Source organism: Cynocephalus volans, chromosome 9 (genome assembly GCF_027409185.1).
Source record: "Cynocephalus volans isolate mCynVol1 chromosome 9, mCynVol1.pri, whole genome shotgun sequence".
Classification (NCBI taxonomy): Eukaryota; Metazoa; Chordata; class Mammalia; order Dermoptera; family Cynocephalidae; genus Cynocephalus; species Cynocephalus volans.
The window spans coordinates 46,380,951-46,525,129 of NC_084468.1; the positions used below are offsets into that span (position 1 = coordinate 46,380,951).

The 144,179-nt window shown below is 38.4% G+C and overlaps 1 pseudogene; it reads left to right on the forward strand.

Moving 5' to 3' along the window:
- Positions 1-28,014: 28,014 nt before the first annotated feature.
- Positions 28,015-73,651, forward strand: LOC134385695 (rRNA N6-adenosine-methyltransferase METTL5-like; annotated as a pseudogene).
- Positions 73,652-144,179: the final 70,528 nt, after the last annotated feature.

Here is a 144,179-nt window from a genome sequence, read left to right on the forward strand (position 1 = left end):
TCCATTCTACCTGGGGCTTTCAGATATTTTGAAGTTACCTGCTTAGCCCCAGAAGACATTTCAGTTTGAGATTCCTGCCTGGTTCTGGCCGAACACCTACAGCGGAGCTCCGCGGAGGGAGTTGCAGATACCTAGAGCTCGATCGTACCCGCGGCACGACGGTCACCCGTCCCTCGTCCCTCATCCCCTTGTGAGGCTGTCATTGAGAGTTTTCGTCCCCGTGACTTTGGCCAGGTCAGCCGCTGGAGGGCTTCACGGGAGGAGCAATGAAGCGAAAGCTCCCAGACCCGGAGCGTCCAGGACACTCAGTGACCAAACCCCACAAGTGTCTCCCCGTGTTTTGGAGAGAACTCCGATTCTCTCCTGACCACGTTTGTTCCTTCTTGTCTTCTCTTCGTTTCTCCCCACACCTGGGAAGTGACATCAAATGTCCCCTAACTTCATTAAATAGGGATCTTCCAAATCCCTCTGTCTCTTACCTCCCAGGTGCTTTTTAATAACTTCATGACCATCCTTCAGCAAGATAAAGAGACAGAATTATTATTTCTACATCTAATCCCCAAACTAGATTAATTGTACACAATAAATGTGAAGTGCTGCTTTTCTTCCCCCATTTTAAAATATTTACTGTATTTACTCTTCTACTTTTTCAGGTTGACAATTAAAATGTTTTAACGCTGTCTGAAATATAATAAATATATATGGTTAAAATGTTTGGGAAAAATACAAAAAGGTTTCGTGTGAAAAGACCTTGCCTTGGCAGAGGCAAACTTCATGTTTCCTTTTTTGCAAGCAAATTCTATTCACATATAGGTATAGGTATATCACCCTTTTCTTCCCACACATGGTACCTTGGTATAAATGCTATTTTGAGCCTTGGTTTGGGGCTTTTTTCCCTTTAGAATATACCTTGGAGATCATTCTACATCAACCCTTAAAGCTCCATCTCATTCTTTTTAATGTTGACATGGTGTTCCACTGTATAGATGTACTAATATTTATCTAGGAGCTATTTAGGGGGGAGGGGATTCTTAAAGGAATTCCTCTCTTCCTGCTAGTAAACTTACCAAAAAAAAAAAAAGACCAAACAGGATGGGCTGTGGCAGAGCCAAATAAAGGGGAGGGAGATGGAACCTGGTTTGGAGAAGGCAATTTTTCTCCATGCCCATCTCCAAACAATTCTCTCTCAGCCTTATTTACAATTCATGACACTTCCTCTTGCATGTCTCATTTAAGAAGATAGTGTCTCCTCCAAATGCAAACCAGAACCTGCAGGCCCATGGTAATAGCCCCCTTTAGAAGTCTTGGAGGAAATGATGCGTCTTTGAGGGTTGGAGGACCAGAATTTGGCAGGATCTCAATGAAATCAGTCTACCACATTCCCTCCCACACAACACTTAGAAGTGCCTTGTGTTCATGAAAAACAGCAAAGTCTGTTAAAAAAAAAAAAAAAAAAAAAAAAGTCTGTTCTATATGCAATGCCCTCCCATTACCTGGCATAGCAAAGGAGTGAATTTTGTGAGTTAATCCAGTGGTACAGGTAAGGCCACCCTCTAGCAAAGTGCCCCACATGTGTTCAGTGTCCCACAGATGGTATTCAGACACATTTCCTCCAGAAGCAGCAGGGTGGTGGCTAAGTGCACAGACTCTGGGGCCGCTGTCTGGATTTGACTCCAAGATCTACCATCCATGTAGATACTTACTATCCATGTGATCTTGATCAACTTACTGGTTACTTATCCATGAAACACACAAAAGGTTATAATAGTACCTTCTTCACAGGGTTTTTGCAAGAATTAAATGAATTACTGTGATCATTTAGGGCACTTGGAATAGGACTCAGCCGCTAGGTTAAGTGCAGGATCCTAGACATAGTAAGCACTGGATACGCATTGAAAAACATCCTGCAAAGTTTAGTTATACTACAATGCATGGGCTCCGGGCTCCTTTGTGCTGCCAAGATCTAAACTGCAAGTAAGGCTCATTCATTCATCAACAGTTTTTGAACATCTACTACGTGCTAGGCATCGTACTGGGAACTGCAGTTACAACGATGAAAATAACAGCAATATGAGCATAAAAGAGCAGTCATCACAACAGCTTCACCCAGGACAAATTTAATTTAATCACAGAGTACTCTGTGTCTCCAGCTACTCCTTTGGCTTGTGCACACAGAATATACATTGTTCATGTCCAAAGCACACTGCATAAATTACACTCCGTGATCACCAAATTTGGTTACATTACCACCACTATTTTGGACTTCATATCTTAATAAGTAAATTTAAAGACTGGCAAATGATTAATAATTGTGGAAGTTGGACGATGGGTTCATAAGGGTTCATTTGACTATTCTCTCAACTTTTATGTGTTTGAAATTTTCCATGATGAAAAATTTATGTTTTAAGTAACTATAATCAAATTTATGCCCAGTCCAGTATAACACCACTGACTTTTCCACTGTCAGTGTCTTGATAATGTTGATAACAAGGATTTGGAGTGAACTTGAGCATATCTTTCAATCATTTCAGGCATCAGTTTCCTCATTTGTAAATGAGAATAATAATTCTTACCTAGCCTACCTCAAGGTACAAAATGATATAATCTCATGAGAGTGCTGTATAATCTGCAAAATACTATAAATCCATAGTGATGGTAGTAATAAAGATTTTCTCACTAAATTTTAATTTCTTTCCTAGAAGTACTTGTTACCAAAGCTTTTAGTTCGCTGGCTGATGTCTTCCACACACACACCTTCATTATCTGGAAATTGTTTTCAACATTAAGGATATCAACTGTTCAAAAAGTATTTCCCATCTTTCCTTGATATATAAATGTAGATATGGAAATAGGTATACAGATAGAGAAGAGATACATAGAATGTAGATGCACAATGGAAAATTTTGCAGAAAATATGTACAAGAGTAATACAGCAAACGAATGCCTACCTCTCAGAAATTGTTGAGGCAGAGAGGCAGGTGTATTAAGGTAGGTGCACCTTTTACTTCATATATTTCCATAGTATTCTTTCAAAACAAGAAAGTACTAATTTCACAAATAAAAAAATATAAATCAAAATCAACTCTCTGATCTAGTGCCTTTTATATTTCAAATGTTGCCATTTATTGATTACATGTTTGCATGACACTTTCTCATGTTTACTTCATTTGTTTCCTATGTTTGTTTATTTTCTAACTCACCAGAGCTTATGACCTTTTTGACAGATGTTGACTTAGTTTCATAGCCCATCCACTCTCATAATTACTGTGCCTTGGGAAATTATGAGTGTCCCCTTTCTTATCATCTGCTTTGTGTACACACCCAAGTTTATTTTACTCCCTGTGTGATTTAGATTTTTAATTTAAACCTAAAGTATATTTTTATTCTTAAGGAAAAGGAGACTATGTTACCACAAAGCCTGGCCTACCTTGAATTTTCCATCAGTGTTAAACTTTGTCCATAAAGTCTTACATTCTAACAAACATAAAACAAACTCCCCATCCTGTTTGTGAAAGAGATTAAACAGAACTTGATTACTTGCTACCCACAAAGGAAAAATCTCAGTTACTACGAATATGTATACCTCTGTTCCCTCCCCAAACTTTCCCATATAGTTTCTTGGAAAATATCACATAAGGATAAATATAACAATTTAAAAGTGTGTGAAGGATGCAGGGAATTTAAATAATCAACTGAAAATCCACACAGCATCAGAGAAGGATGCTAGAAAAATAACAAAAGTAGTCAACAATTGTTGAGCACATCACTTGGGTGGGCACTGTTCTGAATGTTTCACTTCTTTCCTCACTCTATCCTCATGCCACCCCATAAGGACAGCAAGCACCATTAGTATTCCTTAGAAAGAAGAAAAGGAAAAAGAAAAAAATTGTTTATTCATAATTTAAGTAAATGGTCCTTTATCTTTTTAAAAGTCTTGCAAAAAAAAAAAGTTGTTATATCTGTTTGCAAACAATTAATGGAGGTTTTTCCACCAGTAATTAGCAATATGAGAAACATCAAGACGCTCCTTGCTTTTTTAAATTACAATACAAAGAAAGGGTAGATTTTTGGAGCACTTATTATGTGCCAGGTGTTTTCCTTGGATTATCTTATTTAATGCTCACAAAAACTCAATCCCACAACTCAAGTCCCACAACTGTAAGGGATGGAATCAGGATTTAAAAGCAGACAGGTATTAAACATCCCAGACAGACCCCTCTCTACACATACAGTTTCTTGTTGAGGACTGAGCTTGTCCAAGGCACAAGGCTTAGCAAGTTGATGCAACTGGCTTCCTCTGCTTCTCCGTGATGGTCACTTCCATTTTCCTAGGAAGTGACTTCAGAGAGGCACTCTGAGATGGCTGACCACGGAAGAATGAAAGGCAGGTGATTAGATCTCCCCCTGCCCACCCCAGGAATCCCAGCCACAGTAGACCTTCCCCTTCTACCCAACCCTCAAGCCATTGATCTCCTCCAAAGAAAAGCAGTTACTTCTCTACAAATAGAGAAATGTGCGTGTGCACATTTTGGGCATTTCTTTTCTGCCATGGAATTTTTTGTCCTTTGTCCTCCTGAACATCCTTCAATACTCAACTCAAATGTCCTGCCCAAATGATAGGTTTTGCTTTTTATTTAGCTGTCTTCTTCAATTGAGACCTTCCTGGAAGAAATAGGTAGAAGTTGAATCTTAAGCAGGTAGTTAAGTTTAGAGGGATGGGTGTTAAAATATGATAAAAATGGTTAAGGACATGGTGATGATGTTTGTTTAATAAAATCTACTTTGTATACTTAGACATTGTGATATGTCTAATTTGATAGAGTTATTATAAAGATACTGTGAAGTTATGTAAAATACAAGGGTCTTCAAAAAGTTCATGGAAAGATTCATATTATCTTTTAATTCAATTTTTCCATGAATCATTCTTAAATTCACATTTAAATAACAGTCATACATTTTATAAATATATCCAGAGTTATGCTAAATGTATACTTCATCCTAGACAAATTAATATGGACTACTTTGTTATTCACAAAACTAGGAAATTGCTTTTTTATTTCTTATATACACACAGCACTTATACAATATATGATAGTACAGTCATATGTTCATGCAAATGTTTCTCCCCCAAAAGCAGGAATTATGTCAAATCCATTTTGTATTTCCAGTGCCTAACACAGTTCCTTTACCTACTCACCTCTCAATATAATAGTGATGTCCAAATCATTTACATTTCTGCTGCTCTTTTTTTCTCCTTTACTTTATCATTATTTGGGGCAGGGGGTCCAGAATCACATGTCTCTTGGGTAGAGATCACAATTGTCTTTACAGTGAGCAACTTGTTGGAATAAATAGCAGTATTCAATGTCAACATAGACACAGAGTGAAGGAGTTAGTGTGTAATTTATTAAGCAGTAGAGATTTGAGGTTTTATTTTTGATTTTGAGTAATGAAGAAAAAGAAATAGAACATTTATAGGATTTGAATGTATTATACGGTACAAGAAATGTGTGGTTTGAATTTTACATTTATGTCATTAGCAGACTATACTCATTTTCCAGTGAGTTCATCCCATCTTCCCTCTTGAAGTTTATTAAGTTCTCAAAGAACTGAATAATGTAAAAAAAAAAAAAAAAAAGTTGTTTCCTAGAGAAGTGTTACAAATCACCAGTCTCTTACAAGAAGGATATATGCACTTCCAATTAGTTGTATTAGTTTGCAACACTGTTCATATTTTTACAGAATAAAGATAATGTTTCCCAGTAATGTTGCCTCACCAGCTCTCCTTACTGGGAGAGCTAGTCAATGACAGCAGAAAAGTTTTATGTTCTTTGTATATAAATTTAGTCTCCAGAGTTTCCAAAACATTGGTGAATAGTCCCTTGAGGCACAAATAAAAATTCTCTCTTTGAGCAGTGTTTCTGACATTCATTTCTAACATATCACTGCTTTGGTGCATCGGTGCACATAATAAAACCAAACAAAACGACTCACCAAGAATCACCTCACACAGAGAGAAGTTTTAAAATAAAATGAAAAAACACAACAATTAGATCTAATTGACAATCATCCAAAAATCGGTCAGGCTGGGTTATAGGCAAATGAAAGACTGCACAGAAATGATTTCATGCATCTGACCACATAAGGTAAACAGAAGTTCCAGATGTGGAGAAAATGAGTCTAGTAACAAAGCACCACATCAAAAATATTAGACATTAAAATGGTCTTCGAATGTGTCAAAAAACACTTAAATTTCCTTATTGTAAGAAAACTTGACCCTGCTTCTCCCTAAAGCTACTTAGTTGTGTATTACTTTCTCCTTTTCTTCACGAAAAAAAGTTATTGAAAAAGAAGAGGTCGTCCTGCACCTTCTCTCCTCAAATACAATAGCTTCTTCTCAGTCTTGACTGCCCAGCGCCTCCACAGCACTCATCCCACTGTCCACTTCCTTCCTGAAGCTCTGTCTTTGCTTGACGCTCAAAACACTGTCCACTCCTACCTGCCCTTCACTGTCTTAGGCTCCTTTGCTCTACCCTAACCGCACGGATTCTCCAAATCCATTCTTGGTCACCATTCCTTGTGCTCTTCCATGACTTTATCAGGCATCTCATCCCCCCTTGTGCCTTCAACTATCTTCATTACAGGGACAATTTGTAAAATTGTGCTCTCCAGGGCCGGCCCCATGGCTCACTTGGAAGAGTGCGGCGCTGATAACGCCGAGGCCGCGGGTTCGGATCCTATATAGGGATGGCTGGTGCGCTCACTGGCTGAGCGTGGTGTGGGCGACACCGTGCCAAGGGTTGCGATCCCCTTACCGGGTCAGAAAGAAAAAAAAAAAAAAATTGTGCTCTCCAGTTCTGATTTTCTACGCTGGTTCCAGACTCTAATCTCTAATCCTTCCTGGCTATCTCCATGTGTATGTCCCACTAAACTCTAAAATTCAAAGTATCCAAAATGGAACTCTTTGTCTCTTCACTCCTATAATGCCTCCTGCAGCCTTCTCAAGCTCAGTCCTTCTAGACCCTTATATTCCATACCGTGGGGTCAGGTTATTCCCCTGCCCTTTCTTTTCCACCCAAATCCAATTTTGTCTACATTCTTTACATCTCTCATATTCATCTCCTATTGTCAATCATCAGACTTTCTAACTTATGACCATTTTACCCTTTTCCTGCAATATTCCAATCCATCTATCACTCTGCTGCCAAAGTTATCTTCCTAAAACACAAGGTTCATCTGTCCTTCACCTTTGACAGTTGGCCATTGTACACAGCATAAATCTCTAAGTCCTAAGCCTGGTGTTTAAAGATGTCATTCTTTCCCTGCTTCCTGTTTATCCAATTTACCTTTCAGTATACCTTATACATACTTTATAGCCAACCATATGGAGTTCACTGGCCACTTTCAGAAAAATGCTTTATATTCTCTTGTCCCTTGCTCAATGTGTTCTCTTTGTTTAGATATTTATTCCACTATCGGTCTATATGAGGCTAGCCTCCCTTCAAAATCAGGTCCCCAAGGAGTCTCTGCAATCTCTACTCCTTCCCTTCCCCACATCTGACTTATTTTCTCCCTGCTTACAACAGTCAGGATTTCTCAGGTTGTCAGCAACAGGAAAACCAACTCAAGCTGACTTGAATGTGTAGGAGCATGTTGCTGTAAGTTATGGGCTGGCTTCAGACGGTTTTGTCCAGAGTCTCACTGTGTTATTATGCTATCTTTCTCTGTGATTTTCTCAGTTCTGCCCTCAGGCTCTCTTCATAGTAGAAATCAAATGGCTACAACATCCTCACTCTGCACTGTCCACAAAAGGAGAAAATATCTTTGCCATCAGCTCTTGAAAAATAAAGAGGAAGACTCTGCCCTCGGCAATTATCTTACATCTCATTGACTCATCCCTAGACCAATTACCGGGGGCAAGAAGGCTAGGATGGTTTATATCAATCAGGGTCCACTTTTGCAATTAAGAGTGGGGTCAATAACACCAAAACCACAGAATTAAAATGAGAAGGGGACTAGTCCACAAAGAAAAATCTAAAGATTTTTGTAGAAAGTAAGAGGGAATGGATTTTCAGAAGACAACTAATCAATGACAACTATATTCTCCATACTCCAGGAACTCATTATCCACTATCTGTTGTAACACATGTGATATCCTGCCTTAGATTTATTTCAGCATTTGTGTCTCTCTCCGTCATTATATTGTAAGCTGGAGAACAGGTTTAGGATAGCTTTGTAATTGTTTTCTCTAAACTTCCAAATAAATGAAGACAAATTTTTCATTCTTCCTCTGAAATAGTTTTTCCTCCATACAACAGTATCGTCATAACAACAACGAGCATGTATTGAATTAACATGTGTCAGGCCCTGTTATAAGTATTTTACATGTGTTGGCTCCCTTAATCCTCACCACCAATCTACTCATTTCATAGATGCAGAAACTAAGGCTCAGAGGGGTTAAGTAACCTGCCCAATGCCATGTAGCTTGTACATGGTAGAGCCAGGATTTGAGCCAAAGCAGTGTGAATCCAAAGTCTGCACTCTGAAACAGACTGTTACGCTGGTTCATATTTATTGGTTTTATAAATAAAATACTCCTCCTGGTAAAATATTCACTAAAAAGCTACTTTTTGTCTTCCAGCTCTCCCTTCAGAATAATGCTCATTCTTGCCAATTCTTCTTTTCTAACATATCTGTTCTTTCTTGTTTGTTTTTACATTAAATTGACTATCCAAATTCTGACCATCTCTTAACTAGACTACTAGAGTAGTATATTTGAGAATCACTCAGTCTCGTATCTTCACCCAAAACTATCCTCCCAGCCTCGATACTCTTCTTCCTGACATGATCTCCAGTATCAGATGTTGAATGTCTTTCAGCTCATAATCAGAAAAGAATAAGACCATCAGGAATAAATGTTGGGTCATCTCTGCAGTTGCTCCTGACAATAATGTTTATGGGCCAATAGGCCAATTGACTTTGATGTTGTCTGTCCTCTGAGATGGAACTCATAAAACTGTGGGGACCCTAAAGGGATTATACAATCCAGTCTCTTGTCCTCAGTCAGGAAGCCCTTAGCCACTAAAGACAGATCTTAACTATTTGCATCTTGAAGAAGTATTAAAAAGATTCTTCACAACCACACTCGACAATACAGAACTTCTAGCATGTGACTGCAACTGGGTTGCACCATGAGGCTTCACCCAGCACTCTGTACCCAGCCACCTGTTACAGTGCCAGAGGCCTGTCCCTTAAGTACAGGTGGCAGATTACTGAGCACTTCCCATTCACAAAATATTAACTTACTTTTTAATAGCAAGGTAATTATGACATATCTATGCAAATACCAGAATTGTTTTTTATGGAAACATAATCGATTGTACATATCTGTGGGGTATAGCTTTGAATATCAATACCCAAGTGCAATATGTGATGCTCAAATCAGGATACTTAGTATGTTTGACATTACACAGTATGATCATTTTTTCTGGCCCTTTAACAATTTATTGCTAACCTCCCCTCCCCTTTATAATACCAGAATTTTAGACTTTTTAAAAGTATTACCTATGTATTAGATATACTGTTTCTGTTCATAAACTACAGAATTTAATAGATATTTAATATTTTTTATTTTGTTTCTATTTTTAAATTTATTGTTTCTATTTATTTATTTGAGATTTATTACATAAGTTATTTATTAATGTTAAATCAGTGGTTCTCGATCCTGGCTACCTGTTAGAATCACTGAGGTCTGGGGAGCTTTGAAAAAATACTGCTACCTGGTACCTTCCTACATCAATTAAATGAGAGTTCTCGAAAGAAAACATGATAAATAGTTTTTTTGTTTGTTTTCTAATGTGTATCTGCTGTGCAGCCAGAGTAAAGAGTCATTATATTAAACTATTGTTTATGAGAACAGAAAAGATCCTTCCAAAACTTAGAAATGAAAACATTATAGCTCCATGACTATTTTATCCACTGGGTACTAGAGTCACAGTGAGATTTCTAAAGAAGACCAAAAATATGTGAGAAATTCAAAAAGTGTTACTCATAAGAACAAAATAACCTATTTTTAACAACCTCAAAATTAATAAGAATACTTTTAAATATTTTTCATCCCCCCAAAAAATCTACTTAATGTGAGCTATAAATGAATTTTAATGTGTTTGTCATGATTCAGGGTGAGTCTTCCACAAGTAAGAGCACCTATAACAAGGCCTTGAAGCATCCTTGAGTATTTCAAATTACTATTCAGTATTTGACAGTATGAAATTGTTCCTGTCTGCCACTAAAAAATGTCAAGGAATTAAGAGTCTGAAGTCAATAGTCATAACTACCTTTCATTTTGATAGGAAGAATTACAGCTTTCCAGGTTTTAGCTTCAAAAGGAAGATAAGCTTTGTATGCTCACTGAGGAAACACTCTTATTTTTTCCTGAGTTATGCTTTTTGTTAAATGCTATTGTGAGTGAAAGAAGAACTGTTTGGGGGAGGTTGGGTGGGAGTAAGACACCAAAACTGAATTTTAAGAAAGATAAATCCTCTGAATCAGTTTCCCTGATCAAGAAACACTGCTGAACACAATGGAGTGTGTGATGTCGTCTTTCACCCTTCCTAGCTCCTAGTCAAAAGCCAAATTCCAACAAATTGAAATAATATGCAGAGATAGCTCTTATATCCAGTTAAAAGAATTCTTCAGGATCTAAAATGAGGACCCCATACTATAACCATCCTTAAAATTCTTTTTGAGTTTGTGTTTCGAAAAGTTTGAAAATGTCTATATGTGTGTGCTTGTGTATTGAATACACACTAAAAACATACCCATCAGAATTTAACAGTAATTGTCCCTCAGTGAGAAAAATATAGATGAAGAATTTTCTTCGGGAATCACATGAGACTTTTTATGCATATATGCATAGAAGAAAAGTCTTGAAGGGCATACATAAATCTTAAAAATAATTACCCCTGGGGACCAGGGTGGGGGATGGACAGATTGAAGGGAGTTCATTTATTACTCTACACTCTTATATTTTTGAATATTTTCATCAATAATTTATAATTTAAAAACAATTTAAATAATAATAAACTTATAATAATAAATTTTGAACCTTTCCAAAGTCACTAAAGGCCATATTACTCTAATTTGTAGGTATCTTTACTAACATCTCATTTGTCCGGGTGGGTAGGAAAATGAGAACAGAAATGCCTGCCTTTGTTCTGCTCAGAGACCACAGAGTAGTTCTCCTGCAGTACTCCCTACTTCCTCATGTGTTTCATGGTAGTGCCCAAGTGGGACAATGACCTCAAAGTAGTCATACATTATAATAGTTCATATGAAAAGCTAAATGTATTAAGCTCCTGCTCTACAAAATGTTTTCTTATACATTATCTCATTTTCTTCTCACAACGATCCTATGAGGCTCAGAAACTAAGCATCTTTGGCAGGCAAGACAGCTAATAAATGGAAGAGTCAGAATTTAAATCTACGTCTTTCTGGCTTCACAAACCAGTGTCCTAAAATGGAAAGAAATAAAAGTTGTGAAACAAACAGAAAATTTTAACAGCACCTGGATATCACTCTAAGTTGGTCATATTTCTGCCAACATAATTCTCTTAATAACTTTGTAGTTCTCCTACAACATTTTTTTTTTTTTTTTTTTTTTGGCAGCTGGCAAGTGTGGCGATATAAACCCTTGACCTTGATGTTATGACACTGTGCTCTAACTGACTGAGCTAACCAGTCAGCTCCTACAATTCTTCTTGAGATTCACTCTATTAGTTGAAATTCACATTCATGATCCCTTTGAGATGTGTCTATACCTTGGGCTTGTACAGGAACTGCTGGGGGACAATGGCCTTAAGTTTCTTATAAATCCTATTGTTTGACTGAATAATCCTCTGTGACAACACCTTAGACATTTCTGCTAAACTTTCTGCCTCCAGTGTTCCATCATATTTTCCTCACTTATCTTTAAGTCCCACTGTCAGCCTTCTCAAATGCCATCAGGCTTTTGCTAATGATTTATTCAGGATTCCTTAGGCTTTCATTAACATGCTTCTCAAAGTCCTAACAGCCTCTTCTGACCATTTGAAGACCACTCCCACATTTTTAAATATTTGTTATGGCAAAATCTCACTTCCAGGTATCAAAACTTGTGTTAGTTTTCTATTACTGCATAACAAATGACTCCAAAACCTAGTGGCTTCAAACAATAAGAATTTATTATCTCAGAGTTTCTGTGGGACAGTAGTGTGGGAGCAGTTTAACTGGGTTGTTCTGGTTCTGGGTCTCTCATGAGTTTGCAGTCAAAATGTCAGCCAGGGATGCAGTCATGTGAAGGCTTGACTGGGGCTAAAGAATCCATTTGTATGTGTGACTCACTCATATGGCTATAGGCAGAAGAACTCAGATCCATAGGGGCTACTAGAGTATTCTCATAGAAGTTGGCTTCCCTAGAACAAATCATAGAAGTTGGCTTCCCTAGAACAAATCATCAAGATGGCAAGGTAGAAGACACAATGTCTTTCATGACCGAATTGGAAGTCATATACTGTCATGTCCACAATATCCTATTAGTTCACAGGTCAGCCCTACTCAGTGTGGGACGACGTTAATACCAGATCTTTAATATCAGGGGGCAGACATCACTGGAGGCCATCCTGGGTTGATTATAATTTCTCTCACTAGTGTTTTATAGCTTTCAGCATCCAAATCTTGACCATATTTTGATAGATTTATCCCAAGATACTTCAAGTTTTTTGATGTCATTATAAGTAGTACTATTTTTTAAGTTTTAATTTCCAATTGTTCATTACTACTATATAAAAATACAATTAATTTTTTCATATTGTCTTTGCAACTTGTGCCCTTGCTAAACTCATATATTAGTTCTAGTAACTTTTTGGTAGATTTTTGTTATTTTCTATGTAGATAATCATGTTACTGTGAATAAAACAGTTTAATTTCTTCCTTTCCAATCTATATGCCTTTTATTTATTTGCTGGTTTATCACATAGGCTAGGACCACCAACATAATGAATAAAAATTATGAGAATTGACATCCTTGCCTTCTATCCAAGCTTGAAAAGAAAGCAGAGACACTTTTCATCAAGCTGAGGAATTTTCCTTCTATTCTTAATTTATTGGAAGTTACTATGAATGGATGCTGAGTTTTGTCAAATGCTTTTCCTGAATCTACTGAGATAATCATATAGTTGTTTATTTTTAGTCTGCTATGTCAAATTGCATTCACTGATTTGTGAACCAATCTTGCATTTCTGGGATAAACGCCACTTGTACATAATGTGCTCTCTTTTTTTCTTCTGGGATAAACCTCACTTGTACATAATGTGTTCTCCTTTTTTAATGTGGCTAGATTTGATCTGCTCGTATTTTATTAAGTATTTTTGAATTCATGGTCATGAGGAATGTCAGTCTGTAGTTTCCTTTTCTTTCTCTGGTTTTGTTATCTTGGGAATGGTACAATTAGTACCATTAGTACAATACAATTAGTTGAGAAGCGTCCCCTTCTATTTTCTAAACCATGTATATTTACAGGTGGAATATTATTACCTTGAATTTGCTTCAAATCATTAGGGATGGAGGAAGGAATGGGTGTGAATATACATGATACGAGATAGACCAGGAGTTGATAATTACAGAAGATCAGCAATGGGTATATGGGGATTCATTGTACTTTTCTCTGCCCTTCTGCATATGTTGGAAATTTTTAATAACGAAATATTTTCTTTTAAAAATAAACCAGCATCCTTTCCACAGCTCTATCCTACTTTCCAGTTAGAATGCTGGGAGAAGCAGGTGTCCCAAAATTTTAGCAAAGAGGGAAGCAGAGGTAGTCAATGAGAGTTCACAAATCTTTTGAACCATATTGATTATTAGCATCCAAATGTGTTCTAAGAGGTGGGTAGAATAAATTAATTATACTTTCAATTCAGATATAGGACTTAAGACAGTCTTAATTTCCTGGCTATTTCTTCAACTTAGCTTTGAAATTTTCTATCCTGTAATGCAATGGTTGTCAAACTTTAATGTGCACTAGAATCACCTGGAGGACTTCTAAAAACACAGATTATTTAGGGTAGGGGAACTCTTCTGTATGATGCTACAACGGTAGGTACATGTCACTATATATTTGTCAAAACCCAAAGAATATACAAAACAAACCCCAATGTAAACTATGAACTTTGGATGATAATACGTTTTAACGTAATGTCATTGATGGTAACAAATACACCTCTCCGGTGTGGGATGCCGATAGTGGGGGGGGAGGCTGGGCATGTGTGGGGCAGGGGGTATATGGGAACTCTCTGTCCTTCCCACCCAATTTTTCTGTGAACCTAAAACTTCTCTAAAAAAAATAGTCTTTAAAAAAAACAAAAACACAGATTGTTGGACTTTATCTTCAGTGTTTCTGATTTAGTATATTTGGGTTAGAGCCCAAGAATATCAATTTCTAAGGAGTTCCCAGGTGATAATCATGATGTCATGATGTTGGCCCAGCAACCACAAGAGAACTTCTGTTCTAATACAATGCCTCAGATTTCAGAAATTTCAAGCTTTCATACAATTTAAACCCTGGGTTCAATCCAAATAGAATATTATTCAGTTCACAAGCTACATTGACTCTCAATTCTGTTTGACTTATTACAGCAAACTTTGCAAACCTGCTACGTACCTGGACCTCTGCTAGCCTCTGAAGATAGAAGGATACATATTAACACATTGACCCTGATGTTGAGGATTTTATAGTCTAATGACCTTATCTTTAGTCCTACTTAGTAATTTTAGAAAATATTTATGTTCAGTTCTGATCTAAGCTGCTTCACTTGTAATAGATTATGTTTAACTTCTGTAAAATAAGAACAGTTAAGTTCGGCTCGTAGTATAAAACATTACAGTATTTTTCCATACCTTGGTCTATAACATATTCCAAGTACTCCCTAGTTTCCCACAGAAGAGACCTGAGAAATCATCTCATTCATCCACCCAGCCCCATTTTACAGTTGAGGAAAGAAAGGCCCAGAAAAGTGAGGCAACTTTTCCAAGGTCACCAAACTAGCAAGTAACAGGGCTAGGACTAAATCTAAGTCACAGGACTTCCAATATAGTGCTCTTCTCATGACATCAGGCCTCGTAACTTAAATTTCAACATCAAGGAAAATTATGGATCACCATATCTAGAAAATATTCTATAAATTTCAGTGGAGTTTGGTGATTAAACTAAATCATTGAAGATCATTGTGAATTAAAGAAGAAAAGATGAACGGATGGGATAGTGGTGACAGTAGTCTTAGTAGTAGTACAGTAGTAGTAACAGATGACCTCCTGTGTGCTACATACTGGGACTAGCTTAGAACATCTACCCTCCTCAATAACTCTGTGAGGAATGTACAATTATTACACCCACTTTAAATATGAGGAAACTAAGACACAAGTAGCTTACTAACTTGTCCAAAGAGTCATGACTTTTGCATTAAATTACATCTAATAGACTTGAGTATAATTAATCCCCCCAATATAATCAAATTCTGCTAGGAAGAAGATGTAAGTGATATTTAATCATTGTGTAGAGTTGCATAGTTCTTTAAAGCCCCAAATCCTTTTTGGATAGCTTAGCAAATCTCAGTGAGGTAGTTGAAAACAGAAGGAAATTAAAAACTTTTTTTCTTCTATGCCTGTTAAAAACTTATTTAATAGTTCTGTTTTTCTCAACAGGTCAAATATTAAATAAAAATTTTCTTTCAGCAATTGGATTCATGAATAGGTCAAAAGGCTTCATTGGAGTGGAGCGTGCACAAGGTATAAACACAGATGCAGACACGTACGCACACACACCCTCATTCAATTTCATGTATAAACAAACATTACCTTATACCCTAGGGAGTTATTTTTAGCTATCTTTAGCCAAACTGGTTTCGCTTGGCAAACTGCAACCCCCTACAGATGGCACCTATTTTCTGTGAAGTGTTTCCTTTTCCCAGAACTGAGATACTGGCACCACGTACCTCCTTGCTCTTCTCAACATCTGTTTCTACTTATGTGCCAGCTAAGGCCACCCGACCTGTGAAAGGAAGCAAAACAAAGGTTCATGGTCATTGTCTACCAAAATGTCATGTTTTAGTCCACCTAGACCCTGGAAACACATATTGGGAAACTCCATTGGAATGCCAAGCATTGGTCTACCTTAGGAAGGGGCTGTGGAAAAAAATATTTTTCTTATTCAACTGTTGGCATAAGTTAGAAAATAAGGTAGGGCTCTAGACCTTATAGTCTAGAGAAATTAACTCATAAAGTAAGTGACAAATTATCCACATCATAGCACATTGCTACAGACAGGCTACAAAGGATAAAGTGAGGTATAAAACTTGCCCTGAAGAGATTTATAAGATTAGGAAGTCAGAACAGGCATATTAGAAAATAAGTATGTAAATCTAGATACATAGTGTATGAAATTTTGCAGGACAGGCAAAAAGTATCACAGGCATTCCTTTAAAGGAGCAGTAAGCGAGGGATGACGGGAAAACCTCAGTGGTGATGAGACTTGAAAAACAAAAACGTAACTGATTTCATGACAAATGAAATCATTTTCTTTTAAATAGCTTACCAGAATGAAAATAACCAAGTCACAGCTCTCCTAACAGCTGGATCCCACAGCATCCAAGAAAATCCTTGTGCATATTTCCTAAATATATTTCTTTTCTGCTTCTCTTCCTTTCCTATTGTCAACTTTTAATTATCTGTGGCAGCTGATGATAGAGACTAAAGAGGGTAAATCTAGAGATATGGCATACCCTTTATTTTTGGCCTCAGGTTCCATTTCTCGTTTTCAAAACTTTTACTAGAGTTGGGTAACAAACATCAAAATGGAATGATTTGAAGATACCTGCACAAGTCTACAAAGCTGCCTGTAACAAGGATATTTACTGAAAAATCAGATCACTAAGCGGTTTAAAAAATTAAAACAACCTTCATACCTACAAAAAGGGAGGAGTTAAATATATTGCTAATGGAAAAAAGCAAGCTGCCAAGCAGTAATGTCTCTCATATGATCCCATTTTGGCTAAAACAAAAAAAGGACATCTGTACCCCATGCATTGCCTCATGCACAAACCAATTCCAGAGGCAATATGAGAAATTAGCAATGCTAATATCTGTGGGATTGGCAGTTGACTTTTATTTTATATTTTATTATTTTCTGTGCTGGTGGAGATTTTTTAATATGTACAAGGGTACTTCAAAAAGTTCAGGAAAAATGGAATTAAAAGATAATATAAATCTTTCCAAGAACTTTTTGAAGACTCTTCACATTACATTTATAATTTTTAAAAATAGTTTAATTAATATTCATATATATATATATATATATATAGTATTTACATTTTTGCTTTTCAGATCCTCTGTTTTACCAATAGATGACCTAGAGACTCAAAGTGAGGCAGACTATTAACAAAAGGTCCATAGAAATCAACATTAGCATGAAGAATGATCATTACTCACAGACTTTTTTTTATTTAAGGGCATTGGCCATTGCCTCACAGAAAATCAAATTTTCCTTAAGCAATATATGGACAAATATGTCTACTTTTTGGTGTTAATCAATAGTTCAAAGCCTCAGAAGCTTGAGTTTCAAAACTAAAACACATGGCTCAGGATCATACATTGTGAGAGGCCAAAGCTTTAAGAAGTGGGAGGCATGTTGCTATTCACTGACAACACCCTGTGACAGCTACCAGCCTCTAGCAAGACTGAGTTCTAGACGCTGAAGTGGCTTTTCTTCTCTTCTGCCTGAAGAACTATGAGCAGGGCAGGCAGATGGCCATGAACTCTGTGTTAGGGTTTGGAGATAAGTAGCAGAGGCTCAGACCATTCTGCTGATGCACCAGTTCAGGGAAAGTTAGTTGACGCAGCCCTTTGCCTTCCGCTTGGCTTGAATAAAACCAGGAAAAGTGGTTTAGACTCAGTACTTTCTCTGTGCTCCTCAGGGTCCACATGTTTCCTGACCCTTGACTTTTATTCTGTCCGGGGACAGTCACCTGCACATGAGCTGAGCTGACAATGACATCCTGCCCATCTCTGTGTCCCAGACCCATCGTTGCACTTTATCAGTCTGCCCATGTCTTCTGTAGACCATTCATTTGCTTCATATCCAGCATTGTCTGGCTGCACCATCACCTAACCATACAGCCAACCTGGTTTTCTTACTTAACAAGAATGGAAACCTTTGAAATTGAAGAGTTGGAGGGAGTCCCTGTAAAAACCAAGTAGCTAATTTACATAGTTAAACATAACACTCAGGAAATAAATTGGACCTCAACTATTTTCTTTTCCAGTTCCTGTTAAGGAGGGTATAATGGCCAAACCTTTTTAAAGCTGATGATAAAACATCTGCTCAACACTAGCTGTTCAGCCCTTTCTTTCCTTCTAGATAAAGGCGTACAAATTTTGGGATATCCAGAGACAGGAATGGGTCAACACGGTGTATCCACAGGTCTGGCTACATTTTACAAGAAGCAAATGCATGTCATGAATGACACAATTTCAATTCATGATATAGTGGAAAGAGAACTGAACTGAGCATCAGAAAACGACTTGAATGCCAACTCTGCCACTAACATATTCTGGACCCTGTTTTTTCATTAGTAATGGAGAGGGTTGCTAAGTTCTTCTTATGGTGAAATGCTTTGGTTCTGTAAATCAGTGACAAGCTGAAGGCATGAATTACACTCATTTGCATCTTTTTTTACTTCATCTGGAGATCAACAATCAGGCTCTTACCTCCCGCAAGTGCCCTCAATTGAGACAAACCACTGTCACAATGGTAAAGAATCACAACCAGTTACATCATCTGTCACTTGTGCTACTCTCTAAAAAACTTACTGGGTTTTCAGAAATTATATTGTACTTGATGATGTAAATGATGTAAATGAAAAACTGGTTAATTTTCTTGATGGCAGCCTGAGAAGCTTAGTGTGGCAGAAGAGACAGATAGAAGATGGATAGACAATAGATAGATTAGATAGATAGATAGATAGATAGATAGATAGATAGATAGATAGATAGATAGATAGATAGATAGATAGATAGATAGATAGATGACACATAGATGATAGGTTGGTAGGTAAATGGATGGATGGATACACAGATACATGGATATATGCATAGATTGAATAGAGGTTCTGAGCTAGGTCTCTAAAGCTCCACTACCTTGGTTTAGATTACAGAATCACAACTTTCTGACTGTATCATCTCAAGCAAATTACTTCACCTGTTTTGTGACTCAGTTAACTTAATGGCAAAATTCAGATAATAGCAACAATATTTACCTCATAACGTAGTTGTCAGAATTCATGTAAAGCTTTTATCGTAGTGCTAGACATATAGTAAGTGCTCCATAAATGGTAACAATTACTATTGTTATCGTTTAGGAAATATGTATGTTATCCCTTTACCATCTCTCTAACCACCAAGCTCCTCTACCCCCCCCCCACACACACACCCAGAAGTAACCACTGCTAGTGGTTTGGTGTGTGTTTTTCTATTACACACACAGATATGTACAGATACACACACATATCTCACACACACTTTTTGTGTTATTGCTTCCAAAAGTGGGTTGTATAAAATACATTGTTCTGAGAATGTATAAAATACATTTTTCTTAGCAATATGCCTTGTGGAGCTTTACATATCAGGTGCAGACATTATCCATACACCAAAATATACTAATTAATGTCTCTAATAATGGATATTTAAGTGGCTTCAAATTTTTCAATGGTCATCTTTTAAGATGTCTTTTTTCCTCATGAATATTGTTAATATTTTAAAATCTGCCAATCATATAAGCAAAATATGGTATTTCATTTTAACTTACAATTCCCTGATTATTTTTGAGATTGAGCATGCTATTTGTAAACTGTTATTGTGTTTTACTTTTCACAAAAATGTTATATATAAATGTTGCCAAAAAGTGCGGAACAGGGCTATGCACATGATCCAGCTGATGAGGTTATCACTGTGCTGAGGACCCATTTCCCCATGTCAGTGTCAAAGAAAGTTGGAGAAGAGAAGTTTCCCATTAGAGTAGCTACATCCTTATTCTATTTTTTCTTTTGTGTTTTTTCAATCATTCCACTTGGAAATCCAAAGTTTGAAATTGGGATTATTCCCTATGAGCAATTTGATCAATTACACTGAAACAAATCCAGTAAAACCTAAAAGCTCCTATCATGGCAAGTTTCTTTAAAGATCTCAATATCAACACTCACTGCTAATAGGAACATGAAGAAAAGTGTATTCTCAAACACTTCTGGTAGAAATCCAATGGGCTACAGTCTTTAGGGGAAGCAATCTGGTAAAGCATCTATTAAAATTAAAAGTATTTGACCCAGAACTTCACTTGGAATCTAACCATAGAAATGATAGCACTAGTATGAAATGTCATATGCAGTAGGTCAGTACTCAATCTTCAATGTGAATATGATTCTCCTGGGGGCCTTATTAAAATGCAGGTTCTAATTCAGTAGGTGGGGATAGGGGATAGACCTTGAGATTCTGCATATGCAAAATCTCCCAGGTGACGCCAATGCTGCTGGTACATGGACCACACCTGAGCTGCAAGGATGTTAACTGGCGTAATCTCCCATTAACAAATTAAAGCCAGAAACAATGAGCGAATACTTGTCAGTGGGCTCAGTAAATTATAAAATATCCACATCGAGTATTATGCAAGCATTTAAAATATTGAAATAAAGGTACACTGGTTGATTTGTGTGTGTGTGTGTGTGTGTTAAGATTGCATTATAGTAGAGAAAATATGAGAGAATATTAATTAGACTGCTAGTCACCTGCAGAGGAGATGAGAGTAATGTGGGAGTGAGAAAAAAGATAAGCACAAAAAGAGGGAAAGGAAAAATCCAAGTTTATATACTAAAAATAGATGTTTTTAATCACATTAACGAACACTAATGTATACAAGTACATGCATATAGTATGTGTGAGTACATGCATAAAAAAACTAAAAATGTTGGGCCGACCCCGTGGCTCACTTGGGAGAGTGCGGCGCTGGGAGTGCTGAGGCCGCGGGTTCGGATCCTATATAGGGATGGCTGAGCGTGGTGCGGGCGACACCAAGCCAACGGTCACAAAAAAAAAACAAAACTAAAAATGTTTAAGACAAAAAAGTTAAAGAAATAAACAAAAACATAAATGTAACAAGATAGATCAAAATCTAGATTCTTATACTAATTAGCTTTTTTACTTTAAGTCACTTAATTGTCCTGGATTAAACATCTCTAATAAATTCTATGTTCTATAATTTCTATAATATCTACTTCTAAAATTCTATGACTGCAACCACTTTAGAAAACAGTCTGGCAGTTCCTCAAGAGGCTGAGCATAAAATTACCACAGGACACAAAAATTCCACTCCTAGGTATATACCCAAGAGAAATGAAAACATATGTCCACACAAAAATATATACAAAAAAGATAACAGCAACATAACTCATAATCGCCAAAAAGTAAAAACATCTCAAATGCCCATCCACTGATGAACAGATAAATAAAACATGGGCTGTCCATACAGTGGAATGCTATTTGACACTAAGAAGTACTGATATAAAGTACAGAATAGAGCACTGATCCGTGCTACAGGAAACCTTGAAAATGCTATGCTAAATGAAAGAAGCCAGTCGCAAAGGACCACAGAGTGTATGATTCTGTTTATATGAAATTTCCAGAACAGGAAAATCTATAGAGAGAGAAAGTAGATTGATGCTTGCCTAGGGCTGGGGCAGGGTGGGGTGGGAGCAGACATGGGGAGGTTAGGGGATGGCTAAGGGGTACAGAATTTCTTAGGGGGAGATGAAAAATGTTCTAAAATTGATTGTAGTGTTGGTTGCACATATCTGTGAATACACTAAAAGTCATTCAATTGTCACTTTAGGTGACTGAGCTGTGTGGAATGTGAGTTATATCTCCATAAAACTGTTTAAAAAGTTCTAAGGCTGAAAATAAATTTTCTAATGTGAAAGAACAGCTAACACCTTCCATTTCTTGTGATTTTTTTTTCTATTTTTCTAATTTTGGACTTAATTTTTCTCCTCTAAAAGTAAAAAATCCTAACTTCAACCTTACCAGGAATTTTTACTCATTTTTAACCGTTTCTACTGCTCATACCAGTCTAAAAAGTGTATAATGATTCCACCATAAGTTCATGCTCACCAACCTTAAATGGACCCTAGAAATCCCACTATTTCTCACTTTTGCATTCTCCAGGAAACCCTCTCCAAGGCGTCTTCACTTCCTTCAAACCTTGTACTCCGACATTATGGGAAAAAAGGAAAGCCATCAGTTGGCTACCATGTTACCTACATACATACATCTGTTCCTGTGCTATTTTTGTTTCTTCTGACCTAAAAATAATCCTTTCTTCTGTGATTTGGACCCAATCCTCCACCACCTTCTTAGATTGCTAACACTAACGATAATCCTTTCATATTCCTACAGATTTTATTAATGCTCACTCTGCTTCATTTATATTCTGCCTGGTTTCTGAAGTCACTGAAGTTTATGATGTGTACCTTATGTTAATAGTGTGGTATATATCTTTCCATAATACAAACATATTTACCATAAAGTCCTTAATACTGTGTTTTATAAAATAAAAGGAACTATAGAGTTAAGTTGTTTTGCATAATATTCTATTATGTGCTATAATTTATTCAATCATTTTTTGATGGATATTTAGGTTATCTACAGCCCTTTGGTAAATAATTTTTCAATAAAATTACTTGTAATTAAGTCCATTATGTCTGGTGTCTTTGTTTCTTTGGGCTCAATTCTCAGATGTGCACAGTGAGGTCAAAGTCTACGTCAATTTAAATTTTAAAGGGTACAGACATGTTTTAGTAATTCCTAAAAAGTTTCAACAATTCATTTTCCAACAACAATATGAGTACCTTTCCTCCCAGCTCTTGCCTATTCTGGATGTTATCAATATTTTAAACTTTGAAAAATCTGATGGGGGGAAAAGTCATTTTTTCATTATTTGTATTTCCTGAGCACTAGAGAAGTTGAAACATTGATCTGTGGAAGGGTAATATCTCAAAATGTTAATCTGTGTGTTTTCCATGTGCTCTCTCTGGTCCCTCTCACTAATACTCCAGTGGCTATTTTCCTATCATTCCACCCCATCCCCACTGTAAGACCACCCCAAAGCAGAAACAAAAACTCAAAGAAGCCTCAGGCCTAAGTGCAGAATAGGAAGACCTTAATGCATGTTTTTCCTCTCCAAAAGACTAGATAGGAGGTAGCTAGAAGGAAAAGATGGACATTGGGGGCAGAAGATCCACTCTAACTGGGAGCACAAAAGCAATGGAAAGACTAGACCACAAAGTGGGAGGAGAAACAACTTCTATCAAGAGGACCAGGACACTGAACAAGAGGAAATCATGGCCAGGGAGTTCTCAAGTGTGCACTTTCAACATTTCCCTCCACAATCCTGGGCTTTGAAGACCCTCTGAAGAGAAGATAAGGAACTTCTACATCTCAAAAGGTGATGGGGTAGTAGGTGGGGTGGTGTCAGAAAGTTGGGGGAGTTGGGTAGTGGGGGACTGAGGGGAAGGTTTTAGAGGGAAACAGTTCCCTGATCAAGGTTAAATTGAACAGAAAAATTGGAAGTTTCTCTAAAAGTCTATTATCACCATACACATTAGCACCGTTACAAGTTACTTGACCATTTGCATTTTACCTTCTGTGAATTGCCGGTTCATGTCTATTGCCCATTTTTCAAATGGACTGCTTTTATATGCCATTTCATAACAGTTCTTTATAGATTACAGACACAAAGTCATCTTCTATTAAATGGGTTGCACATATATTTCCTCTTGGTTAATTATTGGACTTTTGATTTTGTTATGGTGTCTTGTCAACAAAGGTTTTAAATTTTTGTATTGTCAAATCAATGTTTTTCTTTTATTTCTTCTGGGATTTCTGTCTTGCTTAAGAAATTCTCTCTAATTTCAAGATGATATAAGTGTTCTTCTGAATTATCTTCTAATAACATGACGAGGTTATAAAAATAGTATTTTATACATGTACATTTTTGATCCATATGGAATTTCAGTTTGTATATAGCATAAACCAGGTAATGATCTAATTTTATTCCCTGGGTTGAAATCTTATCAGCTGTGACTTTCAGCCAGTTACTAAATCGTCCTGTGTTTCAGGGTTTTTATCTGTCACTGGAGATAGTAATAGTATTTATCACAAAGGGTTGTTATGAGGATTGAGTTAATACATGAAAAGTTGTTAGAATAGTACCCAGCATATAATAAATGTTCACTAAATGCTAGCTGTAAGCTGACGCAGTTGAAAAGTCCTGACACCATTTATTAAGCAACTTTTTTCAATCAAAAATACCCCTTTTAACAATATAAAGTTAGCATATATACTTGGTTCTGTTCCATATTCTATAGTGTTCCATTGATTATATATGAATACCATACTGTTTTATTATTAGCTTTACAGCAAATTTTAAAATCTGGTTGGACAAGTTCCTCTCCCTAATTTTTTCCAAAACTTCCTTGGCAATATCTCATAGTATTCATCTATACTTTATAAATAAACTTTTTATATATAAACTTTAAAATAATAATATCCCCCAATATTTATGTACATAAATTTTAAGTAACTTAAAATAATGTAGAAATAACTTTGGGTGGAGGGACGGAACTAAATCACCACCTCCACTCTGCCCAGAAGGGAACTTATACCAAACTAATACAAAACTAATATCAAAAGTACAGATCAAATATATCATGAGCCTCTTGAAGCTACTCACAGCTTTTGTCATGAGGGTGCAAACTCCAGAAGCAATAGGTTGGGGGAGGATTTATCTCATTCATTCATTCATTCATCCATTCCAACAAATTCCACTATTTTGCTATGCACTGCTCCATTATGGAAATCTAAAAGCATACACTGTGAGAGGACACACAGGCAAGATGAGCCACACGAAGGCAACTATTTCACCAGATTGTCCTTAGTCTGGAGAAGTGCTAGCTTCTCCCAACACTCCACCCATGGGGCACAACCCAAGGATTCTCCTGGGTTTACTTTAAACTGTGTTTGGCACATATGCTTTCTAGGATAAAATAGTTTATCTGGATTTGCAAAATCATTTCCTGTCGTTCCAAGATCAAGCACCATCTTGACTTGTAAACATGTACTCTTTCTGTCTGCCGGAACAGCTTAGAGGGCACCAATTCAGGTTTCCCTTCTGATCGTGACCAGGAAGAGGCCCAATAAATATTTCAAACATAAAAGGATTGTTATAACAAAGGGGTCTTAAAATCCTCTGGGTTATCTGAACAGCTTTCCGTTCCATTTTGTTTTCACCTCTACCCCTTGAAATTGGAAGATTTTCTCAGAATGAAACACAAGTTTATGCACGGATGGGTTGAGATTAGAAAAGAAAATGAACAACAGCAAGAACAAAAATTGGAGATCTCATAAATAAAGGTATAGATATTAAGAGAGAAAGAAAAATTAGGCAAAGAAGATAATCTGACCACAGGTCAGCCTTGGAAATCCCCGTTCAGGGTGCTCCTTCTGATAGCAAGCTATTCCTGCCTCAATGACCGCTCCACGTATTTGCGTTATAAACACAAACCTATCAGAGCACACATTACACACACCTTACTGTGACATGGCAAATGGTGCCTGGCTTCCAAGATAAGCTTTATGGAGAGTGAAGAGGAAGGGACAAAAGAAGGAGGTGAGGGGCCCCGAAAAAAACACTTCCCCTAATCCTTTGATGTTACCAAAGTGGTCAGTGATGAAAGAAGCATCATTCTTACTCTTGCCCCCCTTTCCGTAGATTGAAATTGGAGGCTAAATATCGCCAAAGATGGCTTCCTTTGAGAAATGACTTCTTAGGAGCTTCAAACTAAAACCCAAAGCAAATGACAGTGGATATACTGGCTGAGCCTAATTTCAAGGCATTTGTCCAGCTTTATTTCTTCAAAGTCACTCACAATGAGTGTCATACTGAATTATCTCAGAGACTTCATTCTTTGAATCTTATACAGATTAAAGAAGGCAAGTGATAACCCCCTGGAAATTGCTACAGAAGCCTGGTGGCCCAGGGTAATTTATGAGAAGTCTAAATTTACAAAAAGTACAACTTGACAGTGGAGTATTTAGCTAACTTAGGGATAACAGTATCTGGCCCAAATACAGCAAATTATAGTACAACAAAAGCATCAGGGCAATTAATTGAGTCGAAGTATATATTATGAACCACTTTGGAGTCAGCTCTATGAAAGGCACTGGGTGGAGGAGGAGAAGAAGGAGCCACACACCCCTCTAGGACTGTCTTTCTAGTTACAGTAATACACAGGCAATAAATTCAAGTAACATGAGGCAATATATGATTAACACTTTTACAACTATGCAGTGACCATGCATGTAATTAGACTTCCAGTAAGGGAGAAAATAGTTCCTTGGATTTCATTGTAATGAGATTATAATACAGAACTCAACTATAGGGTCAGTTCTATACATTTATAAGTTAGTCTAGTTAAAATATGCTTATTTTTCTTGAAATACACTTTGGGCTTTTTTCTCCTCTAGTTCTATGATGTAGTTGTTTGGAGAGGGATTTTTTCTCTTTTTAGAGTTCTCAAGTTTATATACATGTTTAATATATTTATCTTTATTCAACTACTTGAAAATAATTTGACCCCAAATAAAGTAAATAATAAAATCATATTTTCCCTGCTGAATAAAGTTAGTCTTAGCCTGAACTATGAAACACCCTATTAAACCACTTAATAGTGTTTAATTACAGTTCTAAATAATAATGAATCAGGTGTAGGAAACAGCAAGGAAACAAAGCCAATTCATCATAATACAGATGTGTTTTCCATAATAAAAAAAGTGGGGGGAAGATTGACAGGCAATCATGGAGAAAATGAAGTGAGTAATTGAAGATGTGTCAATAACATGTTCCCAACCCTCCCAAAGCCATTGATAAAATTAGGTAGGAGGCTCATGTTACTCAGACCACAGACCCACACTGATGAAATTATATAAACGGCTACTCACAAAAGGAATCACCCAATAAATATTTATTGAGTTGAGCTAAATAATTATTCAACTCTCCATTTTGAGCAGTTATACCCTAAATAGTGAGCTACATTAGACATCAGGTAGAGGAATGAATTTGAAATCCATTTAATAATAGCTAATGTTTATACCATACTTGATCGTTTGTAAGGAACTTTTGCCCATAGGAGTTACTACATTTGCCCCTAAACAGAACCCCAGAAGGTAGCTAAGAGGTTACTGTCAGCTTCACTTTAAAGAGGAAGAAACTGGGTCTCAGAGAGGGTAAATGACTCTACTCATCTAAGGTCACCCATAATTGAACCCGGCTCTTCTGACACGACCACCCACTCTGGCTGAGTGAGTTGCAAAAGCATCTCTTAGATTGACGCCTTGTGCGTGTGTAACTGTTGAGTGCAGAATCTCAGTTCATTAGAGGCGCACATACGTGAAGGAGTCTCACCTTTTCAAGTAACTGCTACCAACTGCTCTCCAGACAACCTCCCTGCCCCTTTCCAGCTGGAAAGGGCCTCCCTTAATCACATCTCAGCCTGATTCCGTACTTCCCATCACTTTCTGGTTAATGCAAGTCTCGTTTCAGTTAGCTCCCTTCCTTCCTGGAACAGACAGTCTAGGGTGGCCCTGGGCTTGGAGCTGGGCGCGCAGTGGCGGGCGAGGTGCTGCTGTGACCTCACGGGGGCCCTGACATACCGAACGGAGGAGGGGCCCTGGGCGCGGGGTCTCCGGGCCTCGTCCGCCTCCCACCGCCGGCCGGGAAGCGCGCCTCTCCCTGCAGGCCGGGCTCCCGGGCGGTGCGAGCGCCGAGCCCTGCGCCCTGGCCCGGCTCCGTGAGCTCCGCGTCTACGCGGGCTCCCAGCCAGGCAGATGTCAGTCTCGCCTTCCCTCAGATACCCACGAAGCGGAGATCGGATTCTTCCAGAGATTCTTTCCCTCGGGTTAGCAAGGAGAACCTGGCCCCTGCGCCGGTCCCCACGGCCTGCCCCGTTCCCGGTCGCACCGCACGGCCGAGCCGGCGCGTCCTGGCTGCGCTCCCGGCAGGGGACATCCTACCGGAGCCGCCCTCCCGCCCTGGGGACTTCAACTCGCGGCTGCGCTACTTTTCAGCCAAAGACTGATGTTCATTCCCTGCACGCCCAGAGCTACCCGGTAACCTCTGCGAGTTGAAAAAGACCTCAGGAAGTGCCCCCACGTCAGCGATATGCTAGCGTGTTCCAACAGGAACGTTGATTTGAAACACAGGCGTCTACCTTCGCCAGTTATTGTTTTAGCTTCGTTTCTAGGTCTAGCAATGGGCGTTGCACAACACAGGCCTTCAACAAATTACTTTTTTTCTAATATACCTGACTTTCTTCTAGGTCAGTTTTGTAAAACTTATTTTTAAAGAACTTGACATAATTGCATTTTTTTTTTTTTTTTTTACTCTACGTTTTTAATACCTTTCACTGTGGATTCGAAGTGGCCCTTATAATAGTGGGTAAACTTATCCAACTTTCTAAGGTAAAAAATGATTGCATCAGGTGTTATTAAAGTTAGGATAATGTAAACTGTAAGTTCCAGGGTATGTATACGGTCTTATTCCAATGACAAAGTTATGAGCTTTTTTTTTCATTTTAACTTTTCAATATACATTGTAGTTGATTTTCATGACCCCTTACCCGTTCCTCTTACCCCCCCCCCATCATATCTGTTCATTTGTCTTAAAAAGTTCAAGGAATTGTTGTGATTGTTGTGTCTTCTTCCCCCCGCCCCCTTTGTTTGTGTTTGTTTATTTATTTATTTATTTTTAGCTCCCACAAATAAGTGAGAACATGTGGTATTTCTCTTTCTGTGCCTAACTTGTTTCACTTAATATAATTTTCTCTAAGTCCATCCACGTTTTTGCAAATGGTAGTATTTCATTTTTCTTTATAGCAGAATAGTATTCTATTGTGTAGATATACCACAGTTTCCTTATCCACTCATCTGATGATAGACATTTGGGTTGGTTCCAACTCTTGGCTTTTGTAAATTGTGCTGCAATAAACATTGGAGTACAGGTATACCTTTGACTTGATGATTTCCATTCCTCTGGGTATATTCCCAGCAGTGGGATAGCTGGGTCATATGGTAGATCTATCTGTAATTGTTTGAGGAACCTCCAAACCGTTTTCCGTAAAGGCTGCATCATTTTGCAGTCCCACCAACAGTGTATGAGAGTTCCTTTTTCTCTGCAACCTCGCCAGCATTTATCATTCTCAGTCTTTGGGATATTAGCCATCCTGACTGGAGTGAGATGGTATCTTAAAGTGGTCTTGATTTGCATTTCCTGGATGCTGAGTGATGTTGAGCATTCAACCCATACACCTACAGCCATCTGATCTTTGACAAAGGCACCAAGTCTACACACTGGGGACGAGACTGCCTCTTCAGCAAATGGTGCTGGGAAAACTGGATAGTCATATGTAGGAGAATGAAACTAGACCCGTACCTCTCACCATGTACCAAAATCAACCCAAAATGGATTAAAGAATTAAACATACATCCTGAAACAATAAAACTCCTTAAAGAAAACATAGGGGAAACACTCCAGAAAGTAGGACTGGGCACAGACTTCGTGAACAGGACCCCAAAAGCACGGGCAACTAAAGGTAAAATAAACAAATGGGATTATATCAAACTAAAAAGCACCTGCACAGCACAAGAAACAATCAACAGAGTGAAAAGACGACCAACAGAGTGGGAGAAAATATTTGCAAAATAGACATCAGACAAGGGATTAATATCCAGAATATACAAGGAACTCAAACAACTTTACAGCAAAATAAACAAATGATCCAGGGCTGGCCGATTAGCTCAGTTGGTTAGAGCTCAGCCTTGTAACACCAAGGTCACGGGTTTGGATCCCCATGCCGGCCAGCCACCAAAAAAAAAACAAAAACAAATAACCCAATTAAAAAATGGGTTAAAGGAGATGAATAGGCATTTCTCAAAGGAAGATATACGAATGGCCAACAGACCTATAAAACTTTAACATTTTAAAACTTTATGGCAATAAGAGTAGTATAACCTTTCACTCCCATAGTCCTTACTGTGTTCCAGGCTCTGTTCTAAATGCTATAGGAATGTTAACTCAGCTATACATGTTATCTCATTTAATCTTCCTCAGAATTCTTTGGGATAGGCAGCCTTAAATCCCGATTTTACAGATGAGAAAATTGAGGCCAAAGGCTCATCAATAGAAAGGGAGCAGGATTTGACTCCACCATTTGTGCTCGTAACCAGTATGCAGTATTCTCTCTCTGACTTTACGTTTCTGCAGAATACAAAAACAATATGCTACATGAATTTTGTTCACTTCTATTCATAGAATTATCAGCATTTATTAAAGCTTTTCACTTTTACACAGCCACTGTGTAAGAGCTTTAAGAGCATGATGTCTGTCATTTATCCTCAAATTCTACTCCTTCCCAACCCTACCCATGAGGCAAATGCAGAAACTGCAACACAAAGACATTAAGTTCCTTGGATAAAGTCATGACATTAGTAAGTGGCAAAGCCAGGCCACAAACTCAGGTTGGCCTAACACCAGAGTCTGTGCTCTAAACCATGGCATTTTGGGATCTGTTCAAAGTGAACTAACTTAGGTCTGAACTCAACCCAATATACAGCCACCTGGAACAATCACTAATGTTGTAGCAAGTCAGAAGTTGCAAACTGCTGACTTCTGGGTTTGCAGCCCCTCTGTGAAGCACTGAAGATCTGGCAGCATAGACAGGGCCCACGCTGTACGTTCACTTGTGCCTTGGAAGGGGCTGAACAGTGGTAGCTCCTTTCAAGCACATAGGTGCGCATGCCCCACCCAGCCTATTACACCCAACTGTGCCAGCTGCCTGTCCTGCAGCCATTTGAGTTTTCAATCCCTAATCTAGGGATGGTCTCATCTGACCATTGCAGACTGGTGCAGAATATGAAACAAATTCTTGCCAATTGAGCATGATTTTTCTACAGTATAAAGCTAGACATCTGGAGTTGGAGAATTCCAGTTTCAATGCCCTCTTCATATTAGGCTAACTCCATTTACCATCCCACATCAAGGGTTGAAAATATGGCTCCTGGTAACAAATGGGTGGCACTAGCTCTGCTCTCTGGGCAAAATGATTCCCCTATTATAGGGCTACAATCAACCCCCATTTGCCATTTGTGGTCTCAACAGTCTCATTTCTCTCTCTGCAGATTACCACCATACATCTACTTAAGGCTTCCAAGTTTTCTCTTTTACTCGAGACCTGGAGGGTCTCTAGAGGGTAAGGACAATCTGCAATGTCAGTGTAATTCATGTGTTAGTTTTTGAAAAAGAAATTTGGCATCCACAGAGCTCCAGATAAGAAATGGGATGTGTAGCATGAAGACAAAAGAGGGAGAAGGGATACCTAGTCTTTGCAAAACAGAGATATGACTGGAACATGATAAGGTTGGACAGAGGATTCACCCATGAACACTGGCTATCTGAACACCATGTGGTTGTCAGAAACACATTCAAGAGGGAAGAGAAAAAATAATATATTTTCTCATCCTGACATATTTTGGAGACCAGCCAATAGGGAAACAGTCTCATCACTGGGATATTTTTTTCTTCAACACCGGGAAAATTAACATGATATTATAACATTCTTTTCTTTAAGCTATAAATTTTTATTTTTTTATTGAAGCATAACTGATTATACATATTTGGGGGGTACAGAATTGACTATCAGTATTTGCATATAATATGTGATGATCAAACCAGGATAGTTGGCATATTTGTCATTACAAAATGAACTCATTCTTTGTTTCCATTAACCAATTACTCTCCAATTCCACTGTCCTCTCTCTAAAGTTGTATATTGATAGATTCTTCTTTTCCTGCTCTAAAATACTTAGATTCAAATAACTAGAGGTTTGTTTTTTTTTTTAAGATGAACAACAACAAAAAAATGAGCTTATTTGTTCATATAACAAACATCCAAGAGGTCTAGCTTATGGCTGGATCCAGATACTCATATGGTATAGTCAGGAATTAGTATCCATCTCCTAGCTCTTCTTTCCTTTATGTTGGCTTTGTTCTCTGGCAGGCTCTCCTTCTATGGTAGCAAGAAGGCTTCCAGCAGCTCTAGGTGTACATTCTGCCAGCTTAGCAATCCCAGCAGAAAGAAATAGTCTCTCTCCCAAAAACTTGAGCAAGATCCTCAAGATTGTCTCTGTTTGATCTGGCATTGGTCAAGGGCTCACCCCAGAAATAGGTACTGTGGTGTTCTCATTGGTTGGACCTGAGTCCCCACTAGAGCCAAGGGGTAGGTCCATCTCCACTCAAACCATGAGATCAGTGTCAGAGAGATGTGATTCTCTAAAAAAAAAAAAAAAATGGATTCTGTGCATAGAGGACGGGCACTGGCAGGCCAAACCACAGATGGCCACTAACGTTCTTTACTCTGAGCCTGGGTCAGGAGGTGGGGGAGGGGAGCCTTCATTAATCCATGGTTCTCCTGGTTCTTTTTCAGTATTAAGTTTCTTAGCTTCTAGGTCCAACCCACAAATAAACCAGAAGAGTAAAAATTATTATTTTCATTGGGTCACTGCACCAAATACAATAAAACAAGAGCCAATGTGTCAACAAAGGAACTTTTTTCATGAGATTTCTTGGCTAGTCTTAAATAACCCAATAGTTACCTCCAGGTAATATTAAGCATCAGAATGTTATTCACTCAAACTCCTACATACTAATTCTGAGGCTCCTACATTATTGGTATAGAGCCAACTCTTAATTATTGGAGGACACAGAATATGGGCACTATGGCTCAAACCTAAAGTCTTATTTTAGCCAACAGATTCAGCTGCTTTCCCAGATAAACCCAGCTGCCGTGAACAACACTGATTAATTTGTCTTCCACATCTGGCAACACTGCTCCCACACATACCTAGATAGGGCTGTGGGTCGTACACTCCTTAACACTTCACAGAGTCTGATAAATTCATATCAATTTATCCCAAACGCAAAAGGGGAGCATTTCATCATTTTGGCAAAAATATTCAATTAACCGAGAACTCAAAAAGCCAACAATGAAAACTGAATACAAAGTTGACATTTTGAACTGAATTCCTTCTTGCCCTACGCCCATCTCCAAGTTAGCCAAGACCCCCAACCCTCTTGCCTACCATCACATAAAATGTCTTCTTTCTCATCTATCCTTAATTATTCTGTAAGTTTCTGTAACTATCTAAGCATATAAACAGATGCCCAGAGAGAGACTGTAGATGAGCAACGGAAAAGGATGAAGATAGAACCTTAAAGGCAGGAGGAGGTGGAGGAGGAGCCTGGGACAACAAAGAGTGGTCATCAGAGAAGCTGGAGGGGAAGGTGGAGGGGGTTCTACCTGGAGGCCAATCTAGAAGGGCTGGCCAGTGGTGTGCCACTTAGTGGTCAGTTTTATATCATCTTAGACTCTTCTTATACCATCATCTTCTTATCACTCCAACTGCAAAATAACCTCATTTTATTTATTAGAAGCTCACACCACACTCTCTCGGAAATGTTCACATGAATTGTACATTGCACCCAGCTTGATGGCTAACTAACTGGCCAGTCTCGGCAGTGGTGTGTGCTGCTGCCGCTGCTACCTGCTAACATTTATCCAGGCCTCCTGTGAGCCAAGCACAGTGTCAAACACCACGCACGAATTACTTTGTTGAAACTTTATAAGAATTCTACAGAATGGGATACTTTTGTTATCCCCATTTTCCAGATGAGTAAATATGGCTTAAAATGATAAAATAACTTGCCCAAGGTTAACCCATTAGTAAGCAGCAGAAAAACGGCTTGAGATAAAAATGGAGAAAAGAAGAAACCTAGAAAATCTATACATTTGTTTAATCAATTGTTGCCACGAGCAGACTGTGTTTATATTTTAAGTAGAGCTATGATTCTCCTTTTAGAATATCCATTAAGCAAGCACTTGATAAGAAGATATATATTATATTCTTTAATGTAAAGCATGTCAAAACATGAAGAATGATTAAACTATAGAAATCATTTTTCAGGATCAATACATTCTAATAATATTGAACTCCAAGGAATATTTGGGGTTTTTTCTAGAAGCATATATCCGTCTTTTAACTGAGAGAGAACAGAGACCTATGGCAGTAAGTGACTTGGTGGTTAGGCTTAAATTCCAGCTCCCAAGAATAAATCAAAAAATTCCCCATTGTGATTACAGCACTAATTGCTAGCATGCGGTAGAATTCACAGAGGAGAAGTCAGGAGACCCAAGTTGGGATTTCATTTACTGATTAGCTGTGGGATTTGGGACAAGTCACTTAACCTCTACAGATTATGAGGACAATCATAATACATATGCTCATGGGATTGCCATGAAGGTTAAATATGATGGTAAGTAGGAAAATATGTTTGGCACCTAGCAGATGCTCAAAAAGGAAATTTAATTGAATTTTTAAACACACCTTTTCCTTGGCTCAGCAATCCTCCTTTTAGGAAATAACCACTCGGAAAGAAAAGCACAGGTAAATGAAGATACATATACAAAAATATTCATTAAACATTGAAATAGCAAAGAAGAAAAAAAAATTGGAATGGCTGTGGTCCATTGGTGACACAGTGGCTGCAAACATGGGTGAGCAATGGAGCCTAATGGTGTGAGTGAAAGAGCCAAATTACCTGTCTTGGAATCCTGGCTTCATTAATGTATGATCCTGGGTAGATTACCTAACCTCTCAAGGCCTCAGTGTCTTAACTCTGTAAGACAGGAATCATAAAAGTGGTTACCTCACAGGTTACTGTGAAGATTAGAGTGAGTTAATACTTGTGAAGGGCTCAGAAGAACAAGTATACATAATAAACTTTCCTAATGTCAACTATTTTGTAACCATTTTTTAATTTTTAGTTTTATTGAGGTATAATTTACATATCCAGCAACTCCAGGTGTACAGTTTGATGAATTCTGGTAATACATGTAGTGGTGTAACCACCAGCCTAATCAAGAATTTTTCTATCATGCTAAAACGTTTCCTTATGCTCTTCTGCAGGATATTTCCTTCTCCATTCTTGGAGAATCACTGATCTGCTTTAGTTTTGACTTTTCTAGAACATCATATAGATGGAATCATAGTATATATACACTTTTATATTTGAGTTCTTGCACTTAATCCAGAGCTCTTGAGTCATCGGTGTTGTGTACATTCATGCTTTTTGTGTTTTCTTTTTCCTACTGAGTAGCATGACGTAGTATGAATATACCACAATTTGTTTTTCCATTCACCAGTTGATGGACATTTGAATTGTTTCCATTTTTTTTTTTTTTGGCTACTGTGACTAAGGCTGCTATGAATATTAACATAAAAGATTGTGTGTGGGCATGTTTTCATTTCTCCTGGATAAACAGCTAGAAGTGGGATTGGTGGGTCATATGTTAAGCACAGGTTTAACTGCCAATGTTTTCCAAAGTGGCCATACCATTTCATATTTGTGTATGTCTCATTGTAACCATTTTTTAAAAGAAAAAACACTAGGCCCTGATGTGGAAAATCTAGGTAAAAAAATAGCAAATTGCACCCAATTTTGTCTAAGAAAGTAAGTACAAATATAACTGCGCAGTTAATAAAACAGGTGGGAGGAATGCACACTTTTTTAAATGGTGGTTACCTACAGAGCATAGCATGAGAGGGACCAAAGGAAGCACTCTTCTTATATTTGTCTAAGTGGTGGAATTATGAATAATTTTTTCTTTCTCATTTTGAAATATTTTTCAAATCAATAAAAACATTAATTTTACTTGAATCTGCAGGGAAAGGGACTTCCTCCTAGGGCTCCCTGCAAAACATATGCTGATGCTCCTGGTCCTCTGAAGGGTCTCAGGAGATAACAGAGAGGCTGCTTTCCCTTGGCAGGAGTTACATTCATTCGGTGTGGTAACACTGATTACCTCAGGCTAAGACATTCAGAGGGGTAGTTTCATTTTTTTCAAATGATCATTAATCATTTTTAAAGAGAGAAAAAAAACTCTCAGCTTAATAAATACTGTTTGGCATACAAAGGCTTTCAAAACACAGAATTCAGTGGGTTAAAAGACTGAGGGCCATCAGGCCAACAAACTGTCGCTGTCTGGCGGTCGTGCTACCATTTTCAAGCTTTCAAAAACCTCTAGGATGTTTCCTTTATCAAAGCAAGTGGTAGCAGCCCCTCTTGGCTGCCTCTGCCTGATATAACAAACTTCTTACAGGCTTCAAGTCAGGTAGCAGTTTTGCATATTAACATCTTGATGGTCTCCAGGTCCAAGGTAACGTTGCTGTAATCTCTGTTTTATTTTTACCAGGTAGGGAGTAGTGAATGACACACTTGAGCTAAACTGTCAGCTTTGTCCATCTCTTTTAGGCTATCCCAGCCCCTGTCCCTGCCGTGGCCTGTGGTCTCAGCCTCTGCGAGTTCAGCGGTTGTATCACAACGTTTAGTCATGACTTCAGAGCCACTCTTCCAGGAAAAGGCTATTGTTCCTGCATTTCCTTATCACTTACTTCCTGTCATTTTTTTCAAAAGGAAAAGAATAAAGAACATTCTAAAATCAAAGAGGGTTCTGCTCCATTTCACAGTGGTAGTTTAGTGCGTTATAATCGTTCACTTAGTTTTGGGGCCATCTAAATACACGTTCACTTGTCTGACCTAATTGATAGTGTCCCCGAATCACAGGCAGTTTTCATATGAGTCCCCAGTGTGAGTGTTGCTTTGTTTTCATGCCCACATCTATGCAGCTTAAACTTATTTTGCTCCAAGGCCTCAAAGAAATTTGTAAGAGTATCCACATTACCGATACTACTCCAGTGACCCATTTGATGAAGAAGATGCTCAGGTACAGAGAGGGTCAACATCTCAAGCTGGGGAGGAGGTGGCAAGCACAGGAAGACCTAGAAATGTCTCCACTCTGTCCTGACCTTCCCCCAACTCACACAAAGGTAAGAACTGGGTCAGGCAAACTGAGTCTTGCTGCCCAGAGGGGCTGAGTCACCAGAAGGGGGAAAATGACAGGGTAGGAGCTCAGGAAACCAAGAACCTGGATTTAACTCCTGGCACACACATGCTCATACATACACACATGTACACACATGCACACACATACCTATATACACACATTTGAGGGGTCTTCAAAAAGTTCATGGAAAGGTTCATATTATCTTTTAATTTCAATTTTTTGTGGACTTTGTTAAAAACCCTCATACATACATGCATGCACACACACGCATACACACATGCACACGTGAGTGCACATCAATACACATACACACATGCACGTACACATATACACACATACACACATGCACACACACAAGGGTACGTACATATACACACACATAGATATTTAAGAGCTTGCTTTGCTTTCATTCTCCACATTTTATATATTAATATGTGCATACTGCATGTGAATGAACTTGTCCAAGTTCACACAACTAGTAAAACAGCTGAGCCACTGTTCACCCACATTTGTTTAACAGCAAAGTTGCACCTGAACTCCCCTATGTGCTAGCTGTGTGTTTTCGGGTGAGTCACTTAACTATTCTAAACTTCAGCATCCTCATCTGTAAAATGGGAATGATAAATCCTATAAAATCTGCTTCCATACTGTGTTGAGAATTAAATGAATTTATGTATGTATTTACCAGATTTTGTATATACTTTGTATATATTACAAAGATTCTCTTCTTCACCTCCGTTTTGGTTTGCTTCTAGGTAAAGTGCTTATTGTTGCTGGGTTATTGTAAGAATTAAATGAGAAAACATATAAAAATACTTTGGAAAGCATAATTTGCCATATAAAATTAATAATTATTATTCTCAGATATGTTTTAAACAAAGATATATGACCAGGTAGTCTAAATTAACTATGTAGTTTGCCAATTATCAGACTGGCAAAGATAAAAATGTTTGTTAATACATTGTGTTAGGAGATTTAAGGGAAATGAGCCTGTTCATACAATTGCTTATGGGTATGTAAGTTGTCACATCCTCTAAGGGGATAAACTTGACAATATTTGTCATAATTAAACATGTAAATAAATTTTCTTTGATCCAGGTTTTCCCAACTGCATGAGTGTGAAATATACAAGGCTATTTATTATAGCATCATCTGTAAAAGTTGCAGGGGAAAAAACCTGGAAACAACCCAAAGGTCCACCAAAAAAAACCCACCAAATGTAGTTTTATACACAACAGAAGACCACAAATAATTATTTTTAAAAATCACTTTTTCAGGGCTAGCTGGTTAGCTCACTTGGTTAGAGCATGGTGCTGATAACACCAAGGTCCAGGGTTTGATCTCTGTACCGGCCAGCTGCCAAAAAAAAAAAAAAAATCACTTTATGTAGTGATGTGAAACAATTTCCAAGACACATTGCTAAGTGGGAAAAAAAAAGATGCAGAATAGTGTTTAAATTATGCTACCACACATGCCTGTATACAAGCACACACACACAAATATGTATATGTGTATACTTATTTCTATAGTCCAGTACTGTCCAATAGAAATATAATGCAAACAACAAATGTGAGCCACATGTGTAATATTAAAGTTTCTAGTAGCCACCAAAAAAATAGAAACAGATGAAAAGCATTTAACTTCCAAAATATTATCACATCAACATGCAATCAATATAAAAATTACTTATGAGATGTTTTACATTCTTTCTCTCATAAGACTTTGCAGTGTGGTCTGTGTTTTGCACTGTAGCACATCTCAATTCAGACTAGCCACATTTCAAGTGTTCAACATGGTCATACAAATATAGGCACATGTGGCCAGCAGCTACCTTATTGGACATCAAAGGCATAGTCATCTCCACAGGAAACTGGTAACAATACTTCTCTAGAAAGAAGGACCTCTCTGGGGGCAAGGGTAAAAGGGAGAATTACTTTCTATGCTATACCTTTTTGTGCTTTTTGACTAAAATGAATAAAATAATTTTTATAGCAATTTTTTACAGTAACTTCTTATTCACTCTAGCATACAAATAGGGACAAATGATTCATATTGTGTGAAGACACTTATCAGCAATGAATGACTTTTTCCTATTCCTTTGCCTCTTCTCATTGTTTAGTGATTTAGGGAATCTGTCTCAGGGACAAGCGGCCTTAGAGCAATGGTTTGTCACCAAGAGAATGGAGTCAGGCTGGGGAACTATTCCCAAACTGTGGAAATTAGTCACATGAGAAATGGGATTTTGTAACTAATTTATAGCTGAGTAAATGGAATGCAAAATGATTCTAGCTGGTGGGGATCCTTTCGAACAGTCCCACCGTGAGCTCTAAGAAGCCTCCATGGCAGGACACAGGGCAGGAAACTGTTGGGGAGGGGGCACATGAAGGCAAAGACAGGAAGAAGGGGACAGGAAGGACAGGTGAGGAAAGATGAGGTTTCCATAACAGGAAACAACCAGATGGCCTCTTAAATCTTAAGTGGAGACAAGTGAAGAACCCCACTCCCTACCAGGAGAGAGGACCTACCTTCCCCCATTCAGCTTAACCCTGGGAAATATTCAACTGGACTCGAGCGAGGTAAATTATCTTCCTCTACTTCCTTCACTGAAAGTCTTGGGGGAGAGAAAAAGAAGCGTAGACTGGTGGGATGAAGGAAAGGGTACACCGACTGCCCCTGGGAGAAGATTTCACAGAAAGTAGGGGCTGGAAGGGAGCACTATCAAGACAAGAGCTGTGGCTGTGCACAAAGATTCATGATCAGGACATTTACCAAAGCATTGTTCATGACCCGGAAATGCTGAAGACAGCCCCAGATTTTCATGGGGGAGTTATTTGTGTTATAATTCAGGGGAAAAAGCAAATTGTAAAACAACAGGACACTGCAATTCCACTCTTAGAATTAATTGTACACACACACATAGACACCTACACACACATGTGACTGGACGGATATTTATTAAAATAGAAGGGAAGTAGTGGGACTATAGATGTTTGTTAGTTTTCCTTTTAGGTCATCTATATTTTCCAGACTTTCAACAGTGAGCACATATTCATTAGCAATTATGTAGAGGGGGTCACAAATGTATCTCACAACCTTTGACTATACAGAAAAGGGGGCATTTTCTTATTTGATCTGTAACTAACCCATTCTTCTTTTCAACCCCGACTTGCTAGAGGGGAAACATTAATTTTTCATCCTACCTATTTTAAAACACAGTTCCATCCAGTACATTAAATATTCACTCTAGAATATGCACTGTTCAGTATTGTAGCCACTAGGGCCTGTTTAATTTTAAATGTTAATTAACACTTAAAATTCAATTCCCCACACACCCACAGTATTTTACTTCCCTTTGACTCCTTAAAATAATTCTCAAAAAAAAAAAAAAAAAAAGGTTATTTTCACTGCCCCTTTACTCAGAAATATTTTAGTTCTCTTCCTTGATATCCTTGGAGGTGAAATCATTAAAAGTTGATTTTTATCTTGTATGTGGTCCATGATTTTAGAAAATGTAAAAGTAGATATACAAGAGAATAAAGACTCAAACAGAATACACACCGATAACTTTATGTTAGGGTATAAGGATTATGAGTGATACTATTTTCTATATTTAAACTCTCTTTTAATGGTGTTATGTTATTTTTTACAATAAAAAATAATGGTTAAAAAAAAACTTTTTTAATTCAATTCCTCAGTGTCCCTAGCTACACTTCAAGTGTTTAATAGCCACACGTGGCTCACGGCCACCATATTGGATATTTTAGATGTTTGCACCATTGCAGAATGTTCTATCGAACAATGCTGCTGCTTCAGATAAAGTTTGATCCCAGATTACTCCTCCAGCCATCCCTCCCTGGCTTGGTCTGGAGGTGGCCTGGACGTATGGAGAAAGGGGAGTGGCTCCTCGCTTCCTGGCTTTGGCAAGCAGGAGTCCTGTGGTCTAGTGCTCATCTTTAGTGACCCCAGGCTACATCAACCTTGGGGCCCTTCAGTGGTCTTCAGGTACCATACGAACATCACTTCCTCAACTTCCTGACTTCAGGGGTCTAACAGAGGCCCAGTCTCTACTTGCCCCACTGACACAGTCCCCCAAGCCACACAAGAAGTTCTGGGACAAAAGGGACAGGGAGAAGCAAGCCAGCTTTGCTCACCAAACCACCTTTGCTGACATTCACTACAGCCTATGTTCACAGAACTCCCTGTCTCTCCAGCCTCAGCGTCTCAGGACACTCCCACAACCATCTGTAATCTTAAGTCTGTAGGCTACCAAGTTCTTCCAGAGTTTGGTGCATTGAACGCCTCTCTAAAGAGAGAGGCTTTTTCCCAGGCGGTCCCAGGAATTAGGGGCAAGGCCCCAGCCCTCAGACTCCTGAAACTTCTCTGGCTGGTCTCAACACATGTCCTCCCTCGGAAGTTTCAACAGAAAGGGGGACAGGCCCAGGTGCCTGCTTCTGACCTCTTCTGTCTTTCCCTTTTTCTCTCTCGCCCACTTTTCTTCTTCCCGTAGCTCCTCGGGGCTGAAAAGGGTGGGATACTCGTTTACTGCCCAGTGTTACATGGCAAAGCGGCAAGCCTGGCCACAGAACTTTCTCGTCCCTGGTTGAGAAAGCCAGGCCTTTTCCGTTGTGTATTTTAGGGGGAAATTAAGGAATTTAGAAAATCCCTCCTCGAAACAATAGCTGGCTTGCAAGGCCATTGTCTTCCAGGAGAATGCAATTTTATTTTCTAATAGGGAGGTATTATTACTCGCACCTTTGTCTTTGCATTCTATACGTGAGATTTCTAATCTCCACACCCTGCCTTCGTGTTTTCCCACCCCACCCACACAGGCAGAGGGATGCCCTGGTCCCACCAGGGCAAAGGCCACTTCCTGAGAAAGATCAACCAGAAAAAGCACACGAACAAGTTGCAATCGTCACACCAGCTACAATAAGGAAGAAAAAAATGTTCATTTTAAAACTTTTTATTACAATTGTTGGCTTAGACTAATCAGAAACCATCTTTAGAGAAAAAGTAATTCCCAAGGTCACATTTTTTATATAATTAGGGAGAAGTTAAATGAATGTTGAGGGGTTGGCATGCACAATCTCCACCACGTACTAGCTCTGTGACCTTGGGCAACTTGCTCTACCTTTCCTTGCCTCAATTTCCTCATCCATAAGATGGAAAAAGTAATAATGTCTATCATGTACTATGGTCAAAATTAAATGAAATTGCATACATAAAGCACTATGTCTGCAACACAACAGTCACTCAGGAAATACCCTATGATAATAATATTGCTATCCTACTACTTACTAATAACAACAACATTAAACAAAGGAAGTTTTAAACAGAGGGTAACAGTAATAATGACGATAATAGCATAATTATGTCTCAGAGAAGAGAAACTCACCATTTCCAAACGTTTTTCTTTTGAGTTCTGACAGTTCTAACTCTCTTCCTTACATTACGTATTTCTTTCTTTCATTGTAACTTCTCCCATTTATTCTTTTTTTAAAAAGTTTTTCATGACTAACAAACACAGCAGTTTGTAAAGTATTACGAATTGGTAAGGTAAAAAGTTAAAGTTTCCCCACTACACCCCACCAAATTCTACTCCCCTGGGGTAATCCCTCTTAACAGTGGTTTTCCATTCTATTTACTTAGGTACTTTCTGTCTACATACAAAGCTATATATGTATGCATTTTTATATAAATGGGATCAAACTCTTTATATACTTCTCTACATACTTCTGACAATAGTTTTTTGTTTTCAGTTAATTGTAGTGTGGACCACATTCTGACACGTGGCTTTTAAGCCAAGCTCTAAGGCTACAGCATATTCAAAGGAGACAAAATGGCCTTCTTTAAGGGTAGCTTTGATTTTCGAAAACAGTCTTTATCAGATAGAGGAAACATGATGGACCAACTACTCTAATGTCTTTTATAGACAAGACCCAGAGAGGTAAAGGGACTTGTTTGAGGTCATTCAATTAATTAGTGACATTTGTTTAAGGGGAAAAAAAGTATTGGGGAAATGGAACCAAAAATCAAACCAGCATTTATTATGTGCCAGTCACTATGCTAGAATTTTTTAACATATTTTATTAAATCAGTGTAGACTGAGCACCTACAACATGCCAGCCACTGTGTTATATGCTTGGGAGGCAATCCCTGTTCTCAAACAATTCACCAACCTTTTGACTCATGAAAACTTACAATAAACCATGAAGGATAACATTCACATCCCATTTTAGGATGTGTGGTGATGTATAGGAGGAAGGTATGTGCATAGAAAGAAATGGAGACTCAAAAAAGTGATCTTATTTTCCCAAAGTCACATAACAAATAAGAGGTAGCGTGGGATTCTGACTCGTTGCCTTACACCAGGAATCAAACTCAATACTCTGCCCTAGCATCGAGTTTGGCATTGGGAAACCTAAGGGAGTCTCAGGATTGCACCTTGATCAGTGTGCAGTGTCTGTAAGGCACAGCAGGGAGGTGGTAGCAACCTCTCCAAAACTCTCCTTATGGGTGACTACACTCCTCACACGAGGATTGTCTACTGGTGAGAAAAACCAGAGGCTATTAAAAACACTACTGCAGATCCCTGATGTCATTATAAGTAGGGAAGAGCATAACGTACCATTCAAAGACGTATTTAACATGTGTAACATTACAACCACAAGCATTTGTAAGGATCTTTGCAGCTTTCAAGAGTGCTTTCACAGGCATCATCACATTGAATTTTTACAACAAACCCTAGCAGGTGGGCAGGCATCATCACCCCCACCCTACAGACAGGCAACAAGTCTGGGGGATGAATCAACTTGCCCAAAATGCCGACACGAGCCAGGATACCAACCCAGACCTTTTTCTCTTCTATAATCAGTTGGCTATCTCTGGCTGTTTCATTAGTAACCACAGTATGGAAGGTCCTTCTACAGGAACAGCATGGATGGAATACCATCGTATTGTTTGGTTAATTGCTGCACTTTAAGTTGCCTTAGAGATAATTTAAACTGTAAGGACATGTCCAATTCAGTGGTCCCAGGCTGAGTTGCCATCAGAGCAAACAAGAAGCTTGGCTCAAGTTTCCCTTCCTTGGTGTTTTCTTATCTGTCTCCCACCAATGGCTTAGCCTTTATAGATGAGGGGGTCAGGAAGTGGCACACAGTCTCTGTTTTTATTCTCTGTGTGGAAATTTTCTAATTATAGGTCACACCAAGAGTTTCCATTCTCCCCCATGGCACTTCACCCTGTTTATGTAACTTAATAAGCAAAGACCCAGGGCCTTTTTTTAAAAAAGACTTAAACCATGTGGCTTTTAATGAGGAATCAAACTTACTCCCTTATCTTTCTGGCTAGTAAATAGCCATCTGTTATCTGTAGCTGAAATTACAATCTCCTCTCTGGTTGGGGTTTTACAGTCTGATTACACCTCAAGCTTCCTGTGCAAGCCATCAGGAGAGTAGGAACATTAACGCACTCTCCCTCCAACAAAAAAATAAATTCAAGTACAGTCCTTTAAAACTCCAGCCTCCGTAGACTAAAGAGATGATATATTATAGAATCAAGAAACAGAAGTTGCAGATTCAAGATGGATATATCATGGCACCTGACACAATGAAGATGCCTATTTAGAGCATGAGTGGCAGTGAGATTTTAGACCATTGTCATGTTTTGGACCAACCTTTAAACAGTTTTATTCTAACCTTGTAGATATTTCTTCCCTAACTTAACTGCCTAAAAAGAAATTCTAAAAGTTATGCCATCTTAGTCCAGGATCCACTGGAAATGTATTCAATGTCATAACTTTTAAGCAAAACTTGAATAGTAGCAATAAACCAAACCTATACAACAAAATTAAAAAAGAAGATCCTACTTTTTAAGAGACAAAAATACATTTTTAAGCCAAATTTTTTAAGTCAAAAAACAGCTATATTGAAAATATTCTGTTCTTTCCCTGCCATCAGTGTATAAACAGAGATCTCTTTCGTAGAACCACTCAACAATGGAGGCTGGAAAGGAAATATAAAAGAAGCGGGTGTTATAACACCAAGGTCAAGGGTTCGGGTCTCCGTATCAGCCAGCCGCCAAAAAAAAAAAAAGTAGGATCTTGGTAAAAGACCCTGACCCTGAGGATCGACACTAATATTAACTATTATAAAATTAACATTTTAATTATCCTCTAGGGTCTGCGGAACACACCTAAGCTAAGGAAAACTAATTTATGAAACAGGCTGCCAAGTAGGATCAAGGAAGGCGTTTGCTATTCAGGAAGCAGGAATGCAGGACCCAGACAAAAAAAAAGTCAACTGAAAAGTCACTGAGCTTCGCTAAAGTGGCAAAGGTAGCAGCCTCACCACCAAAACTTTTTTTTAACCTAACTCCTCCATGTGGGGACGAGTAAATGAGGTACTGTGTGGCACAGACCTAGCACAGAACCTGGCACAAAATCAGTGCCATCACCATCATCATCATCACTATTACTTGGGAACTCCAAAGCAATGCTTATTTAAGAGGTATTTGGAACCAGTTAAATAGGCATTTTTCAGCCTTTAGGTTTCTCAACCTCCTTTTTTTTTTTAACCCATGTTCCATTTTGACACATGAAAAATCCTACCCCACTGTCTCAACTAGATTTCAGTATGTTCCTCTGTGTGAGAATATCCCCAAGAATCCCAGAGGAGTCCATCTTCAGTGTAGAATCACCAACCAGGAAAAAATTTGTTGAGCTTTACTTTTTTGTTGTTTATACTATGCAATGAATACATGTTTTCTATTATTCAGTATAATACAGAATATTTCATGTATATAGTATCATGTTGCTTTATGTTATATTACTTAATATATCATCATATGAATATGTTTTTCCTGAGTATACACAGCTACTTTCTCCTCTCCCCAACACCCCTCACCAAGCCCTTCACAGGAAGCATTACTTTAGGACTTAGTCTAGGGGAATTATCCCATCTCTGATACATATTGCAGGGTGATATTTCGAAGGAAGCAGGACTTTGGGAGTATGCTGAGTTCCTGTAAAAGGAAATAAGAAAATATTCAGGAACATAAGGTTAATTTGGAGAAAAGTCGGAGAAGGAGGATAACTGCATTGATTAGATAGGTAAAAAATAAATATTAGGTTCTTTACCCTCTCAACAGTGACAGTGGTGACTTGAGCCTCCAGAGCTATAACATTGAATGAATCCAAATATACTTTAGTGTAATTTGCTGGTCCACCACTATTCTTTTAGGCAAATTAGAAAAGGGCAGCACATCTTCAAGGCACTTTCCTTTCATCTTCTGGAAATCATTGCAACATACTCATACTTTTAAAAAACAAGAAACTTTTAATCTGCTTTAAAATTGCCGTGTAAATTTGTACTAACCTATGATGTCTATGATATGAATGATGCTCCATAGAAGGTCTTTTGTTCAGTCTGCAACTTGCTCAGTGACACACAGCAACCCTGGGAATGGCTTGTTTGGTGTCCATCATTACAACCATGAGGAGCTCTGTCTTTTTTATGCATGGTACACAGTATGTTCTCAGTAGATATCAGTTAAGTGAGTGAAAGAATAAGTGAATGAATGAATGAAAGACACCTCTTTAACACAAGAATCTATTGCAAAAGGGAAAAATAAGTATGGCTAATGTTTACTGAGCACCTCCTGTGCATCAGGCCCTGTGCTAAGCGTATGTCTACATTCTCATGAAAATCCTGTAAGGTAGGTACTTTACTCTCCACAGAGAGGTTAAGTAACTTGCTGAAGTCATTCAGCTGATGACTCACAAACCACGTGCCCACCATAATCACATTTCTGACCACCACACTGGCAAGTCGGTCTGTAGTCTATCCCACTCCAAGGGGCTGCTACACCTATTAGAAACACAGAGTTCCCATGTGTGGCCAGTCCAAGGGAGAGAGGGTGCTAGAGACCCCATGGTCTGACTTCCTTCTCTGTCTGTAGAGACACAGTTACTCTCTTTATGCAACTTGGGCCAGTAATGAAGTCACACAGTATTCCTGGTCCTGACCTAAATGCCCGAGATTCACTTTTAAGATCAGTTAGCAGCAATTCATTCAGACAGAATAACAGGACTTTTTGTCACCTGGGGATGTAACACCTAGGCTTATAGTACCTTCTGAAACATCCTGGCCACTAGATGGCACCGAAGCTCAAACATCACAGAACTATTTGGAACATTTCCCCCACCATGTTGTAGATAATAATAACAGTAACCGGAATAGCAGCATTAATAAGCACACACCATGTGCCACGTTCTCTTGCAAGGTCTCTGCATGCATTGTCTCATCAAAACCTTGCAACTCTATGAGGATAGATCCATTATTATCTCCATTTTTCAGATAAAGGAACTGAGATTTAGAGTCAAATATCTTGACCAAGGTCACACAGTAAGAGGCAGAACAGAATTTTTAAGCCAGGCAACCTGATTCCACGGCGCAATGTTCTTAACACTCCACTGTTTTGTTTCCTCCTATGACCTTATATTTAGCTGCTGACCACATGTTCAATATCCACCGCAGATTATTTTTGAGACTCCTTGTGGAAAATCCTCTCTTGAATGGGAGAAAGAAAAACTCCGTTCAGGCCACATACACACATCAGGCACAAGCCAAGATTCAGATGTGCTGGAGCTATTTCCTCAAGGGCACAACCTCAAAAGAACATCATCCTGGTGGTAAAGAAATAGGTCACAGCCTCTGGTGCAGCAAAGCAAAGTCAGCTGGATCTGGCTGCAATGTCTCACATGGGTAAAAGAGCCCCCAGGAAGGTGACTACAGGTGAGCCCTGGCTCCCCTGACCCATCACAGGATCTAAAGCACGTCTTAGCATCTCAAGCCTCTGTTACTATATCTGTTAATAGTGGGAATAACATGTGCCCTATCCTCCATACTGGGTGAAAATAAAATGTGTGAAAGTGTTCATTCTTTTGTCATTCGATGGTTAAGTAATGTATAATATCATTATAAGCCTTCTCTTCCCCTTTCCACCTAAGAAACCTCCTCTTTGACCTTCCTTCCCATCTTTCCTTCTAAAATCCAAGTTTGTTTCCAGAGAATTGCTCTTAAAGCATGGATCTTACCAGAACTGTCCTCTCAATCCCAGCCATTGACCCTATTACCAATTCCAAAGATGTCAGCAAGGCCTTCTGTAACCCACTTCCAGTCTACCCCTTCTTCCTCATCTTTCCCATGCTAGTCTCCTTCTTCATCTCATGCCCAGCCCCACCAGATCCTTGCTACATTCAAACATCATCCTTAGGTCTCTGCCGTTGTATCTCTGCTCAGCTATTCCCTCCACCTGCCTGTGGTTTGTGCTGCCCAACATCACAGCCATTGGCCTTTAATTAGAGCTTTAAAGAATGGCTCCCCTGGCACTGCATCAGCCGAGAGGTGGGCAGGTGACCCAAGTCAGACCTCTCAGGCCCTTTTACCTTGAAATTTGCACCTTGAGAGACGTGACCCAACCCAATTGTATTAAAGTTAACTCATCCTTATAGACCATAATGTGAAGGGAAAATTGCCACCAGTCCTTTACAGATCAATCCATAACACCTGTTTCCTTGGAGATTCAGTTTTTACTTCAGTTGAGGAACTACCCCCACAATCCTCAGTAGATTCCCCTCTTTTTTTTTTTTTTCTCTTCAATTAGCCAGAATCTATCTCTGCTGCTTGCAGCTACTAAACAATCCTTCAAGATTCAGTTCAAATGGCAACCTCTTCATGAAGCCTCATTCAGGCACATTGTACAGCAATTATCTGTATACATTTTTGTTTTCCTTCTACATTGTTAGCTCCTTAAAGATAGGGACTGGGGCTTGTTCATTTATGTATCTCCACAGCCTCTAGTAAAGTGCCAGAGTCCAGTCAGTTTTTGATAAATATTTGTTTACTTGAATGGCAACCCATTTAAGAAGAAGAGTTTAAAGTAATTTATAGGATTTGTTGGTATTTTAATTCTGGATTCTGAGGTGTTCATGCATGTTGTTATCTAATTACATTTGTTTTATTAGAGCAATCATCTATCCAAACTCTACAAACATTACTGCATCTTCAAGAAAGCCCAAGGGCTACAGTGAATTTGAGAGTGGTCCTCAGATCTAGAGACTTCCAACTTTTGCCCTGCTTGTCCTCTCTGCTGAAATGTCAGGCTTCTGGCAGCTGCCAGCATCAGATCCCAAACAAGCATGTGAAAAACAATGGGAAGTATGACAATTCCCTAGGTTTTTTTTTTTTTTTTTTTTCTTTTAAGCCTTCACAGGAAGAGCTTGACTATGGTGAAATCTATGTTTAGACTGTTGTCTTTTGTATTTAGTTTAATAAACTGCATTTCAAGGCCCCTAGGATGCAAGTTATACTCATTATATGCACAATTTCCCCTTCAACATGATTTTCATATCAGAATGATAAAGGGCAACCAAAAAGTGAGAACCATTGCAGTATGAAGTGACCCATGGTTAACGTAAAACCTTAAATGAGCACAGTTGAATTGTTTAGGGAGCACATATATAAATACTATAAAGCCAAACATGATTTTGTTATCTCTATAATAAAAAGATGATACTTTTCTTTTTTCCAGATTTGAGATCATTTTGAAGCAAGAGAAGAGGGAAAGACTAAAAGAGGGAAAAGGGAATTTGGCAGCAAGATTTCTGACCCTACCGCTTCCTCCCCTCCCCACCAGGAAGTCTGCTAATTGGCAGCAGTCCTGATAGCAGCAGCTTCTAACAGAAGTGTAGGGCAAGTTCTAGATCTGCTCTATATCCATTAAATTAGGCACCCCTGCTTTAAATTCTATGATTTTTTCATTCCCATTAATTACTTACTGAACATCCATTATGACAAGAATAAAGAAATCACAAAAAATTTTCCAAGCAAAAAGAGTTCAAGTATTTCTTCCCTTCACAGCCCATATTTCTGAAGATTGTCCCCTAACATAGCAAAGAATAAGGTTGAATTTGATCTATGCTCCAAGAGTAAAATCCAAGGACATTACCCATACATAAAAAAAAATACAGTCTGGGAAGATAAGAGTAGATGTACTTTTCACTGTTCCTCCCACGAACTACAACCAAAAACCCCAGACATTATATATAAAACAACAATAGAAAGACTCTGAAAAGTGGAGAGAGAAAAGGCAGACTGGCTAGAGATTTCCAAACCCAAGGAAAGGAAAGACGCAGTGTTGAGTTGCCTTTTATAACCCAGAGTTGGAGCTAAAGAACCCAGCAACACAGAAATGCCAATGGTGCAAAAAAAAAAAAAAAACCAACAAAGGCCTTCTCTCACTAGCCAAAGGACCAGGAAAGGGGCAAATTCGTAAGAAAAAATCTTTTGATAGTAACTATTCTACTTCAACCAAATACCACAAACATAAACTGGCCTCACTCCCACTCACACCGCAAAGACTGAGGGAGGAGCCTAGACTTCATCCTCATGAGGCTATAGCAAGGTGGCCCAACACCCACACCAGGGTGGTATCACAGAAAGCCAAGTAGAAGGAAGGACTTTCATACCTGCCAACTGGTAACAAGCTTCCTCACCCACAGTGTCCATGGGTGCTCACAACACAGCACAAAAATGTCTGAGAATTCCATGTCAATATACATGATAATTAAATTTATGAAAACTAAAGACAAAGACAAAATTTTGAAAGCAGCAGAGCACAACCATACCCATAGTGGGAAAACAATTAGAATAACAATGAATTTCTTGTCAGAAACTATGGAGACAAGAAAAATATTGGCACAATATTTTTTATATTCTGAAGGAAAAGAAATGTCAATCTAGGATTGTATACCCAGAAAAAATATCTAAGGGATAAAGTAGAAAATTCAGCAAACCTAACTTAAAAGATTATCTAAAGGAAGTTCTTTTAAACAGAGAGGAAATAATAAAAGAAGAAACTTTGGAGCATCAAAAAAGAATAAAGGACATGATAAGGAAAAACATAGGTAAAAGCTTTTCCTCTTGAGTTTTCTAAATTATGTTTGTTGAAGTAAAAACTATAAAACTGTCAGGTGTAGTTCTAAATGTATTAGAAGGAATATATAAGAAAATTATATTATAAATGTGTGAGGGTAAAGGAACATAAAGGGAGATAATATTTCTACACTGGAACTGGGAAAATAATAATACTAGTAAATTTTCATAAGTCATGCATAAAAAATGTAATACCTAGAGCAACCGCTAAAAAAGCCATGTAACAAAACACATTCAAAAATATTATGGGAAAATAAAAATGGAATTCAAAAAACTTTATGTAATCCACAGGAAGACAAGAAAAGAACACAGGTGAACAAAATCTATAGAAAGCAAACAGAAAACAAAAGCCAAAATAGAAGACAGAGTCCTATCAGATCAATAGTTACATTAAATGTAAATGGTCTGACTACACCAATTAAAGACAGAGATTGATAGAATGGATTAAAAAATATGATCCAACTATATTCTGTTGACAAGAAACTCACTTCATATATAATGATACAGGCAGGATGAAAGTAAAAGGATGAAAATAGATATAACATCCAAATGTCACTAAAGGAAAATAGGCATGCCTTTATTAATATCAGGTAAAATACACATCAGAACATAAATGAGATATTATATAATGATAAAAGGGGCAATCCATCAGGAATACATAACAATCCTAAATGTGTATGAACAAAACAACAAAGCTGCAAAATATTCAAGCAAAATTTTGTAGAAGTAAAAGAATAGACAAATCCACAATTATTAGTAAGAGAATTCCATACCCCCTCTCAACAATTGATGGAATACCTACATGGTAAATTAGCAAAGATATAGAAAAAATCAACAATGCCATTAACCAACAGGGTCCACTTGACTTTTATAGAACACTCTACCTAACAACAGCAGAATACATATTCTTTACAAGTGCCCACAAAACATTACCAAGAGAGACCATATCTTAGACCTTTAAAAAAATTTTTTTAAATTAAAAGAAATGAAATAATTTAGTGCATTTACTTCTACCACAATAGAATCAAACTAGAAATCAATAATATAAAGACAACAGGAAAATCTCCAAACATTCAGGAACTAAACAACATACTTATAAATAATTTGTGGGTCAAAGAGGAAATCTCAGAAGAAATAAAAATTGAAATGAATGGAAATGAAAACACAACACATCAGAATTTGTGAAACAAAGCTAAAGCAGTGCTGAGAGGGAAATTTGTAGGACTAACTACATACCTTAGAAAAGAAGAAAAGTCTCAAATCAATAATCTAAGTTTCCACCTAAGAAAACTAGAAAAAGTAGAGCAAAATAAATCCAAAGCAAGAAGAAAGAAATAATAAAGATAAGAGTAGAAATCAATAAAATTTAAAAAAACAAAAAACAGGAAAACAGTAGAGAAAATCAATAAAACAAAGAGCTGGTGCTTTGAAAAGATCAATAAAATTGACAAAACTCTAGCAAAACTGACAAAGGAAAAAGAGAGAAGACATAAATTGCCAGCTTAAGTACAGTCATGTGCCACATAACATTTTGGTCAATGATGGACCACATATATGATGGTGGTCCCATAAGATTATAATTGACCTGAAAAATTCCTATTACTTAGTGACATCATAATCATAGTAACATCCTAGTGAAACACATCACTCACATGTCTGTGGTGATACTGATGTAAACACACCTATTACAAAATATGTTGAGGTAGAGTGTCTAACTTACCCACAGAGTGACCCTCTCAAATGTAGATCACACCTTTAAGATAGAAAGCCAAGCATTTGACAAGTGAAAGGATCATTGTCTACTTTAGAATTCTTGCACTTAAAAAATTTTTATTTTAACTTACACATTGTAATTGTACATACTTATGGGGTACAATCTGGTGTTTTGATACATATAGGTTGTATTATAATTGGGTCAGGGTAGTTATCTATCAATCACTTCATGTACTTATCATTTCTTTGCAACAAAAACATTCAAAAGCCTCTCCTCTAGCAATTATGTAGTATACAAAACTTAACTTTTAACCATAGTCACTCTCCTGTGCAATAGAATATCAGAACTCATTACTCCTATCTAATTGTAATTTTGTACTCTTTGGCCAGCTTCCCCTTGTTTGAATTCTTGCATTATTAAATGATTCTCATTCATCCCCATAGCAAAATAATAGTTAATAACAGTTAGCTAACACTCACTGGGTGCTTGCTGAGTGCCAAGCACAATCCCTTCCTTTATAATTAAATTATAAATCCATATAATTTAATTTTCATAACTTTGTGGGGTGGTATTATCCTAATCCCATTTAACAAATGAGAAAAGTGAGGCACAGAGACTTAGTAACATAATTATAGGGTCCATGATCATGCAACTAGTGGCCAGTGTAGATAATTCAAAAATTCATTGCTGTTCCCTTTTATAATAAATGCACTTTTTGCACAATAAAATTGCAATGACAGATTTCTCAGAACATATTCCTGTCATTAAATGATGTATGACTGTATCATAAATGATAAAGGGATACCACTACAGACCCTGCAGGCATCAAGGGATAGTAAAGAATACTACAAAAAAACTCTACACTCGTTTAACAACTTATACAAAAATGACCAATTCCTCAAAAAAAACACAAACTACCACATCTCACACAATGTGAAAGAGCTAATTTGAATAGCCATATAATTGTTTAAGAAAATTGAGTTTACAATTTTAAAACTCCCAACAAAGAAATCTCCAGGCACAGATGGTTTCACTGGAGTATTCTGCCAATCATTTAAAGAAGAATTAACACCAATTCTACACACTATCTTCCAGTAAAAGGAGAAAATACTTTCTAATTAATTTTATAAAGTTAGCATTACCTTGATATCAAAATGAGAAAAAGACAATACATTAAAAGAAAACTACAGGCCAAAATCCTTTACGAATAAATACAAAAATTCTCAACAAAATATTAGTAAATAGAATTCAGCAATGCATAAAAATATTTGTACATCATGTCCCAGTGGGGTTTATTCCAATGATGAAGTCTGGTTCAATACTTGAAAATTGTTCAATGTAATATTAATAGGATAAAGAAGAAAGATCACATAATCATATCAGTCAATACAGAAAAAGCATTTAACAAATTTCAATACATTTATGTTAAGCACTTTCATAAAAAAAAAATAGAGAGAAAATTGCTCAACTTAATAAATATACCAAAAACTTGCAACTGACGTTATACTTAATGGGCAAAGTCAATACTTTTCCTCTAAAACCAGGAACAAGGCAAAATATTCACTCTCACTACTCTTATTTAATGTAGCATTGGAAGTTCCAGCCAGTGCAATAAAGCAAGAAAAGGAAATAAAAGGCATACAGACAATAAAGGATGATTGAACTGTCCTTATTTTCAAACGACATAATTGTCAAGATAGAAAAATCCCAAGGAGTTTACAAAAAGATTACCAAAACTAATAGTTGAGTTCAGTAAGGTCTCAAGATACAAGATAGCCATATTTCTATACACCAGCAATAAATGCTGAAATTTTAAATATAATACATTATAATCACCCCCCCCAAAATGAAATGCTTAGGTATGAATCTAACAAAACATGTACAAAACTTGTGTAATGAAAACTACGTGACACTGATGGAAAAAAATCAAAGAAAATGTAAACAAATTGACAGACATACCATGCTCACGGATAAGAAGACTCAGTATAGTAAAGATATCAATTGTCCCCAAATTGACATATTGGTTTAATGAAATTCCTAGCAAAATCCCAGCAACATTGTTTTGTAGCTACAAGATTATTTTAAAATTTGTATGGAAAGGCAAAGGAACTAGAATAGTTAAAATAACTTTTTAAGGGCCAGCCCCATGGCTCACTCGGGAGAGTGCAGCACTGGTGGCACCAAGGCTGTGGGTTTGGATCCTATATGGGGATGGCCAGTGTGCTCACTGGCTGAGCGTGGTCCAGACAACACTGTGCCAAGGGTTGCAATCCCCTTATCATTCAAATAATAATAATAATAATAATAATTTTTTCTTTTTTTGTTGTTGTTGTTGTTGTTGTGACCAGTAAGGGGATCGTAACCCTTGGCTTGGTGTCATCCGCACTGCGCTCATCCAGTGAGCGCACGGGCCATCCCTATATAGGATCTGAACCTGCGGCCTCGGCGATCCCAGTGCCGCACTTTCCCGAGTGAGCCACAGGTTTGGCCCGTAATAATAATTTTTTAAGAGAAGAATAAAGTGGGAAGTTCAATCTACCCAATTTCAAGACATTATGTAGCAATAGTAATAAAGATTGGGAGGTAGTGGCAGAGAGATAGACATCTAGATCAATGGAATAGGATAGAGAACCCAGAAACAGACTTAAACACATACACCGAATTAGTTCTTGACAAAGATACAAAACAATTCAATGGAGAAAAGACAGCCTTTTCAAGCTTGGACATCTATGGACAGGAATAAAAAAAAGGAGGAGGAGGAAGGGAAAAAAGGAAAAAAAAGAGAAGAAAAAGGAAAGAAAAAGAGAATCTTGACTTAAGTCTCATACCTAACATCAAAATGAACTCAAAATGAATCACAGACTTAATGTAAAATGTAAAACTATAAAACTTTTTTAAAAGGTAGGGGGAGATCTTTGGGATCTAGGGCTACTAAGAGTTCATAGACTTAACACCAAAACTCCAAACCATAAAAGGATAAGTTGATAAATCCGACTTCATCAAAATTACAGACTTTTGGGTTCCGGTCAAGATGGCAGAATAGATGGTCTCCAGCATCTATCTCTCCTACAAATCAACAAATTTACAACTATAAAAATGTAACATCAGCCACGCTGGGGCTGCTGGAGCTCAGCGGAGGAGGAGGAGAGACCTACAGAGTTCATGAAGGTGGAAAAAACCACAATGAGAGAAAGAAAAACTGCTCAGAGCATTTCCAGCCACAGCTGCTTTAATGCTGGAACTGCTGAGTGCATGGAGCAGGAGCTGGCAGAAGCTGCAGCTGTGCCCTTCAGATGAAGTTACTTGGAGGTGGCAGGGGAGAAGAGGACCTTGGTGGCCCCCAGGACAGCAAGACCCCTAATAGGGTTCCCTGGACCCACACAGGAGTGAGGAGCTAGAACAGCTGAAAAGGGGAGCCATTCAGAGGCCGGTGAGTCAACACAAGGGACCAGCACAGGGCCTGGCCCGTGGGAAGTGTTTGGAGCATGGGTGGTGGGGGAGACAGGCCCACTGGAAGAACACTGGGACACAGCAAGGACAGCTGATCCACCCCCCAATCAGCGCAGGAGCACTCAGAGGAGACTGGTCGGGAATGCAGAATTGCATGGGGTGCAGTTTGATGAAAAAACTCAGGCCCAGATCAGAGTTTCTACACAACCCAGGTGCACCGAGTCTCTGGAGAGCCGAAAGTACCTATAAGGTCAACCACTAAACCATGAGCAGCACAAAAAGCCTTCCCTAGGGAAACAGCAGCAAAGCAGCAATTTAGCTCAACCACACTGCTCAAGTACTGGTTCCCACGAGAAGTTCCCCCATTTTAGAAGTAAGCAAAGGACAAAAAATTAGTTCCAGCCCAGGCACACCAACAGCACCTTGGGGTGCACCAGGGGACATGAGGTATGGAGCTGGGGACAGGACCCCCACCCACAACCAGGCATACTGTGCCAGCACCTCGGGGCCCACCTGGGGACCCAAGGCATGGGGCCAGGGGCCAGACCCCCGTCCCACAACCAGGCACACTGCCAGCACCAAGGAGCATGCCAAAAAATCACCTCCATGTGGGTGGCCCACCACAGCCACCACAATAACCATGGCTGCCACAAAAGCGGCTAGACACCACAACCATCACACAGATGGTCTGCCAACCACTGGAGTGCATTGACACAAGGAAAGTCACCAACAGAGATAAAGAAAAGAGGATGTCTCTCTCCACAAAGCTCATTTCAGAGTGACAGAAGAAGCAGCTGCTCTATGATAATATTGGGGGACCTGAACACACCTCTCAGCATTAGACAGATCTTCTAGGCAACAAATCAACAGAGTAACCATTATTCTTGCAGAAGGAGAGAAGAAATCTAGGGTAATTGGAGTGGGGGAGGGAGAGGGGGATGGGAGAAATTAGCCAAGGGGCATAAAGAATAATTACAATTTGTAACAATATATATGCTAGTAATATTGATTTGATCAACATATCTCAATGTTGAACCCCCAAAATATGTATAATCAATTTTGATTTAATGAAATTTTTTTTTAAAAAGTTACAGACTTTTGCTCTGTGAAAAACCTTACTAAGAGCATGAGAAGACATGCTACAACAGACTAGGGGGAAAAATTGCAAGCCACAAATCCAAAAAAGGACTAGTACCTTGAATATATAAAGGACTCTCAAAACTCAGCAGTAAAAAAAAACCCAAACAATTCAAATAGAAAATGGGTAAAACACATGGAGACACTTCACTGAAGATGATATGCAGACGCCAAATAAATATATGAAAAGATGTTCAACTACTGAGAATTTTGCTGAGTAAAAAAAGCAAATCCCAAATGGTTACATACATACTGTATGGTATTATTTATACAACATTCTTGAAATAAAAAATTTAAAGAAATGTAGGACAGATTAGTGATTGCCAGAAGGAGAGAATGGGGACATACAAGAAGTGGTTGTGGCTATAAAAGGGCAATATGTGGGATTCTTGTGGTGATGAAAATCTTCTGTATCTTGTCAAATCCTGCACAAGATTATGATGCTGATTATGATACTGCACAAGTTGTACTGTTTTGCAAGATGTTACCATTGGAGGAAACAGGGTAAGGCACATGCAGGATCACTCTGTGTTATTTCTTACAACTGCATGTGAATCCACAATTATCTCAAAAAAACAGTTTAGCTAAAATGTTTAATAAATAAATATGTTAATGTAATAAATAAATTAAAAGTATGGAGTTGAAGAAAAACACATAGACCAAGTATAGTCTCTGCTAACTGTATTATATGGTTCCTACTTTCTGTTTTTATTTTCAAACTATTAAAACTCTTTTCTTCAGGATAAAATCAGAAGAAACAGTAAGAGGGAAATTTTTGAAAGTGGTTGCAGAGTGGATGGTTAATTGTAATGTGAAAAGAGTAGAAAGCTATAGCAAGGTAGAATGTAGATAAAAGTGAGAAAATACACCATGAAATCAGTGGAAGAGAAGAAATCTCAATCAACAAATTATATTTGGCCAGTGAGCCTCCAAGGTGCATTAGAGATAAATATTTTTAATGAATAATATTTTTAATAAATATTTTTATTAAATATTTTTAATGAATAGATTGAAATGGAGAGAAAACAGAGAAACCAAATTTCAGATTGACGTTTGATTTTCAAAGTCTTCTATTCTTGGTCCACAGGCTTTTTTGAGGGATTAAGGTTTTGCAATTTGAACATCCCAGTTAATTTTCAAAATTATGGCAGACAAAAGTAATTGGCTCCCAGGTTCAGAAAATTTGTTGCTTTTGAAGTAATGTTTTTAAAATTTTTATAGTTAGCCTATAAAAAATTACTATTGGTCTGTTAAAAGAAAAAAAAAATCACCAACTCTTGCCCAGCCATACCAGTCACAGATATGGTGCATCTGATAAAGCTGAGCTTAAATAGTGCATTAATCTTAGTCCCAAATCATCTCCTTTATCTGTGGGTTTTGGTAAAATTTAACATGATTTCTCTTAAGCTAATTGTTCAGTATTCATTCACATCACAATTCATGTAGTGGAATTTTCTCTGGGAATCCATACAAAACCTGTTCATGAGAACATCTAGAAATTCCTTTCCACAGATTTCATGAAAATTCTCATTAAAGGAAAAGCAAGTATTTTCCTTAAAAGCCAGGAAAAAATCACTGTCACAAATGATGCAATTAAGAACTCAGCCACAGTAGGAGGACAAGACAAATGAAAAAAAAAGTATTCAGTAACATTATTCTTATTTTACAGAGCTGGGACAGTCTAGCACACAACAATTTAATTTCTAGCCTTCATTTGACCTCTGAATAAAACAAATAATTTTAATCAGTCTTTCTTACTTTGAGATTTTGTCAGAATTGCATTTTAGTTTCATTTTATGATGTTCAACTAGATTGTTTTTCTGTTTCAAAGGCATTAAAAACTAAATACTTGAGTCATAGTCTTAAAATAATTGTTCTATAAATGCTATCTATAACATTTTATAGGTGTTTTTAATACATTACTTTGTCAGATATGGGGATCAAAGTAGATTTTTTACATGTACAGAGCATTTAATATTCATCGGGAGAAATTCTCTTCATGTGGTAGGATAAGATAAATCTGAAAGATTCAGTTGGCCTGATTCAAGGTCATTCCTTATTAATAACTCATAATAGAGAATCCGGAGTTCCTTGTCCCTTCACACATCTTAAAATAAATAGATACTAATAAACAGGTGAAGAAAATAGAATTAGTTTGGACTTTTGTATTAATAAAAAGAGAAGGTGACCATGATTCTGGTAATTTTTAAAATGTCACTTTTTCAGTTAGTGTTATTTTGGGCTGTATGTAACAAGAAAAAATCTAGTGAACAACCCATAAACATGTACAAATTAACTTGTCCCCCACATAAAAGAAGTTCACAGGTAAGCAGCCTAGAGGTGGTATGGAAATACCGCAGATATCAGAGACCCAGATTCCTTATATCTGACTGCTGAAACAGAACCAATAAGATGGTTGTGTGTGTATGTATATATATATATACATACACACACACACACACACACACACACACACATACATATATATACATACACACACACACAAGGAATGCGGGTTGTGGGGGACAGAGATGGAATTATTTTAAGGAATTAGCTCACATGATTGTGGAGGCAAGTAAGTCCAAAATCTGTAGAGCAGGCCAGCAGGCTAGAGACCCAGGGAAGAGTTGATATTGCAACTCAAGTCCAAAGGCAGACTTTAGGCAAAATTCTCTCTTCCTCAAAGGACATCAGGCTTTTTTCTCTAAAGACATTCAATGATTAGATGAGGCCCAATAACATTCTGGAAGGTAATCTGACTTACTCAAAGTCTACTGATTTAAATGTTAATTTTATCTATGTAAAAGACCTTCACAGCAGCATCTAGACTAGTATTTAACCAAATATCTGGGTATTATGACCTAGCCATGTTGACAAATAAAATTAACTATCACAATTGCCTAATGAACCAATGTAGCTGTTGAAACTTGGCTATCATGCCCTGTTCCAAGAAACAGGAAGGAGGTAGTGGGCAGGCAAAGGACATTGACAGTGTCTGTTTCTCTCCTCAGGAATTTTCCTGGAAATCCTAGTCAACACCTTCTGCTTACATCTTAGTGGCCACTCCTCATTGCAAAATAGTCTGTAAATTGTAATACAACTGTACTTCAGAAAGTTCATGGAAAGTCCTGTATTACCTTTTACTTTGATTTTTCCATGAACTTTTTGAAGTACCCTAGTATTTTAATTAGGTCAAGTAGCAGTCTGCCAAAGTAACTAATTCTGATAATTCAGAGTGAATCTTTATGTTTATCCTGCTTGGTGTCTATAGCACTTTTTATATCTGTGGCTTGATATCTTCAATCAGTTTCAGGGAACTCTCAGTCATTATTTAAATATTGCTCCTGCTCTATTTTTTCTTTCCTCACTTGGTACTCCAATCATCACATACTTTTAGATAATTTCATTATGTCTCTGGGTCTCTTACATTCTCTTTTGTATTTTCCATACTTCTCTTAATGCTTCAGTCTTGATTTTCTTCTGATCTATCTGCCAGTTTCTTAATGTTTTTTCTGGCTATGTCTAATGTGCTCTTAAACCATCTATTGAATTCTTAATTTCATTACTAAAATTTTCAGTTGTAAACTACCGTTTAGCTTTCTTTCATAGTTTCCTATTCTCTGCTAAAATTCTCCACCTTGCCATCTAATTGCTTCAACATACTATTTTAAAGCCCGTATCTGCTACCTCAAATATCAGGGCATTTTGTTGGTCTGTATCTATGGTCTGTTTTTTTCTTGATTTTTGATCATTGGTTTTGTCTTCTGGTATGCCTGGTAAATTTTTATTATATGCCAGACATTGAGGATAAAAAGCTGTAGAGATAACTTGAGGCTTTGGTTGATGTTGTAGTCCTTCCAAGATGATTTACTTTTGCTTCTGGCAGGTATTTGGAGTAAACAGATTACCTTAATACAATCGAGCATATGAAAAAGAATTTTTTTGTAAGGGTTGTATTGTGTTTCATTTCTATTTTTAGAATGTAGTCTTTTACAGATACCAGATGAAAGCCTGGGTTGTTTACCAGAGCACCTCCTCCTTGGTGGGTCCTAAATTACTTTATTATTCCTTCAACTATACATTGGTAGAAATCAGACTTATATATATTATACTGGTAGAAAACAGGCTATATATTGTAAGAAATCAGCCTCTCAGCCATCCTTTCCTGTTCAGCTTCTTTACATTTTATCTTCCACTTGTGAATCACCCAATGCCTTGAGAGAGAAAATGGCAACACAAGTTGGGTTCATTTTTACTCTTCTCTTCTCTCCAGGATTTTGATCCCTCCACCTCTCTCTGCCTTGGAACTCTAAGATGCCTTTGAAGATATATATTTTAAAATTTTATCCATCATTTCTAATTGTTATAAGTTGAACAATTAATGTGCAACTCAGCATTACCAGAAGTGTCCTGATTGATGATTTTTGAAGAATTGCCCTAGAGTGAATTACAATCTTTCATAATCTCCATTTGTCAAATTGACTTACTGATTGCCAGATCTCCACTTCACTTTGTGCTATTTAAATAGCCAGTTTCTGATGCTGTGAGGTATTTAGGACACTGAGACATTTTTTTGAGTTAATAGAGGGCAAAAGATGTTACATTTATGCTAAGTTGTTATAGTACATTAGCCCACCTAGATTCATTTTCAAATAAATAACTTTATCCTGAGTCCTGGACTTTGACTTTACTTTATGTCTGGGAATGCTATTTTGTTCCAGAAACAGAGATTTTTATACTTTAGCAATATGTGGAATATAAAACAGCCGGACACTTCCAAAATAGCAAACAGATTACTTCATTTACTGGGTTCCTCTCACATGCAAGGCTTTGTGCTTTGAGATGTGAGAGATACAAAGATGACAGAAACACAGACTTTTAGATCTGGAAGAACCTTAGAGATAATCTAATTAGACTCATTCATTTTACAGAAGAATTATTTGCTCCAAAACAAGAACTTTGGCTTCTTAACTCTTGTTCAATACTCTTTTCATGACGAAATCCTAGTGTTGGTTCCAAGAAAAAGATTCCTCTTTATCTCTTTCCTCTCCTCCACTATGGACCCAAACTTTTCAAAGACTTTTCCAAATAAAATGTACTTGTGAAATGATGAATCATGTGATCATAATATAAGAGAAGTATAATTTTTCTACCAGGTTTTTAAAATAATTAGCATATCTCAAAAGAAGACCCATTACTATCTTCAGGAAATTAGTGGTATTAAAAATGCTCCTACCCACTAGAGGTTTACAATCTCTGTGTAGAAAGACATATAAATGAATGAGCATACCCTAAGGTAGTATGTTATATTAGATATATGATATGTGACACACACATCAATCACATGTAGTTATATGACATATTCATATATGTGATATATATGATTAAGGTTGTCCTGTTACATCTGCCTCCCCTGATAGATTAGGAGCTCCTTATGAGCAGGAATTATAGCTTTCATCATTAGCCTCAGCTTGAGGTCTGCAATATAACAAACTTAAATAAATGAGTCCCTTTGAATCTATATAACTGGTCAAAATAATAAATGCTCCAGGAATTCATAGGAGGACAGAAGATTTTAAACTAAGATCACTGAATAAAAACATCACAAAGATGCAGGTTGAAGTGGACTTCTATTAAAATTTGAGCTAAAGTGGATAGGATTTAGATAGACTGCAATATGGGGTAGGATGCTACATTAGCTTTCTATAACTGCTGTAACAAATTACTACAAACTTAGTGGTTTAAAGCAACAAAAATTTATTATTTCAGAGTTCTGGAGGTCAGAAGCCTAAAACTAGCCTTATGGGGTTAAATCAATATGCTGATAGAGCTATGCTCTTTCTGAAGCCTCCAGGGAAGAATTCACTTCTTTGCCTTCTCTACTTTCCAGAGGCCACCTGAATTCCTTGGTTTGTGACCCTGTCCTTCATCTTTAAAGTGCATCGCTCCAACCTCTGCTACTGTTATCACATCTCCTTTCCTGCCTGTGATCCATTTGCTTCTCTTTTATAAAGACCCTTATGATTATACTGGGCCCACCCAGATAAACCAGAATAACCTTCCCGTCTCAGATCCTTAACTTAATCACATCTGCAAAGTCCCCTTTGCCATGAAAGTTAACATATTTACAACTTCTGGGGATTGGGATGTGGACATTTTTGGAGGACCATTATTCTGTCTACCACAGATGTTTCAAACAAAAGTCTCATACAGTCTTTCTCAAAGTGTGGCCCCCAGCAATTTCTTAGAAGTGCAAATTCTCAGGTCTCATCCCAGACCTACTGAATCAGAAACCATGGTGAGGCAAGCAACCTGTGCTGTAATAAGCCCTCCAGGTGAATCTGACACAAGCTAAAGTTTGAGAACCACTGCCCTACAGTCTGGAAAAAGGCAAAGCAGGCTCAGAGGGCTGTGAGTCAATGGATTTTACCCTGAGACCACACAGATTGAGTCAGTGCACAGAGACCCTGGAATCTCAAGCTAAGGGTCATATTACAATTAAATCCTGGCTCCAAATGTGAATTTGGTGACCTTCTTATGCATTTCACAAAAGCAATTACTTAACTGAAAATCTTCATTGACTTCATGAGGCATAAAGTTAATCTGTTCAAATTCACAAATTTAACAGATTGACCTAGAAAAATAATTTCTCTTACTTTTAAAACTATAAATCAAAAATTTATTATAAGGACTTTCATATTAAAAACATAAACTTTTACATATTTTAAAATAAACAAAATATGGAAATATTCAAAAGATTAGTAAATAATGTTTTAATTTCAGAAAGTCTACCTCCAAGTAGCTGTCAGAACAGCTGTAATTCATCAGCAATTTTACCATTTTCATTTTTTCCTCTAACATGCAGCACAGTAAGAAATTCTTAACAACAGCATTATCTCTAGAAGTCTACCCACTCTGAAGAAAAGAATCGCAGGTGACTTCCCATGAGGGTTGATTTACAGCAGAGGACAATTGCTTTCCCAAAGGCAGAGAAATGGAGCCATTTAGAATTGTGATCTCCTAGAGGCAAACAGGAAACAGGAAGCTCTCTGTCAGCCATTCTTACCCTGCCCCAGAGCAGGAAAGGCAGTAGGAGGAGCCATATCAGTTACTTTGATGCAGCCCAGGTGTAAGATGGCATATTAAGTCTGTAGACTTGGGCTGATGGGAAGGGGGCAGACAGCATCTACAACCTACTGTAACTCTCCCTCACAACCAGATAACATCCATTTCGTTTTAACACTGAACACGGAGAAAATGGAAAGGAATGTATATTCAAAACACATTAACTAAGCTTTAAACAAAAGAGAGACAACTGTTTTGTCAGACAGCAATAAACAAGCAGAGGACAAGCTATCTTCCGTCTCCAAAAGACTTTTGTTGGGTCCAAACTTCTCTGGGTGAACACCACTCGAAAACACCATAGCACTCAGTTATAAGAACTCAAAATGACCACAAACAATACAGTGAGTGACAGCGCCCCCTAGCAAGTATAACAATAATTGGAAAAGTTAACTTACGCTCCCATACATACTATTGTACCTAGCCTTCTAATCTTGGTAAAAGAGTGTACCCACAGCTTCGAAATTTGTGCTAATATTTCTTCACAAAATTAAGAATACACCAGAATAAATGAGTTTGAAAAAAAAAAGTCAAGTGTAGAATCTGCCAAAATATATCAATGTAAAAATATCATCACAATTAAACATTTTTAAACTTCTCTTCAGGGTACTGAAAGGGATCTACATAGGATCTACATTATACAGACATAGTACAAGGAATCTATGCTGTAAGATCATATTTGTAGAACAAAATGAATGAGAATACAACTGATGTATGAGGTGCTGTTAACAAACTTAAGTGCTGGTTCTGACTGTTTCCAAGCCAAGTGAACTGATCGTATGATTTCAGATGACGCCAAAAGTGTTCTCTCTCCAACCCTCTCTATTAGCAACAACATCAGCAACCCAGTCATCCAGAGAACACTGAGAGCCATTCTTGTCTTACCCTCAACTTTTCCCTCTCTCCCACCAAACGCGCGCGCGCACACACACGTTTCAGTCACTTGAGACCCTTACTCAATCTCTCTCTGACATGCCTTACCTCTCTCTCCCTCCATCTAACTGTCCTACTTTTGGCCCTAATCAGCTCTCTCTCTAGACTACAAACACTTCCTCTTGACACATGTTCAAATCCTTAAAACATTAACCAGGAGGCCTAAACCCCTTCAGCACACTAGGTCAACTGTCCTGCATGTAAGTATCTCATTCCCCCAGCAAAAATCAATTGTCCCTTCATTAGTGTTACAATATCACTTTATTTTATTTTTAATGTAATCATTTTTTAGAATTATTTTATGTAGGTATAACTTACATGTTGTAAAGGGCACGAATCTTAAGTGTATAGCTTGGTTAATTTTTATATATGTGTACACCTGTACCACCACTCAGATCAAGATATCAAACATTTCCAGCATCTCAGCAGACTTGCTTTTTAAAAAGAAAAAATCTGGGGCCGAGCCCATGGCGTACTCGGGAGAGTGTGTCTCTGGGAGCCCAGCGACGCTCCCACCGCGGGTTCGTATCCTATATAGGACTGGCTGGTGCGCTCACTGGCTGCGTGCCGGTCACGAAAAAGACAAAAAAATAAAAGAAAAAGAAAAAATTTTTCAGTGGTTTCAGTTTTGCAGAGAAATTAAGCAGAAAGTACAGATAGTTTCCAAACCCTCCTACCACCTACTATTTAAATGTTTCATCAGTGTGGTACATTTGTTACAGTTATGAATCAATATTGACATAGTATTGTTAACTTAGTTTCATATTAGGGTGTCCTCTTTGTATTGTACAGTTGTATGGGTTTTGCCTAAAGCATAAGTCACGTATTAACCATTACAGTATAATACGGAATAGTTTTGCTGCTTTAAAAATCCTCTGTGCTCCACCTATTCATCCTTCCTTTTCTCTCTCCCTCCTTCATCCCCTGAAATCCTGGAAACCACTGATTTTTTTTTTTTTTTGATTAAACATTTCTCACTTCTCTGTGTTTGAAACATTCAAAATCCTGTCTTCTAGCTAATTGAAACTATACAATAGTTAATTGCAGTCACCTACAGTGTTATAGAACACTAGATATTATTCCTCCTATCTAGCTACATTTTTGTATTTATTAACAAACTTACCACTATCCTCTCTATCCCCTATGCTTTTCAGCCTCTGGTAACCACCATTGCTCTCTCTATTTCTATGTCATCAATTTTCTTAGTTTCCACATATGAGTGAGAACATGTGGTATTTCTCTTTCTTTAAGTCTTTAACCCATTTTGAGTTGATTTTTTAATATAAGAGAGAGGTAGGAGTCTAGTTTCATTCTTCTGTGTATGGCTATCCAGTTTTCCCCGCATCATTTATTGAAGAAACTGTTTTTTCCTAATGAATACTGTTGGCATCTTTATCAAAAATCAGTTGGTTGTAAATACATGGTTTTGTTTCTGGGTTCGCTATTCTGTTCTATTGGTCTGTGTATCTGTTTTTATGCCAGTACCATGCTGTTTTGGTTACTATAGCTTTGTAGTATATTTTGAAGCCAAGTTGTGTGATACCTCCAGCTTTGTTCTTTTAGCTTTGCCTATTCAGGTTCTTTTGTGGTTCCATAGGAACTTTTGGATTTTTTTTTCTATTTCTGTGAAGAATGAAATTGGTATTTTTATAGGGATTGCATTGAATCTACAGATCCCTCTTGATAGTATGGTCATTTTCACAATATTAATTCTTCCATCCCATGAACATGGAATGTCTTTCCATTTATTTGTGTCCTGTTTAATTTCTTTCATCAGTGTTCTATAGTTTTCATTATAGAGATCTTTCACCTCCTCAGTTAAATTATTTCCTAGGGTTTTATCTTTTTTTTTTTTTTTTGTTAACTCTTATAAATGGGATTGCTTTCTTGATTTCTTTTTCATCTTGCTCATTATTGACGTAGAAATGTTACTGATTTTTGTATGTTGAGTTTGTATCTTGCAACTTTACTGAATTCTTTTATCAGTTCTAAGCATTTTTTGATGGAGCTTTTAGGCTTTTCCATATATGTGATCATTTCATCTGTAACCAGGGACAATCTGACTCCTCTTTTCCAATTTGGATGCCCTTTATTGCTTTCTCTTGCCTGATTGCTCTGGCTAGGACTCAGTAGACTCTCTCGTAACCCCTCCCAGTCAATACTTTGCCATCCAAAGGTAACCACTATTATAACTTTCATCACAATAGATTATTACAACTTCCATCATAATAGATTAATTTGCCTGTTTCTTAAACTTTATATAAATGGAATCATACAGTATGTACTTTTGAGTAATATTCCATTTTATGAACTCTCTACAATTTATCTGTTTCCCTGTGAATAGACATTTGGGTTGTTTTCATTTGAAGGCTATTAGGAATAAAGCTGCTGTGAACATTCTTGTAAATATCTATTTTTGCAGACATATGCACTCATTTCCATTGGGTGTATGTCCAGAAGTGGAACTGCTGGGTCACAGGGCAGATATATGTTTTACATAAGCACTTCCTGCAAAACAGTTTTCCAATGTGGTTATACCACTTTCTAAATTATTCCAATAGTTATGCTATTTTAGTGTTAAGTTTTCTTATGTGTTCATTACCCAAACACACTTGAGCTTTATGGACACACATCTCTACGTCATCTTGCCTCATATAGCCAAAATATAGATTAAATTTACATTAAATATTTATATTACATACGAGTAAAAGATTGACTGCATTTATAGAGCAGGGTGTGGAAGGGAGGCTTGGGAATATTATGTTTACTCAAAGGAAAATCTATTACCTCTTTTCTGGACCCAGTCCAGTGATGACACATGCCTATCCTGGCCCTGTCAACACCTCAGTCATCCAAAGTAAGGTATAAATCTGTTCAAATCAGTTTCCTACATTTCCCAGTGTCCAAAAGGCCAGTTTTATCTCTCTGGCTGGTGTTACTGGGTTTTAAACTTACTAATATGTATTTGGTCAATCATTAAACTGCTGGAAAATTTAATAAGCTATAAAGCCTCCAAAGCTCCACTCCTTTTTTTTCCCCCTGTAATTTTGTGCAGATTCATTCTCAACTGTACTAAGAAAACCGTGCTCATTAATTACCCAACTTGCCTTCTAAGGTGGAATCAATTAACACCAAAGTTATCCACCTTAACCCTGAGACAGAAAACACCTCCCAGAGTAACACCCCAAAGATGCATGTCCCTTGATCTGTTTACGCAGATGGAGGGGATTAGTTACACAAACACTGGGAAAGAAGATAGGATTACGGAGGAAGTTCTCCAAAGTCCTCCAGCTCTCCCTGAAAGTGAATTTCTTGTCCTTCCTATTTTTGCTCCTGAGTATTAAATTTTTCACTGCTCTTATATTTCTGTAAGTGTCATGGCATGAACTACTTTCTGCTCCTTTTTGCAGGGACTATTTTCTGCTTTTTGATGTCACTTTTATTAAAACATAGGCTCCAGATAGTTTCAGCAACCACATTCATAAGAAGCCCTCTGCAGCCCTGAAACTGTAGCCCTCCCTGGGCTGAAAGTAAAGTAAAATTCCTAGAGATAAAGTTTTATAAAACTGTGAGAAGTGGGAAATCTACATTGTTATTATTTTCTTTTACGCCAAAAGATAAAATAAAGTGTCCTTTTGATTTTAAGTAATGATTTTCTTTTAATTGAGAAAAGCTCTGTGTGTCTGAGTTAGTTGCCGTTGCTACCCTATTCAATAGGAGAGGTTTTATGGGGAAAATTCTGAGCTGGCAGTAGGTAACCAATCTGTGAAATAGAGGCATCTCATTCTTTCATTTTAAGAGACGCTTTTAAAATGAGTCCAACAAATAAGTATTTCTGAACACCCTAAGGCTTTTCACCAGCATGCACCTCCCACCTCCACCTCTCAAAAATCACAGTCAGTGAAATGACTGCTATTGGAATTCATCCAAACCTGGCAAACATAGTTATTCATCCTGGGCTAGGGTGAGTGTATTAGTCCATTTCTGTTGCTTATAACAAAATACTTGAAACTGAGTGATTTATAAAGAAAACTAAATTTACTGCTTACAGGTTCTGAGGCTGGGAAGTCCAAAGTCCGTATGGTGGTGGCAACAGCAACCCAGTGGTCACTGTCTCACTTTGCAAAATGTTGGAAGCAGAGAGAACAGAGAGCAGAGAGAGACTCTCCTCTTTCTTCTTTTAAAACCCTCAGAACTGCACCCTGCCCGCCATTTTTAATCCATTCACTACTGCGTGGTCCTACAATCCAATCACCTCTTTAAGGCCCCATCTTTCAATTACCATAATAGGATTTCCTACCCTTCCAACAGTCACAGTGAGGGCCAACTTTCTAATACATGAAACTTGGGGGACACAATTCAAGCTTCAGTGAGTTTGGGGGGATAATTCAATCCACTACATTCTGTCCCTGGCCCCCCCAAAACACACATCCTTTTCACATGCAGACACATTCATTTCATCCCCAAAGACTTAACCTGTTTAACTCAAAAGTCCAAAGTTCAAAGTCCCATCTGTGAAGTTAAAACAAGTTACCTACTTCTAAGATACAATGGTGGTATAAGCATAGGGTACATATTCCCATTCAAAAAGGGAGAAATAGAGCAAAAGAAAGGGGTAACAGGTCCCACAAGTCTGAAACCCAGTAAGGCAGGCTTAAAATCTCAAAGCTGGTGAATCTTGTAACTTGCCTCCATGTTTGACATCCTCTGCATCCTGTTGTGCTGGTTGGGTCCCCAAGTCCTTGGACAGCTCCACTCCTATGGCTTTCTTGGTCTTGGGCCACACTTCAGCTCTCCCAGGCTGGTGTAGCTCCACAGGTCTGGGGACTCCATGGCAGTCCCACTCTCATGGCTCCACTAAGCATAATGCTGTTGGGGTTTCTCTGCTGCCACTCTGACCCCACGTTTCCACTCAGCATTGCTCTAGGGAAGGCTGTCTGCAGTGACTCTGCCCCTGTGACAGATCTCTTCCTGGGTCCCCAGGCTTTTCCACACGTCCTTTGAAATTGTGGTGGAGGCTCCCAAGCCTTCCCAGCTCTGGCATTCTGTGAGCCTGCGGACCTAACACCACGTGGACACTGCCAAGGCTTCCAGCTTGTATCTTCCACAGCTGCAGGTCCAGCCACACCTGGAGCAGCCAAAGCAGCTGGGCTGCTGGTGCTGGAAACAGCTTCCTGAGGTGGTCCTGGGCAGCGAGCCTGTGGAGGGCACCTCCGGACTGTTCCCCAAGACCATTCCATCTCTCTAGGCCTTTGGGCCTGAAATGGAAGGGTTGGCCCCAGAAGCTTCTGAAATGACTTCAGGGAATTTTTCCCCTTCTCTTGACAGTCCCTTTTTTGTGTGTCAATCTTCTTAGCACTACCGCATTTTTCTTCTGAAAATGCTCTCTCTGCTTCTGTACTACATGGCCAGGCTGCAAATTTTCCAAATCTTTACACTCTGCTTCTCTTTTAAATTCTGGCTTTATGTCATGCCTTGGCCACCATAACTCAGTATAGGCTGTTACAAGAAACCATGCAGCTTCCTTAATGCTTTGCTGCTTAGAAATTTCTTTTATCAAATACTCTTAAGTTCAAACTCTTAAGTTCCAACTTTCACAAAGTCCTACCTAGGGCATGGACAGAATGCAGCCAAATTCCTTGCCAGTTCACAGCAAGGGTGGTCTTAGCCCCAGTTTCCAGTAAACTCCTTCTTATTTCTATCTGAAAACTTCTCAGAATGGCATGTACAGTCCATATTTCTATCAGCGTTCTGCTCATCACCATTTAACCAGTGTCTACAACATTCCAAACTTTCCCTGGTTTTCTTGTCTTCTAAACTTTCACCAACATCTAGGCTTTTTCTAGCCCGTTCCTCCAAATTCTTCCAGCCTTTTCTCAATACCCTGTTCCAAAGCTGCTTCCACATTTTCAAGTATTTGTTATAAGCAACACCTCATTTCTCTGGTACCAGTTTTCTGTATTAGTTCATTTCTGTTGCTTATAACAAAATACATGGAACAAGGTATTATATGAAGAAAACGAAATTCATTGCTTACAGTTTCAGAGGCTCAGAAGTCCAAAGTCCAGGGAACGCATCCAGTGAAGGCTTTCTTCGGTGGTGGCTTCAGTGACAGCAGGGTATCACATTGTGAAAATGGTGGAGGAGAGAGAACAGACAGACAGACTCTCCTCTTCTTTGAAAGCCCTCAGAGCCATGCCCCTGACCACCATTATTAATCCATTCACTACTGCAGGGCACTACAATCCAATCACCTCTTCAAGGCCCCACCTTTCAATTACCATAATAGGATTTCCTATCCTCTTAATGGTCACAGTGGGGGCCAAGCTTGTGATACATAAAACTTGGGGGACACAATCCAAGCTTCAGTGAGTTTGGGGAGGACATAATTCAATTCACTACAGTCAAGTTACCTTTGGCAGAGATGGATGTACAGTGTAATAATCAGGCTGCTTCTCTAGGAAAACCCCAGGCAGATTAAATAAAGTAATTTGTCCTTTGACATTTTTACAGGTTTTACAATGTCTTCCATCCCTCATCTATACCACTCACTCCTCAGGATTCCCAATAGTGATAACATGTAATCTTCAACTAAAATGACACTTTTTATATAAATGTCAAAAAATGTTGGCAGAAGAAATACAGATATTTGTAGGGAGGATGCATTAATTATCATTTAATACAAACTATGTCATCTATAGTTGTCTGAATGTTTGCTACAGGTTATGGCCCACAAAGGCTCCTCCTCTCGGACTTTCTTGTCTTACATCTTGTTCCCCTCACCTCTTTCCTTTTCCTTCATATGGAATGCTGGTCCCACATTGTCCTGACACCACATCTAACTCATGTTACTGATCTGAACAATCTCAGGATATATACCACCACAACTCAATTGCTCAAACTAACCCAACACCAAACTTTTGAGTAGCAAGCTGTACCAAGTGAATACCACCTGTACTGTTCTTTGTTTATTCCTTCCAGGCCCATGGTCCAAGGGGATAGCAGAGTTTGTACCATCATCCCAGGACTCAGCCATGGAACAATGACAATTCAACCAAGCACCATATTTTAAAAAATAAATTTGACATAAAAAGATTAAAGTAACAATGCTAATAATAAGTCTAATAATGATAATTAAAATAAATTACGCACAATTCTGCTCCACCAATGCTAATTTTATTTTGCATATTTAATTTTACATAATTGTATACAAGGCACACAAACATTAATTTTACATTTGGCTTTTATAATTTAACATTATCTTAAACATTTTCCCATATTTCTAGTCTTAATATTTCATTTTTATAATGACTGCCTAATATTTTTACCTAAAATCCACCTAACTCTGTCATCATTAATGTCAAGTGGATATCTTATCAATTCTAAGACTACACCACTAAGTTGCACAACTTAAGATATACAATTATTGAACCAGTTAAAATGTAAAAACACTTTCAGTCCCAGCTGAGATACATTCTTAAACCCTGCAATCCCACACTTAAAAAAAAAAAAGTGAAGAAATTCAGGCTTTAGGAATTAGAGAGTAGACCGCCACAAGTAGATGGATTTGAAAAGCCCAAGCTACTTCTAGAACAGTGTCCAACCAGTACATATATTGAAGAATGTATGCTCTACACAATTTATAACACACACGATGACACTGAAAATACAGTGGTTGCAGATCTAGGATGTGGCTGTGGAGTGCTTAGCCTCAGAACTGCAATATTAGAGGCAGGATTGTATGTTGGATTTGCCATAGATGAAGATGCACTGGAAATCTTTAATAAGAATGTGGAAGAGTTTGAGTTAACAAATTTTGAAATGGTTCACTGTGATGTGAGCTCATTATCTTACAGAATGTCCAAGCCATTTGATACAGTAATTACGAATCTTTACTTTGGGACCAAAAATAATAAAGAGATAGATAGCGCTTTCTGAAGACTGATCTGGAAATGGCAAGAACAGCCATAAATTCTTAACACAAATCCTCAACTACAGAACATATTTTTTAAAAATTACAGAATGGAAAATGAAGACAGATATTATTGCAGAGCTGAGCTGACTTGCCAACATCATACAAATGTCATGAAAAGAAATAAGTGGACATTGAAGTGGGCCTAATTCAGTTTTCTTCTCCTCCAAAGACAAAAGCAGTTTAAAACATAATGTGAATAAATTAAAAATTTTGTTTACTTAAAAAAATGTGAAGAGAATAAAAGTAAGTACATCAAAATATTAACAAGTGGTTGCTCTGGGGGAAAGGGACACTGGATGATATTCTTTCTGTTTTTGTACTTCCTAAATTTTCTATAACGAACATGTATGTTTTTATTTTAAAACTTTAGAAATAATAGCTACTAATTATCGATTGTTTACTATGTAGCAGGAACTCTTCTAAGCCCTTTATGTAATATTCAACCATTTAATCCTTATAACAACCCTAAAAAAGTAGATACTGTTACTATTGCCATTTTATAAATGAGGACACTGAGGCACAGAGCAATTAAGGTACTTGTCCAAGGTTACAGAGCTAATAAATAGAGTAGCAATAATTTTTAATTCAAGCAGTCCAGCTCAAGAGTATCTATGCTCTCACCCTATATACTGTACATTAAAAATAATACAGTGACCTTTACAAATATATTTAAGCTATAACCATTTTAAAATAGACCACTGGTTGGCTCATATTGCAATGAGATTTCATTATGTTTTCAGTATTTTGAAACTGCTGTATGGCCCAATGTAGCACCATCTCTGTCTCATCACCACCACCACCACCACCACCATCATCATCATCATCATCATCATCATCATCATCATCATCATCATCATCATCAATCCTAACACCATCATCAATTAAAAACCTTTATTAAGTTTTTAGTGTGTGCAGAACACTGTACCAGGCACTTGGGGAGACACACAGTGTAAAACACATGCTCTTTACTCTTAGGTAATACCAGAGCTAGCCTGAGAGCAGCTTCAGAATGAAAAGGCAGTAAGTATCCATGGAACGTGAATTGAGAATTTACAGAAATATCTGGAAATTATAAGCAAAAAGTAAAAACTACTTCAAACTGAAATACAATGATAATCAAATGTAATAAATAAAGGAGGACTTTTATTTATTTAAGATAATAGCTTCAGATTCCCTTTCTACCCTACATGTACAGAAATAAAGTTTTACAGAGGAAAAAAGTGATTATTAAAGTCAGCTGTATATACTATACTATTCCCTTATGATATTTTCAGCCTGGGTCACATAATCCCCTAGTTCTTATGTTGCATTAAAAATAACTATTTTCATATGTAATATGGAATAGTGCTCAATGATTTTAATGAAATAAGATTCTGATCATTTATCTTTCAACATATTCTGAATACCATTAGTAGAAGGAAGTTTCTAGTTTTAATCAACAGATACTAATTGCAAATAAATTAAGCAGGTTGAAACTCTGAAATCAAGTAATGACTCTGCCAACTTATTCAAATAAATGTACTTGGCTCATATAACCTTTCTGCATTTTTAAAAACCTACCTGATATATTTGGTATAACATGCTCAAAGTACACATATACATTTGAAGAATAAAAACCTACTATTTTGCATTAATTAGGAATATTTTGAAAGATTTTATGTACACGGGATCTTCAAAAATTTCATGGAAGAATTCATATTATCTTTTAATTCCATTTTTCCATGATGTTTTTGAAGTATGTATATTGAACTTCAAGTGTATACTAAAATTAAACTAATGAAATGAGGCTTAGTATATGTCTTTAGGAAATGGCTTTAGCAGATAATAAAAATAATTTGTAGATAAATTGCATATAAAATATTTTTCTGAAACATATGGAGGTATTTAATTATGATTTTCACTCTCAAGCACTTTTAATATCTTCACGGCATCTTGAATAGACTATTAAATTATTTTGCAGTCTTTTTTTTTGTATAGATAATCAAAAGTAAACTTTCATGAATTTGGAATCCATGGTATCTTGAATAGACTATAAAATTATTTTGCAGTCTTTTTTATTTGTATAATCAAAAGTAAACTTTCATGAATTTGGAATCCATGTTATCCAAATCAATGAGAATGTCTTCAGATTAGAGTAAAATCTCAATCATATAAGCCTTCTCCATTATTTCACAACCATGACTTTGTAGGCATCCTTGACCCTTGTTCTAGTGAATCCTCCCTAAGTGGGGACCTTCTTTACAGCAGATTTATTTTTCTTTTATATTGGGTTAGTACGTCTTTGTTTTTTCCTATTATTTTATTTTTTGCTGCGACTTTAATTTTCATGAATCCATACAGCCAGCTTATTATTTATTTCATTTATAAATCTCAGCAAAATAATGTTTTTCCTATTTTATAATTATTTAAATATAGTGATGTCTTTAATTTAAGAAGTTTCCTTCCTGTGAAAAACTGAAAGCATTTTCACATATTTACTTATTTTTATAACTTTTAAGCTTTAAAAGTGTGGGAAATATGATTTCTCTTATGGGGATAAAGCCGAACAATAAAAACAAAAACATCCAGGGTTCACAATAACCCCTCAGATAAAGTCTATACTCCTCCACTCAGTATTCAGTCCTTCCAGAACCTGACCCTGTCTGCCTTCCTAATCTTAGCTTCTATTCCTCCTCAAAACAATTCTCTTGAATTTTTAAGTTTAAACCATTATTCCAGTTTCCTCATCTGTGAAATGGGTTGGTAATCTTTATTTCTACTTGTTGCTATGGGAATTAAGCATGAGCAGGCCTAACATAGAGGCTAGCACACAGTAGGTGCTCCAAAATGGGAATAAAAGTCATACAGAGTTGAGCTTTAATCTCAGAGAACTGCTCATGGGAACATCATTATCCCCTCTGAGCCAGTTTCCTCTTCTGTAAAACAGAATTTTGCTATTAGATAGTGTTAAACATAAAGCACTTAGCACAGTACCTGGCACAGAGAAGGCTCAGAGTAGACACACATTGTGAATGAATAAAGAAGTGCTACTATCCCCCATGTAAAGCAAGAGAAACAGGCATAGATTTCCAGAGATTCACCTTAAATCCCACTGAGATCGGTCCACCTCTCCAAACCAGAGAATATATGCTCTTGGAAGGCAGACGTGAAGCAACTTCATTGGAATTACCTTCCAAAATTTATTCCAGAGCTCAGCTCTGCTCAGAATAGCTGATCTGAAATCTGGTTATCTATGAGTACTGGGTGTGAGCACAGTGAAAAATGGAGAGTGGTCTAGCCAATTATCTGTAATGATAATCAAACACAGATTAATCCATCTATAAAGTTTACTAGGGCAATTCTTATCTCTAAAAGACACTGGGAGGGGCCTTCTCCCTAGGTCACCTCTCCATGAGGAATGGGAGATGACAAGGGTAAATTATGTAAAAGATTCCACCTCGTTTCTTGAAATTAATATGAAGCATCAAACTAGCCTATTTTTAAGTTTAGAATCAGGAAAAAAAGAATTTATATAATAAACACAACAGAATTTTAAAATGAAAACTTCTATTCCTTATTAGAACCAAAAAGACAGACATTTAGTATCCAGAAGCAGAGGAGAGAAGATAAAGAAGTCAACTGAGAAAGGAAATCGGGAAAGAGAAACCATCAGAGGAGAAGGGAAAGGAGACCAAAGGAGAAAAAAGGAAAAAAGAAACAGTACCATGAGACCTTAGAAGAAATAATAAGCTCGTCTGAGAAAGAAGTAAATTCAGATGCTGAAGAATCAGATTCAGCAGGGAAAGAAAAGAAAACAAATTTATTGAGTACCAGGGGCCCTGGGCTGGGTGCTTACACATTTGTAATTTTTATCCCTGTATTTTGGATAAGGAAAATAAACTTTACAGAGTGATCAGGACAAAAATTCTGCAAGCCTCTGACAATGTAAGTACAAGGAATGCAAATAAAATAACTCACTACCATTATTTCATTTGACCTTCATGATCTTGATCTCATCAGCAGGATGACAATGAGGAGGTTGCTAATCAAACACAGATGTGGGAGTAAATACCTCAGCCACGTGTACGAAAAGGCACAGACCATTTCTTGTTCATCTTTGTACTCTAGAACAGTGGCTTGTACATAACAGATCATCACCAGAAATAGTTTAATGTAATTGAATAGGTTAGGCATTACTAAAGAATGTTTATAAAATATCCAATCTCCTTTCCTGCCTTTGTCTTCCTGCATGAGTTGTTGATGTCATCAGCACTAATAAAATTAATAGAACTATTCTTACAAAAAATGGGTTGAGGAAAACAATTCTCTTGGGGCATTTTACTACTTAAACCCCTTATCATGCTTAGTGCTTGGTATTCTTGGTTGTTTTCTTATGAAACTATGTCTGGTTCTTCAAACTTAACTGTGGCTTGTCAGATCTTTTTCCTTTAGTGTGTCCCCCAGGCAGGCATCACCAACTCTAGGTGTTCCATAAATGCCTCATGGAAACTAATGGTCTAACATAGAGTTTAGAAATGCACTCTTTATGCCTGCTTTTTAAAAATTCAATTATCACCCTCATTCTTCAAGTGTTTCTGGAAATCAGCCTTTTTTAAACTAAAGGAAAAAATTGAGTAGATTGGGTTGATAAAATAGTCTTCTGCATGTGGATCTCCAATTTTTTCAACACCATTCATTGAAGAGAGTGTCTTTCACGCATCGTGTGTTCTTGGCACATATGTTGTAAATCAATTGACCATTAAGTGTGTGGGTTTACTTCAGGGCTCTATTGCATTCAACTTGTCAATGTGTCTTTTTTTATGCCAATACCTTGTTTGTAATATATTTTGAAATCTAGTAGTATGATGCCTCCAACTTTGCTCTTTTTGCTCAAGATTGCTTTGGCTCTTTGGGGTCTTTTGTGGTCCCACAAAAATTTTGGAATTGTTTTTTCTATCTGTGAAGATGACTTTGGAATTTTGATAGGGAATACATTGAATCTGTAGATCACTTTGGATAGTATGGGCATTTTAACAGTATTAAAATATTAATTCTTCCAATCCATGAACATGGAATATCTTTCCATTTATTTGTGTAATCTTTAATTTCTTTTACCTGTGTTGTATAGTTTTCTGTATCTTTCACCTCCTTGGTTAAATATACTCCTAAGTATTTCTTCTTCTTCTTCCTTTTTTTATTTTTATTTTTTTTTGATGCTTTTTAAATGGGGATCGTTTTCTTAATTTCTTTTTCAGGTAGTACATTGTTGGTGTATAGAAACGCTACTGGTTTTTTATCTTACAAAATCTTGATTTTGTGTCTTGCAACTTTGCTGAATTCATTTATCAGTTCTAACAGTTCTGGGGCAGAGTTCTTAGAGTTTTCTGTATATAAGATCATGTCATCAGCAAACAGAGACAATTTCACTTATTACATGTATATTTACATTTGCTGTATCCTCCTGATGAAACAAACCATTTATCACAATATAATGACCTTCTCTGTCTCTTTTTACAGTTTTTGACCTAAAGTCTATTTTGTCTGAAATAAGTATAGCTACCCTGATCTCTATTGGTTTCAACTTGCATGGAATATCTTCTTCTATCCCTTCGCTTTAAGTCTATGAAAGCCCTTTAAAGTGAGGGTAGTCTCATGTAGATAGCACATAGTTGGGTCATTTTCTTTTCATACATTCAGCCACTCTATGCCTTTTGAATGAAGAATTTAATCAATTTTCATTCAAAGTAATTATTAATAGGTGAGGACTTAGTAGTGCCATTTTGTTCATTGTTTTCTGGTGGTTTTGTGGACTTTTGTTCCTTTCTTTCTCTCTTGCTTACTTCCCTTGTGATTTGATGGCTTTCTGTAGTGGTGTGCTTTGGATCTTTTCTTTTTATCATTAGGGTATTTATTACAGACTTTTGCTTTGTGGTTGCCCTGAGGCTTACGTAAAGTATTCTATACTTCTAACAGGCTATTTTAAGTTGATAACAATTTTAACAGTATACACAAACTCTACATGTTTATTCCTCCTCCTCCCACATTTTATATTTTTGACATTATAATTTATATCTTTTTATAATATGTATTCCTTAACAAACTATTATAGCTTTAGTTGTTTTTAGTAGTTTCACCTTTTAATTTTTATACTAGAGATATAGTTGATTTACCCACCACCATTACAGTATTAGAGTGTTTTGGATTTGACAATGTCCTTACTTTTACCAGTGAGTTTTATACTTTAATATGTTATCATGTTACTAATTATCATCCTCTTCTTTCAGCTTGAAGAATTCCCTTTAGCATTTCTTGTAGTGATGAACTCTCTCAGCTTTTGTTTAAGAAAGTCTTTACCACCCCCTTATTTTTGAAAAACAGGACTGCTTGGTATAATATTGTTGGTTGCCAATTTTTTTCTTTGATAATTTTGAATACAACATCATACTCCCTTATGGACTGCAAGGTGTCTGCTGAGAAGTCCTCTGGTAGTCTTATGGAGGTTCCTTTATATGTGACTATTTGCTATTCCCTAGCTGCTTTCAACACTCTCTCTTTGTCTTGAACTTTTGACAATTCAATTATGATGTGTCTTGTTGAGGGTCTCTTTGGATTTATCTTGTTAGTTTCCTTTGGGTTTCCTAGATCTGTACCATAGATTGGATGTCCCCCAAACTCTCATTGGAGCTTGAACCCCACCATGACAGTGTTAAGAGGGTGGGAAATCATATTACAGTAATTGAAAGGTGGGGCCTTGAAGAGGTGATTAGATTGTGAGGACCATGCCTGAGTGACTGGATTAATCCATTGATGGTTTAATGGTGGTCGTGGGCATGGTTCTGACAGCTTTAAAAAGAGAGTGGAGGGGGGCTGGCCCCATGGCTCACTCGGGAGGGTGCAGCACTGGTAGTGCCGAGGCCGTGGGTTTGGATCCTATATAGGGATGGCCGGTGAGCTCACTGGCTGAGCGTGGTGCAGACCACACGAAGCCAGGGGTTATGATCCCCTTACTGGTCAAAGGAGAGTGTGTGAAAAGCTCTCTCTCTCTCTGCTCAAGCCATCTGACATTTTGCAATGTAGTACCCTGTGTTGCTGTAGAGTCACTACCAAAACAAGGCCCTCACTTGATGAGTTCCCTGGACTTTGGATTTCCCAGCCTCCAAAATTGTAAGCAATAAATATTGTTTCTTAACAAATTAACCAGTTTGGGGTATTTCTATTATTAGCAACAGAAACAGACTAATACAATCTGGTTTTCTGTTTTCTTTCACAAGCTTGGGAAGTTTTCTACCAGTATTTCTTTAAATATGTTCTTGTCCCTTTCTCTCTCTCTCTTCTCCTTTTGGCATGTTGATAATGTGTAAGTTGTAAGCTATCTGAACTCTTTTTCACTCTTCTTTCTTTTTGTTCCTCAGATTGAATGATTTCCAGTGATCTGTCATGGAGTTCACTTATCCTTTTTTTCTGATTTATCTAGTTTGCTGTTGAAGCCCTCTATTGAATTTTTCAGTTCAGTTATAGTATTCTTCAGCTCTACAATTTCTGTTTGGTACTTTTTCATGCTTTCTGTCTCTTTGTTGAAGTTCTCAGTTTGCTTTTGCATTGCTCTCCTGATCTCAGTGAGAATCTTTATCACCATTATTTTGGATTTCCTGTCAGGTAAATCTCATGTCTCCAAATCACTTGGGTCAGTTTCTGTAGATTTATCTTGTTCTTTTATTTTTGTTTCTTCATTTTCCTTGACTCTCTGTGATGATTTCTGTGAGTTAGATAAAACGATTGCCATTCCCAGTCTTCTCAGACTGGCTTTGTGTAGGAGAAGGATCTCACCAATCCATCTGGCCAGAGATTTTAATCTGCCTCTTAAATCTTTGTGTTTGTCCAGACTGCTGTCTCTGTTTTTGGTGGCCCCCTGGAAATTAGGATATGACACATCCTGTCAGTCCCCATGATCATTAAGGTAGAAGACAGACCCTCCATATGTAGCTGGAAAGGTTGAGGTGTTGGATATGTGTTCCAGTTCCTTCTATCTTCATGTTGAAATTGAGCATTTGTGTTAGTCTTCCACTTTCTCTGCACTAATCTGGGGAGAGGCTTTGTGGCAAATGTCTGTACTCACTTTCAGTCTGCTGCCTCTGATCCTGGGGAGATAGGTGCTGAAAGTGGACCTGTTGTGTGTCCACCTCTTTGTTTTCTGTGGTCTAGGGAAAGTCAGGAATGCAAAGCCCCATCAACTCCCACAGCTAGATCATTAAGGATACAGTCCTTTGAGTGGGAGCTATAGAAGTTGTGACACTCAGTGCATGGACAAACTCCTTCCAGGAAGAATGGGTTGACCTTGATTTATCACTGGGGCAAGCCAGAGGAAAGGCTCAGGATGTGCCAAGTTCCTGCTCCGGCTGTCTGAGTGTTACTGTTTTTTCGGTCCTATTAGTTCCCTGATGCAAGTTAGTTAGAGGCTAAGCCATCAAGCAGCCACTGGAAGAGTGCAGCAAATTCCTTTTGGAAAGAAAATGGGAGCTGCACATTCCAGCCCTTTTTCTGCACTGTTCCCAGGGCAGGGGTGGGGGGGCATAGCCCTGGAAGTGTTTGTGCTCCTCTTTAAAACTACTTCTTTGTTCTGTGATCTAGGAAGACTCACATATGCCTAGTCTCTTTCACTCCAGAGCTAGGAAGTTTGGGATGCCGTCCCTCTGGTGGATGCTGTAAAAGTTGGGACACTTGATGTGTGGACAAACTTCTTCCTGGAGGAATTGGTAGACCTAAACTTATTGCTTGGGGGAGGTGGGGAGAAAGGTTCAGGAAGTGCCATGCTACTGCTCAGGCTGCTAGAGGGGCAGTGGCCCTCTAAATTCCCCCTTGGAAGTTAATTAGAAGCCCAGCCATCAAGGAGCCACGGGATGCGTGTGTCATAAACCCCTTCCCAGAAGAAACAGGGAGGTGTGTTTTCAACCCCCTTCTCAGCACTTCCAGTGGGATGAAGCCCCCAGAAATTCTTTTGCCCCTGTATAAAACTGCCCTTTTTTCCTGTGGTTTAGGGGGACTAAAAGTATGCCTAAGCCTCTTTGCTCTCAAGAGTTGGTGAATTAAGAGCCAAAAAGTGGGGCACCTTAGAGTTCAGCTGCTATGTGAGAGGTCCAAACCCTCCTCTCCACAGGGAAAAGCTTGGTGTTTGGGAATTCTTTCCTGATTGTATGGCAAAGTACCCAGCCGGGGGTCCATGCTCAAGTATGCCTCCACTTTTCCTACCTGTTCAATCTGGGTGTTCTCTCAGTTGCCCACTGGGTAGGAATCTCTCAACTGTTTCTGACTTTCTCTCAGAGGGAATTAATTCATGAATAGATGTTAATTCGGTCTGTCCATGGGTAGAGGGAGAGTCAGGGGCCTCCTACTCTACCATATTGCTGATGTCACTCTGGGCCCCTAAATATTTAATGAAAGGAGGCTGTTTTTCCCCCCTTTTGCCTCCAGCTTGTACTATGGCTAACCTTGGCCCAGTTTTCTCAGTACCCAGCATATGGGAGATGTTTAATAAATACTTGCTTCAGCCCCTGCCTGAGCCCGAAGCCAAGTCAGCAGTGACTCTCAGACCAAGATGTTTTGTTTGCAGGGCTTAGGGTTTTCTGCAATGGGTCAGGATCCCAGTGCCAGGCACTGAAGTGGCATATCTAGGAGTAATGCTGGCGCCTATGAGCGCTAGACATGAAGGAGTCGGAGAAGGTGGTGGAGACCATTGAAGAGACCATGATGGGTGGGCAGTGGAGAGTAGAGATTAACAGACATTCCTCTGTTAGGGTTGATGGACTGTGGAATCTTCCACTTGTAGATTGACCCTGAGCTTGGCTCCTAAGAACACTCCTTGTGACCACTGGTGATTCCTGCCAAGCCAAGGGGCTTGGATCCCAGCTTAAGCTAAGCCATCCCTCGCTAGAGCCAACATATTCAAAGCCTTGAGGGAAGTTTGTCTTCAGCCACCCACAATCCCTTGCTGGTGAAAAATCTGGTGAGCAACTAGGGGGTGAGGGGAAGGATGGAGCAACAGAATGCCTTCATCTCCCTTACTGCATGGACATACTGCGATGCTTTTAGTACCATTAATTTTAGCAATCTTAAAATTGGCATGCTATAAGAGAAGATTTCCAAAAGGACAATGCCAAGTGAAATCATAGCCATGTTAAGACCTGGATGGCAGGGAATCCTCAACTGTATAGCACCATGGATTAGAGGCTTAGCCCCTCTGCCCAGTTAACCTCAGCTGAGTATAAAAGGGAAAGAGTCGCCCCTATCCAAAACTGTAGAATTTTGAGTATAAGGAATTCAATTCACAAGAAACAAACACCCTATAAAACAGACCCATGGCTCCCTGATTGTGGGGGAGTGATCACTCCTGCTTCCTCAAAACAGGCCTGGAAAATAGAGCCTCATGAGGCAATGGAAAGGAAGACACTTAACGAAACTAATGATCAAAGTATCTGGCTGCCTGTTTGGGGAAGCTCTCCAGGCTGTGTTTACCGACTCTCTGCCTCTCTTCCTCCTAAACATAAAAGAAAAACAAAGAGGAAACTTGAAGTGCATTTCAGAAAACCCAATGTAAATTTCAGGATTAAAATCAGGGACAATCAGAGCTATAGAAACAATCAATTTGCTACATTAAAAAGGATGCTGACATACAAGCACAGGAAATGTCAAGAACAAGGTCTGCAATGTAAGGAAAAGAAACACATTGACCTCTTAAATATTTTGACTGATTTTTCCCCAAAGCCTTTCAGAGTTATAGTTATATACTTAGATGAGTGTTCTCTTTCTTATTAAGGAAGACAAGTCATCTATAAAAATAACCATAGGAGACAACAGGGGAAGATAAGCTCTCTAAGATTTATATGTAATGTGTGTTTGATGCATATAAGAGGGAGAGACTTTCCTGCGTGGGGGAGTGGAGATGACTTCATGGAGGGGAAGACATATGGACTGTGTCTTCAAAGGGTTTTGACAGCAGAGATGAGGATGAAGGGCATTCAAAGAAGAAGGGAGCAACGTGAACAAAGGCACAGAGGCAGTGCTGTTTGATTGATGGGTAAGATTCGTGAATAAGAAGAGAGATGCAAGATTGGAATGAAAGGGTGTGCTGGCAGCAAATCGTGAAAGGCTTCCAGCACAGTGAACAAGAGCTTCAGATAGTATTCAGTGAGCAGGGAGCCACGGAAGGTTTACAGGCAATAAGGGGATCCAGACTGTGATTTTTTTCAATCGGTTGATTGTTATCGAGATGAGAAGGCAGGAGATAGATTAGACCAGGGCGGAGAATGTGGAAGAAAGACTGTGTGGGGGATTTTTTCAACAATCTGGTGAAAGGGGATGATGGTTCGAACTAGTGAAATAGAAACATCTGATGATCTGGAATAAGCAAAGAGACTTTTAAAAGTGATTGAACCAAGCAGACCTGTTAGTATGGGCATCCCAAACAGGCATGACAGCAGGACCCAAAATATTGTTGCAGTTCAGAAAACTGAAAGGCAAAGTGTACAGTGATTGGTTTTCTGAAAGGCTGACACAGCTACTAATGGGAGGGACAAGTGCACACTCCCTATCAAGTAAACAGTCACTCTGGAAGTCACAGGCCTGGAGTGACATCTTCAGGTATAAAGTACAATAAATGTACTTAGAAAAAGATGACTTAATAAAAACTGTTCTAGAATTCACAGAAGGTGAAATACCAATGACCTATGTTATTTTTTTAAATATTCAATATCACTAACAACAAATGAAAAGATACAATTTTTTACCTATCAATTTTGAAAAGATTTTTAAAACTTTTTAATACTCAGGTTAGAGAAGGTACAAAACCATTTGGCAATATGTATCAGAAGTCTTAAAACTGTTTATACCCAATAATTCCATTTCTAGGAAATGATTCTAAGGAAACAATCACTAATATTTCTAAGTATTGAATTTGTTCATATTACTGAAAATTGAAAGGAACCCAAATCCCCAGTTGGGGATTTCTTAAGTAATTCAATTCATCCATAAAATGAAATACTCTACAGTCGTTTAAAAGTATTAATTTTTCAATTGATATATAATGAATCAATTTTGAAATCACTGCAAACATTATGTAGTGACTTCAAAATTGTTCATTATATATTAAGTGAAAAATTAGTGAGCAAAATAATGTATAAAATCCGTATCAGTTTTGCAGCACATATGTGATACGTGATTGTAAACTATACCATCCTAACATTAACCATGCTTATCCCTGAAGGGTAAGGTAAAGGGTGATAGTTATTCCCTTTCTGTTTATCTTTTTTGGTAAAGTTTCTATAACAAACATTTACTACCATAATAAGAAAAAAGGATATTTTTAAAACAGAACTGGTTAATGGACCTCATCAATATAATTATTGTAACAAACATTTATTGAGCACCTCCTGTGGGCCAGGCACTGATCTAGGTGATAGGATATCAGGCAATATCCCTGGTTTCATGGTACTTACACTTCAGATTTTCTTGCTCAGTCAGTTAAAGTGGGAAAGATAAGTAGGAGCCCTTTATAACCAGGACCCCTTCGGTTACAAATGACAGCATCAAATTCAAGTGGGCTTCAGCAAAACTGAAACTTTGGGAGTTCACAGAACTGAAGCCCACAAGTAACCAACTTCACACACAGCTAGATCATTTGGACTTTTCAGAACTTGATATCTCATGAAATTTTAGCCTACTTTTCTTTGTGTTTGCTCCGTTTTCAGTCAGGCTCTCCTGATAATGTCAACACGGTTGTCAGCAACTCCAGACTTATACCCAATATTCTCAACAACTCCAGCAGAAATACAGATGCTTAGGCTGGCCGGTTAGCTCAGTTGGTTAGAGTGTGGTGTTGGTAACACCAAGGTCAAGAGTTCGGATCCCGGTGCCGGCCATCCACCAGAAAAAAAAAGAAAAAGAAATACAAACACTTCCTTCCAAATATTAAAAAGAAGAAGAAGAAAAGAAAAGAAAGAATTAAGCCTAGTCAGTTCTATCAGGGTCATGTGCCCATCCCTGAACCATCTGCCAGGGCCTGAGGAATGTGATGCCCTATTGACCAGTCCGAGGTCATATGGCCTCCCCTGAACATGGACTGAGAGTGGAGAGATCACCCAAGAAAATCTGTTACCAGAAGAACAGGGATCCTCCAAAGAAGACTGTTACCAGAACAACAGGGAACGGACGTGGGAATCACAAAGCAACAGATGCACACTATGGGCTTCTAGCAGAAGCACAGAAGCAAATGGACAAGTTGGAGGCCTGGCTTCAAGCAGAAAGCTTAGTTCAAAAAACCAAGCTACATTTTCACACCATATTTAATCTAAGCAGTAATGTGACTATCACCAAGCAAATTTACTGTTTGACTCACATCAATCTAACTGCAGGTAAATTTTGAAAATAGGCTTGCTTGTATGTACATTTTGCCATATGAATTCTGATCTCACACATACAATAGGTGAACAGAGAATAAACCGTGTTAGGAATCTGCTCCTTTGGCAGATGACATGAGAGGGACCCAAAGTCTCGCCACTGAGTAGCAAGGCCGGGGCTGGAACCCTCACTTACCTCTACCCCCAGCGTTTCTGCTGCACCGTGAGGACTGTCTGCCCCATACGAGTCCAGCCAACAATAAACTCCTCCAAGTTTTAAGACTTCACTGTAAATGAAGCACCCTTAAAACTTTAATAGATCAGCTCATAAACACTTCATTTTTGCTCTGGCTAAAGATTAAACAGTGGCTACCTGCGGGAATAACTAGTTAATTAGCAACATATGTTCCCTATTTATCCCCCAGGCTCATTTTAAGTAAGTCCTTCCTTATTAATTATTTTTCATAAGTATTTTAATATTTCAAAGCTCACACTTAATACTCAGAAACCAAGCTTGCCAAATATATTCCTCATAGAACATCTGTCATTTTGAACTTAGTTCCACCCTCTGCTAACCTCATCTCTCCATGACTAGAGCCTTTTGATATTTTTTTTCCCAATTCTACCCATACACACTCACATTCACACAGACTCAGACTTATCACAGGCCTCTTCCAACAACTGGTACTGATTCCTCAGAGCACTGTGTTGAGAACTGTGAAGATGGGTTCACTAGGAAAAGAGCTATGATCAATTAATGATGCCTGCCATGAGCACAGGAGTGGGATGTGGTATCCTATTCTCTTATAGTCCCAGATCCACCCTAGATTCAATCTTAATCTTAGGCTAAAGGCACTCCAGGAGCTCCATCTGAGAGAACTCAGTGTCCAGTCTCTCCTCTCAGGCAAGCAGGCAGCCAGGCCGCTGGACACAAGCTGCTCCCTGTCCAGCTGGAGTCACCTGGGCCTGGGCTAGATACAGGGAGGGGTAAAAATGACCAGCAAGGGCTGCAGAGCATATTGTCCCATGTCCAACATGAAGTGAGGCAAGCCAGGCAAGCCAGTTATCAACCCAAAGGGAATAGGCAAAGAGGGAAAATCCAGATTCAAGGAAGCAGGAAGGAACAAGGGTAACCAGACCAAACAATAGGGTTCAAAGTAAAGAATGGGAGCTGGGACCTGGAGGAAGTCCCTGAGCCATGGAATTGCACACGCAGCTGCTCATAGGGTCTTTAACCAAGTGCACAGGTGGAAAGGAAGCTATGAGGGTACTGCAAAAAGTTCATGAAAAGATTCATATTATCTTTTAATTCTATTTTTCCATGAACTTTTTGAAGTACCCCCATATTAAAGGCAGTGACTTAGACTCATTCGTTCAGCATCAGATTAGACCTGCTGTTGGATCAATTACTAGATCCTGATCTTATTCTCAAAACACAGCCCCCTCCTTGTAACCAAGTGCTAGAATTGAGCACCAGTATTGTTCCCAATGTCTAAGTCCCTGTCTCACTCTGCTTTTCCCAACTGCTTTCACTTTACCAACACAGGAACAGAAATTCAACACCCAAAGCCCAGCCCAGCAGCTAGAACCTACTAGCTACAAATGGACTTCTCCAGTGTTAACCACACACTGGCTTTATTCATTTCTTGTTCACATAATTATTGAGGCACTGTGCTGGGTGTTAGGAACACATTGGTTAAGTGGTTCCTGCCTTCATGGAGCTTACAGTCTAATGGGAAAACAGACATTAATCAAAGAACCACATGAATAATGTGAAATTATAACTGTGATAAACGTTATAAAAGGGAAGTATATGATAGCTTTAACCGAAGTATATAACCTAGTTGGAAATGTCAGGGAAGTCCTGCCTGAGGAATTACAACTGAACTGAAGGACGCGTAAGAGCTCACTCATCTACTTAATCATTCATTCATTCACTCAACAGATGCTAACTGAGTACCTACTACACACCAGGTACTACTCCAGGTACTAGGGATATAGCAATGAACAAAATGAGATCTCATATCTCACAGAGCTTGTATTCCAGATATAACAATCATGCAAAATAACAATAATTACAAATCAGGATAGGACATAGACAGATTCTGGGGTGGTCAGGAAGACCTCTATGGGGGAAGATGTGAGTGACAAGAAGGAGTGGCCTCCAGAAGATTTGGGGAAAGAAAGTCTTGACTCAGGGAGCAACAGATATAAAAGCCCTGTGGTGGGAATGAACTTGGCATCTCCCGGGGATTCTAAAAAGGCCAGTGGGACCGGAGCCCAGAGACAAAGCCATCCTTAGCAAGTAAATAATTTGCTTTAAACATGAAAGTGTGCTCAAAAAGCCAGCTTAAGAATGCGTGACTTTTTTTTTCCAATTCAACCAGAGCTATGGCGTAAATAGACACATATTTGTACATGTTTGCATGCGCACAAATCTTATTGGCAGCTCTGGAAAATAAGTGTAGAACCAGTTGGGGTCTCCCTGACGCCTGTCACAGCTGTGAATGTGGCCTCTGATAACATTGTTTTGTCACTTTTCACTCCCACCAGCAATGAAGACAGATAAATGGCTTCCTGACAAATGGCCCCACTTTCCAGGGTCTGGGGTTCTGAAGGAAGGAGACGTGAGCCTTGGAACATTTCTGGGGTGAACTCCTTTGAAGGTCATGGCTGTGAGCTCACTGGGGCTGCTTCTGGAAAAGCTGCTGCATTATTTCTTGTGAAAAAATTAGATTTTGCTTGCAGCCCATTAAAATTTCAAAAGCCTCGTAGAATGGATTCCACACTCACTGTATGTCATTGCAATTTGCAACAGAAAATACTTGATCACAGAAATAATAGAGATTTAACGTGAAAAGTACCTTCTGTTTTGCCTGTGTCTAGCCACAATCTCCTGGAAAAGGCTAAACTGTGTTCTTTCTGGAGTGAATTGTCACTCAGGTAAAATTCTTTCTGGGGACAACAGTTAAATAGTGCCCCCCCCCCCAAATTCATATCCATCAGAACCTCAGAATGTGACCTTATTTGGAAATACGGTTTTTGCAGGTGTAAGTAGTTAAGATGAGGTCCTCCTGGACTAGGATGGGCTCCAAATCCACTGACTGGTATTTTGATAAGAGAAAGGAGTGGGAGATTCAGACACAGGCACATACAAGGAAGAAGCCATGTGAGGATGGAAGTAGGGATTGGAATGATGTGTCTACAAGCCAAAGAAAGCCAAGGACTGCTGGCGACAATCAGTCAAGCAAGAGGTGAGGAAGGATCCTCCCAAGAGCCTTCAGAAGGAGCAGAGCCCTGTCGATACCTTGATTTCAGACTTCTAGCCTCCAGAACTGTGAGAGAATACATTTATGTTGTTTAAAACCCCCCAGTTTGTGGCATTTGTTACCTCAGCCCTAGAAAAACACAACAGCCATGGGCACCCATGCCCTGGCACAGGAGGAGAGAGGGAAGCAGCACAGGAAGCTTCCAGGTGATGGGAAGTAACGGCACCTGTACCAGCAAAGTGGAAAACTGAGCACTTATTTGAAATATCTGACCACAGACAATTTGGGAATAGAAACTTGAATTGTATAGTGGTTAAAAGTGAGGGCTTTGGAATCAGAAAGTCTGATTGGGTCCTAGCTCTGTCATTGACCTTGTGCAAGTTAGTAAACCTCTCTGAGCCTCAGCTTTTACAAGGAGTAACAGGGGAAACCTCTGAAGAGCTTAGCAAATGCCCACCCCGAGGCAAGCCCCCAGGAGGGGAGCCGCTATGACATCATTGCCATTATCATTATCACTGCTCCATCTTCAGAAATGCTTCCTGTCCCTGGGTAAGGAACGAGTGGTTTTATTCAAATGTGCTCTTAGAATCTATTCCTCACCTGTTCAGCTCTTACTTAGTAAGACCGGTCTATAAACTAAAAGCAATAAATGTTCACCAGTTCTAAATGACAGATAGTCTTGCTATGTTCGTAGTGAGTCCAGACCCCCCCAAAACAAATTTTCAAACAATTTCTTGTCTGTCCCAAGACATAAATATTTTTTTTCCAAAAAACTGGGTTTAAGGATCATAGTATTTTCAACAACAATATTTACTGAGAGGTCACCACCTATCAGGTACTTCCCAAGTGTTATTTCACTTAGACCTTAAACAACTCTACAAACTAGACTATAATAACCTTGTTTTGCAGGTGAGGAGGCTGAGGTTCAGAGAGAGAAGCTTCTAACTGAGGACTCTGGACTGACGCCAAATTAAAGGAGGACATAAAAGCAGGGCTGGGGAAAGGAATGGGGGAGGCAGGGATGTTGCTGCAAATACTCAGCTTTCCAAAAGGCAGAATGAAATACTCACTGGAAAGCCAGAACGGGGGGCATCAGGGGCCTGCCTGTGTTCTAGTCTGGGCTCCAACTGGGCAGGGCCCTGGTCTCTCTGGGACTCAGTGTCCCTACCTGGGCAGTAAGGGTTGTGGACGAAACGATCTGTAACAGCACTTTCAGCTCCAAATTTTTATGATACATGGCATCGTTCATTTTAGCCTTTTTAAGCAATCTGATGTGGAAAAAAGATTAAAATGCTGAAGCTGAAAATCATAATATTTACAAAACAGTATTGTAATTTTAGTTTTCATAACACACATCCTACTCCTTTATTTCTGTATTTAGCTTATACCGAAACAAAGTTGGGGCATTTTTCACTAAAATCATATATTTTTTTTCCTTTTTATGTAGGAAAGTCTGAGTAATACCAAAAATAAAAGTAATAGTGCTTCATATTTAAATAGTACATTTGATCTGAGGTCTTCCTGTATGGTATTTTTATAAGACATGCATGTTATTATTTTTTTTTTTTTTGTAGGTCACATTAAAGTACTAGGATGTCTAGACCACTGATATTATGGCAGCTCTTTAAAGTAACACATGATATTAAATAATAAACTCAGCTTTTTGCTTCAACTGTACCTTACTTTGAGATAGTGCTGAACTTTTTCATCTTAAATGGTGTTTTATCTATCACCCTGTGTATTTTATAGGTAGAAAAACTTGATCACAGCAGATTCTAAAGAAAAATCTGTTCGGCTAACTGTGATGTTGATTAATAAAAGTACGCATTTATTAGGTGTTTACTCTGCTCTGGGCATTGCTCTAAGTGCCTTACAAGTGTTAACTCATTTGACCCTCGCAACCCTATGAAGTGGGTTGTGACATCTCACTTTTAAAGATGAGGAAACTGAGAAACAGAGGAGAGTGGTTCGAACATGGTTCGAGAACATGGTTCGAGGGCTGACCAATAGTCACTTGCAGAACTGGGATTCACCTCCAGCAGTCTGGCTCCAGAGTCCACAGTTATCACCACCACCCTCAAATGGGGAAACTGAGGCTCAGAGAAGTTTAGTAACTTGAACATTTACAATTAATTTCCATGTGCTCACTATCCCATCGTAACATTCCATCAGCTTGTCCACTCCAAGAGAAAATAAATAGCTCTCTATCAATATTGTTGAATGGCTCTACCAGCTCACATTGTTTCATCTTTAGTAGTTACCACTCTGAAAACTTTACTAGACCACATTCACCTTTTGCATCTAACGGTAAATGCTTCAGCTATAAGATACTTGATCCTCATATCTCATTAAAATATACAGCAAGAAAGAGCAAAGTTTATGCTAGTCTTTATTTCTGAACAGATTGAGTTTCATGTCAAACATTTCATCTCCTTCCAACATATAATCCAATCTCTTCTAAAAATCCATTACTATTTTCATTGCATATTCATGCGTTGTAAGAAATATTTTTTAAAAACACACCTGAAAAAGCCCTAAATATTGGATCAAATCCATTCTGAACTATTTATTTCTATTTTTTTATTCCTTGAAATTACTCTAGGTCACATTGGTTGAAATTGCTATCATCTGTGAAACATTTTAAATCTCTCGACTGAAGCACACTGGTCAGACTTGATTTTTAGTGAGTTATTTTAGCAGACATTACCTTCCCCTATGATGCTGACTCTAGCTCAGGAGAAACAGACCCCATTTTGCCCCCAGAGGAAGATGGAATAACCTTTAAACTGATGCAATACAACTAAGGCACAGTGTTAATGGCTGCTCTATAATCGCTAAACTCTGGATTATTTAATTTTTAAAAAAATTTATTTGGCCGTTCATGTCTTCATTCCATGTGTTGCTCCACAAAGGATTCAGAGCTCATACTTTTTTTAAGGTACGTTGCTGAAGAATTTTTTATCTTCCAAGAGAAAGATTTATTCATTGCTACAGACAATGCTTTCCTCATATTTCTGACTTTCCCCTATTCTTGTGTCAGGTAAGGTCTCAGATCCAGAGATATGAATATTTCTCCCAACAGAATCCTTCTTCTACTTCCCCTCCTACCAGTTTTCTAGGGATCTCTTTAAAGGAGCCCAGAAATTAATTTGGAATATTCAGGCATAAGCACAAAAAACAAAAAGGCAGTTATTTAGCGTGTGGAAATTGGCTTTATCTCCCATCCATTTGCTTCTATTGTTAAGGAACCCATGACCCCCAGCTTCTCCCCATCTGCCAAAGAGGTATTCAGAGTTATCAGGGGACGCAAGGGGAGGGTGGGCGCCAGACGAGGAGGTGGGCGAGGGGGTAGACGCGCAGACGCAAAGAGCCTGGTCATGTCATAAGCATTCTTTCCAAAGGAAACCAGGCTAAAAGGCTGATAAACCCCAATCTCTTTTCACAGCTTGACTTTGCAGCCCCTTAATGCAACTCCCTCATTCGTTCATCAGCACTTTATGAGAAAATAAACAAAAACATGGCCTGTTTCCTCATTGTCAGCACATCAGAACACTTCCTGCTCAGAGAGGCCACCATCCCACCTTGAGTCAGGGGCCCACTCTCTTCTTTGCCTCAACTTTTTAACAGCCCATTTTCTAAGCTGAATTCCAAGGACCTAACCCAATCTGAATCCCCCTCTGGGTGGGTTAGATGTCACAGACTCCAGCGCCCTGCAGGGCATGAGGCCTGTCCCAGGCCAGCTGCTCTAGAAGAATCAGTGAGTGAGCTACACTGAAATCCTGGAGGTCGCTCTCCTTTTCTCCATTATTATTTACCAAAAAAAGTAAAATAAGTGAGCTGAGGAAAAGTAGAAGCACTCAAAATTAACTTTTCACCAAATCACCAGTTCTATAAAGTATACAAATTTTGTAATTTTTGCAATATTTTCAAATCAACCCAATCCTTCCAGGTTTTTCACTAAATCTAATTTATTTAAAAAAAAAAAAAAAAAAAAGGAGAAAGAAATAGTAATGGCAAATATAAAAGCTGAAGGTTATGACCCCTATGTTTAGATTCCCACCCAGCTCAACAGTGCCCTGAGATAGGCCTAGTTTGGGTATCTGCCTTGCTGAGAAGATGCGAACATTTGGAGTCTAGCCAGGGACACAGAGTCTAGCTGGGGACGCAGCCAAGACTTTGGATGGATGTTGTAATGTTTCTGTAGCTCCAGGGGTACAGTGGACATCCCCCATGCCAACTTCTAGGAGCCTGGCCCTTAAAATATGCAAGTGGTATAGAGCTGCGGCTAAGAGCACAGGCTCTAGAGCGCGACTTCTTGAGTTCACAGCATAACTTAGGCACTTGCTATCTCTGAGACCTTAGACAAGTAACTTAAGTGCTCTAAGCCTCAGTGTCTGCCTCACAGGGTGGTTATGACAAGTGAGTGAAGTGGTGCATGTAAACAGCAGAGGCTTGTGACGATGGGCGCAAGAAATGTTAATAGTTAGCTATCAGATGACATTAGGGTATTCCAGTATTTCTTACACTGTGCAGATTATGGGCATAATCCTAAGGGGCTGTTCTGAGGGGGTTTTTTGTTTGTTTTTTAATAAAAAAGAGAGAGAGAGAATACAGACATAATGGAAACTAAGTTCAACATGTTTGCTATGAAGTAAAATTCAGTATAAGTTGCATCTGTCTTAGAACCCATGCAATAGAGGGTTTATTATCACAATACAAGGAGACCTCGTTTAGAAAAAAAGCAAACTCCTGGCATGGGCCTGGGGCTCTGGCATACTTTGGAAACAAAATCTTAGGGAAATCACAAACATTATCCCTGACTATGTGATCTTGGGCAAGGCACTTAACCTCTCAGTGTTCTCATCTTAAAGAAATAATGATAACAGGGAGTTGGACTAAAAGCTATAAAAGATTTCTGAGAGGTGCCAATTCACTCTAACATTCTATGATTCTACTTCATGCCACGGACAGTTTGAAGTTGAATAAAACTGGGTAATGAGAGTAAAGTCCTCCACAATCTAGTATAGACAATGTAACGCTGTATCATTTAGGCTCCTGTAAATAGACTATTTTTGAAAGTCTTTTAGTGTTGCCTCCCCCGTTGAATTAAAAACTCTTTGAAGACAGGGACCATGCATTATTGCTCTTATTTCTCACTGTCCTTAGCACAGCGTTTAATACGTACTAGCCATCAGTAATGTGCTAAGTAGAACCTACTTCCATAAACCTTACACATCCAACCGTATCATGACTTTATCATCATTCTGGGTACTTGATCAAGCACAGCAACCTAGCCCCAAACAGGCATCAGTGAAACTGGCCAGGCACGTGATTCAATAAAGCATATTTCTAGCCTTCCAGTCATTCACAAAAATTTATTTAATAATTATGATGTGCCAGGAACTGTGCTGGTTGTGAGGGACGCTTTAGACCACCATCACAGCCTTGAAGGTCCTCATGTACACAAATGTGTACAGTGGAGCATAACTAGACACCGAACTGACTCACCAACACTTTTTCTCCCAAACCAGGCCTCCCCTCACAGATAAAGGAGCTTTGCAGTTCATCCCTGAAGTTTTATTACTATTTTATCATGTCAATGGTTTGGCACTACTAAGTTTAGAAAAACAACAACGTGCATTTCTACAAATCTAAAAGTGTTTATCAGACTATACACACACACACACACACACACACACACACACACACACACACACACACACACATATAGGATAGGCCTTTCTTAAAGCAGAAATATTACACCGTAGACTAATGAGTCCTATTCCTAGAAGACTTCTGAACTCCACATTTCCTGCTGCTGTGTTTCTGGTCTGAAGTACATCAGGAATATACTCTGTGGTCTGTAGATTATCTGCAAACCACTGACAGGTATCCAGTGCAGACCATGCACAGATATTTCTTCCCCTCTATCGCTGCCCTCACTTGATGCTGTGGAAAGTAAAAGTTCATCAGATGATAGAGCTGCGCTGTGAATTCCTAAGCCTGAAGGGCTGTTTGCGATTTATTACCCCTGCTTATCAGCCATGAAGTGACTTTCTTCCATTTAAATAGCTGCCTGCTTCCCTCCTATGGCTTCATCCCAGTTGCTAAGGTTCTCTAAATGCTAATCAGGAGACAGAGGACACTCTGTGATCTTGTAAAGTGTTCACCCAGCAATTTGGTAAAAACAGTGTACAAGCCTGATGCCTAGATACCTGTAGCTGTGGGTTTAATACAGAAATGATCATCACTGAGGCTATGTCTACCACCACAAAGAGAAATGGAATATTTAGCATTGTTATAGAGATTTTGGATATATTTAAAATAATAATAACAAAGCTAATACACTTATATCAATGGAAAAAAGGAGGGGTGATTGAAATTATCAACTCACAGATCTAGGGCTATACATAGAGAAAAAATCTGGTTCTATGAAAATATTTGAGCTAGGAATATATGAAAGTTTCCAAGCAATGTGAATAATGGCATCTGGGTATGTATTTAACAAATAAGACAGTCACCAATACTATGTCTGACAGTCTTTTTTAGAAAGTTGCTGTGGCTTAATGGATAGAAAAGTTAACTTGAAATTGAGAGGTCTTATGATTCTATGATTCAATAACTGTTTCTTGAGGGCCTTATCAACTTCATCACAAATAAAATGAGAGAACATTATAAAGTTATACCTCCTCCCGACACCTTGTCCTTTTTGAAGTCTTCAGTGAAAGATTCCAGTATCCTGCTCTTTTTAAGGCTCTGAGTCATCAGTAGTATTTATAAGAAGTATAAAAGATAATCAACCAACAGATTATTTTACTTGAAAACTAGCACAGAGTTCTCTCTGATGACCTTTTTTTAAAAATTGTCTGCTAATTTTAGGTATATCCAGAGTGTCACAGAATCTCAGAGCTAGAAACATCCTCAAGAGGTCACCAAATGAAGTAAAATTTGGCAAATACCCATATATAAGTAAATCAACCTAGACAGAACAATTAAGTCTTGACTAATCAGCATTAGTCAAGTAGGGACTCCTGAGAGACCTGAAAATGTGCAGGAATCAAGATGAGATGATTCACAGAAGGAAACAACAAAGATAAGATGTTGTGCCAGGATTACAAAATCAAAGTTAACCTCAAAACCTTCAGAGAAATCTATTCTCTTGGGAATGCTGGTAATTTCAATTTAGCACAACTTCTTTTGATTTTTTATTCATTAATGTCAAGTCTGGTTTTCATATTAATTGCTAAGGGTCAAGTTCAGACACAAAAAGCATAGGCGTGCAAGTAGATACAACCTGATGTGTTTATCTTTTCAGAGCACACGTCTTGCTGCAGGAGTGTGCCAGATGTAGCAGCAGCTGTAGGAAGTTGTTTATCTACCCTCTTGACCTTTGTGAAGTGTTAGGAGATGGTAAAAATCGTGTTTTTACATTATAGGCATCTCCATTCATATTAGCATCTTCTTAGTATCAGTCAAAACACACCAATAAAGGCATAAGAAGGTCAAGAAGACGTAATTGTGCCCCAGTGATACCTGTAAAAACATACTTCTGCTATGATTTACAATGCCACGACAGCTCTCTGCTTATTTCCAAATACACTTCACCCATTCAACATTCAGAAAATATTTACTGAGCTCCTACTGTGTGCAGGGCCGAGTTAAAAAGTACTAGTCAAATGAATCCTAATACCTGTAACATTTGTGTCTTGCCTGACTTTTTACAAATGTCAGTTGTTCTTTGAAATTTAGCATTTAGATTTTTCAAAATATATTAATAGTCCCAAGATGAGAGACAGTTCAAAATCTTCGTGCATTCCTATTAAGAAAACATTATTTGGGGGTTCACAGCCAGATACAAAATTTCAGAGGCAAATGACATTCTTTTTGCAGAGAGGCAAGCTTCAGCCAAGCTTCAGGGCCACACAGGTTCTGTACTGATGGGCTCCCCGCTCCTGCCTGTAGGGATTATACTAAATGCAAGTGGGATTGATCTATCAACCTAATCACTCATGAGAAATAATAACAATGTCATTAGCTAAGTTTCCAAAACAACCCAGTTCCTGCTTGAAAGTCAATCCCTCAGAAGCATGCTAAGCCTTACTTTTGTTATGACATTTGGATGAAGTCTCAAAGGTTCCTTTGGTCTTTCTCTGTCAGCGTCAATGTCCTCTGGGGAAACCAGTGTGATGATATCAAAAGACAAAGGGAAACAAGTCAGAGTCTCCAAAGAGAAAGATGCAAACAATAAACCCAGTTAGTTTCTCATTTGGGTCCAGGAATAATTGGAAAATATTGTATTTTTTTTCCCCAAAAGGTCAGTTTACAACCAAAATCAAAATATATTCTCATATATCTTTGAATTATGTTTATTGATTTGCCAGACTTTTAACCTGATAAAATATTTGTAAACCTGGACATTCATATTAAGCTATATCTATACATATTTACTATGTGTATGTAATCCAATTATAGAAGCATAGACTGATTCTTTGGAACTCAAAGTAAAAGAACTGACACAAAATTTTATTTCTCTTTGAGATGTGTGCTCATTCACTGTGTGTGTGCGCACGTGTGTGTGTGTGTGTGTGTTTGCTGAGAATACCAATATTGACATACATGGCCCATGCCTTCAAGGAGCTGTTAATCTAGTAGTTGTATTTTAGAACTGGTTCATTTGATATATTTTTCTCTGGCAATCTTTGTTTATATAATAAAAGGCCATTCGGTCACTGGACAGTGATATGGTATAAGATTTAAAATTTTCAGCTTTCTCAGCTGGCTGTCTTGTTTCCCAGTCAGTATGTAACCTGAAGTTAGCCTTTAAACTCTCCAAGCCTTGGCTTTTCACTATCACATCAACTTAGCCAACATGAGAAGCCTTTCAAAATAATGATGACTAAACATACTGTGGACTCATCGGTCACCTGTTTGACTGATTTTTCAGCCATGAAAATCGCATATACTCAGAGTTAGAGGGAATGACTGCAGCAAGACTAAAAGAAATATGAGAATATTCTGAAAATATTTGCAGATGCCAAAGAACGAAACAATCCTTCGATCATCCAATAAATATGATCTAGATATCTACTTGGTCCTAGCTGTGTGACAAAAACTGCTTCCAACTGTCCCCCTCACTCAGTGGAGAGCCGTTGTGAATCATGATGATCAAGTCTTGGCCATGGTCATAAAAATACAGCCCAAATCTCTTTCCTAAGACATTCTTATCGAGATTGCTGTGACAATATGTTGATCCAAAAAGTGTTGAGTGTTGCTGAAGGCAAAAATGTGTGTATTATTAGAATGATATATGGACTATTCATATGGTGTTATATACATAAATATGCTGTTATAAAAAAAAAAAGGCCTAGCCAAGCTGACACATAAAACTAAGCACCACAGTAACGATATAGATTTTCTTTTAAATAAACTTATCTGTACTTGTTTAAGTGAGTTTTCTAACTCCACGTATTCACCTCGGGAATTTTTGCACTTATTTCATTGATGTTCTCTTTGCCTCTTTTTATACTAGCCGCAAAACCAGTCGCAAAGCAAAAGAGAAAAGTAATCTCTTCACTTATAATAACTTTTAAAAATAGCCAAAAATGTTCTTTATTGGTTTATTTAATCACATTATTGAAATAACTTCGCTCCGAAGAATTTGGGGCTATATTTAAAAGTCAAATTCACTTTCAAAGTTGAAAATTTACCACCTTTGAGAATCGGTAGAAGCATATGTCACTAAAAACCATTACAAAGGAGGTATTTCAAAAACTTCTCCAAATAAAAGCAATCATTAGACTTAGTTTAATGTTACCAAAGGTAAAATCTTCAAAGAGCTATCTACGCTCTTCTAGGTATGTAAGTGCTGGTTGTTTATAGTTAACCTCAGAGCTATGAAGTTGTATTACTGGCAATTTTTATGTGAAAGAATATTATAATGGCAAATATAAAAGATCTCAATCACATTGTTCATGATAGGGAAAAAATACAGGAATCTCATTAAATAAATCATAGTATTAGTTTCAACATTGGATAGAAAACTGTATAGCTGTGTATAATGGTATAAGCAAGGACAGGAAATATATGGACAATTTTCAGACAGTGAAACTCCTAAAATTCATAAGTAACATTTTGTGTGCATGTTCAGTTTTCTAAAGAGAGAGACCATAACTTTGATACTATGTGATTATAACTCAGAAAGAGTTAAGAAACACCATGTAGCAGAATATTTAATGCAATGCAAAAATGTTCGGGTTATATTTCTGAGTGGAAAGGGAAAACATATAAAAAAGCAGGCACAGTATGCTGTACTTAAAATATTTTTATATTTGCTTAGTAAATGATATTAGAAAAAACTATATACCAAAATGTTAGCAGGAATAATCTCTGAGTAGTGGGATTACAAGTAATTTTTTTTATTATTGCTTCGCCGTGGCTAGTCTGCATTTTCCCAGTTTTCTACAGTGGTACATATTGCTTTTACAAAAGAGAGAAAAATAATAAAAATTTGTTGCAAATGGAGTATTGGAGAAGGATTTGTTAGTGTATCATTGGCACAGTTCAGAGTACATATGTTCTGATTCTAGTCAACTGATTCCTGTTCGTTATTAATAGTAGCTGCAATAGTAATAGTAATTGTAATGACAATTAACCACTTTCTAACAGTCTTACAGATAGCCCCCTTATTAATTGATTGGGCCTAGTTTATGTCTCATTATAAATCAATTAACTGGAATTTTGATTTATATATCAATTGAGCATAAATTTAGTTGACATGAATCCATTTCCCTTGATCGGTTCATCCATGGGTGGGAAGAAAATCAAATTTCTGAACTTGCAAAATTAAAAAATCTGTATAATTTTATCTGTGGTTTTCTTATCATGATCCCTCTAGTTTGACAAAAATGTGAGATACCTACTTAAAATAATGTCAGTCTCTTTCCCTCAAAAAATGTTAGGTTTGTGGATAAACTATCTCCATCATTAAAGTGTTTTTCTATTAATAACTTCTTCTCAAAATGTTGGTGTTGATTATTACTTATCTGCTAACAAATGATAGCAGCTGACAAAATTAATGATAAAATAGCAAATAAATATTAATACTTAGTTTAATCATGTATTGTTTTTTCACAGACAATTGTGTTTTGGGTTGTGCATCAATTTGGCTCCACCAGGACGTAAGTGCTGAGGCGGAATTAGCAATATAATAAACTTATTGGAGGAAATTCTTATGAAAGCCAGAGGAGAGAGGGAGCAAGAGCAGGCCCAGAGAGCCTTCTGTTTCTGGTCTGACACCTGTAAAAGGAGAGAGGAAAGAGGAAAGGACTTGGTAGCAAGAACCTCAGACTGCAGTGACCACTGCAAAAGTCTCAGCCAGGCTTATGGGCAGCCTCAGAATGAAGATGGCCCACTGAGGAGTTTCACGCTGAACAAAAATGGTCCAACTCTAGTCTGGGGAGAAGTTGGCCTCAGTGTGAACACCAAGGCCGATCGTAAAGGTGCAGTAGTAGCTGGAGGCTGACAACTCACTGCACTCTTCAAAGCACGTTCTCTCTTGAAGAGAGACTTGAGCAACACACTTACATCATTGCCACAAATTAATTGTTTATTTCATATACATCGATTTATTTTTTGCTACTAAAATTGTTCTTGGTCCTGTGTTGGAATTACATATACTATGCTTTCCTCGTGATGCTGAAAGAGCATAGTATTCCTAATTACAGTCTACAAACAAAGATGAAAATTTCAGGGCTGGCCTGTGGCTCACTTGGGAGAGTGCGGTGCTGATAACACCAAGGCCACGGGTCCGGATCCCTACATAAGTATGGCTGGTTAGCTCACTGGGTGAGCGTGGTGCTGACAACACCAAGTCAAGGGTTCAGATCCCCTTACCGGCCATCTTTAAAAAAAAAAATCAAAATTCCCAGGTGCATTATCATATTAACAACTTTGAGACCCATTTTGGATTTGGAGTCAGAAGACAAACTCAAACCCTAGCTTTGTCACTTCCTATCTACATTGTCTTGAGTAAGATACCTGACCTCACTGAACCTCTTTTTCCTTATTTGTAAAGTAGGAATAGCCATACCTTACCACAGAGGATTGTTTTAAAGATTGAATACAATAATATATGTGAAAATCCCTGGCATATAGAAAATGCTCAATAAATGTTTATTTTTAAAATGGAAAACAGCAATCCTAACAGATACTGCCATATCTAGTTTGTCAATATTACCTTACTTTTCCTGGCCAAGTTACATAACTTCTGATAAGCCTCCGTTTCCTCATCTATAAAATTATCTCACTACCACTGGCACTGAGTTACTGAAATAATTATATGAAATAATGCAAATAGAGCATTTATCTCTATCTACCTGACTCACAATAATTCCTCAGTAAATGTTATCAATTAAAACTACTTGCTATAAGAATATTAGTTCATTTTAATTTTGAAATTCAGAGAAATTGGATCCATTATACATTGTATTACAATCTCAGCATCATAGGAACTAACAATATCTCGTTATCATTCTCCGACTTGAAATCTTTGCAGTAAGTGCACACAAATACCTCTGTTTACTAAAGATGATCACATCTCAGTATTATACGATAATAACTAGACTGAGATAACAAGCAACTTTACTGATCATCAGTTTTTAAATTTGTTCCTCTGTTTTAGTCCATTTTGTGTTGCTATAACAGAAAGACCCGAGACTGGGTAATTTATAAAGGAAAGAGGTTTATTTGGCTTACGATTCTGGGACAGCAGCATCTGGCACGGGCCTCAGGCTGCTTCTACTCATGGCGGAAAGTGGCAGCAGCTGGCGGGTACAAGCAGATCACATGGCGAGAGGAAGCGAGAGAGAGTGAGGGGAGGTGCCAGGGTCTTTTTAAAGAACGAGCTCTCATGGGAACTAATAGAGCGAGAACTCACTCATTAATCCCCCGTCCCCCAGGGAGAGCATTAATCCATTCATGAGGGATCCGCCTCCATGACTCAATCAGTTTCCAACACTGCCATGTTGGGGATCAAATTTCCACATGAGTTTGGAGGGAATGACACATCCAAACTCCATCGTCCTCTGACAGAAACATATGCTTGGATTTTTCCATACAGATCTTGACATCTGTTACTAGATGTTATTTTACCACTGTAAAATAATAACAATGATTTTTTGGTTGTTGTTACCTGAAAGCTTCAATTTCTTTTAGGTATTTTTCTTAATTTTAGAGCTTAAAGTGGATATTTTAAATGTAAATTACATTTATTTTTCCTTCTGTTCATCCTCCAATTTCACCCCTGCCAGTTTATCCTTCAAAACTTCAGAGAGTTAGAAACAAAGGAATATTGGGTGGAAAAAAAGAAAAACGGTTTAAAAATAAGGAAACATTATAGAAATACAAAGAAAATAGGGAGCCAGTATATACTATAATCACTTGAAAGTGGGATGGGAATAGAGCAGGAGATAGCAATGGAACCTTCCAAAGGCAGAAATACACCTTGACCACTGAGTACTGGAATATGAAACACGGTCATAGATAAACCAAGCTTTTTTCCATACATTTCACAGATAGGCAATTCCAGATTTCACAAGGTTAGGCCAGGCTAGGCTAGTCTCTGGACTCTGGATGCAAAGCCTCTCTTTCAAATTTGAAAAAGCAAAGGGAAATTACATAATGTTCAGTCTTTAAACTCTTGGATAAAATTGTCATTCAAACGATGCCTGTTCCTGATAAGGAAATTGCTTTGATTAGAAGTGCACTAACACCGTGTGCTTTTTTCTCCCAGAGCCAATCAGTAGTCACCACTCAGTAACAAGTTTTTCCATACTAATCAACAGGGCCTAACTACAGTAAGTAACTCAAACATAAGTCTTTAGTAGTTATTAATTTAAAAATCTACTATTCAAAATCTATATTTTCAAAATTTTTATTCATACTTATAATTTTCCATCATCACAAATCACCAAGAATTCAAAAATACTGATCACTCTTGACAAGGATGCAACAAAATCATATTAATACCAAGCATAAATAGTTTTTCATGAACTAAGAGCCAAGACTCAGCTTTCATTTCAGGCTAAAATCCATGAAATTCAATTTATCTGGTCCTCTCTCAAAAATATGAAAGCAACTCACAAGATAAGAGGAGTGAGCTTTGTCTTCCAGAAGCAGCACAGAAAAGGAGGGGAGAAGCCAAAACTGCAGAGGTTGATCCAATTTTCAAAAACCAAACAGACAAATGAAACTCCTTGTAGAAGTCCACCCGATGGGCAGAAAAATCCACAAATGGTTTGAGCAATTGGCAGAGGTATATCGTCCTTTCATTCTATTATCAAGCATTCTTTCGTATTCCTTCTGTATGCCAAGCTTATTTGGGGCTGAACAGGCCTAACCATACTGCAGTTTCAGGCAACCTGAAAAAATCATCTCAAAAGCAACCAGTGTGGTGAATTTCAGGCTTTAGTCCTAATAACTGAGCCCTCTGTATGAAAATGGGATTCTTACTGCTGTAAAGTAACTCAAAATATAAATCGTTTTCCCCTGATGTATCAGATGCTAAAATTTACTTCAAGATTTCTGTGGTTTAGATTTCTTTCAGGTACAAATCAAAGACCTAAACCAGATATTTTTGTATCAAGTCCAAGAAGAAAAAAGCAAAATAAAATGTGGCAAGATTTCTCTCTATCTACCTCACCCTCACATGCAGATCCCTGGTATGCATTAAAAAAATCCAAACACAACTCGATTAATGGTGTCTTCTAAAATATGTCCTGACTGGAAAGAAAGAGAGCAAATATAGAGAGAGACAATTTAGGTATACAGTACACTGTTCAGAGAGTTAAGGTTTCAATGCAATTTTGCTATTGAAGCTTGGAATATAAAATATGAGCATGGAAGAGTGACGATTTGTGGTAGTCCTGGTATACGCCATGTCCCTGTTCAGTCTCCCCAACATTAACGTAATCACAGGAGTTGTAAAGCCATAGAGAAATGTTTGTTATTCTTGAAAGCTTCGTTCATCCTGGCATTTCAACAAACCCCAGTATATGTTTGCTTCCCTTTTATGAGAAACGGCATAATGCTCTGAGCCACAACAAGTCATTAAGAAACCACAGAGGACCATTTAAGTGTCAGTTTTCATTTTCATCCCAATGACCCTCATTCTTGCCATCTTTATTAAGACATCAATTTCCTGCTCAGCTTCCTCTGCCCTTCAAGTAAGGAAAAGCAATAATTCCCTGGAGGAGACTGAAGGAAAAGTAAAACTGATAGGACATTTGAAAAAGATAAAAATGGGTGAATAGAAGGTTCATAACCCCTCAACCTAAAAAAGAATCAGGTCAACTCAGAAAATCTGCTCTAGAGTTGAAATTTGTGGCAGAATAGGACAAGGCAGTTTTGCCACAAAATTTGCATGACTTGGCTTCTAGGGGACCTGGAAGGCTAGGATTGGTAGAAAAGAGACTAAAAATAAATAAAGAAAAATGTGAATAAGTGGTTATATTTTAGAAGTTTTGCCCAACTCCATAAAACCACTAATTTCAATAATTATTATCATAGCTAGCATTTACTCAGTGCTTAGTAAATGCTGGGCACCATACTAAGCCCTTTACACAGATCATCATGTTTAATTCTCACAAAAACTCTATGAGGAATGTGCTATTATTGTCCCTATCTTACTGAAACACACAGAGGGGAAGGACCTTTCACCAGACAAGAAGCTAGTATGTTCCAAATTCTAACTCCAAAGCCCACTGGTCAACTCTAGCCCAGGAGCCTAGCTTCTTGCTCCAGAGGAATTGTTCCAGTTATCTACTGCTGTGTAACAAACCAACCCAAAACCTAGTGGCTTAAAGCTCTCACTCGGCCTTCTCTCTTATGGTTCTGTGGGTTGAGTGAGCTCAGCAAGGCAGTTCTTGCTCAGAATCTCTCATGCAATTAAAGTCAGATAATGGCTGGGCCAATAGTTATCTAGGGCTTGACTGCACTAATCTGGACATCCAAGATGGTGTTGTCACAGGACTGCCAGCCAATGCTGACTATCAACTGGGAGCTCAGGTGGAGTTGTCGGCCAGAGCGCCAACAAATAATCACTCATGTGACTTGGGCTCCTCGGGGCATGGCAGCTGGGTTCCAAGAAAGATGTTCTAAGAGGAAGCACCCTGAAAGTAAGCATTCCAAGAAACCTAAGCAGAGGTTGCAAGGCTTCTTATGACCTAATCTCAGAAGTCCTACAGCATAACTTCCACCAACTTCTATTGGCCAAGAGCAAGTCATAGACACAGCCAGATTCAATGGGAGGAGATGTACAGGGCATGAATTCCAGGAGATGCAGAGTTGATATTTGGATACCAACTACCATAGTTATATCTGTAAAGGACAAATAAGCCAAAGAAGCCAACAAAGAAGCCAAAGAAGGAAGTCTGGCCTCCATGAAGCTCTGGGAATGAACCAGTTCTTCAGAAATGTTAAACCAACTATATTACTAGGAAGCATATCTGAAAACCATGTCAAGAAAAGCAAACTGTTGTCCTACACACAAATTTAAACCTAGTCCTCCTGAGTGATCTGCACAGAAATAACTATTTCACACACAACGAATTTCTCAATATCTTCCTCAAAGTACTGCCCTAAAGATAGTCCTCTGGTGGCCTCATATATTTTGTGGAATACATGTGATTTCTTCTTTTTTACTTACTCTCCTTTTATATATCCTACTGATTTAGAGGCATTATGGTATAAGTAGAAAGATAAGAATCAAATGGCCCTGAATTCAAATTCAGACTCTACCAGTACTCTAAGTCCTTAGTTAAGACTCGATGTTTATGACATTTTTCCTCACCTAAATAACAGGGCTAATACTACCTGCATCTATAGTTCAGAGTATTTATGTCTCTCTACATCATTGATATACATAGTCATTATGGATTTAATTCAGACCCTTTTCTCTGAAGTTCACAATACCTAACCAAAAAAAAAAAAAAAAACTTAAGCCACCTTCAGAAACCAAGAAGGAATAAACTTACTTGCTAAAAATTTCAGCAGATCAGCAGCCTCAAAGCTCTAGGCCCTAAAGATCTTCCCTGGCCTGCTTTGCTCGTATTGGGGCCTTTACTCAGCAAGGTTCTGTATCTAAGACTAAGTAGTCCTAATAATTCTGTTCCTATGCAGGCAGACCACATAAGGCAGGAATAGGAAGGAGAAATAAGGTTTAGCACAAAGATAATTTTCATTTTTACAATACTTGTCTCAGAATAGATACAAAGTAATATTTGTTGGATGGATGGATTGGTGGGTAGGTGGGTAGATAAGCAAAGGGTGGATGGATGGGTAGAGAGAAGGATGGATGGATGGATGGATGGACAGATGGGCAGAAGGATGGACAGGTTTTAGTTGCAAATCTTCTTCCTCATGATAGTGTCAGAAGATGCACTCTCACTTTCACCTCACAAAATCTCCATCCATTCCACACTCCTTAAACAGAGATAGAACAAGAGATAATTTCTCCCTTCCCTTACAAATGTTCTTTCTATCTCAGTTTGTTCTCTCAACCCATTTTCCTCTTTCTTCCTCCACTGGTGATAGAATATTTAAAGGGAGAGATGACTAGCCAGAGGAGATAATTGTGGGCTCTTAGGCTGTGAGGTGGGAGCTTTTCTTTTCTCTTTCCTTAATTCTCAGAATGTAGTTCTATCCTCCAGCTTCTACATCTAGCTAAGGGCAAGTGTCCGGAATTTTTTTGCTGGAACGATGCTGCTATATCAGAGAAGGTTGAGTCGGACTTTTCTTGTTGCTCTGGAATAGGGACCAGGGTTCTTGGCTGAGAAAAAAGAGGACATAAATACACCACACTCTAAAGTGAGGCACAACAATGTCCCCTCCACAACGTCTTTCTAAAAAGCAGCCCTACGATCATCACCACCACCCCAACCACCCCCCACACATACACAACACCTTTTTCAGTATAATCTAGGAGAGAAAGAGGACATAGAGTTGGAACTGAAAGCTATCAACCTTGTGTGTCCTTGGTGAGAAACATTTCTATACAAGATAGGAAAGATGTGTCTCTTCACTCTTCCCAAAGCCAAGAGGTAGGCAGAATTGCAGAATAATTACTGTTATAGACTGAGGGTATCAGAAAAAAAAGAAACTGGCATCTCACCATTGGATAGATGATCACTGAATTGTACAGTCTGAAGTCCCATACTGCAGTTGCCATCCATCTGAGGTGTCTCTTGGGATAGCCTGACATGCTTCCCTTGGAGTTTGGTGACTCCACGAATGTAAATGTAGAGCATGGTGCCAGCTGCTCTTCTGGAGATTTACGAAGTCAAATCCTTGCTGAGTAGCCCTGGGAAGAAGATGAAAACAACAACCTATCAGAGCATGCAAAAGAGGACTCTAGTAGTTCCCAAAGCTCCACTTAAAAGAACATGGAGTTACAGGGAGGAGCAGAATTTGGAGGCTGCTCAAGGGGCTTTCATGTTAAAGGAGATGAGCTCTCATTTACACTGGGGCTACCCATTCCCCTAAAAAGTGTTGGAGGCATGAATCACTGTGGCACAAAGGAAGACACAGCCACCATCTCAAAGCTGGTCTCCAGCAACAGAGAGGACCAGAGGGAGATGAACGTCATGTCTAGAATTCCAACACATTGACTGTACAGAGACTACCAGCAACAGAGGGATCCAAATGAAACCAACTCTAGCAAAGGACAACCCGGGAACGTTCCAGTAGTCCTCAGTCAGGGCAGAATGCTCCCCAAGGTGTGCTTGGAAAAGTGGAAGAGGGTGGTTGTCATAAAGACTGAGGGTACTATGGGAATTTGTATTAGGCTAGAAATGTTAAGTATTCAGGAGCATGCCAGGGGACCTAGGCAGGAGCTTCAGGCAGCATCCCCTGCCTGGCAGAAGGCAGGGGCATGCCAAAAACACCACTTCCACACAGGTGGTCCATCACAGCCACTGCCACCACAAAGGCAGCTCACTGCCAAAGTAGTAGCCACAGCCATTGTGCAGGCAGACCACTGCCCACTTGACTGCTCTGACACAAGCAGAGTCACCAGCAGAGACTAGAAAAAGAAGTCTCTACCCTCAAAACCCACTCAAGAGTAATAGAAGAAGCAACTGCTCTGTCAGATGACCAGAATCAATGTACAGATATAGAAATACAAAAAAAAAAGAAAATATGACACCACCAAAGGAATATAGTAATTCTGAAGTACCAGACCTCATAGTGCAAAAAACCCTTGAAATGACTGAAAAAGAATTTTGAGCAACGATCTTAAGGAAACTCAGTGAAATGCAGTTAGACAACATAATGAAATGGGGGGAAAAAATGAATGATATGAAGGAGGAAATTTACAAACAGATTAATACCTTAAAAAAGAATGCAGCAGAACTCCTGTAACTGAAGGATTCATTCAATGAAATAAAAAAACACAACTGAGAGCTTAAGCAGCAGGTTAGAGCAAGCAGAATAAAGAATTTCTGATCTCAAAGGTAATCTTTTGAAATAACCCAGGCAGACAAAAAAAAAAAAGAAAAGAAAAAAAGAATTTTAAAAAATGAAGAAAATCTAAGAGAGCTAGCAGACAACCTTAAGTGGAAAAACATCCAAATTACGGGTGTTCCAGAAGGGGATGAGAAAAGAAAAGGCATTGAAAACATATTCAACAAAATAATAATCAAAAACTTCCCAGGTATAGCGAGAGACGTGGGCCTTCAGATCCAAAAGCTCAAAGATGCCCAAACAGATTCAGTCCAAAAAGAACCTCTCTGAAACACTTTATAGTCAAACTGGCAAAGTTCAAAGACAAAGAGAGAATATTATAAGCAGCAAGTAAAAAGTGTCAAGTCCCCTATAAGGGAGTCTCTTTCAGACTAACAGCAGACTCCTCAGCAGAAACTCCACAAACCAGAAGAAAGTGGGATGATATATTGAAAATACTAAAAGAAAAAAATGGCCAGCCACATATACTATACCCAGTAAGCATACCCTTAAGAAATGGGGGAGAAATAGTGTATTTCCCAGACAAACAAAAACTGCAGGAGTTCACCACCACGCAACCAGCCCTGCAAGAAATCCTCAAGGGAGTCCTACATCTGGAATTTGAAAGATGATAATCACTACCACAAATACACAAGAAAGAACAAAACCCAGTGGTAGAACAAAATGCAAAAAAAAAAAGAGAGAAAGAAACTAAATCTTACCACCTCAAAAAACCAACAAACATCAAAGACAAACAATAAAAGGGGAATAAAGGAACAAAAGATATTTAAAACATCCAAACAAAAATCAATAAAATGCCAGGAGTAAGACAATAACTTTCAATAACAACCCTAAATGTAAATGGGATTAAACTTCCCACTCAAAAGACACAGACTGACTGATTGGATTAAAAAGCTAGACCCAACTATATGCTGTCTTCAAAAGACTCACCTCACCTGTAAAGACACACACAGACTAATAGTGAAGGGATGGAAAAACATATATCACCCAAATGAAATCCAAAAATGAGCAGGAATAGCTATTCTTATGCCAGATAAAATAGACTTTTAAACAAAAGCCATAAAAAGAGACAAAGAAGGCTATTATATAATGATAAAGGTATCTATCCAGCAAGAAGATCAATCATAAATATATATGCACCCAACATTGGAGCATCCAGACATACAAAGCAAACACTATTAGGCCTAAAGAAAGAGATAGACCCCAATATGATAATAGAAGGGGACCTGAACAACCCTCTCTCAGCACTGGACAGGTCATCTAGGCAACAAATCAACCGAGACACACAAGATTTAAACTACACCATAGACCAATTGGACCTGGCAGATATCTACAGAACATTTTATCCAACAACTACAGAATAGACATATATATAGGTCACAAATCAAGTCTCAACAAATTTTTAAAAATTGAAATCATTTCAAGTGTCTTTTCTGATGACAATGGATTAAAACTAAAAAGCAATAATAAGTAAAACTCTGGAAACTATACAAATACATGAAAATTAAACAGCATACTCCTGAATAACCTATGGGTCCAAGAAGAAATTAAACAGGAAATCAAAAAATTTCTTCAAACTAATGAAAATAAAGACACATTATACCAAAACCTGTGGGATACTGCAAAAGCAGTATTAAGAGGGAAGTTTATTGCAATAAACACTTACATGAAAAGAATAGAAAGACTTCAAATAAATGACCTAATGCTACACCTCAAAGAACTAGAAAAACAACAACAATCCAATTCCAAAATTAGTAGATGAAAAGAAATAATTAAGTTCAGGCAGAACTAAATAAAATAGAGACCCTCAAAATGATACAAAAGATCAATGAAACAGAAAATTGTTTTTTTTTTCAGAAGATAAACAAAATAGACAAACCATCATCTAGGTTAACTAAAAACAGAAGAGTGAAGACCCAAATAACAACAATAAGAAATTAAAAAGGAGACATTAAACCAATAGTACAGAAATACAAAGAATCATTAGAGACTATTATAAACAACTATACAGCAATAAATTTGAAAACCTGGAGGAAATGGACAAATGACTGGACACGTACAACCTACCAAAACTCAACCAAGAAGAAATAGAAAGCCTGAACAGACCAATAATGAGCAAAGAGACTGAAGCAGTCTCCCAACAAAGAAAGGCCCAGGACCGATGGCTTTTACATACACATAAAAATCTTCACCAAAATATTAGCAAACAAATGCAGCAATACATCAAAAAAATTATACACCATAATCAAGTGGGATTCATCCTAGAGATGCAAGGATGGCTCGATATGCACAAGTCAATTAATGTGATACACCATATCAATAAAATCAATGACAAACACTATATGGGTTATCTCAACAGACACAGAAAAGGCTTTTGACAAAATTCAACATACCGTCATGATAAAGGCTCTCAGCCAAGTAGGTATAGAAGGAAAGTATCTTAACACAATAAAAGCCATATGCAACAAACCCACTGCCAATATCATCTTGAATGGGGAGCTTTTCCCTTAAGAACAGAAGAGATACAAAGATGCCCACTCTCATCACTCCTATTTAACATAGTATTGGAAGTACTAGTCAGAGCAATCAGGCAAGAGAAAAAAATAAAGGGCATACAGATTGGAAAAGACAAAGTCAAATCATCCCTGTTTGCAGATGACATGTTCCTATATATAGAAAAACCTAAAGACTCTACCAGAAAACTCTTAGAACTGACAATTTTGGTTAATTTGCAGGATACAAAATCAACACACTAAAGTCAGTATTGTTTTTATACTCCAACAACAAACTAGCAGTAAAGGAAATCAAGAAAGCTAGCCTACTTAAAATAGTCACCAAAAAATAAAATACCTAGGAATCAATTTAACCAAGGAGGTAAAAGATCTCTATAATGAGAACTACACATCACTGCTGAAAGAAATTAAAGAGGACAGAAAAAGATTGAAAGACATTCCATGCTCTTGGATTGGAAGAATTAATATTGTGAAAATGTCCATACTTCCCAAAGCAATCTACAGATTCAATGCAATCCCCATCAAAACACCAATGACATTTTTCACAGAGATAGAAAAAAACAATCCTGACATTCATATGGAATGACAAAAGACCCCAAATTGCCAAAGCAATCCTGAGCAAAACAAAAAATAAGGCCAGAGGCATTACACTGCCTAACTTCAAATTATACTACAAACCTATAGTAACCAAAACAGCATGGTACTGGCATAAAGACAGACACTCGGACTAATGGAACAAAATAGAGAACCCAGAAATCAACCCACATACTTACAGCCAACTGATATTTGACAAGAGCAATAGGAGCATACACTGGGGTAAGGACTGCCTCTTTAATTAGTGGTGCTGGGAAAACTGGACATCCATATGCAGAAGAATGAAACTAGACCTGTACCTCTTATCATATACCAAAATCAATTCAAAATGAGTAAAAGACTTATATATAAGACCCAAAACTATAAAACTACTAAAAGAAAACATAGGAGAAACACTTCAGGAAGTAGGACTGGGCAAAGACTTTATGAATAAGACCCCAAAACAACAGGCAACAAAAGAAAAAAGAAACAAAAGGGATTATATCAAACTAAAAATCTTCTGCACAGCAAAAGAATCTGTTAACAGAGTGAAAAGACAACATACAGAGTGGAAGAAAATATTACCAAACTGTGTATCTGACAAGAGGTTAATATACAAGGAACTCAAACAACTTGACAGTAAAAAAACAAGCAACCCAATTAAAAAATCGGCCAAGGAACTGAATAGGCATTTCTCAAAGGAAGATATACAAATGGCCAACAGACACATGAAAAAATGCTCAGCATCACTAAATATCAGGAAGATGCAAATCAAAACCACATTGAAATATCATCTCATGCTAGTTAGACTGGCCATTATCAAAAAAACAGAATAACAAATGCTGACGAGGACACAGAGACAGGGGAACCCTCCAACACTGTTGGTGGGATGTAAATTAGTGCAGCTGCTATGGAAATCAGTATGGAAGTTCCTCAAACAACTACAGATAGAGCTACCCTATGATCCGGTAATCCCACTGCTGGGTATATACCCAAAGGAATGGAAATCAGCATGGTGAAGGGATACCTGCACTCCCATGTTCATCACAGCTCTATTTACAATAGCCAAGCGTTGGAACCAACATAAATGTCCATCAACAGATGACTGGATAGGGAAAATGTGGTATACATACACAGTGGAATAATACTCTGTTATAAAAAAGAATGAAATTCTGCCGTTCACAGCAACATGGATGAACTTAGAGAAAATTACATTAAGTGAAATAAGCCAAACACAGAAAGAAAATACTGCATGTCCTCACAATAATTTATTGAACTTTCAAAAGGAGAGAACAGAACTGAGGACTCCAGACATGGGAAAAGCGGAGGCAGGAGGGGGACTAGCAAGAAATTGGTAAAGGGCCACAAAAAATGATTACATTGTGCAATGATAAATATAGTAATTATCCTGATTTGAGGATCACGTATTGCACACAGGTATTGATATTCAACACTGTGCCCCACAGATATGTACAATTACATTTCAATTAAAAATAAATTAATTAAATAAATTTAATAAATAAAAAAAGAAATGTTCAATATTCTCAAATGCACAGAACAGTTCCATCCTAAGAATTGTGCCACCCAAAATGACAATAGCATCCCCATCAGGAAACACATCAGTGGACCCAGGGGAAGGAGACATGGTATATCTCGAGGCCGACTGTTTGTCCTCCATTCACCCACCCCGGCCTCTTGCCTATCCCCACCCTCTCCATTCCAAAGTGCTAGATCAGAGAAAAAGAGAAAAGGCAGTTTTTACACTCCTGCCCCAGACTTGCCAGGCCTCAGTCAAACCTGCACTGGACGAGGGAGATCAGACTTCAACTGAGGCTGAGATTGATGCTTTCAACAAAAACATACCGAAATTTTTATAACTGAAAAAGAGCAGAAAGTTAGAGAATCTGCCAAAGATGTTAAAGAGTGGAAAAATGGAATTCAACTGAAGGCTGTAAAAATCAATAATTGGAAAAAATTAGGAACATTTCATGTTTATACACCAGTTAGTTAAAATTCCTCGGTTAACTCCTCCATGAAGGGGAGTAGGGTCATGGTTTTCAAACACGCCAAGGAAGGAAGGTCACCAAGAATGTTTCTGTCTGCCTTACTGACCACCGCAGATAAGCAGCTGCTGCTCGCCCTGCTTGGAAACATTACATCCTGTTTCCTCCAGGGCCTGGGTGGAGCCCCAGAGGCTGCCATCTAGGGCTGGGGAAGTTGGGTGGAAAGCTCATTGGAAGCCTAGCAGGGGTGCTGGCTGCTGGGCACAGAGGTTGCATCCCTGGTAAAGGATAACAATGTGTAAGTAATAATCGTGAGATGGGTTTTCCTCTTCCCCTGCCATGGACAGGTGCTTAATTGCAGAGCCCACTGCCAAATGACCCAAGAGGGAAAATGCCCAAAGCAGAACAAGCCGGGCTGTATGAGCAGACCCGGGGAGCATGGGCCTCTGACACGACCAGAATTTACTCTGAGCTTCCATCCCTCTGCCCTGCTCAGGGCTGTCTCACTCACGCAAAATGCAGAACTCAATCCCATCTTCCCTTAGTATATTTCCTGTCTCCCTTTCTTCCAATCCCTTTATCCACACTTAGAAAAACGAATAATTGAGAAGTGCCCCTTTTAACACCACAGCAAAATTACCCCATCTAATAAAAAATATCAGTTGATACAGACTTTTGGAGGACAACTTGGCAATATCTACTAAAATTTTAAACGTGCTTGCCCTCTGACCCAGCAATTCCAGGCATTTATCCTGTGAGCATGTCATTCATAGCTGTATTCCCAGTGTCTAGAGCCCCAGAACTGTACCAGGTATGTAGTGGCTGCTCAATAAAAATGTGGTGCATGGTTAAATTAATGAATATGCAATTTTAAAAGATAAATTGGCAAGCAGACTAACACATAACGATTTCATCTAGGTTTATGAAAAGCACAAATTATACTTTTTCTGCTGTTTAAAAAAATCTGTAAACCTCAGATCACAGCACATAATTGGAGATACAGAATAGGCATGCTACATGTACAAGGTCCCTGTCAATTAATTTTATTGTACCTCTTTTTCCCTCTCATATTCTTTTTATCCCCACTTCCATTTCCTGCCTCATTCTAATGTTTATAGTATATGTTTTTGCATCTGTATATGTTATCAAAAGATAATGTTTTTATGTATGTTTTTATTTATAGGTAATATGGCACATAATTTCTTGCATTCAATTTCTCGCTCTTTTCACCATGCTTGTAAAATCAACCTGTGTTAAACTGTGGGTACATCTGGTTTATTGAACTGTGACTGCTGTGTAGTACTCTACAAAAGATATCCACCATGGTTTACTTATCCATTCTCACTGTGATGGACAAGTTCCTTCCAATCCCCTGCCACCACAAATGATGTTGCAAAAAAATATTCTCCTATATGATCCTTTATAAACCTCTGCAAGAGTGTCTCTGGGACATATGACTGAGAAAGGGATCATGAGTCTAACAAAATATGCCTTCTCCATTTCACTGTAAGTGCTAGGTTGCTCTCCAAAATGGTTGTACCAGCTCACACACCCACCAGCAGCACATGAGGTTCTCTTGTTCTCCACAAGATAAATTCTAAACAGAACAAAGCACAATAGGTCTGTTACCTCCCATGATCTCCACATAATTCTATTAATACAAACTAAGGATGTCTTCTCTTCTCAGCAGCATCAGCTGCCCAAAGGCTCATTGAACTTATGGTCAGCAAAATTCCCCAAGCCTTCTCCACATGAACGCTTGCTTACACCTGCAGAATTAATTTTGGGACAGTTCAGAGTGCAAATTAAAATCAAAATCTGTGGTTCAACCTGCCCTTCAAATGCTTTCCTCCAATTTAATTAACTTAACTCCATGATTCTTCTTTCTTCTTTCCGTCATTCAGCTGTTATCTGATTGATCAGACTTTAGAACTAGATAGATCTGAGTTCAAATCCCTTCTTTGCCTCTTACTAACCCTGTGACCTGGGAAACATTATTTATTCTCTGAACTTTTGTTGTTTTGATTGTTTTAGAAATAATAACATTTACTTCATAGTATTGTGAAGTAAGTGTAATGAAGATTAAATGAGATGTAATACTGTAAGATGCCTGACACATAGAAGCCCGTTACCATGCTAATTCCCTTCTCCTGACTCCTTTCCTTTCCTTCCTAGACCTCAACAGGGAAAAGAAATCACTTGATTCCTCCCAGATAAGTCTAGACTCCTGATTTCCACAACAAAATCTACCTGTCTGCGTTCATATTTCCTCAACTCTGTGCTCTCTGGTACAGAACACATTAACCGACCCAAGATTGCACAGTAAGAAGTCATAGTGGATCAAGGTGACATTTGGAGTTTCACAGAAGTTTCCCAGACTCTCAATGCCTTAATGCTTTGGGGATCAAAGTCAGAGTATATGGTACAAAGTTAGGCAAAGAGGATTCTCCCCACCTCAGTGGTTTGATGTTGGCACAGTGTGGCTGTGACATGCACCAGTGGGAGATGGCTGAGATGGGGCATCAGACTGAGGGGCCACACCAGTCCAATGTCATCGCAGTAGTGAGAAACTTTGCAGGGCTCAGAGGGTCCCAGAGGCTTAGCACCTGACATTGTTGCACAGAGATCCAGAACATATTTACAATCACACAAGAGGACTCCCTGCTGTAATCAGAAATCTTTGAGAAGATTGATGCCTGCAGCAAGTAGTTTTTGTTCCCTTCCCACTCCTAGGCCATCTGATTTCAGCACAGCTGTGGTGGGCAGCTTTGTATGCAGTGCCAGATTCCAACTCAAGCTCCTGCCAAGGTTTCTGCAGCTTTTCTGCTCAGGGATTTTCTCCAAAACCAAAGAAGGTCACGAAGAATGCATGTAGCCACAGCCTGGAGAAGAAAGAAAATTAACACCCCAGAGGCAACCGATGGGGTACAAGAGTCAGTAGATAAATGCTCTAGCTTCCTGCCCATTAGAATAATTCTGAGGTGCCTTCTACAAAGTTTTTCAGAACATCCCCAGTGGGACTGAGCCCCCATTGTCCACCAAGGCAACCAACTCAATAATGCACAATTACTGGATTTTCTTCCTTCCCTGTCTCATCCTCCCTACTCCCTCATTGTGCTTCCTCCAAAACTCCATTACGATCTCTCCAAAACTAACGGCACCCTGGTCTGTATCCCAGACTCTGCCTCTGGACATATCCAACCAAAGTTTTATATCAGCTAGAGAAACGGTGGGGAGGTTTTTCTTGTTAATATGACACTACTTTATCGTCAGACAGATATGGCCTGAGAGATACAGAAACTTCTTAAATGTTACCTGTGACACTTGGTTATTTTCCAATCCCCCTCCTACGGCCAATAGAATTAATTGTTCTGTCTTCCACGATCCTTTAGCATCTCATATGTGCTTTCATTATATCATTTCTAACATTGCAACACAATTCCTTGTTAAACATCTGCCTTTCTCTAGATCATGAAAACTATGTTTGATTCAATTTTGTATCTCTACTGCCTAACCCAGCACCTGGTATATGGTATGTGTTTAGTGTTAGTGAATTAAATAAATTCCAAAAGATAGCAAAGGGGCTTGCAGTTCAAAATGATAGACTAAGAATATTTATTTTCTCTCCCACCTGGACTCTATTAAATGATAGAAAAAAAGGAAAAAAAAAAAAAAAGGTGGAAACTCATAATAACCAAAGAACACTTCAGGAACCATGAGTACCCAAGAGAGTTCAGCAAATTACTGGAAGATGGAAAACACATAAAAGTCTGGTGATTAGTGGAGGAGAAAAAAGAAGCCACAGCTTGGAATTTATGCTTCAGCTGGGGTGGGAGCTATGTATCCAGCAGAATTCCAACGAGACTCTGGAATCAAAGATGGCAGGTGTCAGGGAGATGAAAGTGAAAAGTGCCTGTAAAAAATGGGTATAATTAAAGACCTTCATAGAGATCACATACATCCCTCTCTTCTCCTGCCCCTTCTCAAATAACTGCCTATCGATATACACTTAACCCAGTGCCGAAAGTTCAATAGAACAGTTGTTAGTTAAAATTGAAGAAAACTCCCAGAAGTTAAAGAAATACACACATGCACACACACATACAGGAAAATATGGACATGAAGATCAAGCCACAATGTCCAATATCCAATTAATACAAGTTCCAGGAAAAAAGAACAGAGAATACAAAGGGGAGATAACTCTTAAAGAGGTTATAGAAGAGAATCTCCCATAATTCAAGAAAGATACAAGTCTACAGAATGAAAGGCATACCATGTTCTGAGCAGGATTAATTTAAAGACTGCCAACTAGACACGTGCATTTAAATTTTTAGAACACCAAAGATGTTATATATGTATATATTTCAGAGAGAAAAAGCAAGTCACCGATAAAGGAATGAGAATCAAACCAGCATCAGATTTCTCATCAGTAGCACTAGATATTAGAAAACAGTACAGCAAATCCTACAAATTGCTCTGTTTTGTTTGTTTGTTTGTTTGTTTTTCTTGTATGGGAACCTGGTTATACTTAAATTTATTTGGGGTTAATTTAGCTTAACAATTATTCAATTTATCAATCTTAAGTATTAAATGATTAAAAACATTAGTAAAGGAAAAACTTGAACTTGATGATAAAGTAACAAAATGTAAATTATCTAAAAGTCAGTATATGTGGATTCTTTCTTTTTCCAGCTTTATTGAGGTATCATTGACAAATATGAATTGTATATATTTAAGATGTAAAATGTATGTTTTGATATACATATATGGGACAATGTGAAATGACCACAATGAAGGTAATTAACATATCCATCACCTCACACGTTACCATTTTGCTTTTTGTGGTGCAAACATTTAATTTCAAGTATAGAGTACATTAACTGCAGTTGCCATGTAATACATCGGATCTCCACAATGTATTCATTCTGAAAAACTAAAACTTTGTACCCTGTGACCAACATCTCCCCGACCCTTTAACCCCCAGCAACCACCATTCTACTTACTGCTTTCATGAATTCAAATTTTTTAGATTCCACATACGCAAACATGCAGTATTTGTCTTTCTATGTCTGGCTTATTTAACTTAACAAAATGTCCTCCAGGTTCATCCATACTGTCCCAACCAGCAGGATTTCCTTCTTCTTTAAGCCTGAATATTATTCATTGTATGTACGTATGTATGTATTTGTATGTGTGTGTATACATATTATATATAATGTTTTATTTATCCATTAATTCATCAACAGACACTAAGGTTGTTTTCATATCTTGGTTATTATGAACAATGCTGCAATGATGAACATGGAAGGGCAGATATCTCTTCAAGTTACTATTGATTTCATTTCCTTTGGATATATACCCAGAAATGGGATTACTGGATTATATGGTAGTTCTATTTTAAAATTTTTGAGGAAACTCCACACCGTTTTCCATAATGGTTGTAACAATTTACATTCCCACCAAGAGTGTACCCTCTTTTCTACATCCTTGCCAACACATATCTCTTGTATTTGACAATAGCACCCTTGTCAAAAATCAATTGACCCAATATGCATGGGTTTCTTTCTAGGCTATATCTTCTGTTCCACTGATCTATAAATCTGTTTTTAAGCCAGTTCCATATTGTTTTGATTACTGTAGCTATGTAATATATTTTTAAATAAGGAAGTGTGATGCCTCCAGCTATGTTCCTCTTGCTATGTGTGTCCTTAAAGCTAAAGTGTATCTCTTGTAGACAGCATATTGTTGGAATTTGGTTTTCATCCATTCAGTCACTCTTTTCATTTCACTGGAAAAATTAATCAATTTACATTTAAAATAATTATTGATAGGTAAAGACTTACTATTGCCATTTTGTTCATTGTTTTCTGACTATTTTGTAGTTCCTTTCCTTTTTTCCTCTTTTGCTGTCTTCCTTTGTGATTTAGTGATTTATTTTTTGTAGTGGTGATTCCTTCCTCTTCCTCTTTTGTGTTATCTACTAGAGGTTTTTGTTCTGTTTTGTTTTTGTTTTTGCTTTTTGGTGTGGTTACCATGAGGTTTCCATAAAATATCTTATAGTTACAAAAGTCTATTCTAAGCTGATAACAATTTAACTTCAATTGCACACATAAACTCTACATTTTTACTTCGCAACACACATACATTTTGTGTTATTGATGTCACAATTTACATCTTTTTACATTGTGTATCCATTAACAAATTATTGTGTTCTTTTGGTGGTGTCATTTTTTTAATGACATTTTTTGTTTGTTACTTGAAGTCTTGTCTTGTTGTCTTTGCATCTGAAGAAACAGTCACCTCCTTCAGTCTTTACTGACTGCTTCAGGAAAGAAAGACCTTCACCAGTCAGCCCAGCTAAAGATTCTGTGAGTCTGTCAGATCTTTTCTGTGAATGCACCTCCTCTACTCCTCCTGTTTGTTCTTCAAGGGGGTCTTAGAATTGTATGCCTTTGGTCAATCCCACAAAAACAAGCCAGTGCTGTGAGCTTTCTATTTAATTTTCCATAGGGCAGTGCCCTGAAGTGTTCAAGATTAAGCATCTTTTTCCAGTCCTGCAGAGTTGAGTTGCTTGTCTGCATGTGCTTGTGCACGATCTGCAGAGGCTCACACGCACTGTCTGCAGGGGCATGTATGAAGTGCCAGCTACAGGGGGAGGTGGCATGGAGTACTGGGGGTGCACGTCAGCCAGTTGGGGGACTCTGAGTGATGCATTTTATGAAGTTTGGGGGCAGGCCTCTTCGTGGAGCTCACAAGGCAATTGGTAGAAACTATGGTCCTTTGTTGAATTTCACTCCCCATTTCTGTGAGCTCCCACCCCTGTCTTCTGCCCCTAGCTATCCTCAGATTATTCAGCTGTGCTGATCCTCACAGAGATCTGAGTGGGGCAAGACAGAAGTGGTCCTTTTGGGAGCATCCTGCATTGCTGAGAAAGCCAAGTGCTCACTATGCTTTCACATTCCCCTTTTGGAGAAATTGCAGGCCTAGGGGGTCTGCACTGAGGTATGCACTTTGGTGCACTGAGGTGTGTGCCTTGGGGGAGGGGTATGCAGGTAAAGTGAAACTGTTTTGATTACCCTCTTCAATATGTCCATTTTTTGGGGGTTTTTTTTGTTTGTTTGTTTGTTTGTTTTCTCCAGTGGGTGCTGGGACCTCTTCCCTGGACTTCTGGACTCTCCTACAAAGATACTCTCATTCATGAGGGGTTGTCAACATCATTGTTTCTGTGGGGGGCATGAGGGCTGAAAACTCCTATTCCTGTCTTGTCAACATCACCTCAAAGCCTTTATATTTCAGAGGGAAGATTGCTTTTAACCTAGAATTTTATACCCAGCCCAATAATCAATCATAGAAGAAAAAGAAAAGCCATGTTCAGTCATCCAATGACACATCAAAGAAAAGAGGCACCTTTTCTTAAGAAGTTATATGAAGATATATTTCCACACACAAAATAAGGGAATAACAAAGAAATGAAGATTTAAATTTGGTTTTAAAATTGAATATAGAGATATAAATATATTGAGAGGAGAAGCATCATTGATGAGGTAAGGATATATATGACCTAAATCATCATCAATAGAAAATTTCTAAATTGGATGAATTAAGAACTATTTCTATAAATATAGTTCCTAGGTTTATGCACAGACCCCCAAAAGAACCCAAAACAGAAACTGTTGAAAGTGATTGCTTCTGGAGAGTGAACATGGACTAGGGAGCAGTGATTTTTATGATAAGGCCTTTGTTCTACTTTATTTTTTAAGCATGTGCATCAATAGCTTTGATTTAATTATTTTTATTTTTAAGTACTTTTCAAGATTTAACAATGATGGGGCCGACCCCGTGGCTCACTCGGGAGAGTGCGGCACTGGGAGTGCCGAGGCCACAGGTTCGGATCCTATATAGGGATGGCCGGTGCGCTCACTGGCTGAGCCCAGTGTGGGCGACACCAAGCCAAGGGTTACGATCCCCTTACCGGTCACAATAAAAAAAAAAAAAAAAAAAAAAAAGACTTAACAATGATGAACATTATTTATGAATGTGCTGAAAAATGGTTGAAGGACAAGTTAATAAGTTGCTCAAATAATTAGAATGCCTGAGTTTTTCATCTCTGAAATGGAGCTATTAATGCATGCTTCATGGGGGTGTTATGGTAATGTATGAGTAGTGTGATGCCTGACACATCATCAGCTCTTCAAGAATGGTAGCTGTTGTTACTGAAAGACAGATTCGGATCCTAGCTCTGCCTCTTACTACAAGCCATGCAGGTTGGATAAGTCTTATTTTCCTCACCTGTAAGTTGGGAATAATAATAGCCCTGTCTTTAAATAAGTTAAAGCACATAAAATGCTTATCACAGCTGCTACACTTAGTAGACATTTAATAAATGGTGAGTATTATTAAATACTTTATTGTGATTATTTCATTTTGATAGTTTTCCTGATTAGATATGTCTTAAATGACGGAGGATATCTAGATTCATTCATATCCACCAGAAAAATGCCTCCTCTCTAGATTTCCCTATACCCTACATACTCTACTTCTTAGAAAATCACCAAACTTTTAATATTCTATTAGGGTTTCCCACCCCAAATTTAGCAATGAACCAAAAAGAAAATCAAATAAATTCTCTCCTGGGTATCCCTATAGACCCCTATGGTGAGTAAGAAGAGGAAAAGGGAAGAAAAAAAGAATCCACACCACAACTTCCATTATCAATGATGGGAATGGGGGACTATAATAGGTAAAAAGTAATTTTTTTATTAAAGTGTTTGGCATTTGGTGGGAAATACTGCTCCAGTACATGTGATACAAGGTACTTCATAAATAATATTATTGAGTCCATCATAGCATGCAACAAAAATTAGTGGACATTTTTCCTTAGCCTTCGAGCAGGATTTTTCCTGAGGTTTCCAGAACAAGAAAGATTCCTCCTCTATCAGAGAGGCATAAATGTGATAACTAACCAGAGGGAGGGGAAAAAAGGCGCACACATTTTATGTGTGCTCTGTGTCAGACTCTTACGATTAACTCAGTTAATGCTCACAGAGAACCCTTGATGGACATATGTTTGATCAATAAGATAAATGAGGCTGAGAGACAAGTTCAAGCAGCTGGTAAGAGGCAGAGCAGAGATTTGAACGCCTAACTCCAGGGTCTATGCTCTTTCCACCAGACCTCCCAGGATGTTAAACAGACTTCTACCACCTCCCAGGGTGCCCTGGTTGGGGAATCTGGAGACAAGGGTTTAATTCCTGGTTTGACTGCTGCATAATTTAGACCAATTTACCCTTTTAAGGGTTTTACTGACTCCACTCAAGATATAACTGTATTTTGGGGGTTTTTGTGTTTTTTTTAATTACAAATATTCATGAGATACAAAGCTGATTGTCCCCCCTCCTGCCCATGATGTGAGGGCCAGATTCATATTTGGGGCATACCCATTATGAGAAATTACTTTTGTACCCTTTGTCCCCTCCCAGTTATCCCCCAACCTTCCTCCTCCTCCCCCTATAACTGTATTTTGCATAGCATCATAAGAACACAGAAAGAATGAACTCATGTTTATAAAGTACTATGTAAAGCCTAAATATCCTTTTATTTTTAAGATATTCTTATACACAGATCAAAATTATACTCTCAAATAGGAGTTCTAGGACCTCACATTAAGATTAGATTTCAGTGTCCCCATTTCTTAACTAACCAGACACTAAATAATGTCTTTCCAAAGAGCATAGATAATGTTTTCTTGGAGCCTAGAAAATAAATGTCAATACTTGTGGTAGTTTCTGAGAATTTAAAAGTGCTAGCCCCAAATAAATATATACTAGGGGGAAAGGTAATATGACCCAGGCCAATAAATATTCATCAAAAGTGTTCACATAGAAAACATGTGGGAATGAGTGTGTCAGTTCAGAAGAAGGAAACCATGCTAAGACTGAACTGTGATGGAACCCTAGCACAGGGCTCACCTGGCGGTCTCTGACGATACTGTTCACGATACTGCCAGAGAAGTCAGGGTCAGGCAGAAGACTCATGTGCTCCTAGTGGGATGGAAATGCACTCCACATATCTAAAACAGCCTTCCTTTTATTACCATGATCAATTGGAGACTGGCTACATGAATATATATGCTACAACTATATTTATTTCCTTCTATATACCTAGAAATATTAAATATACCTGGAAACTATAATCCATATTTACCCCACCAAAGTGAGGCAGAGTCAAACCATTACTAGATATATTGTTCTAAATATGATCAGTGTTGATAATCCCTAGTCTAAAACTCTACACTCACCAAGTATCTTCAGCAAGGGTTACCTGCAGTGTGTGTGTTCAGTATTTGCCACAGCCCTTATTTTCTGGGCCCTTCTGAAGTGGTTAATGAATTTTATGGGTCACCTTGGCTAGGTCACAGTACCTAGCCATTTGACCAAACACTATTCTAGATTTTGCTGTGAAGATATTTTTCAGATAAGATTGACATTTAAATCAGTAGACTTCAAGTAAAGCTGATTGCTCTCCATAATGCAGTAGGCCTCATCCAATCAGTGGAAGGCCTTAATAGAAAAAGACTGCCCTCCTTGGAAGAAGGGAAATTCAAACCAAATTTCAGTTCTTCCCTGGGTCTCCAGCCTGCTAGCCCACCCTGCAGATTTTGGACTTGCCAGCCTCCACAATCACATAAGCCAATTCCTTAAATAAATCTCTGTCTGTCTCTCTGTCTCTTTCTCTCTCTCAATATATATATATATATACACACACACATACACAGGAAATATAGATACATAGATATACTCATAAACATATACAACAGAATGGATACACATATACATATATATATATCCTGTTGGTTCTGTTTCTCTAGAGAACCCTGATTAATATACCTAGTTAGAATCACAGAACTGACAATGACACCAAAGGACCTGAAGAGCATTTGCAAAGCAGCATGTGGGCTGTCTTCCTGTGCCTGCAAAGCTTGACCACTTCTATCTCAAATACAACAGTTCCCAAACTAAGAGGCAAGGATTCAAATTCTGGCTGCGCCACTTGTCAGCTGTGTGACTTCAGGTAGTTACCTAAATTCTCTGTGCCTCACTGTCCTCCTCTGTGAAAGAACAATAGTACCTACCACATAAGCTTATCATATGGAGAAGGTAAGTTACTATGCAAGAAGCCCTCAGAAGCATATCTGGCTTAGAGAAAGGCCTCATTAAATGTTGTCATAACCTTCTCTCAAATGCCACCTGCTTCTGCTTTTCCTTGTACTCCTGTGGAAGTGCCCCCACCATAGACACAGTACCCCACTCCTCATCTTATCTTTATCTTCCTCCTTTCTCTCACCAAGCCCCCATGCTCAGAACCTATTGATTTGTTGATTCTTCCTCCCCAGCGTCTTCTCTATCTGTGCTTTATTTACTCAGTCACATGCACTGACCACTGATTCCAGGCCTGACAATGGGTTTGGAAGTGTTGTGGATATAAAAATAAGCAAACAAAGGCCAAGTACTATACAATGGAGGGGACTCTGCAGTCCCATTGCCCTGCCCTTGGTCATCCTCCACCCTCTCCCTTGGATTATTGATGCAGCTTCTTAAGCAATTTTCCAACTCTCCCCGTCGATCCACACTTCATAGTGACACTTTCCCATACTCAGGTCAAGTTGCTTCTCTTGGCCTCGAGAATAAAGTCCACAACTGTCCCCAAACGATCTTTATTTCATCATCTCCCAATCTTATTCTCCACAGTGGGCTTCCTGATCACTTCCCCCTGAACACTGTGCTCCTCAGTGCTCCGTGACTCTGCTCCTGCGGCTGGTCCCCCGCTCTGATCACCTGCTCAATGTCTTCCTTGACCTTCCCAGTCAGAAGTAACTGTTTTTGCCTCTCATAGTTCTTGTCCTTGTATTTGACATTTCAGTTGTCATTGTTTATATAGCTGAGCCCTGGCTTAAGCCCAGACCGTGTTCACTCCAGGATTCAGACAGTGCCTGGGCAAGTCTGGAGGGCCCTTGGGGTGGGTCAGCCAAGGTTTTACTTACACGAGGGTCTGAGAAGCCTCCTGGGAGATGAACTCATCCTGAGGGAAGAGAGGGCCAAGTCACACAAACATGTTCCAAGGATCATCAGCCAGTATCAGAGGAAGGGATAATTTTGAGCACAGCATGGTGTCTGCCACTCACTCAACTTGTCCTTGGCCAAGTTCACAGGGGTGCATGCCTGAGTCATGTAGTCATCCCCTTGCATTCAACAAAACATTTTTTGAGTGCCTACTATGGGTCATGCTCTGTATTGAGCACTAGGAATACAAGAGTAAGCAAGGCAGACCCATTCCTTGAATTTGAGGAGCTTAACTTAAAGTCTAGTGGAAGTTCTAAAGAGAGGGAAGTTGCAATCCAAAAAGTGAGTGGATTTTGTTTTATTTGTTTGTTTAATTTTTACAATTTTAAATTGTACAATTTGCACTTTGAATCATCCCTATGAGACAGGGAGAACACAAGGTGACTCCACTTTGTGGTCTATGTATGAGAGTGTAACAGGATTGGGGATAAAGGATGCTCTTCCCTCTTGATGTGAAAGTTGGGGAAAGGTGAGGCAAGAAATGGCTCAACCATGTGAGCAGGGAGCTGGTCCAGCCAGAGAAGGAGCAGCAGATGGCATCGTTGTCCACTGCGTCACAGCATCCGGAGGATGACTGGCAACCTACCTCTGCAGTAGGAGCAGGGGACAGCAGGCACCAGGCGGCCGGCGAGACACCACGGGGAAGGGATGTGCCTGCAAGTCCTGGACTTCCATGTTTATTAGGACCCTGTTTCTGCCCAAGAGAATGTCTTGAGGAAACCAGCATTTTTTTCATTTCTCATGTCAGCTCTATAAGGACAGGCACTGTGTCTTACTGTTTGGGGAATCAAATCAGGAACAAGTCCAAAGTAGGCGTGGAACAAAGTTTTGTTGAATTAAAATGAATGTAAAAAAAACTTTCCATTTAAGTAAAATAGCTGTAGTGCACAAATGCGTAGAGGAAGAAATGTAAAGAATGCTTAGAGTTAGGTGGGTTTTCCACCCATATTATAAAGCAAATTTTGTGTTCATTCTTCATTCCATTTTGGAGGCTTAAGTTAGAATTAAAGTAGAGTTAATTTGTTGCTGGCCATTCATTCTATGTAAGAATAATAATTCTCATGATGAAAAAAATAAAAAGTCTGGTGAAGGATTGAGAGGGAAAAATAAAAGTGGATACCACACAAATACATGGTACAATGTTCAATGGCGGGATGCAATTGAATTATATCATTTGGAATATCTGGAACAATCTTTCTCCTTTTACTTCTCTACAATTTAAGCATAATTACCCTTTTGCCTGGGACAGAGACGGAAAACAATAAGTCAATTTCCTCAAAGTCACACAAGCCAGTTGGCTTCAACAATCTAGACTATTGTAAGAGTCAGCCTGATTTCCAGGCACAATGATCCATTCTCTGGTTCAGCAACCAAAGTCTTGGCCCCTCTGAAGTTGCTCATTGCAATCACCAGCCCTAACAAGCTGGAATTTGTCAGTGGGAGGGAAGGTAGTAGCAATAGCCACACCAGTCAACAGGGACTCCAAGTTCATTCTTCATTCGTTGTTTTCTTGGGATGCAACAAAAGAGAAATGTAAAATATACAGGTGGAGGATATCCATTTTCATTCATTGTCTGCTTATCCAATCATAGAGAAACCGGTGCTGTGGTGAAAGTAAAACAGAGACAAAGCACCCAACCTGCTTCACTGCTGAGTAGCTAGGTGATCTACAGCCAATTGTTTTACTGTCTGAGCTGCTGTTTTCTCTTCAGCAAAAAAGAAGCAATAATTCCTACTCTGCCTAGCTCATGAAGCTGTTGTAAAGATAAATGAGTTCCTGTTTTTGAAAATTCTAAAGAGTGACAGACATGGATGGTGTGAAGCCTACATCACTCTGCAATATTATATCAGAGGATCTCTTCTCCCTGTAGTTCACCCATAGGCTCCCCAATACGCTGCACCCTAAATATAACCCTCACTACTTCGTGCTAGCTTATTGTCCTCCCTCTGGCAGGATTCTCTTATTACTGGGAAAAGTGCCCAATACCCAAGGATCACTCAGTGCAAAGTCGAGAGGGGCGATCAGCAAGCAAGGCAGACAGAAAAACTGAAGACCACGTGAAAGGAAAATATTTGCTTCCAGGACTCTGTCTATAAGGTCCACACAAAGGTGAGGGTGACAGCCAGACCACAAGGGTCCCTTGATAGCTACGTGAGCCTGAGCAAATCAGAGTCCTCTTATGCCTCAGTTTCTCATCTGCAAAGGGAAGTTTATAATAATGGCATCTACTCCATAGGGAGTTGTGAGGACTCAGTGAATGGAGATGGATGGAGTACTGAGCACAGTAGCTGGAGCTAGTAAGTGGCACTGAGTGTTGATGGTGATGATGGTGGTGGTGGTAGTTTTGATTACACCTTCCACTGCTCCCACATAAAGCTAAGAAACAGGACAGAGCAGAGAAACTAGTGCCCCAGGAAGAGGCAGCCAGCCTCTGCTTTCTGCCAATGGAACAGTGAAGTAAACCAGGCTCCTTCAAGCTCAGGCAATGCAGAGGTCTTACAGTAGCAAACTAGAAACACCAAGAGCCCAGCTTATCAAAATAGGGCCATCCTTAAACTGTGAAGTTTGTACAACTTCATTCAGATAAACTAAGAAGTTCTAGCAGTTTCTATTAAAATCCTAAGGAAAAAAAAAAAAAAAGAGCCCACTCTAGTGCATGTGAACATGGGACCCAGAGGAGTGTGGCTCTGGGACAATGCAGTACCAGGGCCAAGAAGGAAAATGAGCCGGGGTACACAGAGCCAGGGCAGAATGAATTCCCCTGGCCTCCCTCCATTGAAGGGGTTACTGACTTCACAGTGAGGAAAGATAAGTTCATTCCAGACACACGCACTTCGTACTTGTGCCTTTACTTTATTGAGTCAGCCCAAGCTGACTATTTAGTATTTATAGCTCGTTCCATAGTTTGAGTTCATCAGTTAATTTTTTCTATTCATTCATTCATTCAGCAGACATTCATGGATTTCTGAAGAATGCCACACCTTGTGCTTGGGAAGGAGAGTCCAGAGCCAACAACTTAGTGGGAAGTTAAAACGGCAAACAACTGTTACTGCAGACTGGAGTTCTGCATGAGTAATAAACACCCGGGGCTGGAGGAGCAGTGCAATGGCTACAAGGGGAGATCATACAGGGTCTTAAAGCCTTGTGAAAGAGATTAAACTTTATCCTGAGGGCAATGGCAGCCACTGAAAGATAGACTGTACTGACTAACATGCTCTACTGGTGTTGTTACAAAGGCTCACCCTGGGTGAACCCCAAAAATTTCATGCAGGTTCTAACACCCATAATGAAATGAATTAAAAACTCCCTTTGCAAAATCACTACAGTCCAAGAATTATTCCCTTTAGGATGACTCTAAATTACACTATCTTTACCCAACAGCCGTACAGAGGTAGGCAATGGCTTCCCTGTAGTCCCAGAAAGAGATAGAACAGTGATCCAGAAATCCTCCCTTTTAAAAAGAAAATACAGTAATCATATTTAGGCAAATGACACTTTCATTTACTGTAAGATTTCTAAGATTATCCAACTCATAAGATCAGGGATGCCCAAGGCCAGGGCTTTGCCAGTCAACTACTAGAATTTTAAAGGCCAAAGGAAGGAATTTGAGTCATATTTGTTTTAAAAATAGATCATGTTGGATAGAGGCCAGCCATCCATTGTAATAGGACGCTGCTCTATCTATGTTTAAAGAGTAATGTCAAAATCCACACTAGAAATGTTTATTTTCTTTTTTGTTTTGTTTTGTTTTTTGGGGGGGATTTTTCTTTTTCTTTCTTTCTTTTCTTTCTTTTTTTTTTTTTTTGTTTCTATTTACCCTCATGTTTAAAGTACCTTTTTTATTTTAATAACTATAGCTTAATTTTTAGAAATTTTATTTTGTTATATCTCAAATCCTCTTGTTCTTTTTTAATATAGTCCTTTTCTAGACTTGCAATTTTTTCCTTCCTTTATCTCTTTTATTTAATACCTCAAGATGTAATATAAAATAATTAAGATAGTATAAAAGTATAAAGAATAATACAATGACCAACTGTTTACCCATTACCCATATTAAGATATAAAACACTAACCAAACTTCTTTGTATACCTCCTGATTATAAATCTCAACCAGAGATAACTACTATCCATAAATTTGATAATTTTTTCATTCATCTCTTTATACTTTTTTATGGAAGGTTTTTGTTTGTTTGTTTGTTTTGCTACTTGAACTTGCATAACAATGCAAAACTGCTCTTGACTACCTTCTGACAATTGATTTTTTTCATTCAATGTGACATACCTTGCATGAGATTGGTTTAGTTCCAGTTCATTAATTTTCATTGCTGTGTAGTCTTTTTCTAAAAGTACATGATTAATTTATTAATTTTTTGATGAAAGTTTAGGGAATGCTGTTATAAGTAATATGGTATATATCACAATTTGTATATGTATAAATATTTCAAGAGTTTTCACTCAAGAGTGTAATTACTATATTTTGTCAAAATATTTGCAAAGTGGTTGTACAAACAGCTGTGCATAAAGTTTCCATTGCTTTACTTCATTGCCAACCTTTGTTATTGTCAACCTTTAAATTTTTGCCAAAAAGATAGGTGTAAAATGATACCTAATTTTGATTTTAATTTGCAAATATCTTATTACTAATAAGTTTATTTTTGTATACATTTATTGACTATTCCCATTTGTTCTTCATAATGTTTGCTTTACTTGTATTGGGGAGTTTGTCTTCTTATTGATCTGTGTTGTTTATTTTATATAATGAATACTAAAGTGTACACACACACACACACACACACACACACACACACACACACACACACACTTACACGAATTCTGGCTCCCAGATCATGGCCTCTATTTTTTCTATTTTAAGATTTTTGTTTCAAGAACAGACTTTCTTAATTTTAATATACTCAAACTTATCTTTTACTTTATGGTTTGCATTTTTTGTATTTTTTTTTTATTGGAACATAGTTGATTGTACATATCTGTGGGGTACAGCATTGAATATCAATACCCATGTGCAATATGTGATGTTCAAATCAGGATAATTAGTACATTCAACATTACACAATTTTCATGGCCCTTTACCAATTCCTCCCTTATCCTCTTCCCCATCCCCCTTTCCCATCTCTGGTAACCTCAGTTCTGTTCTCTCCTTTTGAAAGTTCAGTATATTACTGTGATTATCATATCTTTCTTTTCGTATTTATTATTTTTTTTTTTAGCTCCCACGTATGAGTGAGAACATGCAGTATTTCTCTTTCTGGGCCTGGCTTATTTCACGTAACATAATTTTCTCTAAGTTCATTCATGTTGCTGCAAATGGCAGTATTTCATTCTTTTTTATGGCTGAGTCGTATTCCATTGTGTAAATATAACACATTTTCCTTATCCAGCTGTCCACTGGTGGACATTTAGGTTGGCTCCAACTCTTGGTTATTGTAAATAGAGCTGTAATAAACATGTGAGTACAGGTATCCCTTCAACATGATCATCTCCATTCCTTTGAGTATATACCCAGCAGTGGAATTGCTGGATCACATGGCAGTTCTATCTGTAGTTGTTTGAGGAACCTCCATACTATTTTCCATAATGGCTGCACCATTTTACAGTCCCACCACCAACAGTGTAGGAGGGTTCACCTTTCTCTGCATCCTTGCCAGCATTTGTTATTCTCTGTCTTTTTGATAATAGCTAGTCAAACTGAGGTGAGATGATATCTTAGTGTGGTTTTGATTTGCATTCCCTGGTGCTGAGTGATGTTGAGCATTTTTTCATGTGTCTTTTGGCCATTTGTATGCCTTCCTTTGAGAAATGCCCATTCAGCTCCTTTGCCCATTTTTTAATCGGGTTATTTGGTTTTTTACTGTTAAGTTGTTTGAGTTCCTTGTATATTCTGGATACAAATCCTTTGTTGGATAGATAGCTCACAAATATTTTCTCCCACTCTGTAGGTTGTCTTTAGAAATATTTATTTTCTAAAATCCTTAGAGGAGCCGTTCTCAGTGGCAGCCACAGAGTTTCTACAAAGGAGGGTCTTAGAGGCAACAACCTAGTGGGAAGATATTTGTCATGAAGCTGCCTTTGCATAACTAGTACATTGTTTTCATTTAGATTGTATGTTTATTTGTAATGAATTGGAAATTAAAGAGAGGGAGCTAATACACTCCTAAACTACCCTTTTGTTATGCCACCACTACCCCAACAACAAATGCTGTGATTCACCTATGCAGCTGATAAATGTTACTGGGGAAATTAAGGCCAAGCTACTGGAAGGAAATGTAACTATACCTAAGTCATTTTGTCCATTGATACTTTCCTCTAATTCTATGGGGATATTCTCTGCATCTTGAGATGAAATGAAAGAATAAATGCCATTACCTATGGGTATGACATGTAATGTGAACTAAATGTGAGGTATAATTTGAGGAGCACTGGTAGATTTCGCTTCATTTCCCTCCAATCCCCCAATACCTGCCAGGGTGCTGAAAATTCCCACATTTTTAAAATTCTTTGAGTTAAGACACTAAGAGCTACTATGAAGTTGCTCATTTTACCTAGGAGGGGTAGCACACTGAGTCATTAATAATAACAATCACTCAAACGACTTCATCAAGTTATCTGGCCAGTTGCTGGGCAGTTTCCAGAACAGTAGTAAAGGTGCTTTTGATCCTGGGGAGAAAGCCAGGGGATGTGTGGAAAACAGACTCTGGGTGTGAACCCAAGACACTAAAAAGAACATTACTACGTCCACGTTTTGCTGAAACCAGCCTGGTCTTATTCTTTGAATAGTTTGGGCTGAGATCATGAGAATTATTCTGGCTACAGCTAGTTGCTTTATTGTAAACTTCAGGCTATATGAAGTGACTGGATTAAGTGCCTTGGCTACACACCCACCAACTATGTGAATTTGCATGTTTTACTTAAACTCTTGAAGCCTCAGTTTCTCACCTGTAAGATGGGGATATATAACACCAAGGTGTTTCTACTGGCCAGCCACCAGAAAATAAATAAAGTGGGAATAATAATACGTGCCTTACTTATATCAGAGGGTTCATATGAAAATCAAGTATATTAGTGAATATGAAAGTGCTTTGCATGTTTGACCCAGCAATCACACTCCTCGGTATTTACCCAAAGGAGCTGAAACTTATGTCCACACAAAACCTGCATATGAAAATTTAGAGCAGCTTTATTCACAATTGCTAATACATGGAAGCAACCAAGATGTCCTTCAACAGGTGCATGGATAAACTGTGGTACACCCATACAGTGGAATACTATTCAGGGATAAAAAGAAATGAGCTGTCAAGCCATGAAAAGGTATGGAGGAGCCTTAAATGCATATTGCTAAGTGAAATAAGCCAGTCTAGAAAGGCTACATCTGTGAGTCCTACTATATGATGTTGTAGAAAAGGCAAAACTAAGGAGACAGTAAAGAGACCAGTGGTTGCCAAGGGTTTGGAGGGAGAAATGGATGAACAGGTGGAGCACAGGGGATTTTTAGGCCAGTGAAACTATTTTGTATAATACTGTAATGGTGGATACACGCCGTTATCCATTTGTCAAAACCTGTAGAATGTACAACACCGAAAGTGAACCCTAATGTAAACTGTGCAGTTTAGTTAGTAGTAATGCATCAAAGGAACATATTACTTTTGATTAAAACCCTTCAGTGGCACCCCATTGGCCACCCAATAAAGTCCACAGTCTGCACAATAGCATCCAAAATCCTCCATCATCTGCTTTCTTATTCTACCCATCCTGGATTGCTAGGAGTTCCCACGTTCTCTGTTGTATTTGCCTGCCCAACATTCACTTTCCCTTTTTCAGCTAATATCTTCCATTTTCCTTTAGAAAACAACACCCAGTCCACCCTCACTTTATGTGGTTTCCTTGGGGCTGCACCATCATACTCATATCCAGGGGTGTGCATATGATTCAGTCAGAGGTAACTAGAAATTTTTCACCAGAATCCTTAGGAAAAATAAACCATCTTTCCACTGGGGCATCTCAGTGACTAGATTTAAAATTGAATGTTTGCAGCCATTGCAGTCACCTCATGGGAAGATGCTGCCTAAAGAAGCCAACAGAGAAGAAAGCAGAGCCAGGGGAAGGCGAGGAGTGTGAGCCCAATGGCATCCATTGAGCACCTGGATCCAGCTGATTCTGAAGCTGGCTCTGCATTTCCCACCCCCTCAGACTTCTCAGTTATGCTCTTCAATAAATTAACTCTTTATGCTTAAGCCAATTTAAATCGATCTTCTATTATCTTATAACCATGATTCACACAAGGAGGATGGTTTTTTGTGTTTTGTTCTGTTTCTCCTCCTCACTGTACCCTCTCAGTCTGATAAACACCGTCTCACTCTTCAAGATTCAATTCTAGTACCACCTGTCTATGAAATCTTTAGACCATTCCTCATTTTCACTTTAGTTAGAAAAGGCCCCTCTGTCCCTGGAGTCCCCACAATACTTTGCATAGACTTTGAGTAGAGTATAAATTATACTAATTGTACTTCATTGTCTATGTGTCTGTCTCAGCCACTAGACTGTAAGCCCCCCAACATCTCAGTGACAGGAGCCCTAATTTGGTATCCACAGCACTTTCTGAATACTTGTTGAATGCAAAAGACATTATCAAAATAGAAGGACTTTGTGGGTAGAGGAGTAATACCGAGGAGAAGGCAAGAAAGGGCCGAAGTCATGCCCAAGTATCTAGTTTAGAAACAGAAACTGAACCTCAGTAAGATAAAGGAGGGGTGTTACATGGGACAAATGTGATTTACACTCCAGATACACGTTTTGCTTTCGCACCAGTTCTTTCTCTCTGCCGGCCCTCCTATCACCCACCACCTGGGATCTTAGGTTTACTTTTTGTATTAAAAGCCCCTTGTGGCATAGACAGCTAGCTGCCCTCTCTATATCTGCTCTCCTGTTCTTCCATAGAAATGGAACCTCTGATATTTTACTGGGTACAGGGATACCCAGAATTAAAACTACATGTCCCAATGTCCCTTGCAGCTAGGCGTGGCCATATGATCATTTTCTAGCCAATGGAATGTGAGCTAAAGTTGTGAATGCAACGTCCTAAGGAGGAGACAACTACCTTCTTTCCCATTTTCCCCTTCTCACCTGTGAGATGGGTGAGTCATCCTGGACTATGTGGTTGAGGACAAAAAGAGGGAAGGAGGCTGGGTCCCTGAAGCCACCAAACTAGCCCGGGACTATTACACCAGAACTGTTGCATTAGGGAAAAAATAAGATAACTTATTTAAGCCTCTGTGATTTGGGTGGGGGGTGGTGGGGGGCTGTGTTCCAGCGGGCAAATTCATATCCTTATATAACTGACACCCTTCTTCTTGGTCTCTCCTGGGGTTTTTTTTCCCCCTTCTCTTGTTTTCAGTTGAAACTCTAAGAATTAGGAGTTCCCAGTAGCCAAAAGGAGCAGCCACAAGTAAAACTTGTGATGGTTTTCCATCTTCCAGTCTTTTAACTATCTTCTTGCAATAACATATGTCCCCTGCAAAAATCCTCATTGCTCTCTATAGACAGATTGGTTCCAAAAGCATATTCGCCTAAAATACATTAATGGGATACTTGGATTTGGGTGCTAAGAAACAAACAAATCCAAAGTTGTTCATGACATCATTCATTTTTAGTAGTAAAAAATCAAAAACACCCTCAACATACAACAACAGTGGAATTGTCAAGTAAATTTGAGTGTATTCTCTTAGCCATTAAAAATAACACTTAGAAAGAGTATAAAATAATATGGGGATTACTACAATGAAAAGAGACAAAAGACAGGATACAAAATTGTAAATATAGTATGATCTCAAGGATGTAGAAACAATTGGAAATAAAACAACAGTCGTGACAAAACACGATCATTTATTGAGTACTTCCTGAATACCTGGCACTGTGCTAAGTACTTTACATGCATTTTTTTCTTTTAATTCCCAAGAACCCTATAATGTAAATAGAATTATTATTTCAATTGTATTGATGAGAAGAAAGACTTAAAGGGAGTGAGCAACTTCCCCACAATTTCTCAGAACACCAATTCGAGCATATTTGACACCAAAGCCCATGCTCACTATGCTATGGGCCAGCAAACGTTTGCATGAGGTTCTTGAATGACATTCTAAAATATATTTCTACTCTTCTTTTGTTTCTAATTATTCTAAATGTAGAATGATTATCCTTCTAATTAAAAACATACACACAAACAAAACATTTTGCTTTCTCCTGAAATGGAATGCTGGAGCAGCACAGCAGAGCCTCAAAGAACAGCCAATATAAGTGAGCTACAAACTGAGTGGGATTAGAATTCTCAAGTTTCCTCATTCACCTTTCAACAAGGTCCCATCACTAGAAACACTGCAAGTCAGTAGTACTTAACCTTTGGTGGGGTCACGATTCCTTTGAGAATCTGTTGAAAGCCATGGACCCTCTTCCCAGGACAATACGAGAAACACGTCATGCCTCAGCACACACATACACACACAAATTTTGCACACAGTTTCAGAAAATGAACAGATGCAACCACACCTATTGTGTGTCTCAGATAAAGGGCCCCTGATATAAAGTAACATATGTCAACTCTTGTCTGATTTGTTGGAGCCCAACTACGTAACTGGCATCATTGTCTACATGCAAACCATAGATGGCAACGTCGTTTACCAAGATGCCTTACTATCAGGAAAGATGTGCTCTGAAGTCATCCTCCTGGGAACATTAATTTCAGCAGATTTATCTACATTCTTAACTGGTTCCCTGCTCACCAAAAGTGTCTGGGGATAACACAGAGGGAAGCTAATAGGCCTACATGGATACGAACTCACAAGGAAAGTCATGAAAATAACACAAGGGTGACTCCCAGGAGTGTATCCTTTTACTCTTTACAAAGCATTTTCATACCCGTGATCTCAGCTGACCCCTCACAACCCTATGAAGAGAGGGTCACTAGCCCTATATTGCATGTAGCCCTGGTCCCCCTCTCCGCTTCATCCGCAAGAGTCGACTCTGTTCTGGGCAATCTCCAAACTTGATGCAAACTCGGCCCCTTCTCCATTCCTATGAGAAATCCAATTGGTTTAATTAAGCATATTGTAACTTTTCTAGGTGTATTAAATACTCACGGAGTCCCAGTGAAGGGTCACCTCACACAGAACACAGGTCTACAAAATCCCCATGAGATCGCTCCCAGGTCTCTCCTGTCCACTCACTCTCCAGTGTCTTCCTTCTACATGAGCAGGAGCCTTAATAAAGCATCTTATCAATAAAGCTGATGTGGGTCTGTTGTTTTGATTTGGTTTTGGTTTTTTATCTTGTCCCCCAGTATCCACTTCCCTTTCTTGTGATAACAGCCTTGGTTCTCTGGGAGGCTACACCTTCCCTATTCCCAGTCCATGTGGTTCCAGAACAGCTGATGCCATGATCAGAGCCTCAGATCCCCCAGTCACAGTGACAGGTTTGGGAACAGATGAGTGACCCCTCAAGTGTAAGGAAACCCCCAGAGACTTTCACCAGAACATCTGAGAGAGAAGATTTATTGAGCCAGATTTGAAGCTGACAGGATGCAAAATCTAGAGCTGTCGCCACTGTCTTGCTACAAACAAAGTCTGAGACCAAAGCCATGCACCAGAAAATAGCCAGAAAATTATGTGAAACCAAGTCCTGATAATATCACTTGGTCCTGATGCCAGCAATGTCTAAAACCAGCTGGAGTGAGCTGAATTGTGGCCACAAAGATAAATCAGCATTCTAATCCCTGGAATCTATAAACATTACCTTAAATGGCAAAAAGTGAATATTATCTTAAATGGCAAAAGATGTGATTAAGTGAAGGAGCTTGTGAGAAGAAGCTTATCCCGGATTATCCAGGTCCTCAGTGCAGTCACACGCTTCCTTGTGAGAGAGGGCAGAGGGGGACTAGGTGCAGACAGAAGAGGAGACACAGCACACGGAGGAGAAGGCGATGTGCAGGTGGAGCAGAGACTGCAGCGACAACCACGATCACTCCAACTTTAGTTCCAAGGAACACCAAAGGAGCCGAGCAGCCACCAGAAGCTAGAACAGCAAGGTCTCCCAGAGCCTCCAGATGGACACCTGATTTCAGACTTCTGGCTTCCAGTACTGTGAGAGAATAAACTCCTGTCATCTCAAGCCACCAAGATTGTGGTTATTTGTTACAGCAACCATGAGAAACTAACACACCTGCCCTAGCCCTGGACTTTCATTTACAGAACCAATAAATTCCTCTTTTTTTCACACAATTTTAAGTTAAGCTTTTTTTATCATTTGTCATAGACAAACTTTTAAATGATATATCTTGTCTACCCTTGAAAATAAGTTCCCATAACAGCATTAAAATAATAAAATTTTTCTTCATCTCATTGTAGACAAATGGAGAAAATTCAAAGAGATGAAATGATTTCCTCAAGGTGATATCACAAATATATCCAAGGCAAGCACCACAAGTACAAAATCCAAGGTGTTGTAGTGTGACTCAAACCTAGTTCTTCTGACTCCAGATCTCATGTTCTGCTGTATGTATTTCATTCATAGTCAGTGAGCACAGTCATGACTACACGTTTGAGTCCACCCTCAAACAATGAGATAAACACCAGCATTCATCGAAGAGTACAATCGCAAACTTTGAACTCTTTAATTCTTATCAAAACACCAGCTCAAAATGTGAAGCACAGGAAACCATTTGAAGGATTCCCTTCAATCTGTGAGAACCTCTAAAATCCTAGGTGTGGATGAAACCAAAGCCACAGAAAGCCACAGAACATTTCTTACCTGGGCTATATCACCTTGGACCCTTCCACAATCACCTCCATTGTATAGTGTTTTAATGTCATGTCCTTGACTTTTATGAAGAAAAATTTCTTACTGCTTATACCACAAAAATATTTAGAGTCATTATGTACTACCCATTTGAGTATCACCTGTGTGAATCTCATTTAAAGACTCATTTGAATAAGTACTAGATAAACCTCTTTTTCCTGCCTAAAGAAATTGGTGGGTTTCCACTATTTTGATAATGAGGTTTATGTCACTGATCATATTTCCCTTTTTGCTTTGGCTACCAGAAAGCTTGCAGTCAAAGTTCAAGTCCTTCATTAGCATCTATGTTAATCCTTATAGTGAGTATGCATATTTCTATTCTTTTCTTGAGACATGATTTTCATCTTCTGTCTAGAGTGGGAATTCTAAATGGAGCATAAAGAAAAATTTACCCGAAAAAAAATTTACCTGAAAAAAATATTTCCCTAATACACAGTACATAATAAAGTACATATGCAAAGTGTATATTGCACACTATGGTAATTGTTTCTTTCATATCCTTGAATGTCCTGTATGTCAGATGTGCTACTATAGTCAAACTGCATCTATATAATTTTCTTGATTCTATCATTATGTGTCTATTTTATCATATGCATTCTTGTCTTAAGTCATCTCCAAGCTTTTTGGAAACAATGTAGGAAATTAATATATTTATATATTCATTATAATATATAATATATATAATACTCTCATGTCAGATACCTATAGAGTTTTGAGTATCTCTATTTACAGGGCAATCTGCTGCTATCAACATCTCTTTAAAGATCTGATTCCTTCTGAAAGATAAGAATTAATATTTATAGGGCAGTATACAGTTTACAAAATATTTCCATAGAGACCCTAAAATTTGATTTTAATCCTCACATTTTTCATTTTCAGGCAAGAAAAATGAGGCTCAGAAAGTTGAAGAAATCTAACCAGCCCCCACTACTAGAAAACATCATGTAGCCCTGGGGTTTGAACCAAGGTCTTCTAGAGCTGGAAGGTTGGTCCTTGAACTGCTTGAAGGAAGTCTTGATCTGGGGGAACTGAACATGATACTCACCTTTTAAGGGGTTCCCTCAATATGACCTCAGGTATAACAACCCTCAATTTGGATGTTCCATGTACTTACATAACTGCTAATAACAGAAAAGAATATGAAGATATTTGAGCCTCTGCCTGCTCTCTGGTTCCACAAAGGAGTCCAGTAATGAAACCAAGAACGGTTTGCTTTCAGGGGCCTTCACTGTCAACCCTCCAGGGCTGTGCCAGCATAAATGGCACTGTCCTGAGAATTAGGAAAGCTGTTGGCACTTGAAGTGCCCCTTTGTCTTGCTGAGTTGGTGAGTAAAAACAGGGTGACTTCAGAGCCCACTTGTCCCCAGCCAGAGCCTTTGTTAATGCTCGCCTGGGACAACACTAAAGGCAGCCCCACCCACACCTCTAGGGCTTAGGCAGCCTTCCCTAGGAAGCCAGGCACTGACGTTGAACTTCCGCATCCTGAGCCCTTTCTTTCTCTTCCTCCTCCCTTTCAAATTCTTTCCCCTTTTCTCCCCTTTCATTGTTTCTCCCCCCTCACCCTCATCTGCTTTAGGGCAGCCCTTCCAAGGCCACAGCCAGGGGTGACCTCCAGTCAGCCAGCTGCCCCCTGTCCCGCCATGCTGACCCCTCACCTAGAATTTGGAGCTTCCTTCTGAAGACTGTGATCTGTGATCCCAGCACAAGAGTCTTAGACTGGAACATTCAGTCCTCCCATGAGAACACTGCCAAAATTTACTAGCACAGTAAGAACCTTCACCAGCTTACCCAAAAGCTAGTCCCTGGCCTGTACAACCAACCTCCACTCTTGATGCACTGATTGAGTCTGGCTCAGCCAAGGAGCCACTACTGTGAGCCAAGCAATCCAGAGATATAATAGCACTTTTAAACATCAACTGACACTGGGAAATAAGTCTTTATTGTTAAAATAATGCTGAGTGAAATAAGCCAGTCACACAGAAGGACAAAAACTGCATGGTTCCACTTACAGGAGATATGTAAAGCAGTCAAAGTCATAGAAGCAGAGAGTAGAACGGTGGTGGCCAGGGGCTGGGGTGGGGGAAATGAGCAGCTGCTGTTCAATGGTTATAAACTTTCAGTTAGTCAGGATGATTCATTTCTAGAGATCCACTATGCAATATTGTGCCTATAGTTTTATATTGGGTTTTTTGTTTTTGTTTTTGGTTTTGTTTTGTTTTTGTGCCTATAGTTAACAATACTGTATCGTACACTTAAAAATGTGTTAAGAGGGTAGAGCTCATGTTAAGTGTGCTTACCACAATAAAATACAATTTTTTTTAAAAAAAATTGCTGCCAGGATTCAGAGGCACAGCTCATAAAGCAGAGGATTACAGAAAACACTTCCTATCCAATAGCATGAAACCATCTGTTCCAAAGCAAATCATTTCCATCACTGCTTAGTGCTCAGAATCAATTAAATAAACTGTGGATCAGAAAAGAAATTAAGTAGCCAACAAATAATTTTCACAATACAACTGAAATGATTCAGAACATTTCATTTAACATTCCTCTTGACCAATTGTGAAAAATCATTCAGCCTTATGCATTTATCTTAGTCATGACAGACAATATTTGCGCTTATGAAAGGAAAACTTTCTCCAAGTATTTGGTGTGTAAAATTACAGCCGATTGACTCTCCCTCTGGCTGCATTGGGGAGTGAGAGGCAAGAAGGTATCGTTGTCTCCCCAGCTAACCCAACCTAGAAGCTTAGTGAATAGAGCTCAGACACTGGGCACACATAGGCTCGTATTCAACGTGGAGCCACTGCTCCCTACACCCAACCCGGCCCACGCCGGTAACTTCTCCCCAGGCCCCTCAGGCTTCTCTTTAGGTCTATGTTTTCAACACCTCCAGAGAGAGTTTGTGTTCTTTCCAGTTGGGGTTCCTGGGCCTCATGCAAATAAGAGGGTATCCCTGAGCATGCTCTGAGACAAATAAAAAGTTATCCTACCCTTCCAGGGTAGTTTAAGAGGCTTGTCTTCCTAAGAACACACAGCACCTCAGAGTCTAAAGTCCCATTCAGTCAACATAGCCACACAGATTAACAAGCTTTTAGTATATGTGTGAGAGGGGAACCATTCACTCTAGAAGATTTAAACAGTAAAACAAGTATAAATATGTATTCCAAATGAGCAATACACAAACACACTCAAAAACAAAATGCTAGAGGAAATAAGAAAACGACTTCCCTAAGTGGATAAAGACATGGATACAGTGGACAATTGTAAAATCTAGATAGAAGGTAGATATGATTGTACTTGAAAATTTGTTTTCTTCAGAATATCTATTTTCATCTTAACAATGGTTGCCTGTAAGTGGAAGATAGTTTTCTACTTCTTTATGCTTCTTTCAACTTTTTAAAATAATGCTCATGTAGTACTTTCATAATCACAAAATATACATGTATTGCTAAAATTCCAGAGTGCAGGTCCCTGTCTTTAAAAACAATGGAAAGATTAGGTATAAAATACAATACCTATAAATAGGAAAACAAACAGGGGGAAAGTAAGTATGCAATCATTTTACAGCATCTCTGAAGAACTTCTAAACATATCTTAATACTCTAGAGCTGGATAGCCATGCTATGAGCTGGATAGCCATGCCATGACAATTTCCAAAATAGGACCCGAGTCCTGGGGGGAGCTCCAGACCTCACCACTGTTGCAGGCATTTTCTCCCACCCATGTCTAGGAGTGCTGGGATGGAATAGGTCTGAGGAAAGGACTCCCCACTGCTTAATGAGGACACAAGAACTCCCTAAGGAGGATGTTTTTGCCATAAGAAGAAAATTAAGATAAAAGTGCAAATTCAAACAACAATGAAATGTCATTTCCCCCTCCCATCAGATTGGTAAAATGCTTAATGTTTGAAAATATCAGGTGTTGGTGAGGGGTTGAGGAAATGGGTTTTCTTGGACAGTGCTGGCAGGAGCGGAAGTTGCTGTAGCCGCTTTGGAGGGCAATTTGGATTATCATTAACCTATTAACTACACACAAACACATTTCTCAGCCATGTCAAGTGCAGGGTTGATGATTGCAAAAGTAATGCAAACCATATTTTTCAGTCTGTCTGTACTATCACAAAAGCACAAAGGTAGAGATCATGAAAATTATAATCTACACAACTGACAATTTGCTGAAATGAGAAAACTCAGAGTGATCATGTAAGAGATCTTTAGCTAACTGCCTTTTGAGAACAGGGGAGCCAATCAACCAATTTCATTATATCCAGATTCACTCCAGAGAGTGAATTATAGCATCCAGTCTAGAGAAATACTCACGTATGCATATAAGACTGCTCACTGCAGCACTGTTTGCAATAGAATAAAAACCACCTAAAAGTCCATCAGTATGGAAATGCTTAAATTACACTTCACCCTAAGCAGGAGTAAAAGAATGGGGCAGATGTATGTGCTCAGATATGGGACTATCTCCACATTATCTTACCGA